This window comes from Anguilla rostrata, chromosome 5 (genome assembly GCF_018555375.3).
Source record: "Anguilla rostrata isolate EN2019 chromosome 5, ASM1855537v3, whole genome shotgun sequence".
NCBI classification, from domain to species: domain Eukaryota; kingdom Metazoa; phylum Chordata; class Actinopteri; order Anguilliformes; family Anguillidae; genus Anguilla; species Anguilla rostrata.
This window is the reverse complement of record NC_057937.1, coordinates 703,669-837,500: the sequence shown is the minus strand read 5'-3', so window position 1 is coordinate 837,500 and position 133,832 is coordinate 703,669. Positions and strand designations below refer to the sequence as shown.

Here is a 133,832-nt window from a genome sequence, read left to right as displayed (position 1 = left end):
AGGAATGCCATCTTGTCCATTTTTTTTTGCATTTTTTTGCATTTTTTATAATTGCATCACCCCATGCAATTATGAAAAGCATGTACATGTCAGATTACACGAGAAACAAAGGGGGAGAGAAGGCCTCTTCTTCTGAACCAGTGTCAGTTACAATTTGAATTTGGTATCTGAAAATAAATCTTTAATTTCCCAAGGGCGCCTCTGACTTTAATCAAAAGAAATCCTGACAAAAGACAAAAAGTGCCAAATAAAATCCATGGAGGTAGAAGAAGGACTGGTTTGGCAACACTTTATTTTGCAAGAGCAACACTGCCATCTGAAGAAAACAGGTGTACATCCACCCATCCATCCATTTTCTTTAACCACTCATTCCTGGACTGGGTCTCAGGGCGGGGTGGGGGTGCGGGGGGTGTGGGGGCTGGAGCCTGTCCCAGAATGCTGTGGGTGAGAGGCAGGAAAGAAAACTGACTATGACACAAGTAAGGCATGTCACACGTCCAATAACTTCCCCGCTACCACCCTTCCACCCTTATCTCCGCCTGCAGCGCCCCTTGTGGTCGATAGACTACACTACAACACCGCTAAACAGAGCCCAGCCGCCAATCTGCCCCCCGCAGTCAGACGCCATTAGCGGCCGGCTCCACAGTGTCCGCTGGGCTGGGGGCTCCGGCTGGTCTGTTTATCAGAAGTGAAAGATTATATATTTAACGGGCTTCCAGGCACCTCCTCCGCACCTGTCGGTTACCGTGGGAGACGGAGGAGGCGGGGAGACGGATTCCGTCGGCCCATTAGCGCGGACGCTATGAGAGCCACGCGCTGCCGTGTGGCGATCACCGTCTGAGATATCCCCGAGGGCTCATTTCATACAGACCCACGCTGAGCTGTCATAAAGACAAGCAACCTTCTTTTTTTAATGGCTATATTATTTTAAATTCTCCAATATACATGCCATTTAACGTGGAAGAAAACAGGCAAGTATTTACACAATAGCTGATCCTTTTTTAGGTGAAGCCATTTTTTTTTTATTCTGTCAGTGCTTTCAGCTACCGGTAGTAGTGTTCGTTACATCAGCATTATAATGTTCACTTAAGAACATTCTAATTACATATTTGTGATCCCATGCCTTAAAGGGTTAATTTGCTAACACAGATGACATTTTATTGCAGACAAAAAGTATTCACACAAACGTTTAGGCCTTGGTGGGTTCCTAAATGTGCTGTTATTTACTGTGAGTGTGCTGCAGGGATGCATGTTCCCACAGCGACGCAAACCAATATCCTTTATATGTCACAAGGTGTGGGTTTTCCCTGCTGTATTCCTCCCATATTGAGGTCAATAGGGGATCACATGCGGCAGAAGCACATTTACACCAAACGGCCGTGCTGGGCTGTGTTCTGACTCACTGATATTATGAGAAAATGCCTCTCGTCTGGCATTTCCCACCGTACGGCACAGGAGAGGTCAACTATTTAAAAAAGTACCCTAAAGTTCTTTATATCTTTAATAAATCTAAAATAACAAAGGTCACTAAGTGCACCTTTATGGTCTGGAGTGTCTCTTCTGCCGTCTTGGAAGTTTTCGCGGAGAATCGTGATTATGATTCGTGATTATGTTGTGCAGACACCCAGATGGAAGCGGAATTCACAGAGAGAAAGCAGAAGCGGTGAAAAGCACCGCAAATGAAACTAATTTATTATGCATTATTTATAATGAATACATTTCAGTTTGTCACAGTTTACATTCAATATGATAGCAGCTGGGAATTCAAGTGAGATTGATTCTTTCCCCCAACCCCCCTATTTTTTCTCTTTTCTGATTTTGTAAGACCCCCCGATCAAAAGCAGTAGAGCTAAACACATGTAAATTACAGCTGCATTGAGAGATTGAGCGGCATTGATGAAGCTGGAATAGACAGTAAATGGATCTCTGAATCATGGCACATTTCCTGTTGTATCCTGTCAGGTTTTTTTTTTTTTCCCTCAATGTCTTTTTTTTATGTTTAAAATGAAAGAGTCCTCCCCTTCAGCAATGACTCATCGTGTTAAGAACAAAATTGAGATTAAGATCATTTGCCGCGATTTCTTAAAAGTAAAGAGAGAGACGTGAAGTAAGGGGTTTGGAAACTGAAATAGTATCCATTTCTTAAATGAACAGAATAAGAGAGGAGACGGCGCTTTATCATGTGGAGTGGTGTCTGTCAGTTACTGTTGCTCCCTCACGGCTGGGTATGATCCAAAAAATAAAAATAAAATAAAAAGATAAAGCCTGGGGTTCTGGTGCGTTGGACGTTCCCAGAGCGTCTGGAGCGCTGTCTGCAGAATCAGAACCTCAGTATCTCAGCAACCGGTGCTTAAGTCCAGTGAGCAGTGAAATATATGCACACTGAAAGCCACATTACACTTAATTACGCAGCAAATTAATGTGGCTCGACAGCAGTGTGTATCCACAGCGAGCCGGCCAGAAAAACAGCCATTTTTAACACAGATTCATTATCCGAACAAATTATCGTCTTTTTTTTTTGTTTCGTGGCACGTAGCTTTGTGTCGCACCACACGCGACAGGACTGTTTGGCCACACAGAAACGTGGATGTGACTCGGGGAGTTTTCCCGTCCACGCGCCTCCGATCGTGAGTGTGACATGCCAGCGCTGTGAGTGATCTGGGGTGGGGAGGGAGTCGACTGCTGTCTGCAATGCCTGGTGCCTCTGGCTGACAACAGCACACCTGTACTGGGGTTCACCTGCCATGTCAAAGGCCAGAAGAGCCACACATCACATCGTGCGTCAGCACCCATGAGCAAGCTCAGCGAGCCCGCCCCCACGTTCCACACTTCCCTGCGCCCCAGACAAGCGCCTGGATGTCAACACTGCAAGGTCAGCTCCTTTAGAGTCACGCAGAGCTAATATCAGCACTGCCATGTAGTGGCAACGTTATTGTAATATTGACAAAAACATTACAGTAACGTTGTGAGAACGTTCTGCGCTAGCGGGGAAATTAGCATTTTTTAACCCTTCGGTGGGTGAGGACTCGCTAGCGAGTTCGTTCTGTCCTCATCACTGGGGAATCCAGACGCGCGAGCGTGTTTGGGAGCTCGCTAACTGAATCTGAATGATGCTTGTGGCAGCAGCTGCTGGTGTCAGCTGGTTAGCAACTAATGAGCTAACCAGCAACACAAAAATGCGTTTGCCGTGTGCATGAACTGAGAACACCTGTGAGAGAAAATCCCACAGGAAGCGCTGCTAGCCATAGCTTTAGCGTGCTGACCTACCTAGTTTAGCCAGGTTTCCTGATATTGTATATTGGGTACTTGATAAAACTTTCTGCTCTTAATTCATGATAGTAATGGCAATAGAGTAGCTGTCTGGGAGTTCTCTCTGTAAGAGTAGCTGGGAGAAAGTGAAACACATCCAGCTTTTTCCAGACACCAGCCTTAGTGATTGGCTGGGTATAAATCATCAACACATTGCAAGGGTGTGAAAATCAAGACAGAGAAACAATTTTAGGCAGCATCTAAAAACAAGAAATAATTGCCGAACCAAGCATATATATATTTTTTTTTTTTTTTTGGTTTGTTTTTTTTTCAGAACCAATGTTCCGCGAAGCTAACAGTTCATTGGCTACCGCACTAAAGGTGCGATGCATCTCCCCCGGTATATCGCACCTGACTGCGTGTGCGATAGCATCATTAGTTTGTGACGGCGCACGGCGGCAGGTCATGCTCTGTCAGACCCGCGCACATTCTCTCCTCTCAGATGCCGTACTGTACCCGTGAGATACACTAGCCCGTGCCTCCCCCTCCCCAGCCAGCACCGGCCTGAACATCGAAGCTATTTAAAGTCCTTTTCTTCGGTTTGGACCAGCTTCTGCATGCAGTGGATGTCAAGTGTAGCCAGTTCTGATTATATTTTCAAGTTCAGGCCTTTTTTTATTTTACCCCCCTCCCCCCCTCCCCCCCCACCCTGTGACTCATTTCATTTCTGCCAAAATGAGCTCATCTGGGCAGAACGCAGGCAGCACCTCGCTCTCCTCCGGGGTCGAAATAGTACAGCTCTTATCGGCGGCCATTTTGAGTGAAAGCACCCATCAAGGCCTCAATCTCAGACGGTCACAGTGACGGCAGCTTCACATTCTCCAGAGGCACAGCTCACAGATCTCCTACCCTGTGACCTCTGAGGCAGTTACTTGTCGGTTAAATTGAAGTCAGAGCCCAAACATTTATTTCCTTTCCTCTGGTAGACGCACGACACAGAATAAAAGAGAATAAAGTACGAAGGCCTTTAAAATGAGGCACAGAAATATGGAGATAGAGAAAGATTCAGAGCCATATTTTTCCCCAGACAGTAAAAATAAAAAATCCACTGTGTGATGCACCTTTTGTCCAATATAGCTTCCACAATTGATTTCTTTTTCACAGAGTAATGATGCCTTGAGTATATCAACACATATACATTACGGCTTAAGAGCTTAAGGCAGCTATTGTTCTTGAGAATAAAATTTAAAAAAAAACCTATTGTCTGGGAGGCAGGGTAGCATAATGATTTGGGAACTTACGACTCCGAATTTCAAGGTTCGATTCCCTCGTGGGGCGATGTCTCAGTTCCCAGGAGCGAGGTACTTTTTAAAAAAGGAATGTGGGTTGCCCTGTATGAAGGTGCCTGCTGAATGCATGGAGTTTAAAGTTTAGCGTTCAACGCGGGGGCCTCCCACAGCCAGCAGTGGGATGGGTTTCTAATTGACATCCATCCACCGTTTGAGCAAACCATGGCCATCACATTTTTTTATGCATGTAAAAATTGTCCTACCTGTGTCTTTGGCATAACTTGCAAGTTGTTTTTATCCAAGTTACATTTTTTTTCTTTGTGCATAAAACAGAAAACTCTAATAATCTTGGAGCACAGGTACTAATTTCGGGGGCGTTATTTGTGAAGGTGTTGCCAGTTGGCTGCCCAGCAGGCTGTGCCACACAGTCTCTTTCCCTGATTTATTAACTGGAGTCCAGTTATTGGAAGAAACCTAGGATCCCAACTCAGAGTTAGACGATTCGAAAAGGCCCTAGGTCCGCACTTCACAGCCAACACCACGGTAGGACGCCCACTGCAACGGAATGCACTACCCTTCTCTGTGTGCAGCGTGCTGCCACGGAAATTCAAACAGGAAGCGTTTCCTCCTGTGGGGGAGTCTTCACACAGGAAGTGGCCATTGGGAGATGTGATGGTGACACTGGTGAGAGAACAGTGTTCCTTTACTGCTTAACACAGTGCTCAACACTTTCTGATCTGCAGTGAGTAGTGATGGTCCCAACCCACGGCTACCATTAAACAGCCCCCCCCCCACCTCTCGATCTCTAACACCTGTGTGCGGCTGTAGAGGTAGATCTATACAGCACTTAAAGCAATGCATTGCACTGCATAGCGTTTTCAGCTAATGCAGCATAGCCAGGTGGCGGGTGGAAGGTAGCTGTTCATGCCGTGTAATAAAAGAATGCTGGACCAGGGGTCAGGAGGGGAAAGAGTCCCACGATGGAGGACCAGGGGTCAGGAGGGAAAAGAGTCCCACGATGGAGGACCAGGGGTCAGGAGGGAAAAGAGTCCCACGATGGAGGACCAGGGGTCAGGAGGGAAAAGAGTCCCGATGGGACCAGGGGCGAGGAAAGTCCGATGGGACCAGGGTCAGGAAAGAGTCTACGATGGAGGACCGGGTGAGGAAAAGAGTCACGATGGACAGGTCAGGAGGAAAGATCCCCGATGTCGCGCTGCCGTGCTGAAGGGACAGGCCGTGACACAGACTGCCAATCAAAGCTGAGAGCTCTGTTACCGAGTGGCTCTCTGTGCTTCTGCACGGTATGGAAGAGCAATCCAGCTTATGCTGTAGCATTTTGCAACCACTTCAATAGCAATTTTAGGGGGTGAATAAAACAAACACGAATAAGAGAGGGAAAGGTACATGTTTTTTTATTGATATTTGATAAACAGCACTTGATTTTTCATTGTGTCCAACACACTCAAAAAAAGAAAATAAAATAAATCATTGTGACACGTTCTGAAAGCATGTAGCACGAAATGCAATAACTGAATGTACTCAACTGACAATACGGGATCTTATGGAAAACCTGCCAACGCATTCATCTCACTCTGTCTTCACAAATGCAAACATGCGTTGGTGCCATGTGTTGCGTCATAAGAAATGCACCCACCCCCCTCCTTTTTTTTTTGCTTTTTCCTCTTGGCTGCAGATTAATTGTCCAGTGGAGTAATACCTGGTGATCCCATTAAATGCAAAGATAAGGAGGGAAATTAATACCAGACCACAGGCTTTAATACCAGACCACAGGTATTAATACTGGGCCACAGGCTCTAATACTGGGCCACAGGCATTAATACCAGACCACAGGCATTCTCATCTTGTTGTTCTGCAACAGTAGATGTGTTGTGTCATCACTGGGTCATTTCGGGAAGCATGATGCTGATGTATATCTTTGAGGGGGCAATTGTTTAACATCCCACTGATGCTGCTCTGTTTAATAGATATGTTACCTTCTGCAAGCTTGTTCTCTCTTTTTGCTTTTTGTCTCGCGTAAAAATCGGTCTCCTCATTTTTTTGTTAACGAAAATGTTTCTGTAGATGACTGCTCGTATACCCCTACAAATAATTAATGGAGAGAGAAGTTCAGTTCACATCTGCTGCATTTAAAGTCCATTCCAGGTTTTGTTCCTCTTGTTCAATGCATTTTATATGTTCTATTCAGTGGAATACAGAGCATCTGTCCCAGTTTGCTCTTTCTACAGTGTTTTTGGGTGGTGTGCATATGCACAGGAGAATTAATGGAACAGAAATGAAGAAATGATTTCCATTTTAATATTAATGTTTTTCTTTTTCTCTCTTTTTTTTGTTATTTCTGAGTCAAAGGGCTTTAGCTTCATTGGAACCACACTTCCTGCTTTCTTCTAGCTTGTCAACCCTGATTGCACGGATGAAAGGCAATCTTTTGTCCAATCCTACTTCACAAAGGACACATAGAAATACCAAAAGTAACTGTAGATGGATTTGTAAAATTGTATAAGACAGGGTAGTTTGGGCAAATACTGAAAGGATTGTCTTGATCCGGTATATGGCTAACAAGTGAACAATATTTTTTATATTACCATTGCCCTTTGGAGATACTGTTAACAGCATTTCCTAAAATGTGTATTTGTTGTAAAAAAAATAAAAAATAAAAATAAATAAATCTGAAAAAGCACAGCCAGACATCGCTGAAGGCAAAACCCCTCAAGTACCTTAAATTATTTCATCCAACACTTACAGAGCTGGTCAGCAAGTTGTGAGGAAAAGGCCTTGCAGTAAGAGTTTTAAAATAATGAAAGAGGAAGAGAATCACAACGGTGAATAAGCATCCGAAACAGAGCGCTCATGGCTGTTATAGTACCACTCCTGTAAAAGCACATTTTCTGATGCCTCTTAATTGGAAAAATTATTCGATCACTGTTCCAGTGATACACTTTAGTTATTATTACTTGGGGACCTGTGGAAAAAATGAGAAAAGTTTTTAAAAAAAGCATAGACATCAAGGCTCCCAAGTTTTTAATAACCTAAACTGAAGCGTACATTTGTTTTGATTCAAGCCATTTAAAGTATGACTTAAGTTTTCATTTCTTATGAGAAAGTTAATTAACAACAATGAAGTCTAGTGTATAAGTTAATTGATCCAATGATTGTAAGTAAGTTTATGTGATACATATATCACAATGACAACAGAAATGCCTGCATAATTACACCATTACAATTATGTCACCATCAGTTTGAAAGCACATTTGAGCAGGTGAAATCTTTTTTACTTTCATTATTTTCCACTACTTACTTCATCGAATGCTAATGATGGACACGTGAGAAGCTGGGTGGGGGGAGGGCAGGGCTGGTTCGTTGTAAGATCCCCAGTGAAACATGACAGAAATGGGACAGTGTCAGACGAGGCAGCTGCAATAGAACATGAAGCGTGTTCTCTGAGTGACAGCTGGGCCTGGGCTGATTGCTCTGACTGATGGTCGCTGTGTGAATACATTAGAGTCCCTTGTTTTAAAGGGCAATGTGTGCAGTGCCCTGGGGGTATTAGTGCAACACTGCAGTCTGAGGGGTAATGCAGGTAATACACAGCATGTCCGTTAGCTGGTGGAGTATTGCATAACTAGAATGTATATTGGGCTATGGTTTTACTTAACAGCGTTTTAACAGACACACACACACACACACACCCATGTACACACACACATAACCACACACGTGCGCACACACACACACACACACACACACACTCAAGTATGAACACACGCAGGCAAACACACACACACACACACACATTGTGTCTGTGTGTGTGTGTCTGTGTGTGTGTATGGCCTCCTATTAAGTGTAATCATATCACCATATTTGACGAAAGCATCCACATCAGGAGCTTCCTGACAGTGAAACGCAAAGTGACAAAGCTTATCATCCCAGTGGCACTGCAGTCACCACACGTTTTGTTCTTGCTTGAAAAGTGACGTGGCAATATGTGGCATCTCTCAAAATGTGTCATGTCAATGCCTGAAAGACATTCAGCTTTCTGCCTCCAGATTCGTTCCTATTTAGCACATTTTTTGGCTGCAATTTAGCGGTCCATGAAAAAGTACCTCCCTGACTGACTTGCTGACTGATTGAGGTTACAGTGTACATTTCAGGGTTTCTACACTTATGCTATCATCATAGATACTCAGAATATCTTGCTTGCTTAAGCCATAAATGTCAGTCACACTTAGCATGGGAGTGCCTGTCAGTGGAAAATTTTAATGTCTCACCACTCTACAAATTCCCGGTTGAGAAGAGATGAACGCCTCTCAGTCTGTTGCAGCAGAACACATTACCCATACGTAGGTTTACAGGATGGCACAGGCAGTTGACAGGCCAGAGCTAGGCTAATCCTCATCTAAAATAAAAACCAGAACCAAACCTCCCTGCTGGGGAGTCTTCTGGCAAATACTCTCCCATGTGAGCAGATAAGGTGTGTTAGTGGACTTTACAATGTTCTTAAACTCATATTAAAAATGTTCTTATAAAAACAATCTTAGAGAACATTTCAATCCCAAAAAACTCACACCATCGACCTCAAGTCTTGAGTTTATTTAACTTTATTTGCGAGTTAATTTGAAAAGAATCCGCTCACTGGACCTATTTTTGTGACCAATGGTCAGGTAAAAAAGCCACAGCAGCCTTAATTGAGTTCCCTTTCACTTCCAGGTTAGTTCACCTCTTATGCTTCTGTAAGGAATTAGTTTTCTTCCAACTAGTAAATAACAGATGCTTTGCTTTTCTGTAAATCATAACACAGGTCAAGTTATGTGGGCACTCTTAATTAAACTTCTTGCAAATATTTATACTCTGATGGTCACATAAAGCACAGTTCTGTTCTGCAGTAAATTCGCAGTTCGGTTGATATCTGATTTTTGTGCAAACTGTGGCAGTTGGTGAACCTAATATTTATCTAAATGGCTCCCCTTAGTAAATGACTTTGGTGGCGGTATGATCTGCATTCCTAAAATTAGCATTTTTTAAAAATCATTCCAGGAACTTGCAGTAATTCTAAAAGCGTCTGTTATTTTTTGGGTAAAATGTCAAATTAAAACACAAGTTAATGAAGAGAGCTTCACTCTGAAGGAAAGAATTCTGACTGCATACTTATCACGACACCAAGAGAAGCATTCATACCCCTGTCAGCACATCATTACTTCCCCGTTGCTAACAAACATATCAGGAGTAATTAAAGTGTTTGTTAGAAGCAATATTGAGATGTTTATTGTTAATTTGATTTGCGTTTATGATACTTGGAAATCCTTCATGCGACGAAAAAAACAAAACAATTAACCAGTAGATGGGATGTGGTTGTGGAGGGTAGAGAGTGTGTTTTACACACCGAACAAAATGAACTTCTGTTTAAGGGTGCAAGCCATCAATGCATAGGCATTCTTAATTGCTTTGTTTGTGTATTACTAATGGGAAATATTCCAGCATATAAATGTCCACATTACGAATACAAACTGTAATTACTGTATGTGTACCACCCCAGGGACACATCCAAGGTTCAATGCTGTTAGCTTGCATTCACCAAGAAGGCTAATGTCATTCCGTTTTGCTGGAAACATTCAAATCAAAACTGAAAATTCATTGTTTACTCATGCTAGGCTACAAAAAAAAATCACTGGGAAATTGATTTCTCACATCATTTATAATATTTATTACTATATGAAAGTCATGTTGAATTCATTCATATATTATGAGTCATGCTTATGAGTCATGCTTATGTATAAAATAAATCAAAAGGCACAAGTTATATTGCAGAATAGCCTTGTAATGAGAACAGATTTAAGACTGCTGCAACAAGTCAGCTGGAACTTCTTAGGTCCAAGATAGAGTTACACAGTAAAACACTCAGTGTTCATTCCAATATAATATGTAAAATGAGTGTATATCAGTTCAACAGCGACAAAATGTACTGTGATTAAAATGCACTCAGTCAAAGGTCATTTAGCACTGAACATTTTGCTCTGAACATTTTACCATCAAGGAGATTTTAAAAATAAACACTAGAATAAAAATAAAACATGAGAAAAAAAATAAACCGTAATAAAAATGAAATGTGAATATCACGAGTGAGCTCAATGTGTGCACAATTTCAAGTTGTTTTAGTATTTGAACGTTACCAAAGCAGCATGTTGACTGAAGGCATGTGTTTGGATGTAATCACAGGTAAAGAAATCCCCAGCCATGTAAATAATGCAGGAGAGCCATCTGCTCTGCCAACTTTAAAAGCAGTGAGTGAACGGGCAGTTTTTAGGAGCAAGCGGACCTCGTGTCATCTCTCAGTGCTGTCACATATGAGGCACGTAATTAGCGCTGACTTCCCTGGTGCTGAGCACTTCCTGCTCGGTTCACTCCGCGGTGAAGCTCTGAGTGCAGCCCTTCATTTACAGGTATGGTTATGTAGAGCCCTGGCTGAGCCAAAAGGTATTAAAACATTTAAATGCTGTGGTAGAAAAATGTACTCTGTGCACCTAGGTTTATGTAGATGACAGATGCTTTCTGTCAAATGACCTCTTTGCTTAGCATGAAAAAAAAATTTAATGAAATACATTTTGGGCAAGTCATTGCAGTTTCTTGTACGAAAATGTTTGTTATTTCTTGTTTCCAGGGAAACACTCCTTAGATGGGATGACTCTTGGCCTTTTCACCTGCGACAGAACATTTTTAAAATTATATGGTACAGACACCACTGCCTGAATCAGATAATTAAATATTGCTCCTGTCTTAAATGCTAAAAAATGACAACAACAAAAAAAAAACTTAAATTAAATTTCAAATTAACTTTCATGTGGTGACATGTTTAAATAGCATTCATTTCAACTTGCAGGAGAGAACAACCGTGCCCAAGTAAAATGGTGGACGTGATTCCTCGAGGTGTTTATGGAGTGTGCCTTTATGGCTGCATAAAAACATGGGGAGGTTATGTATGAAATCATAACAGCTGGCAGTGAAAAGGAAAGGTCCTGAAATGGTAAATAATAAAGGGAATTAATGAGGGATCAACATCACGACTCCAGCAAACGGACTTTTATTGAATCTGCGAGGTGCCAGGGTGGATCAGAGCCAACGCAGAATAGCCTACAGTATTCTGCTAAATGCTGAACTCAAGTGCATGCATTTCCCCCTCTGTGTTCTTGGGCCTGTTGGTAGTCAAGGCTAGTGTGGCTGCAGCTTGAATCTTATTTTTTATTTTTTTTGCACAGAGTGCTGTTTTTCTTTGCAGGTGTGTAATCAGGCAGCAGTTTATTTCTGATCTTCCTCCCCGCCTGCGCCACCAGACCAAACAAGCGCTCCAGACTGCATCCGGTCGTCAGCCTCCCAAAATACACTCCGCACAGCGCCGCTCCACTCCAGTGGGATCCTTTGCAATCCACATTTCAGGTGCGGGAGTCTGTTGTTAGACTGAAAATAAAATATTAGAAGGCCACTGGAAAAAGAGAAAAGCACACATTTATATGTATCTATGTCCATTTGTGCCATCGTTCTGCTACAACACATTGTTGACAAAGGTCATTTGACATATTATATCATTACCATTGTACTGGGGCTCCTGTGCATGATTCATCACAAGCGCATGCTCATTTCTCCACCTCATTACAGATAAATGGTTTACTCTGAGTCCGGTCTTTTCATATCCACTCAGATGTAGCAATAGCTTCATATGTTAGAGGTCCATGGAAATTTCTGTTCTTGATTTGATCTCCCACAGTTGCCAGAGTATCTCAAAGTTCAAAATAAAAACAATGTTTCTAACTTTTAATTGCGGTTAAGGAATTTAATTTTGTATTTTTTTAGTTATATTAGTAAATATATTCAAATGTTGTTTCATGGTAAGCTGTCATGTCAAACGTGTTTTACTGAAGAAACAAAAAACTCTAAGCTGCCCACCTCTGAATTTCAATTGAGTTTAAATTAAATGAAATTAAATGTGTGGTGTTCTGAGTGTGTGCTTCACATATTTTTGTTATGGAGTTGTATAGCGCTTCATATTAATGGCACACCAAACAGAACCTTTTTAGACGCAAACACAGGCTTTCACGCTGTCCTTTAGAATCACTACCTGCCGAAGGAGAAATTCAGCGCCAGGGAGACGTTTCTTTATTTCTCACAAAATATCTCATTCCGATTGCATGTCACGTATCACACGTGGATTATGAACTGAACTTGTTTGGGCTCATTTGAGTGGAACGCAACTTCCCTAATAAAAATGTTAATGATACAAATCAGACTCTGAAGTGTCTGTCATTGAAATAGCTGCGTGTGAAGCATGCAATGCAAATTCACCTCCTCTTTTAAAAATAACTTTTTTTTGTTCATAACAAATTGATTTTGCATTTTTTTGTGACATATCAGATCTTTGCTTATTTCCTTTTGCAGGATTTATGGATTGTGTACTGTTTGAGCAGAACGCTACCAGAAGAATTCATAATGAGGACAGGCTAACTTTTACAGGGTTCAACGTGACCCCTGAACACTTCATACCGTTCATGCTCTTGCTTTTTCTCTTTTTTTCTTTTTGGAGGGGAACATAAATTTAGTGTAAAATCTAATTTCTTCATCAAACTCTTTCTTCTACACTTTCCTTCAGCCAAAAGTTAATTAAGGTAAAACATATACATTTTCAAACAATTCAAAATTATGTATTCTAAATTATGCTTAGTTTGTGAAAAAGAGTAGGTAGTACTGTATTCATCAAATGAATTGAATTTTGATGGACAGTTTATTATGTTATACAAATCTCATATTATTTATTATGTATTTATTTCAGAAGATTCGCAATAAAGAAAAAAAATATTCTCAAGATTTTCTTTTGAAAGTTGACATTATTAATCTGCTTTATGATTTGGCTCTTCCCTAGCCATGCCTGGTTGATCCTTTCATGCAAAGGTGTTTACCCTGCGACCAAATATATGTAGGAAATCATTCTGGGCCAAGACAGCACAGTTCTGTTTAAAACTGTGAATATTTTTCCAGGGATATAACTACTTTCAAAATGAAGTATTTTTACATTGTGCACGTGTGTGGGGAAGGGGGCGGGGGGGTGGAATATATATTCAGTAATTAAGACAAAGAATTTTAGTCAAAATACAGACAGAACATTTTAGTCAAAATATTCTATATACAATTATGTTCATAGATGTAGGTGTGAAACTGGCTATTTTCTCATAATTATACATAACACTGTCATCTCTACACCTGCAAACAATTACAGCTACGCAGGAAAATGTCATAATGCTTTAGACATTATATATTGGGCAATTTAACAGCGTCCATAAATGCTGTTTCTTCTCCTGAATTGTCGTTTATGGTGGATGCAGTAATTAATACCAGCAGAGCATAGAAAATATCATTTTGCAGGTTTGAGATAAATCCTACTTAGTTTTACAAAACAATTTATTATTACATTTTGGCATTAAAATATTAGTGCAATTATTGTGTTTTCCCACCCCAAACCATTTCAAGTAAAATTTGAAAAACAGATCACTGCCATGCACCTTCAAACTGTGTCATTAATGGTACCAGGATTATTTAAAAAATCATAAATATTGTTTTTCCCCATCATGCCTCACTGCCTTCATCATAAATGAACGTGAGATTAATTTCTATTTTGCCATCACCTTATTTAATTGGTTGCAGTTTCATCAAAACAAGAAAGAAATCTGTATAATTTGACTAGTTCTTCAGTTCTCCGAGCATATTTCCACCAGGTACTCTGCTGATATTTCTGTGCATTGTAAAGCAATGGAATACTGGCATGGTTCTATGATATGGTTACTCCATACAACATATTCTCGTATGTCTGTACCGAGACTTTTGAATCTGGAGATTAACTCAAGTGAACATACCTTTTAGTAAGCAAAACAGATTTTTTTTGCTCACATAATGGAGCCTACCAAGCAACACATGTCATATCCAGGCCTAACCTTGACAAGTCTTGTGAACAAAATGCATGAGGGGTTATCTGTTAGATAACCTTTCAACTTTAACTGAGGACAGTGAAACCAATAATAAAACATCGCTAAATACCATATAGTTCGAATCTGCTCGGACCCCCCGCACCTGACCCCGATGAAAAATAAGGGTGTCCATTTTATTTTTCTAGCCCGCACGTCGAAATAAGGGATATGTTCAGCCGCCACTAGGGACCAATCTTGTTTACCAGACTTAATTATCTGATCGATCTCCCTCACATAATGCTCGGTTGTTTTGACATAATCGAACAGCTGACGAGCCGAATGTAACAAGTGCGATCAAACTTTGCAGGAAACTGCCCAGATGCGTGCGGGCTGTGCAAGACTCAGATCAATATTAATGGAAAATGTCGAAACAAATGCAAATCGATTTCACCAAATGTGGTTTTACCAAAAGTGGATCCGATCACGTTAACAAGCAAGCTTACCAACTATGGCCAAGTTAACACATCAATGAAACTGGAGGCGCAATCAGGTGACCTAGGGGAGCAGATTTTGCGCGTTGAGCACCCGTCTGTTTTTGGACGTTAATGGACCTCCGTTGGTATATTTCAACCCAAAACCATTCGTGATGTCATGTCTTAAAGCAGGCCATCGTTTGTCTGCTTCGTGGAAAACTGGGACAGGTGCCAAGAGAAAGAAAAAGAAGCGACTTTGGGACTACATCCAATAGGTGAGCCGATGACATTGGCATTGTTTGTTGTTCACACAATGGAGCAATTGATTTGTAAAAACTGCGCATTATGGTATTTGTATGTTGCTTATTGTGTTATGTATGCCATACGGTCACCCAACATCACCCCACGGTAGCTAACTTCCAAAGCATTTAGGTTGGTGTGTATATAATGGTTATGTTGTAGCATAACTTGCTTTGATTATTTATTTATGTTTTAGCCTGCGCGCGTGATTTGTTGTCCATCAGTAGGCATATTTGCTCCGACGACGTGATTCATTTACATCATCCTCATACCCTACTGATTTGTATCGATTTTGCAATAAATACCCGTGTAACGTGCCATAGCCGGCATCACTGAACTTGGTCGGCATATCATTTTTGGCTGTGCGCAGGCACCTCCAAAAGCTTCCGGGTCGTTCGAACACTAGTTCAAATCTCAAACATTTGGCATAGAAAAGTTCTCTTATGTCAAGTTGTTTGTTTAATTTTTTTAAATGAAATAATAATAATAATTCACCACAGTTTCCCAATCACTTGAAATGCTAATTTAGATGTTTTCGTTTTATTTTATTTTTTCTTGAATGTTGGTATGCTTTTTTGCTTAAACATGACATGGTGCACATTTTCACATTTAAGCTGCTTTTACCCAATTATAGTCCATTATACGGGGAAAAGGAAACTGATCTTCTTGGGTGTGGGTTGTGGAGCTGGGGTGGGTGGCAATGCTTTTGGAACAATAACCTGAAGGAAACAGTCGTTCTCCTTTAATTTGATTAGAACTTCTATTCGATTTATAATTCTTGAACCCCCCATACCCCTGAAGCCACAGCTGGCTGCAGTCTTAACCTTCAGAACCTCTGTCTTCCGTGGGGAGGGGGGAGGTAACATTATGCTTCCTCAGAATGACGCGCATACAACGACTGACAGTGGGCCTGGCTGATTTATGAGTGACGCGCGTCTCTGCATTGTTCCGCGCAGCGTGCGCACAGCGCCTGCATAAAGAACGCGCAGCTGCCGCAGGATGCCGAGCGCGAAGGTGGGCGGGGACGGCGCGCTAAAGCGGAAGCGCAGGAAGGAAGCCGCTTCAGAAAGCTGTAGATGGGGATTCAAAAGGCACAATGCGTCAATTCTTTGATCTGTGATCTGTATTTGCCTGTTGGGGACACTGCAATTAAAACACGGTATTCATGCATTTTGCATGATGGTGGGGTTAGAATGAGATCAGCAGTAAAGATGAACAATTAATTAATTCAGCTTTAAGAGAGTTTATATAAGTTCAAAACAGATCCTGTTTAGAATGTCAGAGTAAAATATTGATTTAACACAGAAAAAAATGTTCTGTAAACTTTCAGATAAAGCTATCCCCATTGCCATTGCTAATACTACATGTATTAATGAATTCATGCACAATTTTGAAGTGTTTTAGAAGGGTTATCATTTCGGACATTTGGTCCATGTCCAATTAGGTAACAGAACAGAATGACACACAAATGGCTTGCAGCAACCTGCAGGAAGGTGGAAGTGCAGCATTCTCAAGCATGTAATTGCTCGTAGTAAATATGCTAAATATGCGATCGCCTGTTTCTCAGAGACAGGCCACTCATGCATGCTGTTGGTAATCAGTTTCATTTTTTGCATTTCTATGCTTTGATGAGTTCAGTCAAATGGATTAATTTGCAGACGGGGCCAAACGTTAATGGGAATCCCTGCCTGAGCCTCCGGATCCTCTGTGATCCTGCGTCAGAGTTTATGATTCAATCACCTTTTCCCCCTCAAAACTAATATTACCTTTGCTACACCCTTTCAGACATACCCTAGACAGCATAGGTGCAACCAGTAAAAGCAATGAAGTCATAAATTATTCTGTGGAATAAACTTGGGTTAAATTACTTTGGTGACTCCATTTTCCCCAGTTTCAGCATAAACTAGGTAACTGAAATAGTAAATATTCAGATGTGTTTCCCCCATAGGGTGGGTCATACCATTCCTACCTGAGTGAGCCTGACTCACTCGTTACATTAAGCACATTAATTAAGACAGAACGTACCACAGGGTTTGAATTACAGGGGAGTGAGGCGGAGCTCAACCCCCCCCCCCAAAAAATAGACTTGAGCCCCCTGGTTTGAAATACCCCCCCGAGAGTAATTCAAACCTCCATCAATGTTTACTCGCCTCACTGCCCGTCTACTGTAGAATTGTTGATCAACGAGTGGCAGTAAAATTCTTGCTGAACTGGCTAAATGTTCAAAATACGAAGCCGTTTCTAAGGATGCTTGTAAAGATAGCGACATGCAGCAGTGCTGATCCACCCCGATACAGAACGTACCATTCCACTAGTTGGCCACTAGTTGGCCCAGTAGCTTGCAGTCACATGACTGGATGGCTACAGTGTGACTGTACAGTGCTGTATGACATTGCATTACCACACGGGCGGTCATATGAGCTGATAATGTGACTACTACTCTGTCACTGTCACTGGGTAAGAACTGAGCCTACTGGTTGGTTAGTAGGTATCTATTCCTTGATTTGACTGGGGTGATTTGTGCTCATTTTTCTGAACTGACTTAAATGTTCATAAATATGCCTTCATTTCAAAGGACGCTTGTAAAGCTACCGGCGTGCAGTCACGCTGATCCACCCGAAGCAGAAACCAGCTGGAGGGTGAAGGGCTCATTTGGCCGCTAATTTACACGATCAAACCAGTTCTGAAATGACCGTTATTGAAAAGTGCTCCTTCTTCTTCCTAAAAGTTTGAAGTGAGCAGCCTACTTTGGTTGTTGCTCTGAGCAAAGTCACCCTGCTCAGTGCACGTTTGGGCAGGAATTCACGAGCAGTCGCCACATTTCAGCTGTTCAGACTGCTGAGTCAGCGCGGACCACCCGCAGCTCCTAATAGAATTCAGGGGGGGGAGATATTGTCAGTGCGGCACCATTGTTACATCGCCGCGCCTCCAGAGCTACAGAATTGACTGATTGTCACTTCGTTGTCATACGGGACCGGCGCGCCGCGGTGTTTGTGTCTGCGGAAGCAGAAGTGACAGGTTCTATATTGTTATGATTTTTTTGCACAAGGACGATATAAAGCACTCGTTCTCTCTCCTGTCCTCGTGGAGCACCTGTGGGGAGCGGAATCGGGTCTGCTGGGCTGTAAAATATCTGGCGGGAGCTTGGCCACATTTCCTCATTTCTCAGAAGGTGGCGCGTCTCGCTCGGCGTGTTCCCATTGGCTAATGTGCGCTCGCTCATTAGCTAGGGGCCCGGGTTATCTGTGGCTGAAAGAGGAGGATGAAGTGGAGGTCCAGGAAACTGAAATGATGTGCTGGAGAAGTTGAGCATCACGCTCCCAACGCCCTGGGGAGGTTCTGGGAATCGGAAACGGTTAGCTGTTTAATACACACACAGATTCTCTCATTACCATGGAAATGGAATTAAATTGTGTCCAATGGAGATGTATGCCTTTGAATGTCCTGTTTATCAGTCACACTGTTTTGCAAATATAGGCCAGAATTTTTTTTTAAAGATGAATAGAAAGCACATGGTTTATATTCGGCCTTATTATTACCATTATTATTTTTTTTGTCCATGCGGGATATTAGTTCCTGGGGCAACTCTGTATTCCCAGACAAATGTGTGTTGAGAAAATATTAAATATTGTTTACATAAAAGGAAAATATTTACATTTTTCATATACAGAAATTGACATAATGTTTTTGATGTTCAGTAAAGGAAATTACAGCTTGGCCAAAAGTAGTGTCTGACGTTTTGGCATTTTTGTAAAACTGTTGGAGAGCAGAGCTGAATGCCTCCATGTGAGCTGCAGATTTGACGCACTGACCTGGCACATTTCGTACCTTTCCACTGCCAATGCCCACTCACTGTTTGCAGAAATTGCAACGCGCATTCTGAAGTGTTTGTGTGCGCCGCGCGTTCATCGAGGAGAAAATGGCTGGTCATCACTTCCAGTGACGGAATGAGGACAGGCTGTCATTGGAGAGGAAGTCTGGAGGAAGCTCTTTAGAGAGCGGGCCTTCGGCGCTGTTTCGAACGGCGCGTGTGAAAGCGCGACTGTGGCCAGGGCTGCGTGGTGTTTCCAGATATCTCCCCAGGTTGGTATTTTCATCCATGAAAACTTCTGGGTATTTTTGTAAGTGCTTGCCCTGGGTGGGAAGGGGACTGGGTCAGTTATAGTCTGTTGTTTTCAGTTTCCCAGGAATGATCTTCTGGGAGTGTTTTGTGTTGGGCGGTGGGTGGGGTTGGGGGGGTAGGGTGGCGGCCTTGTCATGAACATGGCATCCGACATCCCTGGCCATTTGTTTTTTGAAGCCTTCCCCATGCCAAGCGGCCACATCCTTCGCCCACGTCCTCTGACTAGGCGAGTACGATGACCATGGAGGCAGGTTAAGGTTAGGGTTAATGTTAGGGTTAAGGTTATGGTTAAGGTTAAGGTTAGGGTTAGGGTTAGGGTTAAGGTTAGGGTTAAGGTTCTCCCTCCTGGGCCCCCTCTCTGCGTCCGGCGCTCTTCTCTCTCCTGGGCCCCCTCTCTGCGTCCGGCCCTCTTCTCTCTCCTGGGCCCCCTCTCTGCGCCCGGCCCTCTTCTCTCTCCTGAACGCTGTTTAAGAGAAGAGCTCTCCAGCCGCTCACACACCGTCACTCACCCTTTGTGAAGTTCAAATGAGATGTCAGTCAACCACAAGGACCCTTTTTTATTTTAAGGAAAGAAATAATAACACAACAGTGATGCTGATAAATAAATAAGCTCCCAGGTAAAAAAGAGAGAGAGTGAGAGAGAGAGAGGAAAGGTCAGATTTAACAGGTCCTTACACCACTTACTGTGCGATAAATAATACAGACGGCTTTGTGTGGTTCTGATCCACTGCCGAGCGGAGAGCCTTTTGGCGAAGCCGGGCTGGACTCTCTCCGCGTGCGGAGACGGTTTCCGACCCCCCTGCCTGCCCCCATCCGCGCCGAGCAGGCCCTCTTTCACAAAGAGATGAAATATTAATTGGCACCCTGAGGCAAATAAAAGGTTTTCCACAGCACTCTGTGTCTTTTTGATATTAAATTGAAATCAATTTTCATACAAAGCGCTTGACCACGGGCTATGCCGTACATTGTGTTCTGTGACCAAATAAAGGTCATCCCTGCAAATAATGTATGTGCTGCACTTCCTCTGCTGGTCCATCTCTGAGGAGTGTGCATTTTATTTATTTATTTATTTATTTATTCTTTTTTTTATTGCAGTGTTGATGTTATTGTTAAAAACAGGACCGCTTCTAGTGGCCTGTGTATAGTATGCATGTTATGTTGCTTCATGTCTATGGTCATATAAATGTGTGTGTGTGTGTGTGTGTGTGTGTGTGTGTGTGTGGTGTGTTGTGTGTGTGTGTGTGTGTGTGTGAGTGTGTGTGTGGTGTGGTCGTGTTGTGGGTGATGTGTTGGTGGGTCAGGGTGCGCGTGCGGTGGTTAGTTCTTTGACAAGGCTTGTTTCTTTTGGGCTCTGTACTCCATAATTTTAGATTTTTTAATCAACAAATTCACATGTGGTTGAAGAGCAGATTCTCAGCTTTTATTAAACGGTATTTGATATGATTTGGTTTCACCATGTAGAAATGACAACTTTTTAAACATAGCCCTAAAGAAGCTTGGGATAAATGGCAAGGTGTGCTCAGTTGCTTTAGTACAAGAGACTGTTTCAGCATTTAGTCTTGATTGCAGGCTTTTGTTTGCCTTTGGAGTCTGTTATAGGCGTATGTTAGCATAAGGACCAGATTTGTGCCGATGAAAGTCAAGGAAGCCATTATGCGTCTGAGACAAGATGGGGGGAAAAAACAGTCAGAGGACGGTTCATCCACTGTTGCAACAAGGAGTAAAATAGCATTTGCTAGCCAATGAGCATGTGAAATACAAACTTACAAAATAGTTTGTATCATATCATAATGCTATTTATTATAACATAATTATGTAAAGATTAAACCATTATGTAAAGATTTATAGGTTAAACCAGTACATCCTGGAAAAAAGCACTTTCTTTTAGCAGGATTCTAAACACAACTAATGCCTTTCTAGAGATAAAATAATCTATTTGATAAAGTGCTGTAGGTTGCATAAATGCAGAGCGTTTTCAGACATCACTGAAATATTACCTTAAGCATAAAGCCTCCTTCAAACAGGATTTCAGTACTCAGAGCTGGTTTTACCGTTTCCCAGCATGCATGGTTAATTCACACTGTCAGGCTGAAAGGACAAGTTGAGAGATAAAAGTGGCTTGCTAATTCACATTCTGCTGTTGGGTTATTTTATTACCTGCTAGTGAACCACTGTGGAATGTGCAGTGCTCAGGGTGGTGAATATGATGTATGGACTTTAGAAGAAGGGGATTAGTCATGTATACTGCTTATGCCAAAACACTCCATGCCTCATATTGGGTAGTAAAGTACGTCTGTCAGACCTGCAGAGGAGGTTGTTGGGAGCAAATTATGAATTGAGGTTTAATAAAGTTCTGATGTAATAAATGCATGTACATGTAAATGGGAGCTAATGCTACGAAGGCTTACGTTTTTAGCAATGCTTCATTTCGTGTTCAACTTTCTGCGTAACATTGCTCACAACACCTGTGCTGTTGTGAGCAATGGTCTGTCTGTCTGCCTGTCTGTCTGTCTGCCTGTCTGCCTGTCTGCCTGTCTGCCTGTCTGCCTGTCTGCCTGTCTGCCTGTCTGCCTGTCTGTCTGTCTGTGCCTGCCTGCCTGTCTGTCTGTCTGTCTGTCTGTGTGTCACAGGTAGGTAATTTTTCTGTCATATTCCATGAAGGCTGTTCCTATGCTCATAATTCACCAATGCAAGCCTGTACAAAATTCTCATAAATGACAGGTTTACATGGTTGAGTTGAAGCTGTTGAAATCTCGCCAACACACCAGGGTGTAGCCCCCCCCCCCCCCCCCAACATTTTGCAGCAGAAACCTCACGACGCGTCAGTGGAGTTTGAGCTGGAGGAATAATTAAGCCCGCTGCACTGGGACATTCAGCAATTAGACGGGTCGGTTAGGAGGACAAGTGTAGGGATTTGGCCGGAGGGACCTTCATCCAGATCGTGTCAGGGGATCGGCAATTCCCACAGTGAGTCAGAGCGACAGTGTGACGCGGAGCCGGGTCCGAGCCGGGGCGGGGGGGCGCGTCTCCGAGCGGGGGCTGTCGCTGTAATTGCGCTGGGCCATTAGTTTATCAGCCAGAGGGCCCAGAGGGAAATCCGCCTCTCGCTGACCCTGCCAAAACAGTCCCAGCAGCAACCTCATTCTCCTGGACGGGCCCCGGGACTGACAAAGCTCAGGCCCTGTGTGGAGAGGGCAGGCAGGACAGGAAGACCAACACACTCTGACGAGTGAGGTTTCATTTTCAATGGTGCCCAACAATCTCATTTTCATACAGGATGTGCATTGTGACAAAGTCTCTGTCTGTAATAATAACCCATTTGTAATAATGAGGTTTACCTCAGTCAAAAAGGCCTTTAAGTTGAGGGAATTTATATCTAGCGTGAAGGCAGCCTACTGTGATTTGTTGCTTGTAGTGCAGTGCACTTTAAGGCACTACCTGGTGTGGCTTGCATGAATAAACTTTAAGAAGTGGTAAATTGAGCTGATTGAGATAAGGAGATGAAAGATGAGAGTTGTCTCGTCTGTAAGAAATAAAGTTAACGCTCGCTCACCTGGTGTCTTTTCCGAAAACAACACCATTAGCTACATGCAGAGGTGTGATGCAACTCTGCTTACTGATGCAGACACATAGATATGTGTTAACAATGACAAAAAATATATAGTCAAGTGCACTGTACTAACAGGTCCCTAAACTTAGTTTGCTTATGGGGGGACAACTGTAGTGGTATAATTTAAGGGCACTCAGCTTCCCCATTGTTTGACCCCCCCTCCCCCCCGTACATAATGAGCAATCTTAAATATAAAAATGTAGTGGCTGCCAGCTCTAGGGCTGTGAAATGTGCAGGAGGATCCTTCTGTGGGGCTGTGTACAGGCTGAAACGAACACCAGGCCATGTTCCTGTGTGAGCAGCAGCTGCTTCAGGAGAAACCCATGTGATGCTGCTCGGCTCATCTCTTCAGATCACATTAAAAAGTGTCAGAAAGACAAAACCACTCATGAAGACCAGAACAGCCCCCTGCATCGGAAATTACTGTGTGCTCACAGAACATCTTGACATGACCTCGATCTCCATTTCTCTTCCTGAGAGAGAGTGAGAGAGAGAGGGATGAGAGGGAGAGAGAGAGGGGGGACATAGAGAGAGAGAGAGAGAGAGAGAGAAAGTGAGGGAAGCGAGGGAGATAGAGGGAAAGAGAGTGAGAGAGAGACCAACATAATTATTTAGTCTTTTTTTGTGATTTGTCAGACATTTTATTCTGTCCTAAAAGGAAATGAGTCAGCTCTTATATGGTTCATCTGATTCCATTATAGATAGTTGGCTCCATAATTCTGGTTTCACCTGGAGTTCACTGCAGACAGACTTTTTTTATCATTAATACTGTATAATAGGGTAGGTAGACGCACCCACCTTGCCTCGCTGATTCATAGATTTGCGTCAAAAATAATCTACTAAATATCAAAGTAATTTAATAACTAGTAATTTAGTAATCCATTAACTGTTCTGTGATCCAGTGATTTAATCACATTTGAAATGGGCTCAGTATGCAGCATTTAAAAAAATAAATAATAAATCATCAGGCCCTTTAAAAGGTTAGAGGCAGTCTGTAACAGGTATAAAGCATTAAATTCCAGATTTGGGCATCCTTTGCTGAGCTCTGAACATCCTCTTAATGCCCCCCTAGAATCCGGCCGCTTGCCTGAGTGGCACTAAGGGCTCTGTGGCGTCCTTCTGACCTCAAAACAAGGGCCATTCGCTTCAGCACAAACGGGCTTAAATACAGTGTTGTGTCTGTGTCCCTTAAAATGTGTACAGCTCAGCTCTATATTAAACTGCCTGGTTGCGTTTCAGTTACATTGACTGTGTTGGCAAATCGCTGCAGGTTTTTGCTCAATACATTCATCAAACTATAGCCTGTGGAATTCATTACATTTTTAAATGTATTTTTTGGCTATCAACTAAAAAAAAAAACGAATCTAACTAATTCATACTTTTCAGATATTTAATGAAGCCTTCATTTAACATTTCTGGAGCAGAGGCTCTGAAACATTATAGAGGTTTTGGTGAACGGGTTCGTTTGGCAAGCGATTAAAACGAACGTGCTGTTCGGTAGTTGACCGGACGTTCTGTTAGCATGTGTTTCATTCTCAAAACAATTAAGAACAATTCAGGTTTTTTTTTTTTTTTTAAGCTCTTGTTACTTTTTATTTCCACGTCCAAGAAAGCAGAACATCTGCAGCCGCAAGGCTGTGAGAAATGAATGAATACATAAATCCCAACCACTAAAAATAACAAATGTCTTCTCTTCCACGAGAAATAGACATTGGATCCAGTTAATTTCAGAAGTGCATTATCCATTGACGGCAGTAATGTGAAATGAACATCGAAGAAACTGAAAAATGAAACCTATCGTAAATAATCAAGTTTTCACAAAAAGGCATCACATTCATCATTACGGTATTGCATGCCATATTATTTAGTCATTTCGATTTCTGTTTGAAACCGGTGTCCCTACCACGCCATCCCGTTGCGCAAAGCAAACGATGCATTATTCAGATGGATGTGGGAGTACAGTATGCCATGGGGTGATCGTGTAATTAGCTCAAGTTGTGTCTCCACGGCGACTGCAGTACCAGCATCGTCTTCTCTCCAGATTACACCTGGAAGAACCACTGCAGGCTTTCACCAAGCCCGCTGAATATCGTGTTTATGTAGGCCAGCGGTGGGCAGTTCCTGTCCTGGAGGCCTGGGGTGTGTGTAGGTTTTTGTTTCTACCAAATACCCGGGCTGAATGAGCTAATTATCTGTACACACCAACCCTGGTTCACTCGTAGATTAGCTCACAGCAAAGGGACACAAGAACAGTTTTCGGCTGTCATTCATGGGCTTATCAAGAAATGCAGCTAAAATGTCAGATTGTGTTGTTGTTGTTGTTGATGATGCTGGGCCTAATTAAGCAATTAAGGCCAGGTGTTGGCATGACAACCAGAAACGGTTGTCCAGGCAGTTACCAATAGCTTGCACTTGGCAGTCACAGCGCACATCAGTGTAAACATGATGAGCACAAAAACACTTGTAAGTGGTATGGAGCATAAACACTGAGACTGGAATAATTTCTCTCCGTGTTATCCTAAGGTGTATGTATTTGCGGTACATTAAATACCTTTTTTATTGGATGAATTAAGGCCTTGCAGCTCTACCTATTGCACACGGTGAGTATATTTCACAGCACTTTGTTATGGAGCTTGTCCAGAGCAGGTTTGGTGGCTCTGCAGAACTGGAGGCAGCCTTGCTCATGCGAGTGCTCTTCTTCTGAGGGGAGGTTCACCCGCAGTTACAACCTCCACCCTGCAGGGGACCTCCCGGTTGCTCTGGCGACCTTGGCGGGCGAGTGATCAAACGACTCCCTCGAACCCCGGGACCTGTGGCTACGCAGAAACGCGCGGGCGTCCCTCACCTGCGTCCTGCTCCTCCGCCATCAGACCACAGCGCCAGCCTGCGGAATGTGGCGAGAAAAGCGTTCATTCGCTCAGACGAGCGCCCGTCACCAGATCACCACGGCGATAGATGGGAGGGATGGGGGGGGGGGGGGGGACAACAACACAAAAAAACGAAACAAAAGGACTGGAATGAGATGGGACTCCCCGGGTTTATTTGTATTTAATTTCCGGGAATGTGATTTCTCCCCCCCGAGCCATAATCATCTCTGCGATGCCTGGATACCGCTCTGACGGAGGGAGCAGCTCGGGAGCCGCGGCGCGTGATGCAGATTTAATCTCAGTGGGAATGCCAGGCTAATGGGATGCTTCACGGCGTCCCCCTCAGACGTTACAGCAGTAAACAAAACACAACCGCGGGCTGTTCGGAGCGCTGGCAAATCCAGGCTCAAGCATTCAAAGAATGTGCCTCGGTGCAGGGAGTCTGCCTTCCAAGAAATAAAAAGAACGATTAACAATTCTGCACAAATAAAAACCGCTGACTGCCATTAAGGACGCGTCTACTGTACAGGGGACCGAAACGAACACAACCGTCTTAAATGGATGTGGACGGCATTCATTTTTGGCCCTTCAGGTTAGAAACAGAGGCTCGTAGATCTGAAGAATTCAGGAGCTGTACTCGAGGAAGAGCCGTCTTGTATGCTAATGTCTTATGTAGTCTTGTGTGAGGCATTAGCATACAATTTATATACCTAAAGGGTCGGTTTCACGGACACAGATTAAGAGATTAAGTTTATTCCTGGACTAAACTGAGTTTTGTATAGAGGCTCTCAATTCAAAATAGAATTTAGTCTCAGTCCAGGCTTATTTGGGACTGCTATCAATGTACAATATACAACATACAACAATTTTACTGTTGAAGGAAATGTGCTGAATTGTTTAGCCTCGCCTTACAGTAACTTAAATTTTTACGCGCGTATCTTTCCTGAATGTAGAACAAAGACGTCTGTTTCAGTGCTGTCCTCTTAGCAGACCAGCGAAACTCCCTGTACAATAAAACCCATAGATGTAGGTGGTGTGGAAACCACAGAAGTGGCTCACTGAATGTAGGGTGTATAGAGCTGTGCATGTGCACTTGTGCGTGTGCGCACGTACAGTCTACTTTCTGAATTAATGCTCCTGAACTTACCATCACTCTCACCTGTTTAAAGCTCTGACATATGGTTATCCTTAAAGGCAAATGTCCCATATTCAGAAAACACTAATCATCAGGGGCATTTTGGGAAAATGGCTTAAAAATTCAAATGTGCTCTTTTTTATTATGTTTAATTATAGGCCGTTGAACCTTTAAGCTCAAGAAGTTAAGCCCTGCTTGGATCAAAAAGGTAAAACCTGCAGTTTTGAATTAACAGTAATCACATTTTAATGTGAATCAGGAGAGATTAATCCACTTTGTAATATAGGTTTAAGCCCAGAGTTTCTACACCCTTAATCTTGAAAGTGCCGATCCCCGTAAATGAAATGATGAAAAATTATAGACCTGGAATTGCTTACAGCTGGTTATCTGTGAAGGTAAAATGTACTGTATTTATTACAGAGATAGTTGGTTGTTGGATAATGTTTTTCAAAGTGCAGAGAACTTAAACAAGCATGAATTCTCTCATTAGCTCGCACTACATTTAGCAGACACCCTTATCTGGAGCAACTTACAAAGCCTATATTCTTTTAATATACAATCCATTTATATAGCTGGATATTTTACTGAAGCAATGCAGGTTAAGTACCTTGCTCAAGGGTATCACGGCAGTGTCTCACCTGGGAATCAAACCCGCAACCTCACAGCTATAAGCCCTGTTCCCTAACCGCTGTGCCACACTGCCCCCCCCCCCCCCCCCACTGTTCCATTTCCTGATCAGATTGTCAAGCCATTTTCTCTTTTTTTCTGCATAAAACAACTTCCTTTATTATTTATTTTCTGACCTACTTATTTGCACTATAAAATGTCCAGTGTTTAGTCCACTCTAATAGAGTTTATATGAGACCGAAGGGGATCAGATGGACTCAGTGAAATTACCTGTCACAGTTTATTTGACACCTGCTTACCTACTTTAACAACTGTTTCTCAGACGTGTTCAGCAAGGTCAAAATAAGTTATACATTTTAATGCAATAAACCCGTCATATCATGTCATTTAAATAGAAGTGATTCATTTCCATTTTGAAGTAGGTGGTGAGTTGTGGACAGTAAAATGAACGCAATTAATAATAAATGAATTGTTGTTCTCAGAAAGGCACATTGTTTATCTTTGAGCTCAGCATGCCGGACTGTAAAAGAACAAGCAGCATAAAGACATATAAAACTGCACTCTATTATTCATAAGTCCTCATTATACACAAGTCCTCAGATGACTCACATATGTTTGCCTTTGCTGGAGTGTCTGTTTGAGTCGACTCTCATCTCCTCAATACAAACCGATGAGTAATCAGAGGTGTTCAGAAGACTGCCTGGTAAATACTCCGTGTCTCATTCACTTGTTTTTTGAAGAGGTAAACGCAGGTGTACACATGTACAGACGGAAGGAAGAGTGCAGCGCCTTTGTGGAGAAGCGTATGGGGTTCGGCCCAGTTTTTGGGATCTGTGGTGGCGTGTGGTACTTGTGCAGAAACAGGGCTGGGGGGGGGAGCAGGGGGGGGGTTTAATTCGTGGGGGGGGGGGGGGGGGGGTTTAATGCACACACAGCACTCTGGAATAAACGGGCGTTGCCTTCAGGAGGCTGTTCATTGCAGCCTGGGCCCAGCAGACCCTCCTGTCAGCCACACAGGCCGAACTGAAACAGTCTTAAGTGTGTGGGGGGGAAAGAAAGAGAGAAAAGGAAAGGATGGGTGCAGAGGGAAATGTGTGGGTGGCGGTGGGTGCGCGAGGATAAAGGGATGAGCGGGTTGTGTGGGCGTTTGCAGCGGAAGTCTGTGCAGCGCACCTCTTTCAGCGTGGCTCCAGATTAGCGATCAAAACGCCTCGGCGGCCGCTCCTCTCTCTGCGTGGAAGCGCCGGAGGTTTTAGAGAGAGCCATGTCGCTCGTTTCCTAGGTGACGGTCCTTTAAAGTGGGGACAGTGGCGCATTGTTTGTCACCTGTGCGTCATGGAGATTGTAAAAATGGCTTTTATAGGATTCCCTGAATGATCGTATGGAACCTGTGGAGTACACCTGTATGTGCTGTCCTTTCAGCTTCCAGCCTGGCAGTGAATGATGAGAAATTCAGCGAATAGGAGCATCTGTTAATGAGAGCATGACTGGGACCTCTTATAGCTCAGCGTGAAGCACAGTCTGGGCCGCCTCAGAGCACTGTGAGAAAGAACTCTCTCAGTTTCTAAAACAGAATAATGCTAAATTCACTCATGAGGGACGGCTATTGGTCGACACCCTAAGTCGTTAAGTGCAAAAATGATGCCGCGAGCGTGTTTGGAACAGCTACCAGTGGGCCCGACACAGTGTGGTGTGGCAGGACGCAGGGGGCCGCGTGTTTGGAACAGTGTGGTGTGGCAGGACGCAGGGGGCCGCGTGTTTGGAACAGCGTGGTGTGGCAGGGCGCAGGGGGCCGCGTGTTTGGAACAGCGTGGTGTGGCAGGGCGCAGGGGGCCGCGTGTTGGACAGTGTGGTGGGCAGACGCAGGGGCGCGTGTTGGAACAGCGTGGTGTGGCAGGGCGCAGGGGGCCGCGTGTTTGGAACAGCGTGGTGTGGCAGGATGCAGGGGGCCGCGTGTTTGGAACAGCGTGGCGTGGCAGAACGCAGGGGCCGCGTGTTTGCAGAGGCGGCAGCTCGCGCACGGAGGAGCGTTGGTGTGACGGAGCGTGGGGACAACCGGTCATAAATTCTGTGTTACGGCCCAGAAGGTCAAGCAAATTTATGGACAGACGGAATGTAATCTCAGGGGATGCTGTGTGTGTGTGTGTGTGTGTGTGTGTGTGTGTGAGAAACATTGCACTTTGGTGGAAAAGTCTCACACACACCAAGTGCACATGCCTTGTTCACGTCCATGCCTGGCCAATAATTCTCCTCCAGTAACCTTTGGGTGATGGGTTTAAAAAAAAATATTACTCTTTTCCACATATCGCTCTCCCTGTGAAATATGCGCCGTGTTTGTAGGAAAATGAAATCTGTTTTGCTAAGCAGTTCCGATGTCAAAGTGCTGTGGCATCTTGATGCTGACAGAGTTATCAAGATGGCTTGGCTTTCCCTTGAGTCCTGTTGTGTGAGAATGACTCTCTAAAACACCACAACACTGATGATATTGTGTTAGGCTAATTGCATTTGTTTGCTTGGCTGTGAACATTAAATATGTATATATGCATTTTTAAAAACCCATTGGTGTTGTGTTTTTTTGATTTTTGACAGTAAATTCTGTCGTTCACAACATTTAAAGTGACAAGGGTGTGATGTTATGAAACAGAAATCTAATGTCAGCCACACTGCAGTATTAAATTATGGCGAACTCATTGAGTAAAACACTGCAATGCTCCAGCACTGTTAGCTTAGCAGACTGTGAAATGAACTCTTAAATCTGTGGTTTACCTGCGAGGACGACGCATGATGAAGTTTGAATAAGTGATTGAGTAAATCCCTGGACATCAGACCTGCTTTAAAATATGAATCCTTCCTTCCAAAAATGTGGCCCACAATGCAAAATCACACAGAATGGCCTTGAATTTGAATTTGGAGGGATTTAAATAACCCCAGAGGGTCTGTTATGCTACTGATCAAACTGCCGGGCGCAGAGTGAGTGTACAAGCTCAGACACGCATCGAAAGAGCACAGGTCAGCTTGCTCGTCCTCCGTGAGAATCAGACAGGAAGCAGCAGCGCTGCAATTGGTTAATTTTCCACCAATCCACCAATGAACAGAAGGTGCTGTGTGGGGTGTTCTCTCTTGTGACATCATGCCTTCTCAGAGCAGATGGTAGTTCTTTATCCACGGACGAAACCAGCCGTGTTTGTGGGATCATTGCGGTGATTAGGATGATATTATATTATGAATCACGACTTGCTCATACATTTCCAGCAGCATGTATTAGGTTTATAAAATAAATTAATTGAAATGGTTATATTTCAAAATGAAGAGGAAAAAAAAAGGCCAAACGGAACACTGGCAGCATGGAACCCAGACGGTTGCCGTGGTGAATCGCTTCTATGACATCACAGGGCTCCTCATAAAGAGCTAATATGCCTGGATTCAATCCACATTTGTCCTTAACTTAGTGCTACTTTGTGCTTTTTCCATAATGGTAACTGTAACTGTTTTGTCCTTGCAAAATCAGTTCTGCGAGTTTGTTTTAGTGATTCCTAAACTCTCCTAGCTGTGTTAGTGGCAAAGAAGAAGAAATCATCTTGCTTTTTATTGTTAGTCAAAGTTAAGGGCGGAATTTGACTTAATCCTGGCCTTTGTTTATTAATTAGTCAGTTAATGAGGAATAAACGTTACATGTCACAATCTCAGAGCAGTTACCCCCATTGCCTGTATAAAACAGCCATTCAAAGCGCTTTCGTTTTTTTTATTCACATATTTACCACTGGCACATGAAAGATTGGTGCCATGGGTTGTTGCCACAGTGTGTAATATTTCCGGTGAGCTATTTCTGCTCTGAATAAATTGACAAGCTTTTGAAATGCTGATGTACAGGCCTTGTGTTGTCCTCTGTGCTTTATCTGCAGAAAATCACACGTATCCAGTCCTTTAAACGAAATCAAATCAAAACAGTTTGACAAAGCATCCAGACAGGAAATTGTCTGCTTAAGACAGATGTTTATTTTTCTGTGGTGTAGCCAATATAATGAACAGATTTCTAAAATGTGGGCTGCTTTGGTTGGCTTTTAAATTGCAAAACAATTCTGAATATCAGTCAGATTTCAAATATGATCAAGAGGACTTTGTTTTTCTCATGCATAAGGCATCATTTAAACCATGTATGGCATTTTAAATTTCACAATGTGGCTGTCTTAAAAATAATCAGCTTTCTGTGAGTTCTGTGCTGTGCCTATATGCTTGGCTTCTGAAATGGAACCGTGCGGAGAATAAAAGAACCTCACTTCACAATGTCTTAAAAGACCTTCATTAAAGCTCATAAATGTTCACTTCCTTAATAGGCAGGGAATAAAGTTTTCTTCTCAAGAATAGAAGAACAGAGACGGTCAAAAAGGAAAGGGAAAGTAATTTATAGCAATTAAGAGCAATTAAAAATGATTATTCCGCAGCCTACCACTGCCTCCTTGGGGACGCGAGTAAAACAAATACATCATCTCTAATTAAAGTTCTGAAGCACCTGCGGTCTGCGCGAGAAGGCTTGCCCGCGCGTGTCTGGGCCCCTCCTTTCCGTCACCGGCGATGGAATCAGACGAATAAGACGAATAAGGCGCGGTGGTCGCGGTGATCGCGGTGATCGCGGCTCGGCGTCATGTGGGCACGATGCGTACGGCAATTACAGACGAGTGGGGGGGGGGGGTGGGGGGTTTCGATACGCCCCAGTAAACCCAGCTCATGTTAAAATGAGCGATGAGCCGTTCGCACCCCAGATTAGCAGAATGGGTCGGGTACGCGATCCTGGGGCCTGTTCTGACGAGTGGGGGGGGGGGTTTCGGGGAAGAGAAGCTGGGGGGGGGGGGGGGGTCACTGGCAGGGTCGCGTCACAGACACAGAGCTCACCGCAGGGGCGAGCGGAGGGCCTGCTGGCTGCAGTACAGCGCTCCTGCTACATCTCAGAAATGCCCGTTAAACTTGGGCTTCTGGGCAATTACTGTGGATATTGAAAGAGTATTAGTACAACAGTATGTGTGTGTGTGTGTGTGTGTGTGTGTGTGTGTGTATTGTGGTGTTGTGTGTTGTGTGTGTGGTGTGTGTGTGTATGTGTTGAGTATGTTGTGTGGTGTGTGTGTGTGTGTGTGTGTGTGTGTTGTGTGGTGTGTGTGTGTGTTGTTATGTGTGTATGTATGTATGTGTGTGTGTGTGTGTGTGTGTGTGTGTGAAGTGTGTATGTGTGTAGTGTGTTGTGGTGTGTGTGGTGTGTGTGTGTGTGTGTGTGTGTGTGTGTGTGTATGTATGTGTATGTGTATGTAGGTGTGTGTGGTTTGTGTGTGGTGTGGTGGTGTGTGGTTAGTTGTTGTATATGTATTTATGTATGTATGTGTGTACGTATGTATTTACTGTATGTATGTATGTATGTAGAGCTGCAAGGCCTCAAGGTTTCAGCAACACTGTACTGCTCCCAGTCTGTGCTTTTCATTTAAGCAGAATACACTGTTGTTTTTTAATGCAGCTATCATGTAGACTGTATGTGGATACATACACACTACCTGTGTAACATACATTGTCAGCTAAATAATAGCATTTAAGTGTGGACTAGTCAAGCAGCCAATGTGCTAATTGTATATTTAATGGCGATAAAAGTGTCTTTTTCAGTCTGATATTGTCATGTGGTCCGTTTCAGGTGAATAGTTATACTCCTGTTGGCATTAACAGGTTTATGAAGGCATTTGTGAAGGTTTAAAAACACATTTCTGAGTGTTCGTGACAAGTGTGGTTAGGTTATATAAGTGTGCTCCTACAGGACTGCAAGCCATCAGATTGTCTGGGCTATTAAGGGGTGCTGGTGACAGGATGGGGGGCGGGGGGGCGGGGGTGCTGGTGGCAGAACGGGGGGGTGCAGGACACTGCGAGACCTTTGCCCGAGGCTGCAGGGGATGGAATGAGTGGGGGCTGGACGGCTGATGGGGAACAGAAGGTTTTATTAGATTTAAGATGGCGAGGATGACGCAGAGCAAGGCTCTCAGGTCTCTCTCCTCCGTGGGGGCGATGGGGGGGAGGGAGGGGGGGTGTTGCTGACCTCAGGAAGTGAGGGGCCTGAGACCGCGGTTCGGCTCGCTGTCCCCCGCGGTGTCGACCCGGTCATCTCTGGGCCGTACGACACGCGCGCGACGCACAGTCGAGTGACATCATCGGCTGCACAATTCAAACTGAGCGGAGGATCGGGCTCACACAGGCTCAGGATGACTGACTTTACTGCGCTGTCAAGGCTTTTAACAGCCACTCTTATGTAGAGCTGATCTTTATAAGAGCAGCTGTGTAAGTCGCTCTTATGTAGAGCTGATCTTTATAAGAGCAGCTGTGTAAGTCACTCTTATGTAGAGCTGATCTTTATAAGAGCAGCTGTGTAAGTCGCTCTTATGTAGAGCTGATCTTTATAAGAGCAGCTGTGTAAGTCGCTCTTATGTAGAGCTGATCTTTATAAGAGCAGCTGTGTAAGTCACTCTCATCCACAGCAACACAGATTCAGTCTATTTATATAGCTCTTTATTTAACTGAAACAGTTCAGGTAAAGTACGCTGCTCAAGGGGACAACCATAGCATCTCACCTGGGACTCAATCCTGCAACCTCCGTGCTATAAGGCCAATTCCATAACTGTTATACAACATGGCTGCCAAGGTTTTCTGACTGTCGTGTCTGCCATCTAATGAATTCCCAGCTGTGTGTCTCCTTGTCAGGAGCGTTCTTGTCTTTCCCTTTAAACTAAATTGCAGAGATTGATTTGCTTTTGGATTGTAATTCATTTAAATGCTGCATAAAGATTAGCAGAGGTTGGTTATGTAACTCTCCTCCAGAAAGAGCAGTGCAGGCACAGGGACACTGCAGCCATGTTAGGGCACTGTTTAAGCACAATGATTTAGTGAATGCAGTAATGCTTGCATTGCGTTAAGTCAGTGACGTCTTACCAGTCGGGTCATTCAAACATTATGACTCAGCTGTACAGAAAGTTTCTTAGGGAACAGTGTCAGTGTCGGGTAAAGTGTTCAGGCTGAGTGTTCAGGCCCAGCGTTCAGGCCCAGCGTTCAGGCCCAGCGTTCAGGCCCAGTGTTCAGGCCGAATGCAGTGAGTAACATTTTCATTAAAGCAGTTCCCAGCTAATGAAACCTGTAGCGGGACGCAGAAGAGCTGATCCCAATGTATTCTGCCCATTAGCCGGTCGGTGTCGGGACGGCGGTGGGGGCTGATTAAAGGCCGCTGGTGCCCCATGCCCGCCCCCCCCCCCTTACACTTAAAGCACGGAGGAGAATCTTTTTTCTTCCTTGCCCCCCCCATCCACCCCCCCCTTTCGCAGAAATATTGCCAATATGGTATCTGCCTCTTGGCAGTGTAGTCATGTGTTTAATGGAATGTGCAGCCATAGGCACATCGATTTAAATGAGAGACTCTGGGGTCTGTGTGCCGTGGTCGTGAGAGACTCAGGTCTGTGTGCCGCGCTCGTTCGGAGAGAGGGGCCATTACCTCCGCACGCACACAGACAAAAACAAAAAAAAATATCATCATTTTATTGATGGCGACCGTCAGGAAATTAGCAAACAGCGCAGCAGCGGCTGTGGTGGCGCACGCTGGACGCTGCAGACCAACGCATTTAAAGCAGCGCTGCCCTGTGTTATCGCTACGGCTCGGACCGAAGGACGAATGAGAAGAGGGGCGCGGTCCGCGCCCGTAACGCGGTGTTATTTATCGCCGGATAAATTACAGCGGACAGTCTTCATTTGTCCGGACGGCTCCGAGCTCCCCCCCCCCCAACCCGCCCCCCTTTTTCTTCTTCTTTTTTTTTTAACTAAAGATGCTGATCATCTTATCTGCTCCTGCTCTGCGTAGCCGCCCTTCCTGCGCGCCTCGCGCTCCGCTCGGAATGGAAAGCACCACTTCCTGCGCGCCGCGCGGCTGCGAAACGGGCCGCCCGCTCCGACGAATTCCGCGTTTTATAATTAGTTACCCTTGAGAAGGTTAACGAGTAAGACAATGCAGCGCTGCGAGAGGCGCACGCCGACAGGAAGCAGTGTTTACACGCGCGTCTCGGGACCGCTGGAGAAAAGGGGAAGTCTGCGTCGCTATTGTTGTGTTTCGGATTTGTCCGTGGTCATCCCAATCAAATCCCCCCACAAGGAAGGGGCACTGGGGAGTGTTTTGTTGGCTGTTGATTGTAATTGCCATCATAATAATTTATTATTATCATTATGATTGCTTTTCTTGTAGTCATTTGGGTGCAGTTGCATCCATTTATGCATATTTCATAAATTGTGGTTGTATTAAATTAGATGTTTCCGTGGGAGGGATCTTTGCTGGGTGAAATCGGCGCTTTCTCTCCCCCTGTCACAGAGGGGCCCGACAGAAGGTCACGTCCCCCAGTCCTGCCTCCTTAATTCAGCACCACTACCGTCCACCACCCCCCCCCCTTCCCCCTCACCCCCCTTACCTTGGCATTCCAAGGCAGCCTGTAGTTTTATGGGCCACTCAGGAACCAGCTAGACCAGGGGAGTCCAATCCAAGACGCCTGATTCTGTTTATCAAGGTTTTGATTGAAGACAATGATTAGCTCATTAGTTGAATTAGGTGTCATTTTGCCGGTCCAAGACAAAAACCTGCGCCCACACCGGCCCTTTTCAAGTCTTTAACTGGAGTGCCGTGAAATCACAGACGTCATGCAGTTCGATTAAACATAAGTGCATGATTTCTGCTTTTCTGATGCGTTGAGATATGATTGTTTTTTGTTTTGTTTTTTTACTTTTGAAAATATCGCACTCGCATTCCAAAGTATGCACACAGCCACACGCACATGCATGCACATGTATGCACACGCACTCACATGCACACACATGCACACTTAGTCACGCATATGCACATGCACACGCATGCACACGCATGCACATGCCTGCACACTTATGCACATGCATCCACACTCATGCACATGCACACATACACATACGCATGCACACGCACACGCGTGCACACTTATGCACACTCGTACGCATGCACATGCACACTTATGCACACTCGTACGCATGCACATGCACACTTATGCACATGCATGCACACTTATGCACACTCGTACGCATGCACATGCACACGCTCGTGGACGTGCAGCGGCGTCCTTAGCTGTTTCTTATCTGTCCCACTTTGATGTCCTCCGTTGACTTTCAGAATCTGTTTTTACTGAGGGGAACAGAATATTAAAGGGAGTCGCCTGAACGTGTCACACTGTGCATTTGATTAACATGCTGGTTCTCCGAAATCGATGAGGTAATTAACATTTTGGCCCAAACGATAGCAATCTAATTTGGAGATAATTCAATAATAGCCTTATCGCTTTAAAGCTGTTCAGCGAAGCTTTGTGTAGATCTGAGAGATACCAAGTATATGCGGGTGAAAATGTACTCATTACGCAACCAAACAGGCTATCCTGTGTCGCAAGCTGTTGCTTTGACTGTAAATAAATAAAATTAGCCTCCAAATGTGCTTGCAAATGAACAGTAAGCAAAATGAAATTTAGCGAATTTAGCAATTTTCTTTCGGCAGCGATGGTTTTTATGGTCCCTGTTCCAAATAAATCTCAACATTAATTATAAAGCTGTAACAAAACAGGATGACCCGTCTTCCTTGATCTCTTACCCTCCCCAGCCAGACAAACATTCACATTCAGAGAAGTAGCCGAAACACTGTCTCTCTGTTTGAGAGAGAACTGGGCCTCAGATGGGCCTCTGATGTCTTCATTTGTTGCTGTATTTTCCCTTTGCCCTTTATCCTGTAGATTTGCGTTTCATAAGATGTAATTCTCTAGTAAGACTGTGTGCCAGTCCATATACATGCGTTCATACTGTTGTTTTATAAATCCGCACACTGTAATTATTTCAGACTCAGACAGCATCAAACCTTAACCTTCTTGCTGTGCTTCTTGCTGGGTCATTATTCTTTGAGTTAAATGTAACCTTTAAACAACTGAAAGTACAAATTTGAGGTCAACCACGAGGAACACAAGCGGAATTATGGCAATTATTAAGGGCTTCTGTCCTTCCAAGTTTCAGGTTTATTAAGAGAATAAGTTGAGTTAGAAAATGTGGATTTATTCTGCTAATGTGCTAAATTTAGACTCACATCAATATTTAAGCCACATTCCAGCGGCCACAAGCAGTACTCTCCCTCTCAATCATGCTGTCCATTTAGATTAAACACAGGAGGAAGTGAGAACACGCAGTTCTGAGTAGCGTGGCGAATAAACTGGGGGTACATTTGTTTCATTTTGGAGCACTTGTTTATCGTTTATTATTCTCATTAAACTCAGGGAGGGAACAGTACTGTGGCGAGCTGGGTCGTAGATGCACTTAGCCGAGATTACTTGTGCATGTGGGGATGGGGTTTGACAAAGTCTGCAGTGTTACGTGACCTTTGTGTCTCTTTCCTCATTGCATTACCACGTCCATTCATGCTGTTATACCCCCCCCCCTCACTTACAATTAATTATGTTATACCCTGCCCCCACCCCAGGTACCAGAGTGCTATATCACGTTTTGTCCATTACTGAAACCCAACATAAGTCTTAATTTCCATGAACACTCTTCCCAGCCTTGTTGTGCTGTTTTATATTATTATTATTACTATTATTGTTATTGTTACTTTTATTATTAATCCAGCTGGTATTCATTTGCATTAAACTGTAGATTGTAGTGTCTGGAGTTCATCTGAGATGCATATGCTGCCTGTTTGCTGTGTAAACTGGCGCAGTGAGAGCGGGTAGAAGACGTGTTTGAAGGTGAAGAGAAGCAGAATTGAGTCTTTGTTGACTGCGGTATGTAAATATTTGCTTGGGCGATCAAGCCTTGGCATGCACTGCCAGCTCTGCCCGTAATGAGCTCTCCGCAAACTTGTCAGACTCCAAGGAGAGCACTTGAGCGGGAGGTGACTTATTCCAGCGATGCTCTGACTGCCAAAGAGATTCAGAGATGTAGCACATATTAATATCCAGCATGCAGTTCATCTAAGCGTAGATTTGGTCTTTTTTATCAGCGTTTCTCATCTAGTTCATATAGCTCAAACATCATTGTGGATGTAAGTTCTTACATTTTTACATGAAGACCAAACATGGTTACAAAAGACTTACGAGCTGCAAGGCAGTTGTAAATAAGAATTTGGATTTGATCCCAGGGCTGAATTCGGCAAAGCTAAGGGGACCAAATGTGTCTCTAATACGGGGGTAAAATGCAAAAATGCAGAATGCCACAGAAGTGTGCTGTTTTCTACTTTTCTTTCTCTTTTTACCTTGTCTTGACTTTGAAATTCAGCAGTTGTCCACCCTCAGTCTTATCACTTTATTACTTCATTTGAACTCGCAGCTTTTCACTGGAATACAAAAAAAGGCAGATATGAGTTTTAATGAGAGAAATTTCAAAAAAAAGAAAAAAGTTTCTCTCTGGAAGTGTGTTATCTCTATGTGAGACAATTTTCCTTTTTAATTACTTCGTAATCCACTTTATCCCTGTGAAAAATAAATAAATTAAAGACATTGCAGGGGTTGGGGGGGGGGGTGTGGTGGAGTTTCAGTTTAAGATAATTTTACATGATTGATTATGTCAGAAGGGCAGGATACCAAAGCGATTGGGACTTCTCTCTGACTTTTTACGATAAACTGGATTTAAGTCATTTGTTCAAGCAATAGTCATTTGAGAGGTGATGTAAAACCTGGTACGTATTGTGAGCATAATTCTTAGTATCCATAACCATTTATCCATAAACAATTTCATGTGGCTGAAAGGCAGGGGGAACAACTGGAATAGGACACAGAAGTAAAAGGAGCCAGATACATAGCAAGAGGAAACCCTGCCGGCAACACAGCAGGTTGCATTTAGCAAGTCAGTCAGTTGTGTTTGTTCATTAAGTTTGATAAAAAATACAATGACTCCAGGCGCTGCTCAGCCCGGCTGGGCAGCCATATAGGCAGGGGAACGCCTGTGCAGGACAGCGAAGCTTTGGCACAGCCTGTGCAGGACAGCGCAGCTTCGGCACAGCCTGTGCAGGACAGCGCAGCTTTGGCACAGCCTGTGCAGGACAGCGCAGCTTCGGCACAGCCTGTGCAGGACAGCGCAGCCTTGGCACAGCCTGTGCAGGACAGCACAGCTTTGGCACAGCTCTGAGCGCTGAAGACCGCCGATGCTTTTGTCATTTATCAGCCGGAGCCTTTATCTGTGGTCAAACCCGAGGCCGCGGACGCCAGCGATTAGCGAAGGAGGGGCTCTGAAGAGGATTAGGAGGGAAATGTGCCACTTCCTTATTCACAGAGAGCCTGGGAAGTCTTGAGTTTGGCCGAGCGTGTTCTGCGACGACAGGTCAGCAGGCGCCCATCTTGATAGCGAGATTAAAATCCACTGATGGTCACTGATTCTGTATTTGTTAAAAAAAAGAAAAGAAAAAAAGCTTTTTATAAACTCACTCTGCATTCAGTCTGAATTCGTCCTTAACTTTGACACTTTTCTACTTCACAAAGTTTGGCAAGATCTGCAATAACCAAAATTAACTTGTGAGCTGTGCTTGCGGGAGAGAGAAAAAATCTAAAAAAAAGAAACTAAAGAAACAAACTTGTATACATTAGTAGATCAAAGTTAAGGATGCATGTTTATTGAATCCAGGGCTGTGTGTCCATATCCAGCGTTGCCCTCCTGGTAATGCTCAATGTGCTGTTGCTGTAATGTGAATGACTGAATTTCCCCCCTGTGCTTAATAGAATAAAAACATACCTTTCATATTCATACCCACTCAGAGATCTTGTGTAGTAATAATAATATGTCGATGTAAGTAAATGTTAAGGTCCCTTTTTTATAATTCCAAAATCTGCATTTTTATTGCCATTTCTGATGACATTTTCAGATACATTATGTGTGTGTGCATAAGGAAATATTAACATTTTGTTTTTAAGGCTGCTTTATTTAAAAGTATGCAGCCGAGAATAACTCAGCTGAGATTTTATTTATTTATTTTTTTGCTGAAGTATTTTCATTTTAGCGATATTGAGTGAAATTTAGACACCCAAAGTAAAAAATGTTTTATTCTAAATTACATACAGAATTTTGGTAGGATATAAAACTCTTCACACATTCCATCACAGTTTTCATCTTTGTTCTAGACACATTATGAATTTAGGTACCTTTTGTTTGCAAAAGTTTTATTTTTGGAGAAGTTTTAACTCTCCACACCTTGCATAGTGTCATTAGCGCTGTTGCTGGTGTGAAGTGCAGTGGTGCCGATTCGCGCCCTCGTCACTGCAGTTTTGGGGCACAGCGGTGGCTGGGATGGCAGGTGTTTTGGGGCACAGCGGTGGCTGGGATGGCAGGTTTTTTGGGGCACAGCGGTGGCTGGGATGGCAGGTGTTTTGGGGCACAGCGGTGGCTGGGATGGCAGGTTTTTTGGGGCGCAGTGGTGGCTGGGATGGCAGGTTCTCTAACGATCCATCGTACTGTGGTGTTTAAGCGGTGGGCTTCGTCCTAGTTCTGGAACGTACCCCAGAGTAGAGTAGGGTTTAAGAACCTAACCCTAACCCTAACCCAGAGTAGAGTGGGGTTTAAGAACCTAACCCTAACCCTAACCCAGAGTAGAGTGGGGTTTAAGAATAGCCTTCCTTTCCCATGAAATTCCACAAAGTGAAAATATGTCTAGTTGGGGGGAAAAAAACGATGCTGTATCATTGCAGAGGCCATGAAGTGGCTGCGTGCTGTGATGTTCTTGGCCTTCCCGTGCTGTGGTGCTCTTGGCCTCCCCGTGCTGTGGTGTTCTTGGCCTTCCCGTGCTGTGGGTCTGGCTCCGTCTGGGGTCTGCCCCCGTGCTGTGGTGCTCTTGGCCTCCCGTGCTGTGGTTCTGGTCGTGCTCTTGGCCTCCCCTGTGTCTGTGGTGGGTTTTTGGCCTCCCTGTGCTGTGGTGTCTCTTGGCCTCCCGTGCTGTGTGTGCTCTTGGCTCCCTCGTGCTGTGGTGTTGCTCTGTGGCCTCCCCGTGCTGTGGTGCTCTTGGCCTCCCCGTGCTGTGGTGCTCTTGGCCTCCCCGTGCTGTGGTGCTCTTGGCCTCCCCGTGCTGTGGTGCTCTTGGCCTCCCCGTGCTGTGGTGTTCTGGGCCTCCCTGTGCTGTGGTGTTCTGGGCCTCCCTGTGCTGTGGTGTTCTTGGCCTCCCCGTTTTGTGTACTTCTCTACCGGTTAATGGCACTCTGGAAATAGGGCGTGTGACTGTTCTGAGGCCTGCGCTTTCGCTCGCGACCCGGGGGGTTATTCTCAAAGTTATTGCTAATCTCTCCGCGGAGATGGGGGCTGATGCCGTCGTGTTTCGGTATTTTCACTTCCATAAACAGTGGTTATGGGAGCCACCTGTAATGCCCCTGGGACAGCCCAGCTTTTAAATTAGCATGTCATTACGGTGCTTCGCGTGATGCAGATAAAACCGTAAACGCTCCACCTGCTGCTCTGCTCGCCGGGAACATCGCTGCTTTTCCATTAATCAGTGAAAATAAAGTGTGTGTGTGTGTGTGTGCGTGTGTGGGTGTGTGTGTGCGTGTGCATGTGCGTGCGTGTGTGTGTGCGTGTGTGGGTGTGTGTTATGCGTGTGTGTGCGTGTGTGCGTGTGTGTGTGCGTGCGTGTGTGTGTGCGTGTGTGGGTGTGTGTTATGCGTGTGTGTGCGTGTGTGCGTGTGTGTGTGTGTGCGTGTGTGTGTGCGTGTGTGGGTGTGTGTTATGCCTGTGTGTGGGTGTGTGAGGCTGCATTAAAATATATTGCTTTGCGGTTTGCTTTCTAATTTCTGCAACATTGGCTTTTAAAACCTGCAAATGGGTTTTTATTCATTGTGTTCCGGCGTGCCGTTGTCACATCGCACACTTTAAAAAAGGCCAGTTTTACATAAGAGGTAAATAAGAGTGAGGTATTCCAGCCTCACCGGCACACGCAGAGCCGCACACGCAGAGCCGCACACGCAGAACCGCACACGCAGAACCGCACACGCAGAACCGCACACGCAGAGCCGCACACGTGGGCGGGCGCTGCCCTTTCAGTTCAGCCTCTGAAGAACCAGGGGCATTTCCATCAAGTTCTCTGCGCCCTGAACTATAGCTTCAGAGCTATAGCTGTAACTATATTAATATATTAAAAAATTTGGGACATTTTCTATATATATATATATATATATAATAAAATCACAAATACCGAACAAATAATTCATTTCCATAATTCATTAAAAATTAATCACGGTACATCTGGATGAGTTTCAGTGAGGACCCCAGGAGGGCGTCCGGATGGAACACAGGCAGGGCTACCAGATGCCTGCGATTTTTATTATCTTAAAATGTTCCAAAAAAATATTCCACCAGATCTCTCATGAAGGGCACACGGTGTGAGCCGATGGATGTGCCCCACGGTCAGGCACCGAACCCCGGCTGTGCCAGCCTTGCCCGTGGCAGGGTGCCCGGCTGGGTGATGGGTAGTGTGCCACAGTGATGCCCAGAGTCAGCGAGGGTTCACTTGGCCAGGGTCTATGTCTCATTGCTCTCTAGCGACTCCTGCTGTTACAGTGTGCACCTGTTAGGACTCGCACATGCAGTGTGATATACTCTGTCCAATCCCGGTCTTCTGAAAAACACATGACTCTTGTTCGATTGGTCTTCTTCCTAAAAAACTGCTCGGCATTCTCATCGCATGTGGTGAAGGAGGGACGTAGCATATTGGTCCCAACAGCCTCACGTTGCCATTGCTTTGTTGTGATAATGTAGCCTCATTAATGCAATGAGGAATGCTTCTATTGTACATATAAAGACAATGGTGATGCAATATCCCAGAATTCCATGCAGCATTTTTTCATGTTTAAGAGAGCCTTTAAAAAGGCAGCTCGCCGTTGCCGTGGGTCCCAGCTGGGTGTGGGCTGGGGTGTCTGATATAAATATATATTTTGGAGACTTTCATTTCCTCATGTCTTCAGCAGGCGTTTCATCTGCCTGCTTGTCACCCCTGCTTGCCTGAGGGTGTAAGTCAGGCCTGTCAGCAGCTCTGCCAACGTATATATTACCCACAAGCCCCGCTGCTCCGAACGCTCGGGGAAGAGGCGTCTTTTTGTCGGAGTGTGCCGGGAACGTTTTTCGGAAGCGGGGGCGGGCCCGCCTGCGGTTCTGCTGAAAGAGGCGATGACACGGACTGCGCACAGGCAAGCAGACCCATTTTGGGGAGACAGTCCCCAATTTGGGGATGAAAATTCAAACACACATGCCGTTTTTTTCTCTGTACGTAATCCATCACTGCAGATGTGATCACATTCATTCAGACATGCTGACCACATGGACAATGGAGTATTTCTTCAAAAAGAATCTATAGCCGAGGTGTCCCCAGGTCATTTGAGTGCTTGGGAAGATGTGCTGTTGTCTCTGAGACGTACTGTGTGTGCGTTCTCACATGCAAGACACTTGCTCAAAGGGCTCCCTGCAATCAGTGATAGAGTCTTTGTATTGTTTAAACTTGTAAATGTTTGACTGAGAAATTTAATATTTTTTTCACAAAACTACAATTTAACAGAGGTGCGATTGGAGGTAGGGCTAGCGGCACACTGTCGTTTTAGGACTTCAGACCAGCCAAAATTTACCTGCTCCTAGAGCTGGACTAGTTCATTTGACTTATGTAGGATACTTCTACTCACTTCTAGAGGGCCTAGTTAGTACTGGGTGTGACTGCTGGAAGTCTAACTGGTAGTCAGCATGGGGATGTTGGAGGGGATCTTGAGGGGATCATGAGATCATAGTCAGTTTTCTTGTTCTATCTTTTTTCTCCTTTATATTGAACAGACATTAATGGTGAGTCCATATGTCACATACAGCACCACAAAGTTAATATATCATGCAATGCTGTTTAATTTTAGCACTCAATGTTCTAACGAACATTTTAATACAAACAGATAAATGCAGGCTTGCTAGTTTCTCTCTCTCTCTCACACACACACACAAACACTTATTTTAATGTGAAATGATTGCTTGATTACTTTAAAAGATTTCCACAAAACAACAATTAAGTGAATGCAACTGCAGTCAAGTAACTTACTGAAACCTGAGCACAATCAGAAGCAAAATCCAAAACAACCGTAATTGCTGTAGCATGAAATGAAGGAAGCTGGAGCACCAAAATCTGACCACCCCGTTCTTCCCATTCCTCCCTCCCCCTCTCCTTCCCTCTCATTCCTCCCCCCTCTCCATTCCCCTCATCTCCCCCTCTCTTTCCCCACTCCTCCTCCCTCCTCTCCCCACTCTCTCTCTCCATTCTCCTCCCTCCTCTCCCCACTCTCCTCCCTCTCTCTCCCCATTCCTCCTTCCCATCGCAGTTATCCCTATTGCATGCCGATGCCTCATGCAAGCCCAGCCCCTCTCCTCCCCCCCGAGCAGTCAGACCTCAGAGAGCAGCGTGTTTCTCTCTGTCCCGTGTGTGATGCTGGACTTTAACTCGTCCTGTGGCCTAAAATGGCAGATCCCCTGAACCACTTTTAGCAGTGAACATTATTTTGAGTCCCAGTCGCGTTTCTCCTCTTGAAAACCTCAGAGTCACATTACCCACAATGCAAATCCCAAAAGAGGAGGAAAAACAAAGAAAATTGCCTTTTTGGGAAAATGTACTGATAATTATCGGCCACGTATTGTATGATAACCAGAGCTGTGCTCCAGATGAGAGAAGGGTTGAAAACTATTTTTAAAGCTGAAAATATGCTGTATTGAATTATGATTTGAATTGCTGTATTGTGGCGTTTCTATGGCTACGACTTGTGTACAGCGTGACATCATCTCTCCGATGCTGACTGTTTCTGGGTAAAGCCTTGGCAGAGCCCTCCAGACTGGAGATGAACACACATCTCAATAATGCTTCAAAAACGTTTTGGGCTGGAGAGTGCGTGTGGCATTGGACCGTGGCCAAAGAGCTCAGGTCTGCTGCGTACCCCGGATGTTTTCAGGGGTGGGTCGGCGTTGGACATGTTTGCTGAACGTTCTCCTTTTGAGTTTAGTAGAGTAAATGAGCAGTGAACGTGAAGCCGTGAGCTGAACGCAGACTCGGCTTTATTGTCAACACAAACGATTCACACGCAGAACGTTTGTCAGTGAATGACGGCAGAATAAAAAGCATCACAGCGTTGGCTGTGTGAGATGTGCGTGCTTCAGTATAAATTCCTGCACTCGACACATATGAAGGTTTTTTTTTTGTTTTTTTTTCTCCATGTGACCAGGGTTGAGAGGCACAGGCGGCTCAGATTTGGCTGAGGACTTAATTCAAACCGAGATGACCGACTCATTAACATTGTGTGAGTGACTGAGCCCCATGCTCATCTGCATGTCTCTCTGCTTAATGAATGCTAAAGCGCTCCTGCCTTTGATCTCCACATGGATGCTTCAGTAAACAAGGTAAAATTCCCTCAGCAGATTTGTGTTGTGACAGCAGTCGGGTCTCTTGGCGATTTGCCCTTTGAACAACTGATCAAATGCTGCATGGTGGATAGGTTTCAGAAAGCTCAAGATAGGTGGCATTTGGGGAAAAAAAATAATGAGGCTCGCGTTGCACAATATTGACACAGTGTGTGTTTGAGGGCGGAGTCAAAGTCAACAGAAGTTTCCTTTAGTTGACGATTGTTAGGGTAAGAGATGCCAAGGGATCCAACTGTGTAAAGTTCAGTCACCGGCTCCAATATATTATTGAAAAACAAAGAGCAAATATGAGGGAAGTCACTGTTGTAAGATGAGTCCCAGAGCTGGCATCCATCACAGTAAACAGAGACATTAGAGTCGATGGCCAATGGCTGAAAAAAAGGAAAATTCAGAAAACATTCAGAGTAACAGTTCTGTCATTCCGATAGAAATATCCTCGGGGAACAGTGTTTACACAAATTAATTTAATGTGTTGGACGTGTTGACACAACAGTCGTTTCATCAATCAAATAAGATGTCTGTTTGTGTTTTAAAGTAACTTTTGTTTTAGTTATGCTTTTTACATGTATTTAAACCTATGACATACCGAGTTTTCATACTACCTATATGGAATGGTGTGTACCATTTCAGTACCTAAAAATTTCAGAGCCAAAAATTTTGTATATACTAGTATAGGTACCTATGACCATAACAAGATATGGAATATATACATATTTTTTCAGGGAAAACATTTTTTTTTTAAGGCCTCAAATATATTTTTTAGCATTTGTACTATGGTATTCACAGTCTTGACTTAGTTTTTCCACAATTTTAAATGAGCAATCACATGTTTTCAAAAGTTCCTATGGCTTCAATTACTTTTTAGGGCTCAACTTAGGGTTAGGGTTAGGAAAATGATAAGTCTGAGGGTCGAGGCAAGTTCACGGCTGTGTTCAGCAGGTTAAAGAAAGGTTGGGAGATTGGTTCTTTTTTGATTTTGGACGAGCCAAAAATTTTGTATATACTAGTATAGGTACCTATGACCATAACAAGATATGGAATATATACATATTTTTTCAGGGAAAACATTTTTTTTTAAGGCCTCAAATATATTTTTTAGCATTTGTACTATGGAATTCACAGTCTTGACTTAGTTTTTCCACAATTTTAAATGAGCAATCACATGTTTTCAAAAGTTCCTATGGCTTCAATTACTTTTTAGGGCTCAACTTAGGGTTAGGGTTAGGAAAACGATAAGTCTGAGGGTCGAGGCAAGTTTACGGCTGTGTTCAGCAGGTTAAAGAAAGGTTAGGACATTGGTTCTTTTTTGATTTTGGACGAGCCAAAAATTTTGTATATACTAGTATAGGTACCTATGACCATAACAAGATATGGAATATATACATATTTTTTCAGGGAAAACATTTTTTTTTAAGGCCTCAAATATATTTTTTAGCATTTGTACTATGGAATTCACAGTCTTGACTTAGTTTTTCCACAATTTTAAATGAGCAATCACATGTTTTCAAAAGTTCCTATGGCTTCAATTACTTTTTAGGGCTCAACTTAGGGTTAGGGTTAGGAAAACGATAAGTCATAGGGTCGAGGCAAGTTTATGGCTGTGTTCAGCAGGTTAAAGAAAGGTTAGGACATTGGTTCTTTTTTGATTTTGGACGAGCCAAAAATTTTGTATATACTAGTATAGGTACCTATGACCATAACAAGATATGGAATATATACATATTTTTTTCAGGGAAAACATTTTTTTTTTAAGGCCTCAAATATATTTTTTAGCATTTGTACTATGGAATTCACAGTCTTGACTTAGTTTTTCCACAATTTTAAATGAGCAATCACATGTTTTCAAAAGTTCCTATGGCTTCAATTACTTTTTAGGGCTCAACTTAGGGTTAGGGTTAGGAAAACGATAAGTCTGAGGGTCGAGGCAAGTTTATGGCTGTGTTCAGCAGGTTAAAGAAAGGTTAGGACATTGGTTCTTTTTTGATTTTGGACGAGCCAAAAATTTTGTCTATACTAGTTTAGGTACCTATGACCATAACATGATATGGATTATGTGATGCTTGTCCTTTTACAAATGGAATTTTTTTGGGGATCAGCCAATTTTTAAAGTAGCTGAACAAATCTGAGCATAGCCAAGCCTCTCATTTCCATCCGAACCCATCTTTAATTCAGCTTTACCGGGACTCATCCACCTCACCTAAGAAAGAACGCCTTCAGTTTTGTAATTAAGAAGCAGTTTAACAAATCCCAGCCTTTGGTGGAGAAATCCTTTTAATTAAGCCTGATGCTTCTTTTCATTCGGTTTGACTTAGACTGGGTCAGGCCAAAAATACCGGGTTATAAAATTCTACTTTTTTTTTTTTGGTAAGTAGGCCATTGCACTTAGCAAGTGTCCAGGTAATTAAGATGCACGACATACAGCAGTTCTGTCTGTCTCAGCAAAAGAGGAGTGGGAAGGAGCTGATGCTGGCAAGTGAACCACAGGGTAGAAAGAAAGGGGAAAAAACCAAGAAATACAGATAGAAGGAAAGAGGGGGAAGAAACGAGAACTACAGAAAGAAGGGTCACTAGCAAGAGGCTCTGGCTTCAGCAGTTGTCAGTCAGAATAATTATTACTATTTTTATATGCAGAGGGCTTAAGATGGACCCTTCCACTTTAATGCCTGTCTTGATTCGCCTGTCTGTTGGTCCTTGTCTGCTTCGTACGGCTCGATATGATGCAACTTTATGAGAGCGACTGGAGTTTCCCTGTTTGATTATTTCCTTCTGTTATTAAATCTGAGCGTCTGGACGCTGTCCAGTTTGCATTAACAGTTCGGTCAGGACGGGAGTTTGTCTTATGGGTTACAGTCAGACGTTCCGAGGGTGTACTGGCAGTCAGCCACACAAGCTAAGCAGAGGCGAGCGTTGGGGTTCGAGGGGAGGGGGGAGGGGGGGGGGAATGCAAGCACAAGCATATCTTATTTGGATTTAAAAACGGAATGCAGCAGACCCCCCCCCACCCCCCCCACATCTCCTCACATCAATCAAGGAGGGGATGGTCGCGGAAGCTCACTTCCCCTGATTGATGCACTGTGGACACGACGCGATTCGCTAAAAATACTGCACCCTCAGCATCCCGGCCGTACCCCCGCAGCCGCCTGCAGATCAAGGCCACAACGGTGGGGCGGGGGGGTGGTAGGGGGGCGGGGGGAGTAGGAGGGGGCGGGGGTGGTAGGGGGCAGGGATAGGAGGGGGCGGGGGGTAGGAGGGGGCGGGGTAGAGGGGGGGGGGTGAGGGGGGGGGGGGGGGGGTAGGAGGGGGGGGGGGGGTGGTAGGGGGGCGGGGGGGTAGGAGGGGGGCGGGGGGGGTGGGGGCGGTGTGAGTGGGGCTGCGGGGGGCTTGGGGGCAGGGGAGATAGGAGGGGTGGGGCGGGGTAGGGGGGAGTAGGGCGTGTGTAGCCGCTCTGGCCCAGGTGGCTGAATAGCACAGCGTGCCCTCTGTCAGCGGCTGGAGCGTCCGGTTCACCGGAGCGCCTTTAGGCACTTGCGAGACTGGTTTCGAGTCTTAAGCTGCTCACAATCAGCGCTCACCGACACTGTCTGTCAACAGGGGCTTACGGGAAAGTGCGTGACGGGTCGTTAATACGGGTTCCCCTCAGTAGGATGTAATCCCCACGCTTAGAATACCGAAGCCCTCTTGGTAAAAAGCGTACCTGTGAAAGTGAAAGTGCCTCCGTAAAGATAAACTGTTTCCATGGTTTCCTCTAATCACTGTGCATTAATCTTGTGATTTTAAATATGGCCTTCTGGGTGTGGCGGTGAAGCACCGCAGGGTAGTAAGTGGCTTTATAGTGCCACCCGGGAACATAAGGGATTTCAGTCGGATTTTAGATATGTTCCTGTATCTTTAGAGTTATATTAAACTACGTATTTCACTGGGAGACAAAGGAATTTTCTATGAATTTTCATGTCTTCCTGGGAATCATTCCGCTGCCTCTGTCGCCACTTTAAAAACCTTGTAAATCACAGAGCTGCTAAATATTTAAGTTCCCTGATGCTAATTGTTTGGATTAGCCAGATGATATTAATTTTCAGTGGCAGTGGGCTTTTCAACTTCTGAATGGATTTATGTGACATCACATATCTTTGTGGAAAGTTTGGTCATGGAGCAAGGATAATGTATATTTTTGCTCAAAAATATGGCTTAGTTCAAATGGTAAATGTGTTAGTGACAGTGATCTATCTTTCTAACAAGATGCAGTCTTCTGTCATTGATTCAAATTGGCACCTATGTTTATTACAGATAAATGTAAAATTAATCAAATCAGGACAAAGTGAACAAATATTGGTTAGTTGCAATAAAATAAACAGAGTGTTCTTCTGGAGTTATGCGTATTAGTGGAGTTGTGCTTTTTGCCATTTGGCTTTGATAGGCTTTAAAGCAGTCTTTCATTTCATAAAACCACAGTTGATTAATGTGAAAAGACCCACTGCTTTTCAGAGTTAGATTAAATAGTGTGCTATTAAATACATTTCAGACCCTCCTACTGTGAACACTAATGTTTCTATGCCGGGTGTAATTATCTGCCCTTCAAAAATTAAAATGTATGAAAAACATGTTTTATTCCTTAATTGTCTTAAAAAGTGAGTGTGTCCGTGTGTGTGTGTGTGTGTGTCTGTCTGTCTGTCTGTCTGTGTACTTGTGTCTGTCTGTGTGTATGCGCATGTGAGTGTGTATGCGTGTGTGTGTGTTTGTGTCCGTGTGTATGTCTGTGTGTGTGTGTGTGTGTGTGTGTGTGTGTATGTATGTGTGTGTGTGTGTGCTGTGTGTGTGTAAGTGCGGGCTTGTGTGTGTGTGTGTGTGTCTGTGTGTGTCTGTGTGTGCGCGTGTGAGTGTGTTTGTGTCCGTGTGTCTGTGTGTGTGTATGTCTGTGTGTGTGTGTGTGTGTGTCTGTTTGTGTGCGCATGTCTGTGTGTGTGTGTGTAAGTGCGGGCGTGTGTGTTTAAATGTCATAAAGAATGTGTAGATGTGCGACTCTAATAGAGGAGAAGCTTGTCGGCTCCCACATGAAGCAAAGCGGTTAGTTGCAGTTACACTGAAATGGAGGCTTTCAGGGCCATCGGTAAATATCTGGTGTTATAACACAATAATAACTTTGTAATTGCCATGTTATTACCATGATTTTTGCACAGCAGTGCCCACTGTAGTACCAAAGTTAACTCTCCCAAATCTTATCCAACTCTGTGTTGTTTAAAAATACAAATATTTGTTTAATCAAATATGATGCAGCTATCTACTAAATTATATTTAAATGCATCAGCTATTTTAGTAGAACAACCATTTAAATGTGAGCGGTCTGTTTTTCCTCTAAAAGATACTCTGCATAAGAAGTGATTCATTTGAAAACAGGAGCTGACAGTCAGCATGAATGTGTGTAATTATAATTGTTTACATGTAAGTCTAGAATTCTCTGCCACACTTTATTTGTGTAATAATAATAATAATAATAATAATAATAATAACAACAACAACAAAACCGAATAACTGTCTTTTCTGGAAAAGGCAAAATTGTCTCTCAGTCTTACTGTTCAAATCCAGAACTGTGGTATTTTTCTTCATTGTTTTGTATTGTTCTGAGTTATTTGAATTATCTTGGATCTGCTGAATGTTATTCATATTCAGTGCATGGCATAGTTGGGACATTTAGTTCCTGCAGGGTCTTATCAAGTATATTTGATTTTCCTCTCTCTTTGTCTGTATTGCTCTCTCTCCCCCTCTCTCCCTCTCTCTCTCTATGTCTCTCTCTCTCTCTCTCTCTCTGTCTCTCTTTGACATATACTCAAAGCATCTTAATGCCACAAAAATAAATATCAAAGAATATTAAATTCTGTGGCATTTTAGAGCCAAAACATCTGAGAATTCGAAGCAGAATGGAACTCTAATATATGGTGGTTTAAATGGCAGCAGAAGCAGCCCGAGTAAGGACCCTGATTTTCCTGACAGACTCGGGCACATCTCACAGCTTCTGTCCAGGTGAAAAGGGGTAAAAAAAGAAAACGCACGGGGTGGTCTGCTGTTCGGTTTAACGTGCTGTTTGACAGGTGAGTGAGACCCAGGAAAGGTGTGTGGCGGCCGTACTGTCTGCACCTCAGCCTTGGCACATGGAAGAATTCAGATGCAGCTCAAGGATACCTGTGTATGTAGTGCAGTATGATGGGTAAGGGGCTGGTCTAGTAGTCTTAGGGGCACATGTTTGATTCCCTGGTAGAATACCCCTCAGCAAGGTACTTGCTCAGCAGTAGTATATATCCTACTGTATAAGTGGATGCAGTGTAAATGCTGTGTAAGAGTTGTGTAAGTCACTCTGGATACGAGCGTCTGCTAAATGCCTGAATGTAGTGTAATGTAGGTGGAGGGTGAGAGTTACATCTTAGGACAGGAGTGGCCAGCCTTGGTCCTAGGGGGCCTCAGGGTCTGCTGGTTTTGTTTTCACCTTAAATACAACAACCGGTTTAGACCCAAGAAACCAGCTGAGGTGAGTTAACTGTGTAACCATTGGCTTTAATTGATCAATTAAGTCCCAAGAGAAAAAAACATAAAAGTTGGTGCTTTACAGTAGTTTGAGTGGCATTTTTCATTAGCTAGCTAACTAGCTTAACTAATGTGTTGCATACTGAGCTGATATTGATGTCATGAATTGAACTAAATCAAGTACACAGGCATGATTCTAGTGCGTACCGTCAGATTTTACTAAATGTCAGATCAATTACTAGCAATAACTATAGCCATAAATGTAACAGCCAGAAATAACTCTGTAATTAAGGTTAGTCTCGTTTGATTTAAACACATGTCATTACATCATAATTAGGGTTCTTACCCCTTGGAGGGCGAATGGTAGTGTGCGTGATGATATAACCCAGCCTGTCTTCCGGTCCGTGTGTTTATAGCACTCAGAGTGGAGCATTAATTGCCCTGTGCAAAGATACTCCAAGAGACCCATTACAGTCAAAGTATTAAAAAATAAAAAGGAGTGAAATTTATACTGGTAGTCTCACACCTCTGAGGCATTAACACCACTGGCTCTGGTACTCCAGTACAAACGCGCTCACATGGTTTTGTTTCATGGTAAGGAATACAGTTATGATTATAGATTATTGCAGACATTGTATTTATACATATTATGACTGCCAAAGTACCTACTATCCTTATCCTGTTTTTTTTACGTTTTGTAAAATGTTATATATTTATTTATTTATGTATTTATTTAGTAAGGCTGGCTGTGTGTCTCTTGGCGGTGCATTAACCTGTGCTAAGCACAGGAGCGCAGGTTACTCAGTCCTCTGTGTGTCTCTCACACCGGCCTGCTGTTCGCACGGCTTTATAGTAAGCACTGTTCCCCGGCCCGTTTTCAATTTACAGGCACCCATTCCCGGTCTGGGGCGGGCAGGCCGCACCCCGTGGGCAGCGTGTGTGTGTGTGTGTGTGTGTGTGTGTGTGTGTGTGTGTGTGTACGTGTGTGTGTGTGTGTGTGTTCAGGACACACTAAAACGCCGAGCACCTCCTCCCCTCCCGCTCTACCACCGCCCAGCGTGGCCCACAATGCCGTGCGGCTGCGAGGATATGGCTCCAGCATCGTAAGATTAATGTTGCGTTGCTTTCTAACGGGCAAATAAGCGTCCCTCCTCTGAGCGGGAATTGGATTCAACTGCGGCACTTATTTTATTTTAACGCCAGAGCGATCCCACAGACGCACGCAGAGCTCAGTCTCGATCCCGCTGACGCACACAGAGCTCAGTCCTGATCCCACTAACGCACACAGAGCTCAGTCCTGATCCCACTAACGCACACAGAGCTCAGTCTCGATCCCACAGACGCACACAGAGCTCAGTCTCGATCCCGCTGACGCACACAGAGCTCAGTCTCGATCCCACAGACGCACACAGAGCTCAGTCCTGATCCCACTAACGGACACAGAGCTCAGTCTCGATCCCACTAACGGACACAGAGCTCAGTCTCGATCCCACTAACGGACACAGAGCTCAGTCTCGATCCCACTAACAGACACAGAGCTCAGTCTCGATCCCACTAACGGACACAGAGCTCAGTCCTGATCCCACTAACGGACACAGAGCTCAGTCCCGATCCCACTAACGGACACAGAGCTCAGTCTCGATCCCACAAACGCACACAGAGCTCAGTCTCGATCCCACTAACGCACACAGAGCTCAGTCTCGATCCCACAAACGCACACAGAGCTCAGTCTCGATCCCACTAACGCACACAGAGCTCAGTCTCGATCCCACTAACGCACACAGAGCTCAGTCTCGATCCCACTGACGCACACAGAGCTCAGTCTCGATCCCACAGACAGACACAGAGCTCAGTCTCGATCCCACAGACAGACACAGAGCTCAGTCCTGATCCCACTAACAGACACAGAGCTCAGTCTCGATCCCACTAACGGACACAGAGCTCAGTCTCGATCCCGCTGACGCACACAGAGCTCAGTCTCGATCCCACAGACAGACACAGAGCTCAGTCTCGATCCCACAGACAGACACAGAGCTCAGTCCTGATCCCACTAACAGACACAGAGCTCAGTCTCGATCCCACTAACGGACACAGAGCTCAGTCTCGATCCCACTAACGCACACAGAGCTCAGTCTCGATCCCACAGACAGACACAGAGCTCAGTCTCGATCCCACTAACGGACACAGAGCTCAGTCCTGATCCCACTAACGGACACAGAGCTCAGTCCTGATCCCACTAACGGACACAGAGCTCAGTCTCGATCCCACTAACGCACACAGAGCTCAGTCTCGATCCCACAGACGCACACAGAGCTCAGTCCTGATCCCACTAACAGACACAGAGCTCAGTCTCGATCCCACTAACGGACACAGAGCTCAGTCTCGATCCCGCTGACGCACACAGAGCTCAGTCTCGATCCCACAGACAGACACAGAGCTCAGTCTCGATCCCACAGACAGACACAGAGCTCAGTCCTGATCCCACTAACAGACACAGAGCTCAGTCCTGATCCCACTAACGGACACAGAGCTCAGTCTCGATCCCGCTGACGCACACAGAGCTCAGTCTCGATCCCACAGACAGACACAGAGCTCAGTCTCGATCCCACTAACAGACACAGAGCTCAGTCTCGATCCCACTAACGGACACAGAGCTCAGTCCTGATCCCACTAACGGACACAGAGCTCAGTCCTGATCCCACTAACGGACACAGAGCTCAGTCTCGATCCCGCTGACGCACACAGAGCTCAGTCCTGATCCCGCTGACGCACACAGAGCTCAGTCTCGATCCCACAGACGAACACAGAGCTCAGTCTCGATCCCACAGACGGACACAGAGCTCAGTCTCGATCCCACAAACGCACACAGAGCTCAGTCCTGATCCCGCTGACGCACACAGAGCTCAGTCTCGATCCCGCTGACGCACACAGAGCTCAGTCTCGATCCCGCTGACGCACACAGAGCTCAGTCCTGATCCCACAGACGGACACAGAGCTCAGTCTCCATCCCACAAACGCACACAGAGCTCAGTCCTGATCCCACTAACGCACACAGAGCTCAGTCTCGATCCCACAAACGCACACAGAGCTCAGTCCTGATCCCACAAACGCACACAGAGCTCAGTCCTGATCCCACTAACGGACACAGAGCTCAGTCTCGATCCCACTAACGCACACAGAGCTCAGTCTCGATCCCACAGACGCACACAGAGCTCAGTCCTGATCCCACTAACGCACACAGAGCTCAGTCTCGATCCCACAGACGCACACAGAGCTCAGTCCTGATCCCACTAACGGACACAGAGCTCAGTCCTGATCCCACTAACGCACACAGAGCTCAGTCCTGATCCCACTAACGGACACAGAGCTCAGTCCTGATCCCACTAACGCACACAGAGCTCAGTCTTGTGAGTCCATCTGTGATGCTCGGCCTGTGTTTGGCGTTCACAGAGTCCGGCCAATCGAAGGCTTCTTCTCCGACGATGTTTAAAGGCTCGTTTTCAGCCTGGAGGACAGAGGCACCTTCTCACACTGTTCTGTTAATTGTAGATCATCGAGTTGAAAATGTGGTCGATCCCACCAAGGGTGAATTGCAAGTCTCAGGAATACTTGCATCTCGTACACGTGATCTATAATTATGCAGCACAGACTATCCACTTATTCTAAGGCACATTACAGTGACTCATAAGTGACTTCAAATACAATGCATTTTCTCTCTCTCTCTCTCTCTCTCTATATATATATATATATATATATATGTGTGTGTGTGTGTGTGTGTGTATATATATATAGAGAGAAAGAGAGCATTTGTTTGTATGTAAATATAAAAGCTTTACTCCTTTATTTATTTGCATGTGACTACAGCATTTAGAACACGACTGCAGCCGTGCGTTTGTAAAAGCGTTTGTGTTGAGGCCAGCAGTGCCCTCAGCCTGTGTGGCGGGTGCCTTCGGTCCTGTGCTTCTGTGTTAATGGGAATGGAAATCAACACTACCTCTGGCGAGCTGAAATAAGCTGAATTTGTTTTATACTTCAGGTCATGGCTCAGTATTCAGTTAAAAATCCAAATGCCTGTCCCTATAAACCTGAACATAAAAAGCCTGTTAACAGTGACTGCTTATGTGGGTGTTTTTGAGGTACTTATAAAATGCCGTTCCATGCATGTACAAACACACATCTGAAGAAGCGCTGGGATTTTTAAAAACTGTCTCTGAAGCTTGTGAACCGTACAGAAGTAGAGTCGGAGACTTTTGACAAAGTGCTCTATTCATGCGACGCAAAGTATGTCTAATTCAAACAAAAACACATTTAAGAGTGCTCTCGACAAATGGAGCACTCACTGCATATTAAGTACCATTACAATTTCAGATGTGACATTTCGGGAAAAAAAGGGTCACTTTTGTGTGGCACATTTTGAGATTATACATTAAGTGTTTGGCTGCCTGGTTAAGTTTCAGAGCAAAACTGAATTGCAGGCATTGAATAATTAAGTTGTCTGTTTCAGCCCATTCCCGGAGCACAGGGTTCGCTCACTCCAAATTGGATTAAAAACCAGCGCTTGCGCTGAACAGCTCAACCCTGTCTGTGCTCAATAAATACTGCACTTACCCAACCCTCCCTGCTCGTCTGTAAATACTGCACTTACCCAACCTTCCCTGCTCGTCTGTAAATACTGCACTTACCCAACCCTCCCTGCTCGTCTGTAAATACTGCACTTACCCAACCTTGCCTGCTCGTCTGTAAATACTGCACTTACCCAACCTTCCCTGCTCGTCTGTAAATACTGCACTTACCCAACCTTCCCTGCTCGTCTGTAAATACTGCACTTACCCAACCTTCCCTGCTCGTCTGTAAATACTGCACTTACCCAACCCTCCCTGCTCGTCTGTAAATACTGCACTTACCCAACCTTGCCTGCTCGTCTGTAAATACTGCACTTACCCAGCCTTCCCTGCTCGTCTGTAAATACTGCACTTACCCAACCTTCCCTGCTCGTCTGTAAATACTGCACTTACCCAACCCTCCCTGCTCGTCTGTAAATACTGCACTTACCCAACCTTGCCTGCTCGTCTGTAAATACTGCACTTACCCAACCTTCCCTGCTCGTCTGTAAATACTGCACTTACCCAGCCTTCCCTGCTCGTCTGTAAATACTGCACTTACCCAACCTTCCCTGCTCGTCTGTAAATACTGCACTTACCCAACCTTCCCTGCTCGTCTGTAAATACTGCACTTACCCAGCCTTCCCTGCTCGTCTGTAAATACTGCACTTACCCAACCTTCCCTGCTCGTCTGTAAATACTGCACTTACCAGCCTCCTGCTCGTCTGTAATACTGACTTACCCAACCTTCCTGCTCGTCTGAAATACTGCACTTACCCACCTTCCCTGCTGTCTGTAAGTACTGCACTTACCCAACCTCCTGCTCGTCTGTATACTGCATTACCAGCCTTCCTGCTCGTCTGTAAATACTGCAACTTTACCAAACCCTCCTGCTCGTCTTAAATCTGCACTTACCCAACTTCCTGCCTGCGTAAATACTGCACTTACCCAACCTTCCCTGCTCGTCTGTAATACTGCACTTACCCAACCTTCCCTGCTCGTCTGTAAATACTGCATTACCCAACCTTCCCTGCTCGTCTGTAAATACTGCACTTACCCAGCCTTCCTGCTCGCTGTAAATACTGCACATACCCAACCTTTCCCTGCTCGCTGTAAATACTGCATTTAACCCAACCTTCCCTGCTCGTCTGTAATACTGCACTTAACCCAACCGCCTGCTCGGCGTGTAAATACTGCACTACCCAGCCTTCCCTGTCGTCTGTAAATACTGCACTTACCCAACCTTCCCTGCTCGTCTGTAAATACTGCACTTACCCAACCTTCCCTGCTCGTCTGTAAATACTGCACTTACCCAGCCTTCCCTGCTCGTCTGTAAATACTGCACTTACCCAACCTTCCCTGCTCGTCTGTAAATACTGCACTTACCCAACCTTCCCTGCTCGTCTGTAAATACTGCACTTACCCAGCCTTCCCTGCTCGTCTGTAATTGCATTTTAAGGATATGGATGCCAGTATGTGGGATGTCAACTCTTTGATTTTCAAAAACAGCGACTGATTCTCTCCTCCTCAGTGTGAAGGGGGGGGGGGGCGTACCCGAGACTGAATTCGTGTCTTTTTCAACAGCCGACTCAAATGACAAATTAATTACAAATTAGTGCCATTAATCATCTAAGCAGGCGTCCTAATTCCGATGCCATGCAGAACAACGGGTCACATTTTTAAAATTATGCTTTTACGCAGCAGGATATTTAATGAACTTGGGGGTGTGTGGTGCGGAGCAGCAGTGAAATCCGTGAGACCTTTGTGAGCCTGTGACCTTTAAGAGCCGCGTCCCTTCCCCGTTAAACCACCGCTGAGTCATGAAAGCAAAAGACAAACTGGGAAAAAAAAACATAAAAATCATGGCTTAATGCTGACTTGAGGCGGCGGGGCGTTAAACTCTGAGTCATTCTGATGGAAGATGCCGTGATGTGTTATTATAAAGCAAAGCTTTAGCAGTTTTGAGAAAGGGAGAGGACAGTTGATTCATGGTTGTTTTTGTAAGAGAATCGGGGAGGGCAGGCTAAGAGTTTGAATTATGTTTCTTTTTTTAAGCCTTGAAATGTACCTGAATGGAAATGAATCACTTGCAGTGAATAGATGGTGAATAGATTAGTGCACTTTAATGTTAGACATTAATATTGTATATTCTCAAGTATGTTTGGCAGCAGCATGCAAAGCTGTGATGTACTTTGATTATAGAAATTTTATGAAGTATTACAGATGTCAAAGCAGTGTCCTTAAATGAAGAAACAAAATGGCTGAATCTGTGTGTATGCACAGAAGTGTATTGCTGGAATGTGAAGGTGTGGTCCTTGCTTACAGTTGCTATTCGGAGCAAAGGAGAAAGTGACAGAGGGGTTAGTCTGCTGCTAAAATGCCCCCCCCCCCCCTTGCCCCCGCCCCCCGTGCGTGAGGGGGGAGAACGTTGGGGAAAACGCAGAAGGCGTGGGGTTTGTGTGCCCCGTGGCAGTGCTTTTAAAGAGCTGGTTTGGAACGCACTGTCGCTGCCACGGCTTCTGTTGCCTTGGTAATGGAAAAAACGGTGTGTTGACAAGAAGCATCGGTTGCCAGGGCAACAGGGAGAGTTTAGTGTGTAAGTGGGATTTTGACTTTTTGCAATGCTCATGTTTAGTATCCACAGAATTGTAATGGGGGGTTGGGGGGCAATCGGGTGTTGTTTTTATACATTCATAATTTATGCATTATTTGTGAACAAGCCATGATCGAGCCTAGGTTTAGGGTGCAGAGTTGTGGAACAGTACTTCATGCATTCCAAATGTAAGTGACTTCAGCGAGGTGTGTGTATGAAAACATTCCTGTTAATCAACCAGTTTATGTGCCAGTGCAAAGCACTGTGCATGTCTACATACTTCAAAACTGGGAACTAAAAGCAACGTACAGGTACCTGTTTTTGCAGTGGTAACCACTGAGCTTAGTTAATGTGTTATACTAATGCGTCCACATCAATTACATGCCGAACATGTCAGAAGGTTGTCAGAGTTAAGCGTAATTATGAGACGGCATGGTCTCTGTTTACTGTATGATGTGCACACATTTCCAAACCGTTTAAGTGACTCATTGATGTGTGCTCCTATTTTGCACAATAGCTCTTTTAAAAATGTTTCCAGTGGTAAAAAGTGAAATTTTGCATGACTGTGAGGATGTACTTCTTGAGGAGCTTTTGATAAAATAGGGCCCCACTGCAGGTGCATATTTTATAGCACGTTCTGCTGCACCTTAATGCTTCCGCTAACATAGTAAATTTAGATTTTCTGGTTGGAGTGCTTGTATGATTTATGCACCATGTATATAATTTCTGCAAAATGCATTTGTGAACTGTTTAATTGCTCAAAATTATGCACCGCCAACTTGTTAAACCAGGTTTTTTTTTTTTTTTGGAAATGTTCATGTTGTCATCTTGCCAAGTCAGAAGTTTGTGTTGCTAAAGTGCAATTTAGAAACACTGTGCAGATTTTCACAGCGAAGTTAATACTAATTTCCGTAATTGAGTGAATCCATTTCTCTAGCATCATTAGTAGTAGATTCTCAGGTGCTGAGAGTTCTCTGATGCGTTTCGGCCTGTCGTTTGCATGTAGATTAAGTGTCTTTAGATTTTTCGCTCTTGTATTTTCGATTTTTATTAAAAAGGAAAACATTATGGTGAGATTACCGTTGGATAATTCTCCAGTTTTTATTTGGCCTTCTGAAGGCTCAGTGAGTTCTCAGGAGAGTAGCGTGCTTCTGGCATTCTCTTACCTGTGCATTTTCATTACTGTTATTTCTACCTGCAAGTAGCAACAGTTAATTAATGAGTCATAATAAACACTCGTATACAATTGTATCATTTCATATTGCTGAATTTTGAAGAAATGTCTCATTTGAAAATCAATCAATCAATCATTCTAATAGGGCTGATAGTTATGGTATTAGAGTATAGGTACTGTGAGAGTACTGTTCCACTGAACACTTTTCTATGTGGGGTTTATGGTCATTCTACTGCTCAACAAAGCCTGTCTCAGGATTTGTAGACTACTGTGACATCCTAAGAATCTGCTAAATTACAAATGTACTTCCAAAGAAATGGTAGACATTGGGCTTTTAAAAAGGTCACATATTGATCGAGACTAATGTGTTCATATGTATTCTAGTGCTGTGTCTTTCAACCTTATATCCATAGTCAGGAGAGGAAATAAAATCAATGCGTTTGGATTTTTATTAACATTGACTCTAAACATAATTTTATGTACATTTGACACCACCCTAATTAATAAGCAAAGGCTCCATAATTAATGCTGTATCATTCGCAGTGTGATTATAAAATTAAGTCAGACTGACTGACCGTTGGACTCCACCAGGCGTACGATGGTCTGCACCGACACAGCAAACAGGCCCGGGGTGTTTGGGGGAGCTGCAGGTCTTGTGGTCCTGGTGGAGGAGTTTGGCGTAGTGTATTGTGTTCCTGGTGGGGGAGTTTGGGGGAGCTGCAGGTCTTGTGGTCCTGGTGGAGGAGTTTGCCGGAGTGTCTTGTGGTCCTGGTGGAAGAGTTTGCCGGAGTGTCTTGTGGTCCTGGTGGAGGAGTTTGCCGGAGTGTCTTGTGGTCCTGGTGGAGGAGTTTGCCGGAGTGTCTTGTGGTCCTGGTGGAGGAGTTTGGGGGAGTGTATTGTGGTCCTGGTGGAGGAGTTTGCCGGAGTGTCTTGTGGTCCTGGTGGAGGAGTTTGGCGGAATGCGCTGGAGAGCTCCTGCAGTCTCCCGACCTCAGCTTTCCGTGGGAAAATGAGTTTCTGATTGGCTGTGATGGGCAGCTGGTTAGCAGGTCCACATCACTTAAAGCAGCGAGGAAAGTAATAGTCTATTATCTCCAGTTCACTCACAAGCCAGAGGAAAAACCTGGAGAGGGAAAAACTAAACAGTACTGAGAGGAAAGACAACACACCACAGATTATTGCAACAGCACCTCTAATGACAACGGCATTTAAACAGGACTCTGAAATGGCTGCCTTCTCTCGAGCTACTAGCCCTGCGCGTTATTGATAAACCTTTAATTAACGTTCTGCTTAGAAGAAGCGTGAAGTGGTAGTGCGTCCCTGGGGATGTCCACACGCAGAAACCCCGTGCTACGAAGAAGAGAACGCGTTTATGAGGTCAGGAGAAGGTAATTAAGGGGTTTGCCGGGGGTTGATCCAACAAAGCCAAGACCATACAATAAAATAATTACAGTTTTAGCCCCCTCATTTAGGCAGCCTGCGATGTGCAGTGGAAGTTCTGTTCTTTACAGGTCTGGAGTAGGGAGGGAGGGAGGTCTACTTTCACTAGCTGCTTATATTTCGAGATGAATCTGTATCTCTCGCTCACGCTCTCTCTCTCACTTCTCTGACATCTGTGTGTGTGTGTGTGTGTGTGTGTGTGTGTGTGTGTGTGTCTACACCGCCGATAACTCTCTCAGTTTCTCTGTCGCTCTCTCACCCAGAGAGAGAGAGAGAGAGAGAGGGAGTCAGAGAGAGTTATCAGAGGTGTACACACACACACACACACACACACAGAAAGAGAGATGTCAGAGATGTGACACAGAGAGAGGGGGAGAGAGAGAGTGAGAGAGAGGGAAAAAGAGGGAGCGCCCACCAGCCCTCCTCTGTTAAACTTCTGTGCTGTCACACTTTGGAAATAAAAAGTGCCTTTTGCATCAGAAAACCCAAAGAAATGAGCGTCGCCTGCAAACACCCTGAGCCGGTGTTAGTCATGCTCCCAAATCCCAGCCGCGGTACGGTACGCTCTGCTCTCGTTCAGCTGTGACACACAGCAAAGAAACTGTTGATGGAACTGGAACACACTGGTACTCTATACATACGGCTTGCTATTTTCCCATGTCTTTTTAAAAAAATTTTAAATAATTACCTGCTGTAGCTGATTTTTTAATGCATTTTTTTTATTTCCAAAATACATAGAACGTAAATTCTGAAACGCACTTTTTTTTGTACATGTCACAATTGTGCATGTTATGTTCTGTGTACACACAAAACTGTGGCCGTGTCAGCAATTAAAATATGACTCTGGCATTTTGAACCATCTACCACAGCGTCCGATCAATGGGTTCCTCCAATAACCGGGCACCAGTTCATTAATTAACATTAAGAGCTGTTCGTAATTCAGGAGGAAACTGTCAGGCAGTTTAATTTGAGTTAGTTTTAAATGTCAGTTTGCAAGGAAGCTCTTCACCTCCCAGAGAATCTCTCTCTTCCTGCAGTATTTACCCATCATGCAATGCCAGGTACACAGAGTTGACACCACTGTCAGCACTGTGTTGCATTTAGTCAGTTTGTTTAATGTAAATGATTTGATTAAATGCTGTAGGATCCAATGGCAACCTTCCACAGGCAAGTCTAACTGACACAGACTATTCTAGTATCTATATAGATGGCACTGGGTTGAACATGTTTAACGATTGACTGTACATGTCTATCTTAAATAGGTTCTTCTTCTTTTTTTTAATCTACAGGTTTGTTTAATTGCATTTATTTTTGACTGGATGGGGATTTGATCAGTGGAAATCTGGAGTTAGTTCCAGTTAAACCCCGACCAAAATGCACGTTTACACATTTGCATGTTTTTACATATTCACGAATTCAAAGTCTGGCTGTCTTGGGGAGTCTCTCCTGTGGAGTACTGGCTCGTGAAGCATCTCCCTCACCTATGGCTATAGCTTAATCTCTCTTGCAGTGAACACTGGAACGCTGCCAAATCCTGCTCCTGGGGAGCCAAGCATTGTGTGTCTACTTAAATCTTCTTGATTACTTTGAGCTAATTCACATGCATCACACCAGTAGCCCTGTCAGATTTGTCCATTTTCATTTTCATTGAAAACTCAGATGGCGTGAATTTTTCAATATTTTATTGTTTTCATTTTTGGCTGCTGCTGTTGCCGTGTGTTTGTTAATGTCCTTTTTGAATATTATCTGTTAGTAATAACAGTATTATATTTGAAATGCTGAAAATAAATTTACTATCATGTCAAATGAGAACGCTGAAATCAATGTAATGTACATGATTTGCTTAAAGTGAGATGTTTCATTACATTACAGGCATTTAGCAGTGACCTAACTGGCTTTTTTTCATTTCTATAGTGTGCATTTATACCGCTGGGTATATACTGAAACAATTCTGGTTATGTACCCTGCTCAAGGGTACAACCAACTTCAAACTATATATACTAGTAAATAAACAGATATATAGTTATTCAAGAATTAACCAATGGCCAGTGGTGTCATTTAACAGTGTGGTTTAGTTCAGTCACCATTAGATGCCCACACTTCTCTCAGATTAACACTGAATTTATCTGAATTGAAAGTGTGAATTCAACTGGCAGAATAAAATCATAAGCATGCAGTTTCACAAAGATAAAAATACACAAACAGTTGATGTATTTGGCTCAGTCAGAAGGTAAAGATCTTGTCTCCTGGTGTGCAAGAGTTGAGCCAGCATTTCATTTTTTGTTTAGCAGAAATTATGAGACTTCCAACCCCATCGGTTTGTGTGCTTCGGGTTTCTTCTGAGAAAGTGTGCTGCAGTTACGCTGAAAAGTCCTGAACGGCTTCAGTGTTCAGAAACGGAAGCCCGTCCCCGTGGGACTCCTAAGAGGAGCTCAATTGAACTGAATTCTGGGAAATGTTTTGGCGGTGCAGACAGCCCAGTGGAGGTGGAACTTTGGGAGTTCATGGGGGTCCCTCAAGTTGCTTGGTGTCACAGAGGATTGTAGCTTCTGCTGGGGAACTGAGAAAAAGTTGGTGAGGGTGACTGGCAAAATTAAATGGAGATATTATTGGGCCCCTCCCTGGTTGCCCCCGCCGCCAATGGCAGCCCTGGCTCTAGGTACAGGACCAGTGTACCAGTGTTCTTGAAAGAGAAGAGAAGCCAGGCCGTGGGAGGGTAAAATCTAGCTGCTTCGTATCGGTATAGAGACGTTTTATTGGCCATTCACTCTCTGCGGTCTCTCCACTGGCGTCTCCTCCCACCTCCAGGAGCTTCAGCCGCAGACGTCCGTCCTGCTCCCCGTGCGCTGCGCTCACCCCCCAGGTTATTTTTGGGATCTGGAGCCCGTCCGAGCGAAGAGCTCTTTGGCCTGAGCTGTGAGCCTGTGAGTGAGGAGTAGCTTTGAGCTCCATCCTTAACTCTGATGAGCACAATGGCAGAAAACTGAAGTGAAATGGCTTTTATTGATTTTCACACTTTTCCACACACTACCCCCACCACCATGTCCAAACAACGGCCCCCTATATCAACTCAACCCCCCTGTCCCGCCATTCCACAGCACCTCAGCAAATCTACTGCCCCCTTTCCCCCCAAACAAACCAATTCAAGTTAAATAAGCTGTAAAAACACACAAAAAAAGTACTCAAGTCATAAAAAGTCATAAAAACCAAGCCGAAGTTCTGCAGGAAATGTGCGTGCTCGTGCGCCCAGACACTGTTCCCCGCTAAATAATTCAGCCGCTGAGCTGTCGGCATTACTTTGACTCTGTCGTTTAGCAGACGTTTCAATCCAGAGCGATTTCCACAGCGTGCATTCCTCCTGCTGCCCAGCTGGATGTGAGCTGAGTCTGGTGCGGTTCAGCGCTGTGGTCAGGCGTTTAGCTGCAGCCCTCCTGGAATTCAAACCTGCGACCGCGGAGTTTCAGTCCAGTTCACTTTACAACTGAGCTGAGGCCATCACACTGGAGGAGAGATGCAGCTGCTGCAGGCAGACTACAGGCTCCTGATTGGTTAGCAGACTACAGGCTCCTGATTGGCCAACAGACTGCAGGCTCCTGATTGGCCAGAGCAGAGTTGTGGTGAGGAGACGCCTTCCCAACTGAAGCCAACTGCCATTTTGGTGATGCTATTGCCAGTTATTCGTCTCCCTGTGAGATCCCTGACTGCAGTCTGCACTGGGATGGTGAGAGCCCTTCCAGACCGTTGGATTACATCACTGCAGTGAGTTCCAGTGTCCCAAAAGGACGGACCAATCAGCAGCTTACCTGGGAAATTTAGGCTTTAATAAGGCTTGTTTGCCTCAGGGTAAAATTGCGTAGTAAAAAGAGACATATGGTAGCTGCTTGCTGTTTTTTGTAAAACACACATTAGTTTTTTTCCTCAAAGTTAGATCTATAGAGTTACTGATTGACATTTACTGAATGAAGTCAAGCGTTTCTATCTACAGTACTCCAGAACTTTCTGATGCAGCCCTGCATTGAAATCCTGACAGCAGTCTCAAAGCGACACAGAAAAGTCTTGTAATGAAAACACGCGCAGGCTGCTTTCTGTGGCTTTGAGGTCAGATATCAGCCCAGGTTTCAGGAATAAGGCTTGCGTTGCATCATTGTTTTTCTCTCCCAGATCTCTGCACCCTGGAGCCCTGACTGTTGCCTTAGCACTGATGCAGCGCAGCTTTGAGGTTTAAGCCTCATCAGTGAGATGAGAAATGGGATCGCAGCAGATGGATGTGACAAGAGCATTCTTCGCCTTTCAAGCATGGCAACAAATTGTTTAATTGTCAGCGGAGAAATGTGAATGTATTCCACTTTCTCTCCTATTACAAGTGCCTGAAGCATTAAGCATTATTATTATTATTATTATTATTATTATTATCATTATTATTATTATTATTATTATCATCATCATCATCATCATCATCATCAATATTAGACAAAAAGAGGTGGACTGATCATGCAGTCAGCAAGCAGAGGACTCCGTCTGAGATCCGTCTGAAAGTTCCCAGCTCCTTGCTATCTTGTCTGACATCTCTGGCTGTTCTCTCTCCCTCTCCCAGCCTGCCGAGCGCTAACAGCCCGACTGTACTCCCAGTGACGAGCTTTCATTGGCCTCTGACGGCCGTGTGCCTCACATTTCCAAATCTTTAGTCTTCAGGTTAATTGTGCCGCGGATGAAAAGAAGACAGAAATGACCAATTAAGTATGTTATGGAGGCCCTTTTGTCATAATGAGAGCTTTAAAAATTACATTTTTAATGAATGATTCAAATCCATCTCTTTTCCCGTCCTGTACTGTGGATATTTATTGGAGTAATTACAGACATGGGGCAGTCTCCAAGTCTGATATCAAAGTGTTTTATAAGCTTTTGCTTTGAAGCCTTTTCTATAGTGAAGCGCTTGTACGGAACTCTCTTTTTTCATTTTTATTGGGTTGATAGCGGTATAAGCCGACACCCTTTGAAGAAATTGTAGAGCGCAGCGGTATACGGAAGGAGCCAGGTGCAGTCTGGGACGTGCGATGCTTTGACCCTCGAGCTCTGCTTCAGGAGGTCTGCTGATGGCCACCTTGGTGTTTAGCGTTTGGTTTAAGGGTGCAGAATTCAGAAAAAAAATGTGTCACGGTGAGAAATAAATGTGTCTGAGGGTTTAATTCAGTTTTAATCAAGCAGCAGTTTAATCTCTGCTTCTCAGTCCTCGCTTTATTGCACAGTCAGTCCACCCATCTGCTGAGAGGGATCTTGAATGTGAGTAATTTACTTTTGGCAGATAATTATATAATCCCGCTAAGCGTCACAGCTGCGACACCTCTTTGTGAACTTGAGAAAAGCTTTTGCGTGTAACCTCCAAAACACTCGCTGATACAGTACTGCGTGCCCACAGGATGACTCAATGAAAAGGCCTTCTTAATGCTAAAATAATGACTTGGGAAGAGGGAGGGAAAAAAAACTACCAAGGCTAGTTTTGAAATATTACACTGTAAAATATACACCTGCACATTTGCAAATGTTTTCACTTGGCAATTATTAGATGGTGTTAACAAAAGACTTACTCAGATTATTTTTTTCTGCATAATTCTTTTGTGCAGCTGGATATTTTGCTGAAGAAATGAAGTACCTTAAGTGCCTGACTGGAGGGTACAATGGCTGTACCCCAGCTGGCATTCAAGTCTTTGAGTTTCAAGCCCAGTTCATTTACCCGTGAAACTGTACTTTTATCTTACTGGAAGATATTTTGATGGATGTGACATACAGCAATGTAGGGGAAGGTGCATTTCCATTTTTTATGAAGTTTCTATGTAGTGCTCACTGGTTAACATCACTAATAACAGCGAAGATAATGCATGTGATGCATAATAAGGGGCTCGAAAAGACATAATTGCAGTGTCTGTGCACTTCCTGCTTCGGTTTTACCTGTGCTTTCTCCCTCTCCTGGTCCTTAGCCCTTCTGCACACTCAGGCTCTTTCAGTCTTCTGCCTATTCCCAGCCCGGCATGTGTAATTACACTCTTATCTCAGCTGCTAGGAGAATCAGTGCACATTCTCCTTTCCGAGCCCAAATTAAACTAGCAAAAAAACACCCCCTACCCCCGTCCCCAGGATCACTGTTTCTCCACGCTTCCGTCGGCCACTACAGGTCCTTCTTCCCTGCGTCTCGATAATAACAGAATTCCTATTGCTGTTCAGGACCCTGGCTTTAGGCTGCATGCTGTACCATTGTGGGAAGGGTTGTGGTGCTTGACCGTGTTGATATGAGAAGGATGGTGCCGGCCCTCGGAGAACCTGTCCCTCGCGCTGAGGTGCTGTACAGTCGCAGAGCGCCAAAGAGTCAAAGATACAATGCCCCCCCCCCCCCCCTCCGGGAGGCGTGGCACGCTTCGGGGTGTGAGTGAAAGTTCCTGTTCCCTCTGTGCCAAAGAGGTCTTACCCAGAGTGGGGCCTCCTGCATTCACTGCAGCCTGCATGAAAGACACAGCGTGTCCGCACAGGGCTTCCACAGGCCACCGTTTCCAGGTTTATCTTAATTGGAGAAAGCTTTTAAATGTGGGTTGCAAATTACTGTACAGAATGAAACATTCAGTAATAAATACTTTTTGTGAAATTGGATGCTTTTAATGGGAATTTTTATATTTTTGAATAGCATGTACTGTATTATAGTGAATATTTCTGTTGCATTTCATAAAGTGTTAATTAAAATACCAGCACACCCTTCAAGAAATCAATTTGTTTGGCAATTTCCTTCTGTCTATTCACTCGCTGATGGGTTTTTATTGTTTCATTTTATGCAGGTGTTTTGACGCACGTCTAAAGATAAAGGTCTTGCAGAATGACTGCACCAGTTTATTTTCTGCATTTTGTCAGGTGTATGAAGATCTTGGTTGGTTCCTAATCTGTGTGAGAAAGTCTCATTTGTTTTAATTGAATGTAACAGGGGAGAATAAGTTGCCAATAGTGGTCGCACGATTTGTTCCATTCTAACAGAGCGGCAGTTATGTGGTTTCTGAGTACAGAAAAACTCCGTTAACCCCCCATTCCTGCCCGTCAGTGGTCGACCACAATGACAGTAATCCGCACGGTATCCCACGGAAACCCGCTGGAATGTTCTTTATGTCTCATTTCGTTTTGAAGAAGGCTACGGAACAATGCGGTGATTGAATGTTTGTTTTCATGGACTCAAGGCAAACTCTGTCCATGAACTGGAGAGCTGCTTTCCAACCCCAGAATGCGAAACATAAATCACAGTAATGAGCATTTTAATTTTACTCTCCAAGGGACGCTGCACTGGGGTTTTTTCCCCTCCATAAATACATTAATCCAACACATTTTCACATCAGCATTTATTACAACGCAGGGTAATTAAATGATTTTAAGCACATCTTTCCGTTTCTCGCTTGTGCTTTGAAATTGAATTTATCTCCCTTTGTTTCTCCGGGACTCCTGGATAAACTATTTGAGTCTTATGAGCTGTGGTCCTGCACACATACAAGGTTCAATATGCCCAGGAATATGCCGCCATAATCACAAGCGAGAGCACCACGGGCACACGCCTGTACCAATATATTATTTTAAAATACAGTTTGAGTTCTGTTTCTCTATGACCATGAAGAGGTGCATGAATTTCTCAGAAGTGATATCCACTACTGTGATGCAGGTTCGTTTGACTGTCTAACTGATTATCATTATCATTCATGACCTGTAGATCACAGTATTCCCATAAGCGATTTGGGTATAAAACACAGATATTTTCCAGAGACTGCATGGTTTGATATTTTTTTCTGCAAAATTGCTGGAAAAGAAAACAAACTGCTAGACTGAAGGTAATCTCAGTGTGTTATGTAAAAACAATTAACTGATCTATAAATGCCTGGGGATGCTTAGTACCATGGAGCCTGCACAACTATGCATGCGCTGTGGTGGAACTGTGTGCCACGTTCTCAATAAATCTGCTGGATATTGCCGGCAGTATGAGAAGACATAAACTTAAATTGGCTCTGTGATAATATAAGCTATTTATATTGTTTGCCATCACATATATGGTTGCAGTCATAAATGTGTGTTTTAATCAAAGTGGAATATTCATGTCTTTGAGGCCCGGGTTCTTGCACTGGATCTTGCTGCAGCGCTTCCCCACAGCCGGGTGATTTATCTCTGGCAGTTAGACGGAAGCTCAGTTTGTGTGTTGATGAAAGTGGTGATATCCGTGAGTAACTGGTCCCCCGGGGCTTCTCCCTGAACTTGAATGGAAAAGCCGTCTTTAATGCACCTATTTTTAATGCGTCTTCTTTTAGCGTACTTTTGCCTTTCAGACACTTCGCAGATGATGGCAATCAAAACTGAGGAGCCGTTGCGTGGAGTTGCATTTGTCCCAGTTTATGGGGGCGGGGGAGTGGTCTGGGGGGGCAGGGGGGGGGGGGCATAATGCTCTGTGTAGCCTCTTCTGAGGCCATGCACACACATTTGTAGAGTCAGCGTTTTACGAAGTGCTGAAGTTTCAAAAGCAAGGATATTGGGACACATTTTGAAAGGCACATTCTTGGCAGACTAACAGCTCATTAATGTTTCTATTTGACTATTGATATTAAGAGTATTAAGCAATTAGAGTCAAACATTCATTGGATAGCTAGCTCTATTCATCCTCTGCGTTATCACCTGGGCCTAGAGTAGGAAAATACTGGATCTACCTGTGCACCTGAAACATGGGCACACTGTCTGTTTATTGTACTCCTTAACCCTGAAAGTCATGTCTGCTTCAGTACTTACTGTCTCTAATCCGTGTTATTTACAGAAAGACTGATGCATTACACTAATGTTTTGTTGCTAATATTTGTATTTGGGGTACCTTGTGTGTCCTTGTTTTGTAACGTCCAGACCAAATAATTACCTAGGTAAGAAAGAAATTCAGCAGTTGGAGCATGAACACAATTCTGGCTCTCCAAAAATCTATTTAATCCATTTAGCCTTTTTAGTTATTTATCTATTTTAAATGCATATTTGTTGTTCGGATGTCAAGGGCAAACCACTGTGCACTTTGATTGAAGCACCCAACAGGACCAGCTGCAATTACACTGACATCCATTGAAAGCAAACCATTTCGGTCTCATTATTATTTTTATTTTTTCCTGGCTTGCGACTTTGTTTTGACTGAGAGCACTTTCTCTTTGATGTGTTGATTAGAAAACGCAATGTACGCAGAGCTATGTTTGATGTTTTATGCAAATAAACTTGTTTCATCACACCTAGGGGCAAATTTCCATACAAGCAATCGTGGTTACCCATCATGCCTTGATACCTAGCTGGCTATTAATTACAGTAAGCTTTTGAAATCAAAACATCGAGAGGAAGCCTCCTTCAAATGTTTTATGTGTAGATGGAAGAGAGGAAAGCAAACTCATTTGGGAATCGGACGTGTAACCAGGATGCTTAAATGTTAGTACTCTGGGCAAGGTATTAAATATACATTTATGGAACACACACACACATTTATTTATTTATTATCTTTTATGTCTTAATCCATTTGATACATTTGATACCAGCTGGCTAAATTCCACAGGAGCTACAGAGCTACATGGGGGGGGGGGGGGGGGGGGGGCTATAGAGACAGAGGACCCTCCTGCCAGTCCGTGTATCAGATCAGGAAGAGCAGGTTTTGCACTGCATGAATAGGACCAAGTGTGGAGCTCTGGTGCTTAGCTACAATAGGACAAGCCCTGTCCTCATTAGTGGCATGCTGGCCAGAGAGGCATACGGCCACAGGGAAGTATCTCTCTCCCACTGGAACTTACAGGTAAAATAACCTGGAGACAGTCCCCAGAGGGAACTACAGTATCTCTCTCCCACTGGAACTTACAGGTAAAATAACCTGGAGACAGTCCCCACAGGGAACTACAGCACCTCTCCCCCACAGTAACTTACAGGTAAAATAACCTGGAGAGCAGCCCACAGACTGACCTCCCTTTTTACAAAGCCAGTGGATAATGTCCCGCATTCCTGAAAGAGAACACTTAGGAAAGCAAGTACACTTAGCGCTACGTAACCGTACTTAGCACATACACACACCCACGCTGAATGCTTTGCCCAGGTCAGTGACTAATGTAGCCTACGATAAGAGCCTCTGAACATGTGTTAGCAAAGCTGGAGGTTTGTGAGCGGAGAGGAGAGGAGCGGAGAGGAGAGGAGAAGAGGAGAGGAGAGCGAGTGGAGAGGAAGAGAGTGTGCGGAGAGGAGGAGGAGAAAAGAGCGGAGGAGCGGAGAGGAGGAGAGCGAGCAGAGAGGAGGAGAGCGAGCGGAGAGGAGAGGAGCGGAGAGGAGGAGAGGAGAGTGAGCGGAGAGGAGAGGAGCGGAGAGGAGAGGAGAAGAGAAGAGAGCGAGCGGAGAGGAAGAGAGTGAGCGCGGAGAGGAGGAGAGGAGCGGAAAGGAGAGGAGAGCGAGCGGAGAGGAAGAGAGTGAGCGGAGAGGAGGAGAGCGAGCGGAGAGGAGAGCGAGCGGAGAGGAGCAGAGGAGAGCGAGCGGAGAGGAGAGGAGGAGAGGAGAGCGAGCGGAGAGGAGCAGAGGAGAGCGAGCGGAGAGGAGAGGAGGAGAGGAGAGTGAGCGGAGAGGAGGAGAGCGAGCGGATGGGTAAACACGGCTGAACGCGGTGCTGATGTGCATGTCAGCGGACGCCCAACGCTTGGAGAGACGGCAGTTTCGGGTTATTTTGAGCATCAATTACCAGCAGCTCCTTGAGGTATGAGTGTCCTCATTAGGGCTCTCTGTGGGCTGTGGGGCGGGAGGCTGTTTGTGTGCTGATTGGCCTTGATCATGAAGGAACGGACTTTTCCCCTCATATCGGCCCCCAGCACTTTACCGCATCTCCGCTCCAGACGCCCAGCGTCCCACCCCCATCATAAGCAGGACCTGGCCATTCATGTAATTAGGCTGGAGAGAGGGGGGGGCAGAGAGAGAGAGGGGGGGAAGGGGGCTGAGAGACAGAGGGAGAGAACCAAAGAGAGAGAAAGATGGGTAGAGTGAGAGAAAGAGAGAGAATGCATTGTACCAATTTGATTCTCAAGACAAAATAACTCTAATGAGTAATGTGCAGGAGGTCATTCTCTTTTCTGAATGCTATATATTGCACTGAATTTTGAAATGGTGTCATTACTTTATAGTTATACCACTTGTTTTAACTGTAAGTAAAAGCATTTAAGTCACCATAGCAACTACCACTTGTCAAATTATGGAACATTCCGAAGTAGTCATCAGTGTAATGACTAATGGAGCCTTTTGGATAACCCGTGCACGCAAGCCCTTCTTATTGCTATAGTAACCAAAGATTTCACGTTTTCACGAGGGCATTGCAAAAACAGAAGAGGTGGAACTGACTTTGGGACGTCGCCTGATCGTGTCTGTTTGTGCCTTTGGGACGTTGTGTGATTGTGTCTGTTTGTGCCTTTTGGACGTTGTGTGATCGTGTCTGTTTGTGCCTTTGGGACGTTGTGTGATTGTGTCTGTTTGTGACTTTGGGACGTTGTGTGATTGTGTCCGTTTGTGCCTTTGGGACGTTGTGTGATCGTGTCTGTTTGTGACTTTGGGACGTTGTGTGATCGTGTCTGTTTGTGCCTTTGGGACGTTGTGTGATTGTGTCTGTTTGTGCCTTTGGGACGTTGTGCGATCGTGTCCGTTTGTGACTTTGGGACGTTGTGTGATTGTGTCCGTTTGTGCCTTTGGGACGTTGTGTGATTGTGTCTGTTTGTGCCTTTGGGACATTGTGTGATTGTGTCTGTTTGTGCCTTTGGGACGTTGTGTGATTGTGTCTGTTTGTGCCTTTGGGACGTCGCGTGATCGTGTGTGTTTGTGCCTTTGGGACATCGCGTGATCGTGTCCGTTTGTGCAGGCGCCCCAGGAAGAGCAGTCATTTGGCACGTAATGGTGGGTCGTAGTCCTTCAAGGGAATCGGCTGAAATGAGAAGTGGCCCCCCCCCAAAATAAATTCCTTTAAAGGCCAGTTTTAGGAGTGGTGTGTGGCAGTCCGTAGGGTGTCCTGCTAGCCAGCTGTTGACGAGTCGCCCCTTGTGGGTCAGGGTCGACCCCTGATATGGGGCTCCAGCACCCTTCTCTGTCTGTTACCCTCTTTGCTTTCTATTGGTCTGAATAAAGCACAACAGTACAGAAGACCGCCTCTCCTTTTTAAAGAGTCTCTTTTGTACTGTATATTTTACTGTGCTACTTGGGTCACAGTTCAGCCAAAACAATATAAAATTAAATAAAAACTGGATTGTGCATTAGTAGTGTAAAATCTTAATCACTTTACAGTACAAGATAAGCAAACAGGAACGAGCCGCTTACTGTAGTATAAATCCTTTGTGTCACAACAGGGTCTTTCATGTTCAGGATTTTTAAAGGGTTTTGCTAAGAGGAGAAGGTTTGGAGCTTGCATAAATTATTGTTATGCTTCTTCTTTTTTTTTCATGTGAAACTGTAGCTTAATTTAAAACTACAAGTGCTTCTTCGTTTTACATTTTGGAATTACAAAAATAAGACATGCAAAGTTTTTTTGTAAATAACACTTTTTTATGCTTTATGAATATTTCTGTGTTAATTATACAAACAACAGCCATGGCTTAAAATGACAACTTGGGAAAACTAAGCTGTGCTATGCAGACCTTGTTAAAAATCCTCTGTTTTGCCATGAGCAAGTTGATTATTTTAAGGTTTTTATTTCTCCTGGCCAGTTGCAACTGAAAAATAAAAACCATCCAAACAAAATGAAGCATTTGACTCCTTAGCTAGAAGGACCATTTCAGAGACTGACAGGTCCATCTTCAGCTCTCCAGAACCATCCGAACCTCTGAAGCCTGACCCTGTGCTTCACAGGTGACTCACCTGTGAGAGACTCAAAGCTCTGGAGCCTGACTCCGTGCTTCACAGGTGACTCACCTGTGAGAGATTCTAAGCTCTGGAGCCTGACCCTGTTCTTCACAGGTGGGTCACCTGTGAGAGATTCAAAGCTCTGGAGCCTGACTCCGTGCTTCACAGGTGGGTCACCTGTGAGAGACTCAAAGCTCTGGAGCCTGACTCCATGCTTCACAGGTGGGTCACCTGTGAGAGACTCAACGCTCTGGAGCCTGACTCCGTGCTTCACAGGTGACTCACCTGTGAGAGATTCAGAGCTCTGGAGCCTGACTCCGTGCTTCACAGGTGGGTCACCTGTGAGAGACTCAACGCTCTGGAGCCTGACTCCGTGCTTCACAGGTGGGTCACCTGTGAGAGATTCAAAGCTCTGGAGCCTGACTCTGTGCTTCACAGGTGGGTCACCTGTGAGAGATTCGCAGCTCTGGAGCCTGACCCTGTGCTTCACAGGTGGGTCACCTGTGAGGGATTGAGGTCTGTGGGGTTTGGCAGACAGGAAGCAGAGGTAGGAAGGCTGCTGAAGACAGCGCACCAAAATAACCTGGGCCAGTCAGGGCACTTCCTGGTGTCACACAACCTTCTGCGCATCGGAAGAACAGTGTACCTTCGGCAATGCATCCGTGCAAAACTTTAAACAAGACTGTCATTAGAAAAATATAGTTTGGTGGTTTTCTCTCTATTTTACTGCGTAACTGTTTTTCAATCCTTTATTGTGACTGGGTGTGTCCTCGTTCCCAGGAATTGCGTGACAGTCATGAGCAGGTAAGTTAAACGTGGGAGTTGGGCGGGCACTCCATTGGTTCCAGTTCAGTCAAAATGGAGAGAATGAGTCAGGTGACCTTCACAGCTCTGCTGGTGAAAACCTGAAAGGTCTCTACAGTCATCTGGAGTGTGTCAGGGGAGGAAGAAAGGCTGGTAAAGAAGGAAGGACTGTTTTTGGGGAGTGTTGTCATTTTAGTGAGCATGAAATGAAATCTGTGCCTGGGTTGTGTTATCTGTGAGAGTAAACTGTGTCCCTCCGTCGTTTAATATTGATAGAGACCACGGGTCTGAAGCTCACAGGACGTATCGCCTCTCTCTGATAAACACAACCTCTTGAGCATCTTTATGGCAGATGTGCATGATTTAGAATTTCTGGTTAAATATTCCATAAAATATTTGGGCCCGGGGTGGGGGGGTGGAAGTGATTCAAAGCATAACTTTGGCTCGACTTTGAAGGCCTGTGTCTGAAAGAAACCAAAGCAAATGGGCCTGGTGTGATGGGGTTCTCACTGGGACACATGAAGGATTGAGTCTCACTGTGTCCCTTCCAGCCATCAGGGAGATCTTACACCTTTAATTATTTTACTTTTATTTATATATCCTTTATTCGTCCGAGAGCCACATTTGAGATCTCGTTTTTAAAGGGGACCAAGGGGGCCAAGAACGCCAACACAAAGGCAATACCGTGCGAAAAACAGCGTTAAAAGCATCATAAAACACAGCATCGTTGAAAGAGATTCTTAAAGAGATTCTTAGCATGCCTGGCATGAAACGGAGCACCCTCCACTCTGTTATGTTCTAAAAATTAAACCTTTGAACTTCACTAGTGATATCAGCAGGTCCAATTTTATCTGCTCCTGTTACATATTCCAGCACCGAGGGGCATAATAATTAAAAAGCTGTCTTACCAAGTTCAGAGCACGGATGGGGTACTTTAAAAAGCAACGGCTTCTTTCTTTTTTAATGACTGAGATGGATCTGAAATCCAAGGAATTCAGATCTAATTTGCACTCGCTGTTTTCAAATCTCTATCTTGCGGCAACACATAAAAATAAATGACATGCACATGCGGTCAAGGCTGTTTATGAAACCATCTCCATAACCTCCTTCCCTGCGCTTAAATAATCTGTTATGGTCGTGTTCATTCACTTTCACTGTGTGCCAGAATGGCAGCGGACTGTTTTCTGAGTGCACGCTACGGCCTTGCTACGGTCCCTAAGGACCTTGGAGGGCCCGCAGAATGTACCAGACTGTCTGAGTGCGGACAGAGTCATTTGTCTATTTATTTAAAATCAGAGGGAAAATGTTGACGGTGCCTAACCGTATTTGGCAAACAGTCTGCAATGTGACACGGAGCATCATATGGTGAGGTCAGATGACAGTGACCGTTGCTAATTAGATCAATAATGGGGATTTGAGTTGTCCACTTGCAGTGAATGAGATGCCACCCGTTTGAGTCGCTCTTTCCTCGCGGTCTCTGATCTTAAACGCCCTGAACAAATGACAGCAGAACGTTGCCTTGCGGTTGAGCGTGCTGCCAGGTTGGGAAGCTGTGATATTGGGGCTTGTTAGCTTGTTTAATTTATTGGATGCTGGCATATTTCGTGATTGTGGCACTTTTCTGGCAACCGCTCCTTGGAACTGCCATGTTGCAGTGAAGTGCGTGAATTATTTATGAGATTTACTAACATGACAGGCAGCGTTGTAACTCGGTCCCATTGTTCTAGCGAAAATATGCTTGAATGTATTATTCTGAGTGTTATATTTGCTTAATGAGGCATGTGTCGTCCTTTTGGTGTTTTTCTTAAATGATTTCCGTAAAGCTTTATAATTATGTTGAATCACCCTTTCTGCACGTTCTGGCCCCCCCAGTGGTGAAATGAGCTTCCCGCTGTTGTCCGGGCAACAGAAGCCTCGCCCTTTTCCCAAGCTGGAGCCTCACCCCGTCAGACTGCACTATGGAATTTCAGTTTGGAACAATAATGCTGCACGTGTACAGTACCTGTGTCAAGACAGTCCAGCCAAATAGTGCTGGTTGCTGCTTTTTATTTATTTGTTTTTTGTTTTTTTTTTTACGGACCTCCTGTCCCTTCTTGGTGATATTGTACTGTGGCATTCTTGAGACTGACACAGATACTCTCTGCTTTTGTAAGGGACTCTGGATAAGGGCCAGAGCTTAGTGAATGTACAGTGATGTTCTCACCTGTGCAGAAGCACCTGTCTGAGCAGAGGCAGTGTGGTGCCTAGTCACTACACTTGCGCTCAGTCACTACGCCGTGCTCAGTCACTACGCCGTGCTCAGTCACTACGCAGTGCTCAGTCACTACGCAGTGCTCAGTCACTACGCTGCGCTCAGTCACTACGCAGTGCTCAGTCACTATGCCGTGCTCAGTCACTACGCTGCGCTCAGTCACTACACTGCGCTCAGTCACTACACCGTGCTCAGTCACTCAGTCACTACGCCGTGCTCAGTCACTACGCCGTGTTCAGTCATTACACTGCGCTCAGTCACTACGCCGTGCTCAGTCACTACACTGCGCTCAGTCACTACACTGTGCTCAGTCACTATGCTGCGCTCAGTCACTATGCTGCGCTCAATCACTACACTGCGCTCAGTCACTATGCTGTGCTCAGTCACTACACTGCGCTCAGTCACTATGCTGCGCTCAGTCACTACACTGCGCTCAGTCACTATGCCGCGCTCAGTCACTAATACCGCGCTCAGTCACTACACTGCGCTCAGTCACTAGCTGCGCTCAGTCACTATGCTGCGCTCAGTCACTACACTGTGCTCAGTCACTACGCTGCGCTCAGTCACTATGCCGTGCTCAGTCACTACACTGCGCTCAGTCACTACGCTGCGCTCAGTCTCTACACTGCGCTCAGTCACTACGCCGTGCTCAGTCGCTACAGCGTGCTCAGTCACTACGCCGTGCTCAGTCTCTACGCTGTGCTCAGTCCTCGCGCCTCAGTCACTACCGGCCAGTCATACCCGTGCTCAGTCACTAGCGCCAGTCTCTACACTGCGCTCATCACTACCTGCGCTCAGTCTACCCGTGCGTCCCGCTGGCTCAGTCTTAGTCACAGCAGAGTATTAATGAAATGACGAACCTTTGCTCGCTTATTTAATCTCACTGCAGACTGGGGTCCGTTTTATTATTGATGGGAACAGATTTACTGGGCTGCTCCTAATGACTGTTTTTTTTTTTTAGATGCCAAATTATGGTGTGACATTTTCATTTTTAAGATTATGTAGTTACCTGTGAATGCGACAACTGCAACTAAATTACCTTGATATTGTGATGGATTACCTTTATAATTTAGTAGACGTGCCATTTTTTTGTGTCTTCTGCTGTAATTGACAATAACCTTAGAATTCCCAAGGCAGGTAGAGTTTCCTGCACTGCTACACCCCCCTTCCTCTTTAATTTTATTTGAAATGTCACATCTCTCTTTGGGGGGGGGGGGGGGTATCTGAGCAGATGCCTCCTAGCTAAGCAGCCACATATAAACAGGCTGATGAGCAGGAGAGTAGCACTGCTGCCCTACAGACAGTCCAGCCCCCGGTTACAGCCCAGCCCATAGTTACAGCCCAGCCCATAGTTACAGCCCAGCCCATAGTTACAGCCCAGCCCATAGTTGCAGCCCAGCTCATAGTTACAGCCCAGCCCATAGTTACAGCCCAGCCCATAGTTACAGCCCAGCCCATAGTTACAGCCCAGCTCATAGTTACAGCCCAGCCCATAGTTACAGCCCAGCTCATAGTTACAGCCCAGCTCATAGTTACAGCCCAGCTCATAGTTACAGCCCAGCCCATAGTTACAGCCCAGCCCATAGTTACAGCCCAGCCCATAGTTACAGCCCAGCCCATAGTTACAGCCCAGCTCATAGTTACAGCCCAGCCCATAGTTACAGCCCAGCCCATAGTTACAGCCCAGCCTGCCGTTACCGGGCTGTTCTTGGCATGAAGCGCGGCGTTCTGAATTATGGCAAGTCTCAGAGGCCAGTCTCCAGCAGTGATTGTGACATCAGCATTAGAATGTTCAGCTAAGAACATTCTGATCGCATATTTGTGACCTCACCCCTTAAAGGGTTAAACAGAACTCAGTCACATCAGTGTGTCCTCACTCTGCGAAAGCAATACGTAGTGGAACCTGGTCTTTACAGAGCGAACTGACCTCAGAACTGATGTGTGATAACAGGACTCGTGTGATGGGTGAAGTTGTACTCTTGTACAGTAGCATATTTTTCAAGTCTATGTTTACCTAACGCGAAGCCTCACTTGACAGGTTCATAAGATTAGCAAGCTGTGATTCTGACGAGGTTGGCTGCATTTTGAGTTAAGTCTGCCAGACTTTGGGTAGTCTGCTCTGCCAATAAATCAACGCTCCATTTTGATCCCCGTGATCTTGTTTCGGTGGAGTTGAAGGGGAAAAAAATTCCGGCCTCTCGAACTGAGCCTCTTCTTTCCAGACACTCCGGAGAACGTCTGAATTGAGATTACATCATCAATGATCTGCAGCCCTCCCGTGGATTTCAGCCCGTGGGCGAAACTGAGCCCGGTGACTTCCAAGGGCTTCCTGTCGGCCATTCCACGTCTTAATCGCAGCAGGACAGTCAACAGCCCCCGCCCCCCGCCCCCCGCTCAGGGTTTTTACGCGCGGTGTTTATGTCCCGCTGAGTTTGTTCCTGAGCCAATCGGGCATGACATGGACACCTGCTAGCTGCCCAAAATGTTTGCCCACAGGATCTGAAGATTTAATTATTCATGCCATTATTACTGTGCCGCTGAATGGCATCGTACATACTAAATATAATTTATATTTATCCAAAGAATTTTTTTTTTGGGGGGGGGGGGAGGCAGAGATGGTATTCTTTTTGTTCTATAATTGAAATTTTAGGAGGTGGAAACCCAGACTGCATTCACTCATTCCGTCTGAAAACGGGGGCTTTAGTGGTCGCTGTATAATTTATGTAGCGTTGCATCATTACCGTACATTGGTTTTATGATATTCCCTTAGCTGCAGGATCACCTAGCCAGGTCAGAGTTAATGTTCGCACCTGATGTGGTCTCTTTTTGTGGTTCAAAGCGTAATGCATCCCCTTATTATGGCTCTTTATAAATGGCTTTAATTGCAGGACCACATGCTTATTGCTGAACCTGCTGCAGCCCAGTCGAAGCGCACTGTTGTGTAAGCCAGCGGATCTTTGAAAGGGGTCTTTCAGTGACACTTTTAAAGGCAGCGAGGGACGACGTGCTGAGCGTTTCCGTGCTCTTCGCTGGGTGGACCCCATAATGCACCTGCCCTCCCACGGCTTCCGTTGTGTGCCAAGGCCATGAGGGCGAGAGTAGGGCCCGAATGGCCTCCAGGGGCCACTCAGCCTGACATTCCCACATCACACCAGCCCTGGCAGCCCCCAGCAAAACAGCAGCGCTCATTCTGTCCAGTAAAGAGGTAACTGGTATTTAATTACCTGCCCCCCCCCAAATCTGAATGTCTCACTTTGCGGGGGCCTGAGGCCACACAGGGAACCCCTTAAGCACTGAAACCCTGCTGTCTCAAAACCCCGTCCCCAAAACGCCAGAAACAGAACAGAAAAGGAAGAGGCGTGCGTGCGCGCGTGCGTGCATTGTAAAACAAAATGAACTTGGTCTTTGGAACCAAGAAAAACTAATAATTGACACTGCTACCTGTTATGAAATGTTAATGGAGAAATTTTAATGAGATTAAAATCAAACGGGTTATAAAATATTATGTGTTTCGATAAGCTGAAAAAGCGCATCAGTTTGACTTCAAAGGGTTCAACCTTTTTGAGCATGATCTAATATTTAACATTGAAAGATAAAAACTGAAATAGAGAACTATTTCAATTTATATTCTGCATTCTTATGGTAATGGCATGCATTGAACAAAATAATGAGAAAATATTTCAATGCAAAACTGCCGTAGCAAAATGACTATTGAGTGAAAGCCTTGAGAGATAAGAATGAACTGTGCTGTGTGCCCTACCAGCTGGCCTTCCCTTCGCTGGCGTGAGCTTCGCTCGCCTGTTTATTTGCAGTTTAATGCAATAATATCGGCCATTTCAGGCCAGTACCAGCTCCATCAGCTCTTGTCCTCTGTTAAAATCAAAGGCTCATTTTCACTGCATTGAGGCCAAAATGCTGTGTAGTTGCGCGCGTGTGCAGAGGGGGATATAAATATTTTTTAAGGCTGTTATGAAGTTTTTCTGTTGCTTTCTTCAATAAAAGTCTGAATGCCCTGATGGATGGGCTGTGAAGATAAGATCCATGATGAAAGAAAGCGTGCAGGTTAACCTTAACTTCAGCTCTTTACAGTCACACACGGCACCCTTCATCTCTGTAAATGGTCTTATATTGAACGCTGTAGAATAAATTATGGTAGTTTCTGTTTTTTTTTTATTCTCATGAGATACACTGGGTAAGGCAACTGTAAAGGAAGAAAATCAGCCAATCAGATACTCTCAGCAAGCTCTGATTCACTGCAACACGAGTGGAAATATGACATTTGTCCACCATATTTAGACAACCATTGGTATTTCACCCATTTGAGGTCTTATCTCACAAATATGTGATTAGAATGTTCTTAACTGAACGTTCTAATGTTCTTAAGTGAACCTTCTAATAGTGATGTAACAATCAGTACTGGTAACTGAAAGCAATTACCAGTAACTGACTTTTTGACACTGAATTTAGAAAAGTACATTCCAAAAAAAACCTGCTCTTCAAAGGATTAAATAATATTCAATTTGTGCCTGAATGCCTTTAGTCCAAAACTCATCTGATTAAAATATATTTAAGACAGAAGTGTGGGCACTGGGCCCCTGGCTAAGGTAAGGTAATACACAAGGGATTAATTACTACAGGTTATACGTCCTGCTGGTTGTATTTGATTGAGAGTAAATAATAAATAAATAAATGAATAATCATTCAGCAGTTCTCTCTAGCACTGAATACCATGACGCATGAAACCCCAGTTGGCTGGTAATCACTGCTGAAGGTGGCCCAGAGCAGTGATCAGCAAGCGCCAATCAGTGTTTGCGCCCCGATTTACAAAGCAAAAATGTCAGGTGGGATCGATACGCGTTTGCCCTGACCCCTTAAAGACTCATTTCCCTTGGATTAGCAGCAGGGATTTGTGTGTGCCCCCCCCCCCCCCCCCCCCCGGTCAGCTGTTTGTTTGTGTTTCCGGAAGCCCAGGGTTTTTGCATCTGTCAGGCCTGCCTGGATCATCCCTGTTGGGAGCAGCAGACACGCCAGTCAAGCTAGCCCCCCCCTGTCTGCTGCTCCCCACCCCCCTGTCTGCTGCTCCCCACCCCCTGTCTGCTGCTCCCCCCGTGCTGCCCCGCTCCTGTCTGCTGCTCCCCACCCCCTGTCTGCTGCTCCCCACCCCCTGTATGCTGCTCCCCACCCCCTGTCTGCTGCTCCCCACCCCCTGTCTGCTGCTCCCGGCCCCCTGTCTGCTGCTCCTCACCCCCTGTCTGCTGCTCCCGGCCCCCTGTATGCTGCTCCCCACCCCCTGTCTGCTGCTCCCGGCCCCTGTCTGCTGCTCCCCCCCCTGTCTGCTGCTCCCCACCCCCTGTCTGCTGCTCCCCACCCCCTGTCTGCTGCTCCCACCCCTGTCTGCTGCTCCCCTGTCTGCTGCTCCCCCCCCTGTCTGCTGCTCCCCGGCCCCCTGTCTGCTGCTCCCCACCCCCTGTCTGCTGCCTCCCGGCCCCTGTCTGCTGCTCCCACCCCCTGTCTGCTGCTCCCCACCCCCTGTCTGCTGCTCCCCGGCCCCCTGTCTGTCACACAGATCAGCCGTCCATGGCTCCTCCCCTCTGGCACGTTCCTCAGTACCTTCAGTGCTCACGTAAAAGCTGAAGACCATATTTTCATAGGCTGGAAATAAACTGAAGAAGCAAGTGTTTTTTTTCTCTCTCTGAATCGCAGCCCTTGGGGGTGTTGCTTAGCCTCTGTGGGAGCCACAGCCTGATGGAGAGACATTAATCCGTGACTGCGCGGTTCTGGAGCACCAGTCATGGCACGGAACCTGTTTTCCAAACCCGCCAAACCGGGCCCTGTACCAGCGACACCCATGGGGCGCCATTATGCCCAATCAGAACCACGCCCCATCCTGGACCTCTCTGCGGTCTTCCCCAGCGCACTGTTTCGTTCATTCATGTCCTCCTTCGCACCCTGATCTGTCACACGCACACACACACACTGATCTGTCACACACACTGATCTGTCACACTGGCACAACCCAGTCAATGACTGCCTGTCTGTCTGCTTCTGATTGTTAAACACAGTAATTCTGCCTGGGCTTCCCCTACACTTACAGCAGGCGGCAGACGCTCTGACCCAGAGACGGCTTTAGGACATCGGGGACCCGCGAACACGTTACCCGTGGCAACGGAGCACGGAATGGGGGTCGGGGTGGGGAGGGTGGGGGGTTGGGGGGGGGAGGGGTTGTCTGCGATCGTGCACCAGGGAGATTACGCCTTCTGAACACTGCACAATTCAAATGTCCTTCAAAAAAACAAACACTCTCTGACCCAGAAAACCATGAAAAGCGCACATTCTTTTTACCACAATCCGGTTATATGGTGAAGGCTTACAGAACCAGTTCAGTCTTAGTGCCTCTCTTAACCACAGTAGTGACCTCCCTGTGAATTGAACTGCAACTTTTGAACAGTAAGTGCACTTTTATAACGATTAGGATCTACTGTTGCCCAAGCAGCCATTGTGTGCCTTGTGTGCTTCATTTCAAGCAGCCAAATAAGCAGTTTATTCCTGTTTTTGTCCTGTTTCACTCTTAGATACCACAGCTCTCAAAGCAAAGGGGGCTTTTCCTCATTGAGCTGTGTGGTGGGTTCACTCTCAAAATAGAGAATTATTGCAGTTTGTGAGACCCTTGGAAAGAATAGTCAATTCAATCAATGATCATATGCAACTCCCATAAATGCCTCAATCAATTAAGGATAAAGTAGCCATATGTATTATGTGTTTATTGCATTAGGACGGGCAGTTGTTGTGTTTGTGACTTATACTCTGGCTGGAGATTTAATCCGTCTCTCCAAACGTGATTTCTGAGGTTCTGAGAGAGGCTGTGTGGCAGTGCCAGTCAGGGGAGGAAGTGACACGGGTTCAGGTGGTCGGCCAGCAATAAGGCTTCCTGTGGGACCGGTAATGCTGCAGGAAACCCTGACGCCAGGCTACTGAGGTCATACCGGAGGTCTCAGCTTTAATCACCTTCTTTTTGCATCTATTTCTACAGCACCGAAAAAAAGAAAAGGAGAAAGCGACTCTCTTTCATTTTAAATTCCGTGTCGCTGAGCAGAACTACCGCTCTCTCTCTCTCTCCCAGAGGAGACGGGGAAATGGCAGCACGTTCAGTGGCTGATTGCAGACGCTCTGTTCCACTTTGGCAAACTTTAGTGGGAACTTAAGTTTCCGATTTGTGAGTCCTTCTGATTGCGCCTCTCATTGTTGACAGCTCTCTGTAATTATGCCATAATTGTTAGTTGTAATTGAATCACACCTTGTAGTTTATTGATTGTAATTTTTTCGGTGGATGGAACGTGACGCCCGTGTGTAATGTCAGCGGCTAAAATGACAGGTTAGATTATATGCATGATATTTGCATAATTGTGAATGAATAATAATTATTTTCCATCAGTGAAATGTGGTCGAGGTTTATTTTTAAAACATGATTTAAGGCAGACAGTGAAATATATGCGAACTCCTCAGGGTTTATCCAGGCTCTTGCAGAAATTCATGGGTTAGTAGAACAGTACATCTGCTGAGAGTATGAATCATTAATCCAAAATAATAAAAACCTGCATCAGAGCAGTGCCAATGCTCTCTCTCTCTCTCTCTCTCTCCCTCTCTCTCTCAAAAAAGTTGGTTGAAGTAGAATAAACACTTTTTAAAATTAAATGAAACCAAATGAGTGACTGTGTACACAGTGTGGACACTTATCAAACAGTCTCAGGAATAATTCAAAAGGATTTCAAGCATAAAATTGCTCCACCCCAAATATGAGCCTGCTGGTTCAATTTTCAATCAGAGGTGAGTCATGCATTTAGACAATAATTATGCTATTAAATCTCTGTATATTGAATAATGGTATGGATTAAATTTAATTTGTGCTGTTTCCCTGTGTGGAAAGAACTCAGGGATGCACATTCTCACTGTCTGTTGTCCAGGGAATAAAGTCTTTATTTTATTTAGCATTGCATGTACTCGAGTCATTAAAAGCTAATGAGGTCTGAAGAGGGTCATGCTCTCGCTAAACTGAATATTTCTCTAAATAGATATGAGGTCAGATCTTGTGTTGTTGTTTGAATGATTTTCCAATTTTTTCCAATTAGATGTAATAGAAACAAAATAGAGCATGTGTTGAAGTGATTTCATTTTAGTGAATGTATCATTTAATGAACATTATTGATTATGAATGTAGCCGGGGTCTTTCTGCGTGGAGTTTTGCCTATTCTCCCCGTGTCCGTGTGGGTTTCCTCTGGGTACCCCGGTTTCCTCCCACAGTCCAAAGACATGCAGGTAGGCTAATTGGAGAGTCTAGAAATTGCCCCTAGGAGCGAGTGGGTGAGTGACTGGTGAACTGTCCAGGGTGTATTCTGGGTAGCGATAATGGATGGATGGATGGATGGAAGAAAGGATGGATGAAGCTTCCATGTGGTTTACGTGGTTAATTGTTTCAATAAGCCTTTTTGTCTGCCGTGCAGTCAGGGCTTAACACCTCATGAGGGTGAAAGAGCGAGATTTGTGTAAAATATGTGATGTGTGCGTGACAGAGGGGTTTGGCGTGGGGAACGTGGAGCTGCCCTCCGGAGCGGCAGCTGGAATGAAGAGGCGTGGCGGCTGTGTCTTTAGTAGCGCCGCGATGGCGCTCGCGTCGCTGTGATGCCAGCGGAGCGTTTGAGAGGCGCGCCGAAGAATCGTTTTTTTCCAGATTAGAGTTTAAACTGCACTCACGAATAATGCATTTTTTGCAAACACGTCGATATAAAATGCAAAGAATTATTCAGTGATTCAGTGTTCTTGTTGCAAATTACTCCATTGACTTCCCCCCCATCCACCCAAACCCACCTCCCCCACCCCCACCCCCCCATACACACACTCACACACACACACACCCCCACTGAACATAATTGTCCACATTTCTGCAAATAAAACAGAATCTCGCCTGTGGTGGGGGGTTTGTTTTTCTTCATAAATGCATATTTATCCCGGTGGGTATATGTTGGCTCTCAGGTGAAGAGCTGGCGGCACTGACGCGTCTATGGTGGGTATATGTTGGTTCTCAGGTGATGAGCTGGCGGCACTGACGCGTCTATGGTGGGTAAAACAGATGCGGGGAACGAATCAAAAATGCCGTCAAAACTCTCAGCGCTGAGCGTGTGCACCGCCAACGCGCGTGGATTAATATTCATCAGCTACTCCGCGTAGTGTCACCCGCACAGGTTAAACTGATGCACTGACGCATGTGCCACTGGGGTGTTTCAGGAGCGCTGTTCGAACACTTTAAATGCCATGTGCAGTGATGCTAATCGCTGAACACCTTAATCTTGGGCCCGCTTGCCGAAGTGGTTCGTCACTTTTAGAGCCTGCGCTGATACAGGGCTCGTCCGTATCTCTTCCTATTGTACTGTTTCCCGAATGGCAATGTAATTGTAATGTCATTTATTATAAATGCATGGACTTTTTGGAAAAAAAAATATATATAAACATATTTGACAGCTATGTGATTTTTAATACATTGCAGTATTTTAATAGCGACAATAATGAGCGTTTTTGTGCGTATATTTCTTGGGTGTGGAAATATATTTTCTGCCCTTCATAATACATACACTATTTGCAGTATATTCTGTTTCTCATAAGGAGTAAGTGCACAGATCCTTCATCAAAGCCTGGCATATCATCAGCTGACTAATTAGGTCGGTGGGTTGGCGGGGGGGGGGGGGGGGGGGTGTAAGTCTCAGTAAGGGTTATATTAGGCGACAACGCGACAGAAAACTGTTGTGATAACTAATGAGAAACATCTGTGATTGTAATCGCAAAATTTATGATCTTCAACAAAGAAAAGGTACCTCCGGGAGACTGTCTCAAATTTGATTGGCTGGCAGCTGGTCAAAATTCCCGCCATTGTCTCTGCCAATCAGACAATCAACAATGGAAGTTGAAGCGCAAACAAAAGGCAGCAGACATGGAGAAAATAATCTACTTGGCACTTGTGAAGATGAAGGCCTCATCATTTTATGAATGTTTTGTTTTTGTTATGATTGAAATGCTTTTTAAAAAAGGGAACACGTCTTAATTTCTCAACCCATTCTGTACTGTATAATTCAGGTCCACCTTAAATCGCTCACTGTCTCTCAGAAACTGTGGCTGATGAAAGCCAATCGCCCCCCTGCTGGGGATTAAAATAGCGCAGGTAAAAAGCAGGTGTGTGAGGGGAGCTGGAGGTGATATCAAGAGAAGCAGGGGGGTGTTGTCTGGCTTACTTTTGGTTTTCCTTTAGAGCTTTTTATTTTGTTGTTGTTATTTTTAAGTTAATTTATTTAATTTATTTCCTGTTTTTTTGTTTTGCTTGATTACTCTACAAGGCAATGTGACAGAAAGCTTTGTCACACACTCTAAACTTAAATGGTTTGAGAAATGTAACAAAATGGGATAGGTATATAAGTCCGTAGTATGTAGTATGAAAGTACTGTTTTCTATTCCGTGAGCGACTGGCTAGCGTGCGTTTGCATCGGCGCTAAGCGACTGGCTAGCGTGCGTTTGCATCGGCGCTAAGCGACTGGCTAGCGTGCGTTTGCATCGGCGCTAAGCGACTGGCTAGCGTGCGTTTGCATCGGCGCTAAGCGACTGGCTAGCGTGCGTTTGCATCGGCGCTAAGCGACTGGTTAGCGCGCGTTTGCATCGGCGCTAAGCGGCTGGCTAGCGTGCGTTTGCATCGGCGCTAAGCGATTGGCTAGCGTGCGTTTGCATCGGCGCTAAGCGATTGGCTAGCGTGCATTTGCATCGGCGCTAAGCGGCTGGCTAGCGTGCGTTTGCATCGGCGCTAAGCGACTGGTTAGCGTGCGTTTGCATCGGCGCTAAGCGACTGGTTAGCGTGCGTTTGCATCGGCGCTAATCGACTGTCGAACATTTGCATGAGTGTGTTCCTCCCTCTCTTTCCACATCACTGCTCTCTTTAGCATGAAAGCATCAGGAACCTGAGCCGGGGTTCGGAGACCGGCTCCCGGTTTGTTCTGCCGCAGTCCAGTGCGCCATCGCACCTCGTGCTGGGAATGGTTCCACAACGGGAGGGGGAGGAAAACTACTGATTCGGAAAATCAGCCGCCATTTGGACAAGAGATTATACGAGTGACCGCTGCAATCGGTATACTTTTAAGATTAAATGCTGCAATTCCCCCCACCCCCCAATCCCTCCTATCGCTGATGAGCCTGTACAGGTGCAAAGCACTTCCCTCCCCCCTCCTCATGACACTGAATGTGCATTTAGAAACACTTCCGAAGCGAGCTCCATTTTTATCCCTTGCCATATTTCACAGTTTATGAATTTTAATGCCATTCAATCACAGCGTCTCTGTAGTGTTTTCCAGTTTCCTGAAGTAATGGGTACAAACCGCAGGAGAGTTCACTGAGAGCCCCAAAGGGGACCTGCCACCTTTTTTTTTTTTTTCCAGACTGAAATTTTAGTGCAGAAGTTTGGGCTGCCAAAGCTTTGAGCTTCACACACACCATCCTGTGAACACACTCTGCACCTCCAGGCCCTCAGCTTCTGAGAACACACTCTGCACCTCCAGGCCCTCAGCTTCTGAGAACACACTCTGCACCTCCAGGCCCTCAGCTTCTGAGAACGCAAACATTATGCAAAGCGCGACAACTTCATTCTGGAGAATTCAACAGGGCCAAGAGTTTGTTTTTTTTTTTGTTTTTGTTTTTTTTGTTTTTTGCCAAATTTAGCGGAATATGAAACCAAACAGCTTCCCTGGGTTTTGTTTTCCCACTGAGCCGCTTTAGCTAGCATCAGCGGGAGCATCGCTTAACAAGCTCCACTGTTTGTCTTTCCCCTCTGGGATAAATATCTTACCCTCGCTTGGTGTTACATGTGTTGTGACAAAGTCTTGCCAATGGCGGGTGTATCAGAGCCTCAGAGTTTCTCGTGAGCCTTAACCTTCTTTGAGACGATTCAGAGGCAACAACACTTTGTTAAGTCAATATTTCTCCTTTAGAACACCTCTGCATCGTAAATAAAATTTTGAAAAGACAGTGACGCCAGGCTTTTTAAGGGGCAGAAATGGGTAAATTTGATTGACTGAGAGCCCATCTATATTTCAGCAATCTGGCCAGTATTTGTGACTTTGAGAGCCTCTTATGTCCATTATGAGGGATGAGGGTCAGGGGTGGGGGGGGTAGAGCCCCTCTCATGTTCATTATCAGGGATGAGGGTGGGGGTGGAGCCCTGCTCATGTTCATTATATATGGAGCCAAAATGGCGGCACGTTGGTTAAACTGTGCTGGTCAAGCTCATTAACCTCTGCTGCTCGTGCAGAACTGCCTGTGTACTGAGACTGAGCAGCTGCATCTCGCTGGGAGCTCCCTTACTGTTGGAATAAAGATAGCATAAAGATTGAATAAAGATAAATGTGTTTCAGTCAGAATGCAACCACCTGTGTGGGTTCTCATTGGTTTTTCTCAATGCACAGTATAATCACTTGTTTGATTAAATTCCTTCAAAATGTATAGATATATATTTTTTATTTTTATTTTGCATCTTATGCTTGGAAAGGATATACCAGGGAGGGGCAGCTATGTGTAAAAATAAAATGAAAACAGTGTTTGAAGAGCAGCCTCCAGTGCTTCTGTTCAGCTGATTTATGTGTAGCTTCAGCCTTTGTGTCCTCTTCCTCCTCCCCCTCCTCCTCCTCTGTTCTTCTTTTACGCGCAGCTGACTTGTATAATTACACAGAAGAAAATATCAGGGTACACATTCATCAATCAGGGGGGAAAAAATCCTCGACTGAAAATTGTGATTTCAGTCTCGCTGTGTGGCCTTGTTTTAAATGTTCACACTGCACTGATGCTCAAAACATGTAATTTTGTCTGGATCCACAACTTCACAAAACATCTGCGGTAAACACAAACACTGCAGTCAGTCCTTTCCCTGCTGCGTTCATTTAGAAACATATATATACGGTCTCTAAATAAATATTTTATTTATTTATTGATTTATTTATTAATTAGTATTATTGCCTAAAAAAAATACTAAAGATTACAGTAATCAATATTGGGTTGTATATGCTGATTAGAGGTGTTGTTTCTGCTTGGTACTGATGGGAGAGCAGGGTTTCCTCAAACAAAGGTGTTTGGTTACTAACACTACTGCGTTATGCTCGAAGAGGATTTCAAAAGAGTTTGTGATACTCGCTAAATTAGTGAGACAAGGCTGGACAACCTATTCTGAAATGACTGAATAGTAGTTTAAATCTGATATGGTGAACCCATTTCTCATTCTGTCCACCTCTTAAAGCCGATAATTGCCAGCTAATTTTGGTGTCCTCTATAATTTCCATGAAACATCAGTCTACCATTCTTTCTTCTGGGAATCTGAGTCTGCTTCTCGGAATCTGGGTCCAGAATCTGAGGAAATGTAAGCTTTTCTGTCTTGTGCGAGAGGGACCTCAGTTTTTATGTACAGATTTCCACCTGAATAGATGTTACTTGACATGACCATTTATTCTGAACTGAATGAACGGTCCAGCTGTTCCGACCCACGCAAGGGCTTTGTGTAGCTGCTGAGGCCTGGGTGATCACCTGTGTGTGTGTGTGTGTGTGTGTGTGTGTGTGTGTGTGTGTGTGTGTGTGTGTGTGTGTACGTACGTGTGTGTGTGTATGTGTGTGTGTGTGTGTGTGTATATGTGTGTGTGTTCTGTTTGTGTGTGTGTGTGTGTATGTATGTGTGTGTATGTGTGTGTGTGTGAGAGAGACAGAGAGAGAGGGGGAGGGAGAGATACAGAGAGAGAGAGAGAGAAGGAGAAAGAGAGAGGGAGAGGGGGGAGAGAGATACAGAGAGAGAAAGAGAGAGAAAAAGAGAGAGGGAAAGATTGGCCGCCTCTTCTTTTTTAAATCTGGCCTCTAATTTGTGCAGCACTCAGGAATGACCCTCACCTCCCAAACGAAGCTGTGGAGGACCCTTTGATCTCTCCTCCGCTCCCTGAAGAAGCTTTCAGAAGCGCTTTACATCCCCCTCTGATGGGGCGGGGGGCGGGTGGAGGGAGGGAACACAGACAGCAGAGAGAGAGGCGGCGGGGGGGGGAAACGCCAGACAGCAGAGAGAGGGGCGGGCCCCCCCCCCCGCCCCGTCTGCCAGAGACCTTTATGATGTAGAAATAGTGAACAGGAATAAAAACGTCCCAGTGAACGAGGGTTTATACATGGCAGAGGCTCGCGCACAGGTGTGGCTAGCGCACAGGTGTGGCTCGTCCGCTGATTAAGCCAAATAACATCCCAGCATGCTTTGGGTCAGTTATAAAGACTCTGGACAGGCCCGGGGGCCTGTGATTACTTGGCTGGTGTGACCGGGAGGCGAAACCTCGGTGACTCTGGAGGAGGTGGGGGGGGGATTGTTAGCACTCGTTTCGGGGGAGTTTCGGGCCAGAACACGTCAAGCCCCAGATGTTCCTCGCACGGCGGGTTTCCATGGCGATGTCAGATCGGAACTCGGTGGGAAAGACATCATGAGGGAAGCAGAAGGGAGGCCACACTTCCCGGTCATGTTGTGTATGCAGTTATTCAAAGTGTAAAAGAGGGTGAGAGTCTGACCACAGCCTCAGGATCCTCTGGGACGCAGCGCCGAATAAAGAGGTGCAGGGTGAGGCCTCACTGTTCCCCTGAGAGCCGCTCACCTTCGCGGGGCAGGCCGTGGCCAGTGTAGCGGGTCACTGTTTCCCTGAGAGCCGCTCACCTTCGCGGGGAAGGCCGGGGCCAGTGTAGCGGGTCACTGTTTCCCTGAGAGTCGCTCACCTTTGCGGGGCAGGCCGTGGCCAGTGTAGCGGGTGTAGCCCGGCTCGCTCGCTAGTGAAGCACAGGAAAGGCGCAGGAAAGCAAAGGGTCTCGTAGCAGGTCACCGTGACAACGCTCTCTGGACGAGTGAGAGGCCCGGGTTCAAATCCAGCCTCGGACTCAGGCAGGTCTCTGAGTCGTTCGTGACGCCGACAAACTTGACTGAGCTTCGTTTCCCAAAATTCCACCATAAACTCAGCTGTGAAAAAAAGAGACGATGTGTTTATTGGGACAATGTTTGCCTTTAAAACACCAAGTATTCTTATTCCCTTATCTGGCGAGCGGTCTCAGGCCTGGCTGGCGACCCAGAACTAAAACAGTTCCCCCCAGTGTCTGTATCGCCGTGCTTTTTGACGGATTTCCCCTTTTGAAAATTTTTGTGACTCCTGAAGAGCAGCCATGGGTAGCATGTTTGGCTGGATTCAAGAGTCTCCTTTTATAATTTAATGACTATCTTCACTTTGAGTGGAAGGGTAACCATTCATCTGTTATCTCCAGGCATCGATCGGCTGAATCAATCTACAAAGAGCCTTTCTGAAATCAAGCACAACTTGTATATGTCAAATTCTTTTGGCAAATTTTTTCTTTGTCCATGCTGAACACTTAAACATCTCAAATTCAAATGAAGTGCCAGCATAACTCAGGCAATAAACATTTTCTTGACTTGATCATCCGTACTTCACTGATCATTTTACCTCTTAAGAGGCTATTGGGAGAAACCTGTACCATTCCAGGCATTTCACAGAGAATGTGTTTCAGCTAAAGGCATTTTTTAATTGAAGAGGAGTACCTTGAATAAAAAATAAATAAATCTTGAATTGAATTCCTGCTAAACCCAAGATTCAAACCCCTCGTTGCGAGTGCTTCTTTACTTTCCAAAAAATGCACACAAGCGAATGTGCTTTTCTTTCAGGACGAGTTTATAATGCAATTAATCAGGCTTCAATTTTGCATGCATGCTAAATTGTATTAGTGAGGTGAAAGGTTGATCACTTTTCAGAGCACGACATGGTAATCTTCTTGAGGACACACAGCCCATCTCTGCAGGGTATTTGGCTGTGATAATGCCTCCGTTCCTCGGCAGCAAGGTTAAGTAGGCGCATGCTAAAAACAAGCACCAATCACTGCAGAGGAGCCAATCAGCGCAGGCCTCTTCGCTGGCTCGAGACTCTCAGCATGATCAAAGGCGGACTGTAATGAGATTGAGGCTGAACCTCAGACACTCGATCTTATCCGCGGCCCTCTTACATCCCAGTGAGCCTGCTGCTGACTGGGGAACGGGCGCACCTGCTTTAGCGTCCCGAATCCACAGTCTCAGGATCAGCTGACCTCTCCACGGCGACCTGCCCCGGGCCTGTCCCGCACGTCCCCAGCGTGAGCGAGGTCACCTCCGGCATCCCTCCGCCAGCTTTCGCATCACAGTCGCTGGGTTTACGGTAGAATCTGAGCTCGCCGCGGGTTTTAGTCATGTGACATCGTGTGGTGCGTTCACCAGGAAGCCAGACACAAACAGGCTTTTATAGGTTTTTGGGAATTAAATGGATTCCCGTTATTTCACATTTTTAAATGTTTTTCTGTTGATCGCGGGGCTCGGAAAGGCTTCCTGCACTCGGGTAAGTGTGTGCTGTGAGATAGACTCCTGCAAACGATGCAAACCTTCTTTCTGTCTGCTGCAGACTTCCTGAGGCATTGTCAAACGGCCCGGTTTAAATGCACTCTTTTACCAAAGCTAATTCCATGGTAAGTTAAAGACAGTGGTCATCGGGGTGAAAAAAAAAATATTGTGGATTTGTAAAAGTGCTGGACAATTTTGACAATAGCACACAGCAGTACTAAAGTAAAGAATAGAGATTATTCTCACAAAAACCTTAAGTGGAGAAAGACAGACTTAAAGTGTTTTCCAAACAATGGCACAAACAGCCATCTCACAACACAATAGCCGACAGTTTTTAATGTTCTTCAGTGCAAGGCTTCGCCAATCTCTCTCGTGGGCGGGCGAGCAGGCGGGCGGACAAGGGGGGGGGATCTTGGGCTGACAGTAATGGCGATTGTGTCATCTACAGGAAAGGTAAAGCCAGATTGTAGCCTGACGGGAAACACAGGTCTTACAGGTAAAGCCAGATTGTAGCCTGACAGGAAGCACAGGTCATACATCCTGAGCACACGGTGCGGTCACATTGTGTGTGTGTGTCACATTGCATGTGTGTGTGTGTGTGTCACATTGCGTGTGTCACATTTTGTGTGTGTGTGTCACATTGTGTGTGTGTGTCACATTGCGTGTGTGTGTGTCACATTGTGTGCGTGTGTGTGTGTGTGTGTGTCACATTGTGTGTGTGTGTCACATTGCGTGTGTGTGTGTCACATTACGTGTGTCACATTGTGTGTGTGTGTGTCACATTGTGTGTGTGTGAGTGTGTGTGAGTGTGTGTGTGTCACACAGCCCAGGTCTAGTGCGGTCATTTCCCCAGAGAGATGGCGGGCGCGTATCTCGACAGGTTTGACGGTTTTTTTTCCTGAGTGCCGCGTGTCACTCACGGCGGTATCAGCGGTTGGCGGTATCAGCGGCTAGCGCTCCCCGCGGCGCGGACCAGCGGGGCGATTACCGCGTTAAGCGTGTAAAGGAGCCCTTTCCCGCCCACGGCGACGCCGCCGCGTCCCCGCCAAACTCGCCGCTATCGCGCGGCGCTAATCTCTCGCTCAGACCCGCGAGTCGGGGATTTAACACCTTTCAGCCGAAGCTTCAGAGCGGCTCGGCGAGGGAGAGCAGGAATAAACTCCATTCGAATTATGCAAAGTGTGAGGGCTTCAGCCAAAACGCTTTTATTTATTTTATTTTTTTTGACGCTTAATCAGTGCTCGCTGAGGTACACGCGGGCGTCGGCTTCATGGGTGGCGTTCAGAGACGGCACTCGAAGCTGAAAAGGCCGAGCGGAAGCCTCGAACCCCGCTGAAGAACCTTTGAGTCGCAGAAGTAGGCTGTGTGTTTTCCACCCGGACCCGTCCCTGGACACCTGTTGACAAACTTTAAAGGCGACGAAAACCGGCAGACTCGTTTAAGAACGCGAAATGCCGGGATTCAGATGAAAAGATAAAGCCTCTAATGTTATCATTAATTCTGAGAATCTATTTTAGGTAAGATACAGTTCTTGGAATAATTTACATAACAAGTACGTGCATGCAAAAAAAAAAAACAAAGTTCTAAGCAAAGGGGGAAAAAAATTAAAAGCAAATCTCTCGATTGAACTCAGACAGAAGTCAATTTACACATCAGTCACTGCACATCAAAGAGTATTATTGAAATAATGTTTGTAAATTCATGGACCATGTTATCTGTGAGAAGCGCACAGTGAAAATGTCTCCATTACTTTGGTACTCAGTGGAAGTTTCAAATATTTATGAAAATTTACCTTGCTCTACCTGAGCTCTCGCCATGGTTACTAGTAATTGACCCAGGCACATTCGCTGTCCATCAGGAGATATTACAGATCAAAGAGATCCTTGTTTAATAAATATTTTCCCCGTCATGATATGTTGAGGTTTTGACATTTGTGCATCTTTGCAAACTCAACTGAGAAGATACATTCTTATGAATTAACAATATCTGAGCAGCAATATCTGAATTTGATGTAATATTAAAATGCAGCTTTTGAACTAACCTCTAGTGTAACAGCGCTTGTGCAGCGATGGAACTGATTAAAAAGCAATAACAGGTTAAACGCATTGCAACGGGAGGTTAATTGAATCAGGCGATCGGATGGAGGGTTTTTTCCTTTTTTCAAAGCTTGGAAATTGTAGCATTCAACACAAATCCCATAATGACATGAGGTAATGTATGTTTCATTAGTTTTTCAAGTGGATTGATTTTTAGCCACAAAGAGTGCTGTAATTACAGCTAACAGAATGTAATCGGCATAGGGTAGACTATAACTTTAGAAGCTTTGTTAACTTAATTCATAATAATTTCAGATACTTTAACATTTCAGATACTTTAACATAATCAAGCATAATCTTCATTACATTAAGGGGCAGTACTAGTCTTAAAATAGTATGACGGATCATTGTGGGAAATGTCCGTAGGCCGGTGGATGTTTGAGTACTGCAGCGGAACCCTCTCCTGAATCCCAGTCAAGTATGTCCACCGGTTCTACCGATCTATCTGGGTGTTATGTGCTCTTTGCACTGAAAGTTCTGCATACCTGGTGTTGCAGCTGATGTATCTTTTGATTATTCACAAAGGGGCTTGCCCACAGACAATACTATGACATTGTTCTGTCCTTGGGCATGCCTTTTCATCAATATTCCTGAACTGATACAACACTGTAGCTAACCCTTTTTAAGTGTAGGATTTCTTTTTTTTGTTATGTTTTTTCCCTAAAAAATTCCAAGTCAGTGTTCTAGAACTCCTCTGCTTACAGTCACCAGTAGTGATTGTGACATCAGCATTAGAACGTTCAGTTAAGAACATTCCGGTCACATGATTGTGACCTCACACCTTCAAAGGGTTAGCAAGTAGAAAGGAAGGAATGCACATTGGAGCTTGGCTGTCTGGCCTGTAGAGTCCGTAATGCATCACAGATTCTGATCCAGATCTTCTGTTAAATGAGGGACGGAAGACATCTTGATGAACCTTTGCAGGGCAGCAGCCTCATGGTATGTCAGGGACGGCTTTTCAATAACGAGGGCTGGATTCAATCCAGAAACTTTGAATAATTCAGTTTAGGAAGGTAAAGGTTATGTTATTTCTCTCGGATCGTTTAATTATTTCAGGGGCCACTGCAAGCATGCGGTTATACAATAACAAAGTTTTCATCACGGAAAGGATGATGAATTCCACAGCTGAACTGAGGCCGACATTACACCTAAACATTAACACGTCATCCATGAGTTTAAGTCAGAAATGTATTTATCTCCACCAGGCGGAGCCTGGAGGGGATCGTGCACTCTTCTAGTTTTTTATTTATTTATTTATCCTGTGCCACAGCGCCAGCTTGAATATGTTCAGTTTCAGTGGATTCGCTTTTTGCTTTCTTTGTGAGCACGACTGTTCGCAAACTTTCTAGTGGTGTTTAATTACAATGTGAAATGTGTTTTTGTAAATTGCTTTGGCTAAAAGTGTGTGCCAAATAACTAGACTGTAAATTGCAATTAGGATGGAAATGTCTACTTTGGAGAAACAGTACTTTTATGACTACCAGGAAGAAATGAGCTCTTACAAGATGGTATTGTGAAAAATGTATTCGATTTTATTTTACATTCTGGGGTCGTATGTGATGGATCTGCTGAGACAGGACACTGAGGTACTGCTTTAATTGGGTCATGCGCCTCTTCTGCCAAACGATCAGTCAACGTCCGTACGGGGCTAATAAGTTTCTGAAATCTGCAGGTGTATTTCACAAAATCATCGGGACAAAATGCTGTGCCACTGTTTGATATATAACACACTTAGGAAGTCTTGCCTGAATTTAATTGCCACATTTCTCTCCTTCGCTCTCGAAAAAGCTTCTAATGACATTCCTCGGATTTCAGCGAGAGAACCGTATTAATTTCTCTTGCGTTAATGAAAACCATAAAATCACCATTTGGACACACTGTTCAACACTGGAGCAGGATCATCATGAACAAAAAAAAAAACTGCATGCAGCATTGCAGTTAGCCGATAAACTTTGCTTCTAATTAGCCAAACCGTTTACCGTTTGAATCCAGATCTCAAATATGAGAGGTATTTGAACTTATTAGAACTCATCTGAAAATATTGAAAATGTATAATAATTGATAACCGGCAGGTAACCCTGGTCCTAGACAGCTGGACTGCTTGCTGTGGTGCTCAGCACTGCATTAAACTAAAACAGAGCCAGTGACTGCACAGTGTTTCTGGGATCAGAACTGGTTAATACCCTTATGATCGGTGTTACCAATAGCGAATCCATAAGAACAGTATTCAGCAACACCGATAGCTGCTTTACTGAGCAGAGTGGATGCCATCTCTTCAACTGTCTGGGACTGGCTATACAACGACACTGTGAAGACTCAGATGCTCAGTTGCACTTCACATGTCTACCGCCTTTATATACATACACAGTAAAGGTGTACAGTGAAGATCCTGTGAATTTAACCTGCAGTTGGCCCATCATTACGCTGTTTGACACCACATTACCACCATAGAGGTCAGAGGACCACTAGATCAAAGAGGGCTCCCCAAGCTTGCGCAATATGCTCCATTTTTATTTTGAGGGGCTCAAGGTGGAGAGATTTGTCACCAAGTCATGATTAATTGGCTTGAGGATAAGATGGCCTTCGACAAATATATTTCAAGGCCCCAGAGAGACAGAGAGTCGGTGGAGAAATTAAATTTTTCAGCCTCAATGGTCGCGGTTCTCTTCTTCTGTTTTTTTTTTTTTCCCTCTCCGCCTCGTCGCTGTTACTTGAAATTTCCAAGGTGAAATCTTTGCCATGGTCCGGCCGTCTTAAAACCTTGAAACACACATTTACCGCTAATAGTCTGCTGGTGACCGTTTAACAGACGCAGTTGGTCCCGCTGGTTTGTTCCCTTATTTATTTAGGAGGCTTCAGTCTCAGGAATAGCAGGGCTTGCTGAAGGGCATTAGCCGTCTCGTGTATGAATATCGCAAATTACTGTTCCAGGGTGATAATAAGATACTGTGACAGGACCTCAGCAGCAGCCCCAAATCAGATGCAGCTCTGTCAGTATTTAAACTTCCCTAATCCTTGCAGCTTATTTATTCATTTATTTCGTTATTTATTTATTACCATACCATCTGGGAATTGTTTGGCCATTTTGTATTAATGGTAAATCCTTAGCATTGCATGTAGATGAGGTGTAGTAGCCTGGAATGCTGGAATGTTAATTGGGATGAGTGATGCTGAGAGCTGTCCCATGTGGCAGCTCCTGGCTGTAGCCTTGCAGCCCCTGGTCTGGAATAACATCCCGACTGCTGAGCGACGACCGGGATACCCGGAATAACCAGGAGACGCTCCGTTAGCCATGGACACGCTGTCTGAGGCCCCGCCTCCTCGTGTGACATCAGACTCCTCCCCCTCACGTGACATCAGACTCCTCCCCCTCACGTGACATCAGACTCCTCCCCCTCACTTGACATCAGACTCCTCCCCCTCACGTGACATCAGGCTCCTCCCCCTCACCTGACATCAGACTCCTCCCCCTCACGTGACATCAGGCCCCTCCCGACGGACAGGTAAATCGCTGACCGCTGTTCAGTCTGTGATAAGCGCGTTCTGATGCGCGGCTCGGTCAGGTGACCTGCTCTCCTGAGCCAGTCACACGGCAGCGCTAACTTAGCGAGGAGTCACACAGCCGTGGCACGCCTTTCTGCTTTACACCTCATCACATGACCCCCCGGTTAACGTTTTTACTGCTGTCCTGTTATGTTCATAAGGCTCATTTATTTTGAGCGTTCAGCAAAAGCAGTTTATCAAGCTTGGCTCTTTTAAAGTCATCACCATGACACAAAATGGTTATGTGAATATCGTAGCCACCAATTGTTATCCTAATGTGATCTGTGATTAGGGCAATTAATTCACCAATAATTATGTTTTTATCAATGCCCTCACACACTATCAGACATCCCCAAGGCTTTGCAATTTGTAAACAGAAACCATCCTTCTAGGCATAACAGGATACGAGTGTGCAGACAGAAATACTCAGTTAACGGCCTGCAGTCCTGAGAGACGGCTCTCAACGGCAAAGTCAGACATGCATGTATTCTTATAATGATGACCCCGAAGAATTAGGTCTGTCTGAGGCGGCCATGTCATTAAAGTTTCCTCCCGTCATTGATCAGACGGACGAGTGGACGAGGGGTCAGATCGGCCCCCTCTGTCCCGATTTCACCGTCCCCTCTGTCCCGATTTCTCCGTCCCCTCGGGCTCCAGGCTGGCTTTTCTCTACGAGCTTCAAGTGTTGTCTTTTCTTCTAATTGTATTCAAACGCTCGTGTTGTTTCTCCTTCTAGGTTACGGCTGTTTCTCATCCTCCTTAAAAGGCGGCTCAGTTGCCTTGAGCACCAGCCACACAGAACTGAGGACGCTGTTCAGAGGGCTGCTGCTCTGCGAATAAAATCTGAGGGACAATAAGATTTTTGAAGACATTTTTAAAAATAATAATTTTTTTTTAAGCAGTTCATTGGCAATTCATTGTTGACAACGCAGACCTTTTGCTTAAAAATAGAGTAAGTGTTGGTCAAGTATTCAGAAATGAAAGACAAAATGTGCTAAGAAACTTTTTTCTTTATTATTGATATACTTGGCAAATAGAGGTCGTTCGACCCAGAATACAGATTACAGAATAATGTCTGCCACATATTGAGTTGAAATGAACAGAATTTAAATTACTTCTGCTTTGATGCTGGCTGTACAAAACACTGTTCTCCTTGCTTTAAATATTTAAAAACTTAATGAAATTTTTCAGTTAGAACTGTTTAAAATGTTGTATAAGTAAATTGTAATGTGAAGTATATTGGCACAATCAAGCCAAGATTCCCTTTCAGATGAGTTCCTGTGGTTGTGCGATTCTGTCGTTTCTTATAAAGCACCTTTTCTTTCCTTCTCTCCGAAGTGCCAGTGTTCTCTGTAGTCTTTTGTCTTTCTCACACTGATGTGATTTGTTCTGTTCAACCCGAGCTTCACAGGGACCTACAGTAATGCTCATTTGCATTTATTCACTGATTTGGCTGTTCGTTTTGGGGGAATCCCATTTCTATAATTACCCAAAAACTTCCTCTGCCATGTGCACAGCTTGCATTAGAGACTGGAGCTGGTGTTTCTACCTCTTGACCTTGAATTACCTGACCACCTTTCACCGTGACTGAGAGTCACCTGACCACCTTTCACCGTGACTGAGAGTCACGTGACCACCTTTCACCGTGTCTGACAGTCACCTGACCACCTTTCACTGTGTCTGAGAGTTACCTGATCACCTTTCACCGTGTCTGAGAGTCACCTGACCACGTTTCACTGTGTCTGAGAGTCACCTGACCACCTTTCACCCTGTCTGAGAGTCACCTGACCACGTTTCACTGTGTCTGAGAGTCACCTGACCACCTTTCACTGTGTCTGAGAGTCACCTGACCACCTTTCACCCTGTCTGAGAGTCACCTGACCACGTTTCACTGTGTCTGAGAGTCACCTGACCACCTTTCACCATGTCTGAGAGTTACCTGACCACGTTTCACCGTGCCTGACCTTAATGGCAGAGTGTCTTCTGTTGATTCTAAAATACTTATCCCCCTCCAGCAGGGGGTGCTGGAGCATATCCCAGCATGCATTGGGCGAGAGACAGGAATACACCCCAGACAGGCCGCCAATCTATTCATTCCTGACTCATTTTGAACAAAACACTGAAATTATTATTAATTTTGTTATTATTATTATTATTATTATTATTATTATTATTGGCATGGATATCATCATGCCAAGATATTCTAAGCCCGCCTTTTATATCACCTAAAGATGCAGAACATGTCTGCCTACTGCTGGGGACCTTAGACACATTAACCATTAAATTATCTTTGAAAAGACAGCTGGTTTCTATTGCTAATTACCACCTGTGGAGCCTAAGTATGCCATCAGCAGAAGGATAAGCCATTTAGGCATACATACACACTCACACACACACACACACACACACACACACATATATATATATATATATATATATATATACCTTTTTAATGACTGTAAATCACAAACCCTGCCCCCTTCTTTTTTGCCATTACACAACTAACAACCTGGCAGAAATTAGTATAAATACATTAAACAATCTCCCACAGGCCTTGCAGTTCCTTTGAGACTAAATAAATGCGCTACGTTTCCCAAAACCGAAGGCAATGACTTCTGTCTTATTGCATAATATGATCATTCTAATTCAACGTTTCAGAATATCAATGATATTATTCCTCCCAAGCATATTTTCAGAAGGCGAAAACCAACATTTTACGGAAATGTAATCACTTCATTTTCAACCCCATGACAAATTTAAATAATTTCCTGCTAACCCACACTAATCAGACGGGGGAGAGTCGCTTATGGGGCAGGGCTGGGAATGATCGCTTTAATTAACCCTTTCCTGCGGTCGGGGTGCGTACTCTCCAGGGTACGAGCTCTGTCCCCCGAGAGCCTTCCTCCAGATAGATCTGACAGCTATTCCCCCCGCGGCTGTTTTACTGATGGAGTAAAAGGTGCACTGGATTGGTATTACTGTGGAGTAAAGGTGAATTCAGTGGCCTTCTGTATTTTTTTTTTTTTTTTTTTTCCTTTTCTTCTTTTCTTCTCCTAAGCTGTGTGCCCACATGACTGTTATTATAGAGGAATATTGGCTGTTATCTGTCATCCTCACAACTGGGCACACACTGCTGACAGATGGATATGAGTCGTGTAAAAACGAAATACATTTTCCCCATATTTGCAATGTGCATATTAGTAATGTGTTCCATTTGGAACCTCCACGGAAACATGTTTTTTCCCCGTTACGGTTTGTTACTTCAGGTCATTGCATTTTATTGCTAAAAAAGAAAAAAAAAAGGAAGTGCTCATGGGAAACACTGGAACATTGTTTTTCCAATCCGGTCTGAAGTGCGGCGACCAATTAGATGCCGGCTTTCCCTTTGCCCCCTCACTGTTGATTGGGTGAAATCAGGGCCTCCGTTAGGGGTTAAAGAAGGCCAGTGCATCCCAGGTTCCTTCTTTCAGTATCCCAAGATCCTCTGATTTCCGCCCCAGCTATGACACTGCAGGCCCGAGCGTGTGTGCGTGGGGGTGCGGGGGTGTGGGGGGAGTTTAAGCACACCATGTGACCCCCCCCCTCATGAAGGGACCTGGCAGAATGCGCTCGTTTTGGGCTCAGCGCTCCTCCCTCAGTCATCTCACGCCCTGACATCGTCACAATGAGGGGCCACAATGAGGGGCCACATCGCGCGGCTTTCGGCTTTGTCACCGCAAAAAAGAAAAGCCTGTTGCCCTGGTAACAAGAACCATAAATACCGCCTTCCGCATTTCTGAACGATAAAGTCCTTACCTGAAAATTTCAGAGGGAAGCACAGAAAGTTTTGAAGACATTATGTATGGCTTCGTTTAAAGAGCAACTCTTAAATGACTCGACTTCATTTGTGTTTGATGCCTGGCGCATAATGAAGGGGATCTTAATTGGATTCAAATACATCAGGGAGGAAAGAATTAAGCCGGAGCAGAAGAAATAACATAATGCATTTAAATGCATTTAAATCACCTCACTCCGCAGCCTCAGATGGAGCTCTTAATGAGCACAGCTTCTGCGCTGGCGCTAACGCGCGGAGGGGTGAACTACGGGAGAGGGGAGACCGTAGCAACCTCTGGGAGGGAGAAAAAAGAAACTTTGGACGTGGGCTAACAAAGGAACGAGCGTCTGCTTTCCAGGCACGTTACAGTGCTGCGCGGCTGCTTCTCTGAGCGGCTGTAAGACACACGTTTTATGACATCTGCTGTTCCCTGGAATAATTCATACCTCGACTCTTTGTTCTCCATTAAGATTGGAGACTTAACCGATTCCCGATTTATCTGTGTTTCTCCTCTCCTGCTGACACCCGCCTTTCACTATCAACAATTTCATGCATGACATCAGATAATTGCGCTAATTGCTATTCGCGCGGAATGCTTCCAATAGACTTACACCGGAAACTGACAGGCTGAGGAGTTTTAGTGTAATTACTTCAAAAATGTGCAAATGACAGCGCAGCCGCATTTGCATATCCCGGCTTCTTAAATGCTTTAATGAAGGTCGTCCGACGTGATTTTTAAATAATGTCTGCTTTCATCACGGTGCTCTCGTAAAAAAAAAAAGAGAAAAACTGCAACAGAGTTTAGATTTTAGAGTGAAATCTGGTCTTTGAAGTTAATATGTGGAGATAAACCCAAGGACATTTAATAATGCTATGGATCTGTTGTCATCCTTAAGGGACTGAAACCCCACCGAAGGAACGCACAGACACAATGAGGGAAGTCCTGCTTTAGCACCCACCAGCCTAGCTGAAAACTGCTAAAGATCAACAGCAGAACCATCTTAATGCTGTCTGCATTACATCGGCCGAAGGAAGATTCAGAAACAGTCAGAATTATTTTTTTAATGAAGCTGATCATATTCCAGGGGAACAATATTCAGTATCCAAATATAGTTTTAAGAACAGGATTGTAACAGCAGGTAGTGACCGCACAATGACCAGCGTAAAACCGAGTGGTGTAGGGTCTGTGATCTGACTGACCTTCCCCATTCATCCTGACCCTAACAGCGGCGTTAGCCCTAGCCCTCATGCTAACTCAGACCCTCATTCCAACCAACTACAAATAAAATGTAACACTTGTAATCACTCAACTTGTGAAGCAAAATGAGATATCACACCCTGCTCGTTTTCAGCAACATGACTGTGACACGTTTAATTTTAAATCTCGGGGGAGAAAACCACAGTTTAACGGAAGGAGTGACCCAAACGTGTGGCTTCAAAGACACGTCCGACCGCAAGCACGCAGCAGTGGCAGTCACGCCTGGGAGGGAGGGGGGATAATGCTCTGCTATCCAGAGAACTAAAAGAGTAACATGCTATTAGAGAGAGGGGTTGTGCGCGCGGGGGAAGTTTGAGCTTCCCTCCTGAATTTGGGAAGGAGGGCGGGAGGGAGGGAGGGAGGGAGAGGGGGAAGGAGAGAGGGAGGGAGGGCGTGCGTGCGTGTGTGTGTGTGTCTGTGTGTGCGTATGCGTATGCGTATGCATGTGCGTGTGTGCGTGTGCGTGAGTGTGTGTGTGTGTGTGTGTGTGTGTGTGTGCGTGCGTGCGTGTGTGTGTGTCTGTGTGTGCGTATGCGTGTGTGCGTGTGCGTGAGTGTGTGTGTGTGTGTGTGTGTGTGTGTGTGTTCTAGCTCTGCGCTCCTCCACCGCACAAAGAAGAAAGAGTCTTTGGAGGTGTTTTTCTCTCTTTTCTCTTTTTCATTAGACAATTCAAGGCCACATTTTCCATACATGTCCTGTGGAGAAAAATGCACAGAAATGTTCACAAAGGAAGACGTGTGCCTGTGTGTGCACCTTGACTTCTGTTCTATCACACGCTCAACATTCAGCACAAAGAGGAATTGTTCTTTAAGTGCTCGCACATTTTGTACAGTTTTTTACGCTGATTTCTGAAAAAAGTAGTATAATGCGTCTGAGGTTTCTGTAGTATTGTAATATATATTTCTCTTTGTTAGACGTCTCTTTCTCAGCACTGTTTCCTGCGAGCTCCACTTAATGAGAGTGAGTTATCTGTGCACCTTCCTCCGAGTCCCTTCTTCATGACTAAAGTTTTGTATTTTGTTTATTTATTTATTTATTTTTTTGTCACGCATGACCCTAAGCATGCTGGGACGGTTATGATCCCGTATATAAATGCTTGACCCTAAGCATGCTGGGACGGTTATGATCCCGTATATAAATGCTTGACCCTAAGCATGCTGGGACGGTTATGATCCCGTATATAAATGCTTGACCCTAAGCATGCTGGGACGGTTATGATCCCGTATATAAATGCATGACCCTAAGCATGCTGGGACGGTCGTGCTACATGAAAATACCACACCCCTGTGGGAGCTTCTGCTTTGTAAATACCTGTTCCTCAGTCACTAAGACGTGTCACCACCTTTATAATTACACCTTGTTTCCAAGGTTACATGTGCACAGGCTATCATCTTATTTTCTTTACCGTAATATTATTTTAAATAAATCTGTAATACAAAAAAATATAAAAACCATATCGGTGTAGAAAGCCCCTGGTATAAGCAGTTTAACCATGCACGGAATCTTAAAATCCCCCACGGACTTGTGAGCGGTTTAAAGGTCCTCACAAGAGAAAATACAATTAAGGGGATAAAAGCGTGCGACCCCGGTTTATAGGATGAGCAGAGAAAGGAGCGTGTGCGTGAGTGTTTATCATTATTACATCTGGACAGCACTTTGTGGCCCAGCTGAAAACACTCCTGCGGTCGTCAGCGTAAATCTGATAGCCATTGACTCTCTGAGCAGGAGCTCAGTCCCATGGTGCACCTCTGCAGTATTACATTACCAGGCCCCGAGGGGCTGCTGCCTGGCTTTGGAGCTCATCTGTATGCACAGGCCCGAAACGCACAGGCCCGAAACGCACAGGCCCGAAACGCACAGGCCCGAAACGCACAGGCTCGAAACGCACAGGCCCGAAACGCACAGGCCCGAAACGCTCAGGCCCGGAACGCTCAGGCCCGAAACGCACAGGCCCAAAACACAGCCCTTCGGTCGCACTTCCTGCTGCACCGTTTGCCAGTCTCCTGTAACCGTTTTATTCTCCCTTTCTCCTCTTCGCGGTGCATGTCAAGCCCGAGTTGTGTGGAATGACAGCAGGCCTGCGTGCGGCGCGGCTCAGCGCCTCCGCTAATGGCCTCTGTTTGGCTGTGGAACGCGCGGGTCTCGCCGGCGCGAAATTGAGTTCCTCCTGCCTGCCACGCGGGCGTCTCAGAACCTCATTTCCCCGGGTTTCCGTTCGTTAACGGTCGACCGCCCGTCCGGCCCGTTCACAGGAGGCGCCTTTGTGGGGGTGGGAGGTGGCGGTTTGAAACGGCCATTTTGGGTGTGGCAGGGAGATCAAAGAGCGGGTGGGGGGTGGCCTTTGTGAATCTTCGGCAAAACGCCGAACAAGTTTGTAATCACTCAGGTTTCCTCCCCCCAGCTGAGTGTCTGCGAACAGAGCCATTAGTCACCGCCCGAAACTCCCACAGTGCACAGCGTGTGTCCCGGACTTCACGGGAACAAGCGGAGGATGGAGCCCGCGCTGACATGGGAGGGGGGGGGGGGGGCGCGACACCGTCGGCATGGCCAAAAAAGGAGAACATACACAGATCAACGAAATGTTAAAAAAAATATATAAAATAAAACAGTTTAACAGGATCTACGAAACAGGGCATGAAAGAAAAGATTTATTTATTTTTTTTGCAGAAGAAAAACAGCTCAGAGCGTATGTGTACGCACACCTACGCACACGTGTGTTCACCCACACACATGCATGCAGGCACAGAAACACACACACACACACGTTCACAGGGACAGACACCAGAAGCCAGAGAGAAGCCACCCATTTTTCTTTTTATTTTCCTCTCTCTTTTCATGTTGAAAGCTTCGGGAAGGAATCTTGACTAACCCTCCAAGGATTGGAGGACGAATGTAATCACCGTGGAGGAACAGAGGTAAAGAGGGAAGAAGGAGAGGTATCATAAATAACGCAAGGAAATGTGAATGCATAATTAACTGTGCTGGCAGCCCGGGTCCTGGTAACGTGATTATCTCTTGTGTACTCCAGGTTCCTGAGCTTTGAAGCTCTCCAGGCTGCACTTCAGCGGCAGTTCTGTGCTGTGCGACAATCTCAGGCTAATTTGGTAGAATTAATACTTTACCAAAGTGATATCGCACGCAGTCACATCTGTGATTCACAGGATGTGAAAGACTGCAATATATTCAAATATAACAGCTGTTCAATATGGAAAAGAATGGGGTGAAAATCTACAGGGCTGTAAAACTGCTCTTGTGCAGAATCTTTGCTGAAGTATGAACAGTCTACTTTGCATTCTCAGATAAGTGAGACGTGTGTGCAGACTCGCAGAAAGATACTATTAATACTAATGCCGTGAAAAAAATAAATCTGTGTGGATGAATGGATGCAAAAAGAACTTTAGCTTAATTAATATCATAATTACAACCATACTCCTGTATGTACCTCCTGTGTTCAGTTTGTAATTACACATAAGCACAAATTTCCTGTTATGCTTCTTGCTTCTATTATGTATTACTGAAAATGTGCACAGTGACCTCCGCTTCACCCCACACAAATTCAATATTTAATTTTATAAGCAATAGCTGAACACTTGTCAACAGCGTGCGCTGTTGTCGATTATGAATAGTTACGTTTTTCTGAATCCAGTTGTGTTGCCGTGACAGCGGTGTTAATTCCACGGATACGAAAGACAAGGAAGGGTGATTACGGTGATCATAACATTGAATATAAAAACAAATAAAAGGATTAAAACCCATAACACACTCTGCCCCGCACAGAACCCTGTTATAATCAGCAGTGAAGGGGAAAAGAATGAGAACTCACCGCAGAAATGAATGCTGGCAGGAGGGATTTGTTCTTACAGTATTCACAAACCACCTGTATGTGTGTAGTACATTTTGGGAAGGGGGGCGTGGGGCGGGGCCTGTAGCCTGTCCCTCTTCCTGGCACGGCACCACCGATGGGATGCCAGCTCTTGGTGTTTATGTCCCATTTTCTTGCGCGTCAGGTCGCCATCTTGCAAGGATTTTCCCTGTGCAGCTTTTGTTAGGGTTTTATTTTATTTCAGGACGTCACGCTCAGGATGTTTGTTTGCTGTTTTTTGGGGCTCAAAGGCCTTAAGTGGAGAGCAGTTTTCTGAAAGGAACTTGTGACCGAAAGGTTGCGGGTTTGAGTCCTGGATGTGTGAATTTCATACCCAGGTGTATGTAAAATTGATATCAGGCTTTGTTCATTAGGGTGCCCCATATAAGCACACCCAGTGCAACAGTGTCACACATCCCCGTGCGTGAACTTTTGCTTGTGCCTACAGTGAAAATGTCAGAGGAGAAGGCCACACTTTTGTATTCATGTGCATGTGGGCGAGTGCCATATTGGCCAGGAATGTGGAATTTACCCAAGCTGCCAGCCCCCGTCAGCCCCTCCCTCTCAGCATCTGCACATCTGTCCGTCAAGACCGGCGTGACGAGCACTGCCAGTCTCACAGCTCAGGGAGGAGAAGGTACGGAAAAGTGTCGGGTCTGAATTAAATAATCAGTTAATCAGTCTTCATTTTGCATGGAGCCATTTACAAACTGGTTATTACACGATGCTTCCCAGACTGAAAAAATATATATTCTGTGGACCCTTAAACATCAGCCAAGCTGAGCTCCTGGAACATAATGGGACACAGCAAATAACTGTTGTTAATCGCATACAAAAATAGACCAGAACTCTTCAAGGTGAGAGGCTGACTCAGGTACTGTAATGACTGCTCTGGGCATCACGTACACAACGCCTTCAGAAGCCTTCGTAGGAAGTTCAGTGCCTGAGTCACTTATGAGATGTTCAGGGTCAGCTGGGGGGGCTGCGGGTACGCTGTTGTAATTTCCAGCATGTATAAACGTTAACATCCAAGTTTACAGTGTGACAGTCATTCCAATCATGTTGTGCAGAAACTCCGCGTTCAGGAAAATAAAAGAGTCAAAGGATTTTCAGATTAATGGAGGGAACCTTTCGCTCCTCACCTGAAATAAAAGAAAATGCTGGTGGGCTTTCCAGTACCAAAGGGTAACTCATGCACTGATTCCGAGTGACAGCTCAGTGCAATATCACTGGGGTCACACGTCAGAGAGAAGTCCATCTCCCGTCCAGACACAAACTCATAAGAGACGGGGTGTCAGAAACTGTGATCTGGCGCAGGCTGCGTCGACTGTTTATTTGTTTTCTGGTGTCAAAGCGACCGAGCTCTAACGATAAACTGACCCACCACTTCAAGCGCTGCTGTTGCTGCCCCTAAAATAATGTGAAATCACCTTTAGAGCGCGGAATGAGTGTCAATAGTACTCGTGTGGAGCACTGGATGCAGTCAGCCACAGTGATGGCACCACCTTCACCGCGCTGCTCGTATAGCTGATGGAAAATGAATATTTATTAGCAGCTGTAGTTGACAATGCTCAAAAAGCAGGCGAATGAAAGCGAGAGCACCGCGGCTGAACCCTTACCTTTGAGTCAAATGATAATTATGGTCATTACGTGAAGTAATAGCAGTTAATCACAGAAAAGTGAATCAGTGTAGGCGTACATGGATTTTAATATTAGTTAGTTATAGCCACACTTACATATGCGTTCCCCTCCCCCAGAGTTACTCAAACGGGGTTAAGATCGTGATTCCTCCACATGCGGGTGTCGGATCAGCACTGAGCAGCCCCCTTTATTTAAACGGCCAGTTTACCGGGGGTTTTGGGGCGATAAGCGACTGCCTCACATTCTGCCGTTTCTCTATTTTAACAAACCTGCCGCCCCCCTCTTTTGCAGGTTGCCATAGTTACAGCAACAACAGCGCAGATGGAAAAAAAAAATGTTTACCGCGATGTTCCATCGCCAGCGCCGGATCCCTGGAATGGACACCGTGGAAACGAGACGGGCGGGAGGGCGGTTCACCCTGTTTAGGGGCGCGTGGTGGCGGGGGTGGTTTGGGGGGGGGGGGGGGGGGGGGGGGGCGGTGTGACGCATAAAGTGGCTGACCAAGCCTAACCCACTGAATGAGAGGCCCATTCACTGAGCGAGGAGGCAGGAACACATCAGTCCTCCTCAACTGCTCATTCTCCATCCGCCTCGGGGAAAATCAATTACAGCAACACCTCTGCGCTAGCAGGAAGTAGCATTCTTAAGCCCCGAAAAGAATTAAACACTTAACACAAACACCTTCAGAATCACCCAGAGTTCCCCTGTATGCATTTTAATGCCTGTTGTATTAGTTATGTTAATTGGTTTACTCATTGTTTTTTTTTATATTTGCTCAGGCTGATGTCCAATGGAATAAGTGAGGTCGTTATGAAGAGGCTAATTTATTTCAGAGAAAGAGAAGGGAGCCTGACTTCTCATTTATTTGACACATTTCAGATAATTGTCCAAGTGCAAATTTGAAATATGCTAATATGAATCGTGGTTTGAGGGAATGAAAGCAACAGTTTATAATTCCCTGTCCCTCGGTGGTCTCCTTCAACTCAATAAAGTCCTGGTGGCTAATTTGATATTTTCAAATTTGCAATCATTTATTAATTATTTATTTATTTACTTATTTATTTTATTCTCGATGGCCATGGCAGAGAGAAGGTTTGGCGCAGCGCCTGTTTCTCAGAACGTTCCGTGCTGCAGCTACGTTGACCGGCTGCTTCGCCGCACCAACGTGCGTGAAGTCCCAGAATTCCCAGCGGCTGGGTGAAGCGACGGAGACTCGCTTCAGACGAAATCCGGCGCTCAGCCGAGGCAGGCGTCGCTGAGACGATGAGGACTCCTTACGCCTGTCAGCGTTTTATCTGTGAATACAAACACAGTTCTGATAATCCACTGAATTTAAATATAATACGAAATGAGACCCCAGGGGTTTCCAAGGCCTTTCATTTCATCATTCATGGAGAGGAGAAAAGGCGGCCATTTTAGAGCTCCCTCAACACACATTCTTGCACATTCCTACATGTTAATTATTCATATCAATTCAAAAACGGCAGTTAAATGTTTCGGGGGAAGCTGCGTTGATAGAAGCAGTGGATCCACAGGTGCACTCCAGGTTTATATGGAAATGAAAACATGTTGAATTTGATTAAAATGCTAGTTTGTTGTTCCATGTTGGAGTCCCTTCAGTTTTCTGTGACTGAAATCTTCAGAGACGTTATCAAAGCTTCGTCTCTCTTTGTTCCTGGGGGACTGGACTGCTACTGAGGAATCGGAAAGACTGTGAATTCATTTCCCAAGGAGGTGTCACTCACATTTACAGCATTGCAACATGTTGTATATTCCCATATTCCCTTCCATTTTTGGGTCTAAACAGTTTCCATTTTAAATGCCATTGTTAACAAACACACTACACACACACACACGTACACACACACATGCGCACTCACACATACATACGCGCAAATATACACACTCATCTTTGCATACTCACACCATTGCTGGTGATGTTGGATACTGAAGTTCTCTGAGGTGCTGTAAATAAGTGTGTGCACAGTGAAAGTTATCTGATGCTGTAAGTGCTCATTGAGACCCATGATTGAGTCTCAGGAGAGCACAGAGGTAGACTAGCCAGTGCTGTTCAGCTCCTTTTGTGGGTAGAAAACATTTCCTGGCTGTAAATGAGTTGATTTGACGACTGTTTTCCAGTGTGCTCTTGTGGCTGTTTACGTGCAGTTCTGTACGTTAGCACGTGTGTCATTTTTCGTTTTTGGCAAAGTTCCCAAATGCAGAACAGTCAGCGGGCTGGCCTGAAGCCTCTGTTCCCCTGGCCTGCCCTTTGCTGGAGTTCAGGACGGTGCAGCTCTTCTGGGTTTCTAACTTTATTTATTTATTTTTTCTGCAAGGCACTGATGAACTGTAGGCCGTTTCTTCTTGAACATACTGTTGCTACATAAGGTCACCAACTGATAATAATATCAGTTTAGCCAGCCTGCTAATTTAAAGTCCAATTGAGCATTAGCATGTTACTGCGCTAGCCATGCAGCGGCACCCACACCGGGCTTAGCTTCCCCTACCCTCATCGTAGAAAACGGCGCAGATTTAAACATTGTGGGCCTGTCGGTTTGGGAGGGCTGCGTGTAAGCGCACCTGTCCCAGAGAAACGCTGACCGTGCCTTTTCCACGCAGGCCGCCAGGTGAGCTGCAGGGCCAGGTGAGCGACCGCGGTTGCCGTGCCAACTCCGGGGCTGAGGCAGCTGCCGTCGGCGCGGTGCTGGCAGCCGATCCATCACAGAGTGCGCTGGAGAGAGAGAGACGTGGCGGGGGCCTAACTGTGAGCCCCCCCCCCTCCCCACTCAGCATTACAGCCAATTAGAGGCGTCCCACAGAGCCTGTCACTGACAGCCAGGCCACGCCGGTTAGACCCTGGTTAGGATGCACCCCCCTGTTCCCCACACAGGTGCTTCAGTAGAATACACCATTACTCCACTCTGGAAGGCACAAACTGAGGAGAGTTCACACAGAACTGCTGAGCCCTGTGAACATGCACACGGGGTGCTCTGACTCCTGTGCAACCAGGGCGTGTTGACAACCGAAACACTAATCTGCAAAAAGCCTTGGAGAATGCATCGTTTTTAAATACGCTTTGTTTACCGACTCTGTTTCACTTCACCCTCCAGTTACTGCACCGAGCAAGCACAGGGTAAATTGCATCTTTACGTTTAAAGTGTTGTGATTGTAACTATTAAATGTATTTTATTTAGTTGAATGCTGTCTTATTTAATAAGCTTGTGTGAGAAAATAATGGTTCTACTTGCAATTAAGAGAAAGACCTCATGGCCTCATTGATAAAAACAAATTCATTACAATAGGAGCGATGATTGGTTTAGTGTGTATGATTGCATGCCACGTACAGTAGTTATTATTTTACTCTCTTTCCTAGGGACCTCGATCCGGCCGACGCTGGCGTTAAATAAACATTTTTGCACCCATGCACTTGGTTGAATGCAGACATGCTTGTCTTCATGTGAACTTAGTCATGTTGTATAAATTCAGCCGTTCAAAATGAGAAAACATGCACCCCAGGATTGGCTCTCTGATCTCTGTACAGTGTGTACTTGTAGACTTGTAGTGCAGAGTCAGTTACATGTGTTAGGACTGGTTCACATGAGTATCTGCAGTAAAATAAAAAAAATCCTGCCAAACAAAAAACATTTAATGAATTAGAGAGAACAAGGGAAATCATGCAGTCAACTAAGTAATTACTTTGTAATTGTCTGTAATTGCGTTTTATGTCTTATTATGCCAAACCCTCCTGCTGTATAATTATTTGTATACATATGACTTTACATAAAATTATATTTGAACGAGTTTTACAAAGCGAATACGCATCATTTAAGATAATGATGCGCGTTATTTACAACGCACAGTAATTATCCACTGCGGTTTCATACTTATTTAGTAAAATATCGAACGTCTCATTTATATTAAAAAATGACATTGAGACAGTGTGCGCTGCATGCATGATTTAGCGTGACCATTACTGTCGAGATATTTAATTCAAAGCTAGTGAACACACATTCACAAATAGTCATTTTTCATGGTCGTAGTTCAGTTATTTGTAGAATCCAGTGACTTGAAAGCACACTGAGTTTGGACCTAAGCGTTCAAAAGTAAGTTTGCAGCGAGTGTTGAAATACTTTATTTATGATAATGTATGAGTTATTGCCGAAGTGTCAGAAGAGTATGGAAGACAGAACCCTAGACGTTTCTGTCAATGCATATTCAGTTATTGTGCAGATAGTTATTGGACTCAGGTCATGGGAATTCTGAGCGTCTGCTGAGTCTGTGAATGTGAACCAGGTCGGATGAATGCAGTTTCATACTGAGGTGGTGTATTTTTCCCTTAAACAGAGACAGGTACTGCTGAATTGTGGGTTGGAAAAAAAAATCATTTTCCATCATAATAATCATATTTACTGATAAGTTTTTATATGAAAAGATATAGCTGCCAGAGCGATTTCTGTTTCATACCAGGAAGAAGATATGAAATAGACGCTGAATTCGGATGAGTTCTGGTGTCCGGCTCGGGGAATTAAACGCTCCGGTAAAGCCGTGGCTGGCAGGGCTTCCAGACATGCTTTGTATTTCAGGTTTTTGATGTCGCCCGTTCCCGCCCACGGCGCCGAGCGTGGAATCGCCTGGCGGGCGAAAGCCTCGATCTGGAGATTCTGACGCCCGCTGGCCCGCGTCACTCCAGCGAGGGGTCACGACCGCCCATAAATTTACGGTTTACGGCCTGCAGGAAAAAGTCTAATTTTAGCGACGTCTGTAAATCACAGAAAGGGATAAATCTGAGCAGGTTTTAGGGCCTCTGATTCTCCATGCTTCAATCTGCACTCAGCAGTGGACGATGAAACCGCACAGACCAGTGGTCAAAGCTCTGTTCTCCTACGACCACCATTAACCTTCTCCACATGGCGATCTGACATCCACATAACGCCGTTTTTTCTTTTTTATTTTGATCTCTGTACGAAGCCCTGTAAGAAGCTCTGGTTCAGAACCTACCACTACGACTTCTGAGACAGGAGAAGTCACATGACCCAATGCTTCCATCTGCAATGACTTTCCCTTGAGTTTATGGTTGATTTTATTTTTTTATTAAATGAGGGAAGACATTAATAACGCCAGTTTATATTATATCCATAATAATGAAGCCCTATTGACTGAGTCCAAGATAAAATCCAAAGGAGACCACAAGTTTCAGTTTAGGCTGATTCTGGAACAGTCTTTCTGATGAGATTAAAGCAGAAAAAAAAAGCGATGTTCTTTACAAACGTGTTTTTAACTGCATGTATGCTTGTTTCTGCCCAGTTATTGCATACACATCCCTTGTTTATCATATTGTTCCTCATGTTTGAGATGTACACCCGCATGAAAAGCCCTGAATAAGCAGGTTATTGTCATTATGGGCTGTGTGTACGGTGGCCTGCTTGCCGCAGCTGCGTCGCGTACGAGCGGAAAACTCAAACGGCCCGGCGGACATTTTTATCGATTTGTCCTGGCGCTCGAAGGTGACGTCTGGCGGCCATTATGGGGGGGGGGGGGGGGTAGGGTGATTCCAAGGGCCCTGATAAAATATTATCAGAGAATTTTCCTGGGGGGTGGGGCCCAATGTGAGAGCTTTTCATGGGGCCAAAAATCCCTGGTGGGGCCCCTGATTATAGATCTTTCTACAGAGATAGATTTTTTTTTTAACTGCTCTGCATTCTAGAACACGGCACAGCTGGCAAAGGAGGCTCAGATTTGGGCCAGGAAAGAAAAAAATTCTGCCAAGCAGTCTGTGGATGACGAAGCCTAATTTCTGTGGCACATTAAGTGGTGTCAAAAAAAAAAAACGAGGAGGTGTTTGAGCTAGTTTGCGTAGTTTTCCAGTTCAGCCTGTCCATAACACACTAATTTGCACTTAAGTAGCTGCACAAAGTAAGACAGACGCTGTGTGTGAGAAATAGCTTCTCACAGTCACTCGTCTGAGAACACATTTAACAGATCTGATGACTACTGGGGCAGAACTGGGCCTTACATTTGGAGGAGCTGCGGTGGGTATCAGCGCTGCAGCACGGTGGGGGTTCAGAGAATATTTCCACAGCGCGACACCCCCTTAGACGCCAGGAATGACAGTGGTGACAGGTGACCTCAGTGAACATAAGGCCACTTTAAAACAGAGTTTTTTGGCAGGAATATCCTTGTTATATACTCATGTGACCCAGTCCTGATAGACATAGCCTGTGCTGTACCATGTGTCTATAAATACAGACAGTGGTACCATGGGGTGGGGTGGGGTGGGGGGGGGGGTTGGGGGTTATGCGTATACCAAGGGCTCTGACTGATGTGGGCCCCTCAAAAAATATCACAACACAGGATTTTCTGGGCTGGTGGGGCCCATTGTGTGATGTGTCTATGGGGCCCAAAATCCCTGGTGGGGCCCCTGAGTATAGATGGTTGTATACAGAGAGGAATTGTTCTTCCTGGTAAACATCATCTCGCTGCCAAGGCCGCTTTTAACACAACAGGAGCCGCTGTGGTGTCAGCACACAGCTCAGTGCAGGCCTCCACGTATGGAGTCCTCCTGGGACCCCACTGAAGAATAGTTTTCTGACATAAATACAAAGTGTTTTGGATATTATTTCTTTTATTTTTTTATTGAATGTCTCGTGTAGTGTAGGTTTCATCATAGTGGAATATATGGTTCATGAGATTAAGACCAGGGACAGGAGACAGAAATTGTCTTATGAGGTTACATCACATATTATGAATTGCGCACTGTGACTGTGGTGAATGATAGCGATGTTCAAACATGCAGTTCAAACTTTGTATTCATGGAGAAAGCTAGCAGAGCTCTGTGAGTTTCCCTTAAGGTAGATATCAAACCCCACTTTGGTGTGAGGAACAGTGGCTAAAGATCTGTCGCATCAATCAGAACATGCTGTCCTCTAAAGCACTCGCAAGCAAGCTGGTGACTATCTTACACCCTACAGGATATTAAGCACTGAAGGAGGGCTAAGGAAAGCCATATCTCTCATAGACCAAACTGGCAACCTTCACAAATATATTTTAGTTAGAGCTAATAAAGCAGTGATCATGCAAACCTGGCAGCCTTCGACTGGATGTATCTCTGATTGGACAGTACAATTATGTATTGTTATTGATGCCCAGTCATATTACACTGAAAAAATCTTTTTACTTCAGTTTGTTGTGCCCATACTGTTTAGGTTTTGTCAATTTCATTCACATTATCTATTGAGGGAAAAAAAACCCACAAAAACAACAGGTGTAATGAAGTGAAGTAAACATTTTGGTTTATCCAACAAAACAATTGTTTCAGTATGAGCTAATGCTATTGTGCAGGCTCAACCCTAAGATGGCAGGTCTGTGTGGTCCAGCCTGTTCCAGTGATGAACCTCTTCATTGACTGAGCATCCCTGAAGGATTATTAGATGATGGACAGTTTGAACACAGCGATAGAGCAGAAGAAAGCACACATAAACACAGTTTTCTTTAATGTTTTTCTCTCATTTTGAAATGCTCAGTCACACTGACATTGCATTGCTCAGCTGGGCCACCCAGAATCCCTTTGAACTTTCAACAAAAAAGAAAAAGTTTGTAACAAGAGAAACTTTTTTTGTTGTTTTTTGGTTAAAGCTTACCAGAACTGCTGCAAACCTGGAATGGCACATGTGCAGTTATATCTCCGGTGGAAAGAGGAGATCCAGCTTCACGTCAAAACCCTGCTGAGATACCAATCAGTCAGGTGAAGACAACATTACTCAGAGAAATGATGAGTCTGGGTTCTCTAAGAAGGCCTACAGGCTTTGTGATTGAAAAGTCTGAGGGACAGAATATTAATATATGATTTGTGCTCTCCAAGAAGACTCCCGCATCTGCTTTCAGATGTGGTATTCATTATGGGTTTTATTTATTTATTCAGATAGTTTTTTGTTTGCATACTGTGTATTGACGGTTTCACTCTGGTTGACCGCGTGCTCTCACAGATTGAAATTTTAATATTTTAAAGGTAGCATGGTCATTGAAGTGATCTGCTGCAGGAAGACATTATCCTCGGTGTGATTGCTTTAAATATGTTTGCGCTCACAAAGTAAGAGAGTGTTATGATGGACTGGATTGTCTTGCAGGTTCTGCTGGAAGCAGTTTGTGTTTTTAAAAGTGAACTTTTCCTGGCTTATGATAGACACATTTTTCATAACAGTTCTTGCCATCATCTCTGCATTCACACGGTTAAGCATCCTATTCTAGTGCTAATGCAGAAACGCTGGTACACAAAAGGTCTGACTGCATTCAGTCTTTACCTTTGTCACCATAAGAAGAGTTACAGTGAAGAGCTGGAATATTCATTCATATTACTTTGTATGTTTGGATTGACACGGGAGCCATTTTGTGCGGTACTCTCTTTTAACAATTTCCATGCGATCCGCTAGTTTTTATGAGTGCCTTGTTGCACTGAACTGTTTAACGGACCGGAGAATATCACGTGTCTCTGTCTAAAACTCTGAAACTTTTTTAAAACATGTTTACAGCTTTTGTCTGCCTGCCTACCTTTTTTCAGTGCAGGTTTTTTGCAGCTAATGATGGATGGGATGAAGTTGTGAATTTGAGAAGCATGCTCACTTAGGAGTGCTTGGATTCAGTTGTTCACATGGCCTGAGCTGCTGCTAGATTTATCAAATGGGCTTTCACCTCTTTTAATTTTGGACTATTTTTTTGTTTGTTTTGCTTTTGTTTTTTTTGGGTGGAGGATTGAATGTGAAATAATGAATGCATGGCCTGTATCGCTGTTAATTAAAGTTTTCCAACAGAGTGCCCTCAAACCTGGATTAGAGAGAGGACCTCTCAATGGTTCGTGTTAGTTTTCCTGAAATTATGCCTTTCTAAATATCTTAAGACCTTGATTTTTCAACTCCATCTCTGACAAAATAATTCTCTTTCCTTCCCTCTCTCTCTCTCTCTTCCTTCCTCCCTTTCTCTCTCTCTCTCTCTATCTCTCTCTTTTTTTCCCTCTCCCTCCCTCCCTCTCTCCCCCCACACACATTACTGGAGCACAGTGAAGTGCTTTCCCTGGTAATGCAGGCCTTAATTATTCTGATAGGGCTGGTGTCGAGGTTTACGCCTTTATAAAGCTACTCCAGGCTGACGTAAAGAGCATGTGTCAGATTTTAATGCGCCCTCCTGATGTATGACTTCTTGCCTGACTTCCTGTCTGAGCAGGCGTGTGAAGATGCTCATATCAGGGACCATGGAAATGGGAACGTGTCTGACTGACTGGAGCACCAGCTCAAGCACTGCTGCATTGTGGTCAGCTGGAGATCCTGGATTACTGTGACATCACCATTATTTTCTGAAGAGGAGGGAAAAAGAAGAAAATAGTCCTGTTCATTCATCTTGCATCAACAAGTACCTATTAGGTTCTGGTCAAATATTTTCCCAAGCAAGCTATAAGTGCCTCTATTAGCAGTACACAGAAGCACAGACGGAATCTTGAAAGTAGACCTGATAACAGACTCAAACATAAGACAGCTGATGAGATGCAATTAGCTCTCCCTTCATAGAAGTGCATCAATTCAAAGCAAACGCGTGCGGTTTGCAAGGTTTTCTGTTTAATTACTTTTCCTTCAGCTCGAGCTGCGCGGTGTCATTGTGCAATGCGTCACATCATAAAGCAATCGCTTTCCCTTCCCACTAAAGAGTGCAGCACTTAGCCACAGTTTCATTTCAATGACATCATTTTTATTTATTTCTTTCTTTCTGTCTTTCTTTCTTTCTTTCTTTCTTTATTTATTTTAACAGTGCCTGCCACCGTATCTGTACTCGGTGTGACGGAGATACGCGCAGAATTACCTGACACGGATTCAAAGGCTGAGCTCCAGCAAGCCTTGCTGAACAAGATTGGCGATGTGGCGTTCACAATGCGCGACACGACTCCGCCAGCTCCAAAATCCCCCGTGCAGAAGGGGAGCGGAGCGAGCGCTCCTGGGGGGAGGGGTGGCATTTTCAAGGATAAAGGAAGGCGAGAAAAGTTCCCCAAGTGCCGGAAACTGAGCTCAGAATTTAATTTTGCTCTCTTATATATTCATCTTGCAAGCGTGCGGTAGACCCACTGCCCTTGTGGTGCCTGGCATACACAATGCCAAAGCAGGTTTGAGGACAGGGAGGGGTGTCGGGGGGGGGGGGGGGTGTATTAGAGCGAAATGAACAAATTTAGTCATTCGTCAGGTGGATAAACCTCCCGAGGAATATGGAATTATGTTCCGCCAGAGTCAATAAGATTACGCGAGATCATATTAATCCCGTATACGAGGTGCTTGAGAAAGTGTTTGAAGGTTAATGCAGTTGAAATAACTATTGCGAGGAGAAGGGGGCCAGTTATTTACGCAGAAACCAGACTGAAGCCAGCCACCAGTTGGTCCCCCTGATAAGACGGTACATAATTAGACTTTCAAATCACATAATGAATTTGCACAAAACGTATAGCCTGCATTGATATCGGGTATACTTGAGCGTCAACCAGTGTACTGAAGACAAAGATAAGGAGAGGAAGTTTTGAATTTGTGGAGGAATTCTCCTGAAAGAGAGAGTGATACGGTGTGAATGAGCGAAATTGAACAGCGAGCGCTGAGATGCAGTCACACGTTTAATGGCTTAACGATCCAAGACTGCGTACGGCGCCTGCCGCCCCAGTTTATGGAGGGATGTCAGGGATTACAGGAGAGCCTGGTTTGCCAGGTTAAGCAGTCGTGATTCTGTCTGAAAGGAAAGTCGGCAAACGCCAGGCACTTTCACGGAGGATGTGTTTGCACACCGGGGTTCAAAAAGGGTATTATGGTTTCCAAATCAGGGGATCCCAAGCGGATTGCCCGGGTCCTCGTGGCCATTATGGAATTAGAGGATTGGCATGTAAAACAGCTCCAAAATCTCCCGCGACTCTCCCTACACCTGAGGCTGTGGGGCAGAACGTGAGAGTATGACTGAAGTATTTTCCCTGTACTTTTTTTATTATATCCCCTCATATAGCCATTATGACTCTTACACTGGAGGCAGAATGCATTTCAATAGGTATTTAAAATAGTTCACTGACAATTTTTAATCATTCATTGTCAGAATAAAAATACCATCAAGACACATTTAAGCAAAATAGGCCTTAGTGGGGCAGCTATGTGACTGAGCCATCTTGGAATGTGTGTGTGTCAGTGTGTGCGCATGTGTGTGAGTGTGTGTTTGTGTACGTGTATGTGTGTGTGAAAGTGAAATATAATAGGTCTTTAAAACCTCCCTTTGATAATGGAAGTGTAGAAGTTTAATGCAGGCATATGGGGGAGAGTTAATGGTCAGAATGAGCTAATGCTCAATCCCACAGCCGCTGAAAAAAAGATGAATCACATGCAGAAATACGGAAAAAAGAGTCGTTCACTGATACAAGTACTGAAAAATGAAATAATATCTGCACATTTTAAAAGAAAATCTTTTTCTCTTCAAAGACTCAACCTCAAGGCTTTTAATTCTGTCGTTTCTAGCGGTTGAGGAAGAAAACATTGACGCATTCTTTAAGAAGTTTTTTTTTTTTTTACCCCCTCTATCTCAAGAGCATCTCCTGCTTCTAATCAGGAATAGTCCTGAATATTAAGCTGGCGATGTGATGCTAATAATATAAAGCACTTTCCCTCTGTTCATCTGCAGCCATAATTGAGTCTCGGGAGGGTGAGCTGGTTACCTCAGGAGCGGCACAGGGACTGACGGAGGCCCGCCCGTTTCTCAGGACCACTTTTTAATGAGAGCTCGCTGCTATCACTCCGGTTCTCACTTCCCGTCTCTCGTTCTCACTCTTCCTGTTCCTCTTCACTCTTCGTCTTCTCTGTTCTCACTTCCTGTCACTGGTTCTCACTCTTCCTGTCTCACTCTGGTTCTCACTCTTCCTGTCTCACTCTGGTTCTCACTCTTCCTGTCTCACTCTGGTTCTCACTCTTCCTGTCTCACTCTGGTTCTCACTCTTCCTGTCTCACTCTGGTTCTCACTCTTCTGTCTCTTGTCTCACTCTCTTCCTCGTCTCATCTTCCTGTTCACTCTGTTCTCACTCTTCCTGTCTCACTGTTCATTCGTCTACTTGTTTCTCACTCTTCCTGTCTCACTCTGTTTCACACTCTTCCTGTCGCACTCTGTTTTTCCCTGTCTCAGCCTTGAGCCACACATGAAGCTAAAATCGCTGTTTTTCACAATAACAGTACACCAATTTTACATTCTTTGACATTTGAAAGATGCGAAACAAAAATGTCAGAAATGCAAAAAAAAAGAAAAATATGACACTGAGCACATGCTAGCTTCTGAAGTGTCCCGCTTTTGTGTGTGAATTGAAAGCACTTTGTATTAACATTTCTCAAAGCTTTTTCCACGTGAGAAACAGTCTTTTCAAAGCCAACCTCCTTCTCCAGGACTTATTTTCCTCTGGGGGAAAGGAACGCAGTTTGTTTTTCTGCAGTGTTGCTAAGGAGATGCACGACTTTGCTGAGTGGATGTAAAGGTGAGGACTGGAAAGTTTTTTAAAATTGCGTTCTGTCAGCCATCGACGCGCTTGGGTGAGTGGCAGCCCTTTGTGAGATACGGGCCCCTCCAGCGCGCCCACCCTGAAGTTAAACAATTACCTGAAACCGCCGCGCTGTTACCTCCTGGGGAATCAAACGCATCGCTTGCTCTGCGCGAGGCCGCAGCTTTCACAGGACCCCGCGCGCGTTCACAAGACACCACGAGCGTTCACAGGACCCTGCGAGCGTTCACGGGACCCCGCGAGCGTTCACAGGACCCCTGACCCGCGACTCACGGACCCCGCACGCTCACGGGACCCGCGCGTCACGGACCGGCGCTTCACGACCCGCACACGTCACAGAGACGCTCACAGGACTCCGCGGCGCTCACAGGACCCGCGCAGTTCGAGCGTTCGCACGGGACCCGCAGATCGGACACGCTCAGGGGACGGCTTTTAAAGCGGAATCCGGGGAGGGCGGCTGGCGCCTCGCATCGTTTTCACCCTCAAAAGGATGTGCAAGGAATCATCGCCAAGCCCCCCGTCTGCAGGCGCTGTTTGTAGTGCAAATGATCTCATGCGGCCCGCGTGCGTTCAGCAGACGCGCTGTTTTCCTCTCCCCATTGTGAGCCGGTCCCTGGGAGCTCTGGCACTTCCCCTGCAAGCAGCAATTACGGGTGCTCACGGGCTGCAAGGCCACGAAGAGGTGCACTTTAAGCACCTTTTAAATTACATTTGGCCTTCTCTTCTCTCAGTGGGTTCTGCAGAGGAAGGGAGGGGGCGAGGGGGGGGGCGGAAGGCAGAAGACCTTTAAGGATGAGTAACAGAAAGGCGGGTTCGATGGGGGGGGCCTGGCCGGTGTGTTAGCCCTCCGCAGCCCTGTCGCAGGCTGATGACATCACATGGAGGTGATGCCACCCATCACAGGTGGCTCACCCAACACCCTCGAGCAACTAATGTTAAAATGGCCACCAATACCTTCGGCTGTGTGATCCGATACGATGCCACGCCTCTCCTGTGCATTCACGTGCTCTATTCAATGCATCCCACTTGCTGTCAGTCAAACAGTACCCTGGCTTTGGCTCCTCCCATTCCCACATCATTCACCAGGACTCAATACTATGTCTGATGACTAATGATTGACAGCTGGAGGTTTCCGCCATATTGCAGAATTTAGGCTACAGGCCTTCATTAGAGGGTACGTGTCTTAAGTCTCAGTCTTTCCGTCCTCTTGCATCATCATGAGGTTCGAGGTCACTGAAATAAATAAGACAGAAAATAGCGCATGCTTAAATCAAACTTAAGTCCAACAGCTGCTTAAGTCTACCGCTCTAAACATCTAAAGTCCAATATCTTCACTAATGACAAAAGGCACTGTGTTCAGACTGAGCAGAGTCTGGATTCTGACCTGGCAGGATGATTTAATGAAAAGAGGGCACACTCAGGATCCGGCTCGACAGGCCTGTTTATGAATGTCCCAGGATTCACGCTGTGATGATTAAGTACCGACCGCTCTGAGCCCCATTAGGCCGGTGACGCTGGGAGCGGCAGTTTGGCCAGACCCCCCCCCGCCCCCCCCACTAAATAACAACCGAAGGCCAGCATCCTCACCTGCTGAAAGAACATGAACGACTACACAGAGAATTCTCAAAGAGGGGAAGTGATTGTGTTTGTGCTTGGGGCAAATCCAGCATTCGGGCGTGTACCCTCCCAGACAGCACGTCGAGAGAAGAGACTCAGGGTTGTGTCTCGGTTGGTCGTGGGCGTGTCTCGGTTGGTCGTGGGCGTGTGGGCGTGTCTCGGTTGGTCGTTGGGTGAGGTGGCGGTGACCGCAGGAAGGCCGCGCGTTGGGGCGATTAGCTTCCTTCCTGCTCCCCGCGCGTTGGGGCGATTAGCTCCCTTCCTGCTCCCCGCGCGTTGGGGCGATTAGCTTCCTTCCTGCTCCCCGCGCGTTGGGGCGATTAGCTTCCTTCCTGCTCCCCGCGCGTTGGGGCGATTAGCTTCCTTCCTGCTCCCCGCGCGTTGGGGCGATTAGCTTCCTTCCTGCTCCCCGCGCGTGTGTTTGGGGCGATTAGCTTCCTTCCTGCTCCCGCGCGCGTGTGTTTGGGGCGATTAGTTCCTTCCTGCTCCGCCGCGTTGGGGCGATTAGCTTCGTTGCCTGCTCCCGGGCGTTGGGGCGATTAGTTCTTCTGGCGTGTCCCGCGCTGTGGTTGTGGGCTGTCGTTAGCTTCCTTGCTATGCTGCCCCGCGCGTTGGGGCGATTAGCTTCCTCCCTGCTCCCCGCGCGTTGGGGCGATTAGCTTCCTTCCTGCTCCCCGCGCGTGTGTTTGGGGCGATTAGCTTCCTTCCTGCTCCCCGCGCGTTGGGGCGATTAGCTTCCTCCCTGCTCCCCGCGCGTGTGTTTGGGGCCGGTCGATAATAAGGCCTCAGTAGAAGCCTTCAGCCTGTGAGCCCAGCGGGGAGCAGCTTCGATTGGGGGAGGGGGAGGGGGGTGCGTGGTCCAGGATTGTGTGGATTCAGGGGGCCACCAGCGAAGGGGGCCGGGGCGGGAGCGGGGGCGCGGGCGGGGCGGGGGCGGGGGCGCAGGTAGGGGGCTGCGCTGGCGGATCGGCGGGAAGCGGCTCAGGCTTTGTCTCCGGCGCAGTGGAAGCCGCTCGTTAGCTCCCGCGGCCGCGTCTTCAAACGGCGTGTTCGGCGGTAAATGGCGGCAGGCGCGACTCCGTGCCTCACGCCCGTCGCTTGGCAACCGCGTTAATTGCCCCGACCCAACGCGGTGTGGTACAGGGTGGCGGTATGGGGCAGGGGTGCGGGTTGGGGGTACGGAGCGGGGGTGTGAGGCCTTCCGCTCGCCTCATAAAGCAGGCTCCTCTCAGCAGGCCTGCTGGACACAGCAAGACCAGCGCCATCCGCCCGCCAGCGAGGCGCGTCAGCTACGCTCACATTAGCGTGCGTTAGAGGCGTTTGCTCATAGCCGCATATAGCTGCTGCTGTCACTCTGCTTTCTGCCATGGATCAGTCATTCCCTCAGCAACCGTTAATACCAACCCCCCCCCCCCCCCCACATTAGTCACGCACACCCCGGCAGTGTGACAGTGCCGTACCCCCCACCCCCCACTCACTTCAGAATTCCGACCCGGGAGTAATCGGGCCTTTGAGCGTCGATCCTGTTCCACACGGCGACTCGAGGTCCGCTGGGGCCCGCTCAGGAACCCGTGCAGGAACCTGTCGCCGTTCGCTCCTCTTCTCCTTCCTCCCCTGACGAAAGCGCGCTTCATTTCTCTGAAAAGAAGAAAGGAAATTCATTTAGGACCTGCTTTCTTTTCCCAAACTCGACTGTCCTTCCCAACATATCATTTGATTTCATCACTCCAGAAAGCTCTGGTGAGAAGCAGGAGGAGAGGCGTTGCACTGCCACCTGCTGGTGGAGGCCGGTATCGGGTGGCTCGTTAGAAGTTCAGACTGACGTTAGTTCACAGGGTTTTTAATCCGCGAGCCGCCATACTTCCACAAGCATCTCAACATCGCTCGTGATGCCAGCGTGTGATTTCTGAAAGAAAGAAAGAAAGAGAAAAAAGCCTGGCTTCAAACATGAAACGAGAGGTGTGGAGTTTAGGAGACAATAGCACAGTGCTCTGCCCACTGGGGCCCGGGTCTAATCTGGGCTTAAGTCTGCGGGTGCTCTGCATGCACAGGACCTGGACTCAGTGAGCGCGCTCACCTCAGCCAAGAGCGGGTTTTGGACTCGCCGTGAGAACACTGCTGGACTGAAACAAATCAATCTGAAACATTTGAATACATGCCATTGTGTGTGTATTTGTACGTGTGTGCGTGCGTGCGTACGTGTTTGTACTTGTGTGAGTGTGTGTGTGTGTGCGTGCGTGCAAGTGTGCATGCATGTGTTTGTGAGGATTGAGAGTTATCGTGTGCCATTGAAACATCTATTGAATGACATCACTGTTTTATGATTCCGTAATGGCTACTTCTTTTTGTTTGATGTGGAATTAAATGTAGATATTCTAGTCTTTCAGTTATTTCTTAAAGGCGTACTATGTAGGATTTTTACCTTGAAAATATTATAAAATAACCATGCTCAGTCAAATTCATGATACTGCTCTACCTCAATGGTGACAGCTGTCAAAATAATGGAGATATAAAAATACAAACTGTATGAACACAGATATAAAAATATAAAAATGAAGGTGAGTGGGTGGATGGAGGAGGAGACTTTGAATTTGAATTTGATTTTAAACACAGGGCCACAGCAAGGCTAAATTTCCTGCATAGTGTGCCCTCCTACGACACCTCCTACCCCGTGGGGTGTTTCCCTAGACCCCACCCCCCACCCCCCGATGTCCCGCATCCCGCCTCACAGGTCCAGCCGGGACACGTTAGCACGTTAGCATGCCGGTCAGTTTCTGAAGATAAGCAACACGGAGCTCTCCTCCTGGGCTTTGTTTTATTTTTAGCTTCATCTGCAAATTTTTGCTCGCTAGCATTCTAGACGCTGTTTATTTTATTTATTTATTTATTCATTTTTCGCCTTAGTGAATTATAAATGAACCATTTCAGGGTTAAAATAACGGTTCTAGTCGTCCCGCGGCATATATCTCTCACTGGCGTCCTGGAATGCTTCTCTGTTCTTTTAATAGTTCTCCCTCGCGGCAGTGTCTCAGGGTTGGGCAGTGTCTCAGGGTTGTGCAGTGTCTCAGGGTTGGGCAGTGTCTCAGGGTTGGGCAGTGTCTCAGGGTTGGGCAGTGTCTCAGGGTTGGGCAGTGTCTCAGGGTTGGGCAGTGTCTCAGGGTTGGGCAGTGTCTCAGGGTTGTGCAGTGTCTCAGGGTTGTGCAGTGTCTCAGGGTTGGGGAGTCTCAGGTTGGCATGTCTCAGGGTTACGCCCAGGCCAGGGTTGGCAGGCTCGTTGGCTCTCAGTTGGCAGTGTTCAGGTGGCATGCTTTAGGATTGTTCAGTGTCTCAGGTTGTGCTGTGTTAGGTATAGCAGCCGGCTTCAGGCTCTGCTCTGCTTCAGGGTTCTGGCCTGCTTCAGGACTCTGCTTCAGGCTCTGGTCTGCTTCAGGGTTCTGGCCTGCTTCAGGCTCTGCTTCAGAGCACTGGCCTGCTTCAGGACTCTGCTTCAGAGCTGTGGCCTGCTCCAGGACTCTGCTTCAGAGCTGTGGCCTGCTTCAGGACTCTGCTTCAGAGCTGTGGCCTGCTCCAGGACTCTGCTTCAGAGCTGTGGCCTGCTTCAGGCTCTGCTTCGGGGTTCTGGCCTGTTTCAGAGCTGTGGTCTGCAGTTGGCTCTTTGTCAAGGTGAAAACGCGGTTTTTGTGGATACGCATTCTGAATCTCATTTGCCGTTTGGAAATTAATTACGTTTCTCTCTAAACATGAGATGTTGATTCCGGCAATCAGTGCGACAGATCGGCTTCGACCTTTGGCTGAGAGAGTCGAGCGCGGCCAGAACAGCGGGGCCGTGTTGTGTGTCATGTATTATGTATCAGCTTCAGAGAAAATAAGCCGCACAATAGGCAAAAAAGTAAACAGTGAGATCCAATATTTGAGATTCTCCTGTTGTCCCAGGGTGGATTAAAGCTGTATGCCTTTACCTCAGTGTTATCAACACTGTGTGCGTGTGTGTGTGTGCATGTGAGAGAGAGACAGAGATGCAAAAAAAAAAAAAACAGGTTGACTGAATGTTGTCTTCGATGTGGCAGTCTGTCATCATGTAATTATCTGTCACGGGTTCCCCTGCAGAACTGAAAATAAAGCACCTTTCGGGCCGCCAGAGCACCTGAGCGGCTCTCCTTCAGTACGCCCAAAACCAGGAACTACGCTCAGCTCCACTGCACATGTGACAATTAGGCCCGGCTGGGGAGGCTTACTGATATTAATTACCTCTCTGAGAATTTGTTTACAGGTCATTCCAGCCTGGAGGAACACCATACCCTCTCCTCTCCCTCCCTCCTCTATCCCTCTGTCTCTCTCTCCCTCCTCTCTCTCTACATCTCTCCCTCCCTCCTCTCTCTCTACATCTCTCCCTCTCTCCTCTCTATCTCTCTCTCCCTCCTCTCTATCTATCTCTCCCTCCCTCCTCTATCCCTCTATCTCTCTCTCCCTCTTCTCTCTCTATATCTCTCCCTCCCTCCTCTCTATCTCTCTCTCCCTCCTCTCTCTCTATCTCTCCCTCCTTCCTCTCTCTCTCCCCCTCCCTCCTTTCCCTCTCTCTCTCTCTCCCCTTCCCTCCTTTCTATCTCTCTCTCCCCCTCCCTCCTCTCTATCTCTCTCTCTTTCTCCCTCCCTCCTCTCTATCTCTCCCTCCCTCCTCTATCTCTCCCTGTCTCTCATCGCTCTCTGATCTCTCTCTCTCTCTTAGTCTCTCCATTTCTCTCACCATCTCTCCTTTCCATTTTAAAACTGTAATTGTCTGTTCCCAGTGATTGCTATGGCAAGGGGGTAATCTACCGTAGGAAGTGGGATTTGAGGCAGTGCTTTGCAGCTGTGAAGACACTTCACATCAAACACGCTGTGCGATACACGGCCTCCTAATGCAGTCGGAAGCCTTCCTCCGCTCGCTCGTGTGATATGCGCAGGGAATGCACAGTAAATCTGCGGAGGACAGGGCCCGTGCATGCCACTGGCTTCCGTGGACCTGCAGTGCTTTATAAATGGCGTCTGTGAAAAAGGGCACAGAGCGCTTTTAAGAGGCAGGTCGTCCTTATGGCCATAATTCTCTGGCGGCCATGTTTATGGAGCGTCTGACATTAACAGCGTGTCAGGGAGAAAGCGTTCACGCATTGAGCAGTCTCCAAATCTAATGACCTTGAAAGTTTGAGAAATCGCTGTAAAAGAAACGGGGGTAATCTTTTGAGCACATCACCTCCCGGCAGTGCATCCGTCAGGGAGTGAGGGGAAGGATTTTAAACTGCCATGTAAGAATGCTTGATGACGAATCAGAACTTAATGAACACGTGAGTTTCATGGGTTCCTGGAGTCCGCACACACAAAGCACCGGTTCTGCAGGTACTGAGATTACTCCACACGCACAGCGCTGAGCGGGGCCAGGCTTCAGAACCCCAAACTGCACCACACTCACAGAAACCCAAACTGCACCACACTCACAGAACCCCAAACTGCACCACACTCACAGAACCCCAAACTGCACCACACTCACAGAAACCCAAACTGCATCACACTCACAGAACCCCAAACTGCATCACACTCACAGAAACCCAAACTGCATCACACTCACAGAACCCCAAACTGCATCACACTCACAGAACCCCAAACTGCACCACACTCACAGAAACCCAAACTGCATCACACTCAAGAACCCCAACTGCACCACACTCACAGAAACCAAACTGCATCACACTCAAGAACCCCAAACTGATGACACCACAGAACCCAAACTGCATCACACTCACAGAAACCCAAACTGCATCACACTCACAGAACCCCAAACTGCATCACACTCACAGAACCCCAAACTGCACCACACTCACAGAAACCCAAACTGCATCACACTCACTCACAAAACTCTCTCCCTCCTTCCAACACTGAAAGCGAACCCACGCCACCTCCCTGGCTCTCCCAGACCCGCCTGCTCTTCTGAAACATTAATCACTTTCAATCCACTATTAATCACCGAGTGAAAGAACAATATCCAGAAGTTGATGGAGTGGCTTATTACGAGGAGCTGGCCTGCCTGCTCGCGCCGCGTTGCTCAGACGGATTAGCTCTGAAATAAGGGCCGTGATCACAGCGCTATCCGTTTAGCTCTCTTCGTTTGCACGTACAGGAGGGGAAATGGAAAGGAAGGATATTTATTTATTTGTGCAGCGGCCACCAAAACCTCAGCTCACGTGAGAGGCCGCACTCGTTACTGCGACGGTACCAGTTGACATTTAGCGCGAGTGTTGCTATTACTGGTGTTGGTTCTCATAGTCATTAAACAAAAAAAAAAAGCAAAGATTGTTTTCACACACTCAGTTCTGACATTTTGCGGACCACGGCGGCTGTAGAGAACGCGGTGGCAGCGGGGAACGCAATGGCAGCAGAGAACGCGGTGGCAGCAGAGAACGCGGTGGCAGCGGGGAACGCGGTGGCAGCAGAGAACGCGGTGGCAGCGGAGAACGCGGTGGCAGCGGAGAACAGGGCCTCACGATCCTCCGTCTGCATTCCGCACGGATATTACACCCCAGCGCACCGACAGCGCGCACTCGCTTCTCGTTTGTGCTTAAAAGTGAGCCCTGGTTAGCAACGTGCAGCAAACGGGCTGCGCTTGTTATCCATATAGCACCCATGCGCGTGAGTCACGCTTGGCTGTGAGAGCAAGGGAAGTAGGAGGCTTGTGGAGAGGGCTGGTGGAGAGAGCTGGTAGCCGGTTAAAATCCTTCCGTTTTATAATAATCTGCTGTTCTGCTCTAATGTAATTAAGTGAACCTCGGGCCTGGGCGCCCTCGGAAAGAGCAACAGTGCCATCTATCGTTGGCTGGCGCTGGCTTTTCACGAGTGGAGAGATCCTCCTCTTCCTGCAGGAGCGGTCTGGAGAGGAGAGGAAGGCGCTGAGAGCGGGCGTGCTTCCCTCCGTCCGTACCGTGGCAGAGATGATTCAGCCGCTGCTGACACCTGAAGCTCTGCTGAAAGGGCGAACGATGGCGAGGCCGGCTAGCTCGTCCCGCCGCGACCGTGCTAATCGCCGCCCAGATCAGGGCTGAAGCGCCGGAATGTTCTCCCAGTTAAGGCCAAAAAAAAAATGTATTAATTATAAAATGTGTTCCAGTCCTTCTGGCAGAACCTCGGTGACTTCAGCACTCCATACCTCCCCCTGCCCTTGGCCTGGATTCCAGCTGTCTCATCTCCTGCCAGGAGAAAAGAGAGAGGGATCTGTGTGTGAGAGAGAGGGAGGGGAGAGAGGACTGTGGTGAGAGGAGAGAGGGGAGAGAGGACAGAGAGATGGGGAGAGAGAGAGAGAGGGGGTGTGGGAGAGAGGGATCTGTGAGAGAGAGAGGAGAGAGGGATCTGTGAGACAGAGAGAGCAAGGGAGAGAGACAGAGAGAATGAGGGAGAGAGGGGGGGAGGGAGAGTCAGAGAGAGGGGGAGAGAAAGAGGGGATCTGTTTGTGTGAGAGAGAGAAAGGGAAAGAGAGAGAGGGAGAGAGAGAGAAGGAGAGAGAGGGGGGGAGAGAGCGGAGGGAGAGAGGGGGAGAGGGAGAGAGAGAATAGCATATGTCACACTCCGCTCCTGCAAATGGAACATCACAGGAAGTGGATTGCCTGTCTCTTTGGAGACGGGGTTGGGCAGTAGGACGTCTGGCCTCATCGTATCCCCGAAACCATGGAAACCCAAACAAACTGGGGCAGGACCTCCTGACAGGAAGGGTAATCTCCGCTGCCCTGTCGCCCTCTCAGCGGGACGTGCCGACGGCTGCGCTCCCGGGCCGGTTGTCCCCCTCGCGTCAGCCGACGGGGCAGCAGAGGCCCGTCCCGAACGCAGAGGTGATTGACTAGGGCGCGCAGGTCCCTAACCTGCAACGCCAGGACTAACACTAACAGACTGCGTTCGTAAGGAGTCTCTCTCTGCGCACTTCGCTGTCAGGCCTAGCCTCAATCACCAGCAATGTGATGCCCACCAGCCAGAGAGGAGCAGCAGGGAGGCTGTAACAGTCCATGTACCTGTGTACTGTGACACACCTGCACACACCTGTGTACTGTGACACACCTGCACACACCTGTGTACTGTGACACACCTGCACACACCTGTGTACTGTGACACACCTGCACACACCTGTGTACTGTGAATACACCTGCACACACCTGTGTACTGTGAATACACCTGCACACACCTGTGTACTGTGACACACCTGCACACACCTGTGTACTGTGCACACACCTGGGCAGGGCGTGCTCAGAGATGTCCCTCACAGATTAGGCTGTGCAGCTGATTTACACACGGCCCTGAACGCAGTGCTACAGGCTGGGGAGGGCTGTCCTGCAGCTCCAGACAGCAACAAGAGAAAACAGAGACCCTGCAGCTGTGACAGCACAGCAGGGTGAAACAGACACAAACAGCGCCGCAGTGAAGATGGCTGCCACTGCGCCCGTCTTCTCCCCGGTGGGAGCCGCACGCGGAAACTCTATCCCGCCGGGGGGGGGGGGTCCGCTAACGTGGCGCTCAAGTACATGACCTCGTCACCGCCCACCAGGCTCGTCCAGCAGGCAGTTCCCACGGTCGGCTTCGTGTGGGAGGAGCCTGCGGATGGGAAAGGCTTCGCCCACTTGGCATGGAGCCGACCCTCGCCACCGC

The 133,832-nt window shown here is 45.7% G+C and overlaps 1 long non-coding RNA gene across 2 annotated transcripts; it reads left to right on the top strand.

Annotated features, from left to right (window-relative positions):
• The first annotated feature begins 14,773 nt into the window (after positions 1-14,773).
• On the top strand, positions 14,774-114,215 carry LOC135254408 (uncharacterized). 2 transcript variants are annotated; one of them, XR_010329869.1, is made up of 3 exons: positions 14,784-15,248; positions 108,359-108,428; positions 113,636-114,215. It is a non-coding gene; the product is annotated as an uncharacterized LOC135254408 (long non-coding RNA). The 2 variants fall into 2 exon arrangements; XR_010329868.1 differs by lacking the exon at positions 108,359-108,428 and having other exon boundaries at positions 14,774-15,248.
• Positions 114,216-133,832: the final 19,617 nt, after the last annotated feature.